Genomic DNA, 144,179 nt, shown 5'->3' with positions numbered 1-144,179 from the left:
TCTCCACCTGGAGACAGAGAGGAAAGAGAGGTAAGGTCAGTCATCAGGAATAACATGAGGAGGAAGAAACTTTTCACCCCCAGTCCTAAATGGCCAGCGAGCCACTAGTCAATAATATCTTGTGCTCTATATGAACAGAGTACTGACAGCCTGCGTACTACTACCCAACCTCACCTTATTTGCAGAGAAGCCAATGGCCCCATCAGCCCCTATGAGAACAATCCGTGAGAATCTCCACAAGACAAAAGACAGAGGGGTAAAAAGTCCTCTCTACCTGCGCCTCCCTTTACTCTCATCGGGTAACAAACCACTGACTTGGGATCAAATATCAAATGGGATCAAATATCATTCTCCCAACCCCTTTGTTTGGATATGCTGAGTTACCCAACTCATCACAATTTTCAAATTCTTCATAAAGGAGTACAGACAACACCACCATTAAATTGTAAGCTGCCTTTTTTCAGTTTTATTGGAAATGGCCATTCGACAGTAATATCCGCATCCAAAAAGTGATCTGTCCTGTTAATGTATTTTCCGAACCCTCCATACATCTCAGGGGTGAGGAAGTGAAGAGCAAAACATCCCATCTCAAACAGAGTAGATTTCCACCACATGGAGTGGAGTAGATCACAGGGAGCTATGTGGCAGATAGCCACTTCATAGACAAACACAAGCACATTTCAACATGAGCCAGACCAGCAGATGATAAAAAGCTATAAAGACTGGGGAAGTTTGGACGACAACGCAGAGGATGTCACAGCTAACTTCGCAAACAGCTAAATACAGTATTGTAGGCCACATTTACATTTGAGTAATGTAGCATACACTCTTACCTAGAGCGACTTACAGGAGCAATTAAGGTTAAGTGCCTTACTCAAGAGCACATCAACAGATTTTTCACCTAGTCGACCTTTCGGTTACTGGCCCAACGCTCTTAACTGCTAGGGTACCTGCCGCCCTCACATGTAGGCTAAGTACTGCTGGCATAGAATTTAACATGTATTTAAATTGGCACATAGACACAAAAATTAGGACAGGCTTAGTGAAATGACCATAAAGTCTTAGAATAGTGGTCAGGAAGGAAAATACCATAATTGGGAAGCACCACCCTTAGGTACTTACCTGGGAGACACCCAGAAAGGTCACAAGTCTGTGCCTGAAGATACGGCAAGCCTTGAAGATCATGTCGGTCATATTCACTGAAAAAGGCACCTCTTCGAACAACGTAATTATCAAATATGTTACATCCCATCAGGGATATAACCTTTTAACCAGTAGATCCAAAAGCAGAAGTGTTGGCAAGGACATACCACAGGTTTTTCAGATCATGTACCAGTTCCTTCTTTTGATTACTACCTGGCTTGAAGAGGTGCTTTTTCAGCTTTGAAAACATTTTAAAGAAATATTGAAAATGCCAGAGACCAGGGAATAACTGTCTTCGGGTTGCACCTTGTAAAACATACATTCTTCATAAAAAAAACAGCTTTTAAAGAAAAGCCTGGCTCATAGGTAAGGTTTCTTTGGTATCGGCAAAGGATCTTAGCAGGACTCCTCTGTGTACCACATACACTGGCCTGAACACACAGACAGATTAACTTCTTTAGAAGTCAGTTAAGAACAAATTCTTATTTACAATGACGGCCTACCCCGGCCAAACCCGGACGACGCTGGGCCAATTGTGCACCACCCTATGGGCCTCCCAATCGCAGCCGGATTGTGATACAGCCTGGAATCAAACCAGGGTCTGTAGTGACGCCTCTAGCACTGAGATGCAGTGCCTTAGACCGCTGCACCACTCGGGAGCCCCTGACTATACCAACCTAAATACCAACCTAAATACAAGAGAAACCCAAATAAGATACATGCCTGGGTGGAGGGAGGGAGTCGACTGTCCAACTGTCATTTCCTCTCTAGATGGGCTAATGGAAGTTTTGAACATAAACATACATCCCAGTTGGGTCGTTTTGTTTGTATACTGCTTACAACATCTCGGCCGTAAAGTACCTGTGTAATACTCATGCAAGTATAAAGTAAAACACTAGAACACATTAATACACACATACCTCTATGCATGAAGGTACTCTAAAGTCTAAAATGCATTGTATAGACGAGGGGTATACATTGAGTGTACAAAACATTAGGAACACCTGCTCTTTCCATGACATAGACTGACCAGGTGAATCCAGGTGAAAGCTATGATCCCTTATTGATGTCACCTGTTAAATCCACTTCAATCACTGTAGATGAAAGGGAGGAGACAGGTTAAAGAAGGAATTTTAAGCCTTGAGACAATTGGGTATTGTGTATATGTGCCATTCAGAGGGTGAATTGGCAAGACAAAATATTTAAGTGTCTTTGAACGGGGTATGGTAGTAAGTGCCTGGCGCACTGGTTTGAGTGTGGCAAGAACTGCAACGCTGCTGGATATTTCATGCTCAACAGTTTCCCGTAAGTATCAAGAATGGTCCACCACTCTAAGGACATCCAGCCAACTTTAAACAACTGTGGGAACCATTGGAGTCAACATGGGCCAGCATCCCTGTGTAACGCTTTCGACACCTTGTAGTCCATGCCCCAATGAATTGAGGCTGTTCTGAGGGCAAAAGGGGGTGCAACTCAATATTAGGAAGGTGTTCCTAATGTTTTGTACACTTAGTGTAGGTATATGTGTGCATGATGCAACAGATGACAACATCATAAAAATAACTCCAGACTCTTCTACCAACATAATTGTTTTGTTATTCAAATGGATCCTGCGACAGACACACCCTAGCAGCCACCTGGGTTACAAACCTGCAGGCTAGAGGTTGATGCTCACAATCCTAGAATTACTATATAATAATCACTATACAGTTCTGCTTAATTAGACAAAGTAACAAACGTTACAAAGTAATAAACATACTTTGGGCAATGAGAGCATGGGCAGCAGTAAATATGCAAGCAAAACTCAAAACAAACACTCACTTACTTTCAAGTTTCGGTTAACAACACCTGATAAGTTCTTCTTTGCGGTGGGAGAGTTGTCTTTGGAATGTGGCAGTGGCTACTGGCTACACATTCAGGTTAAAACGTCAAAACCTGGCTGTGGAAAGCCCCAGTTTTTATAAAGTAGATATGAATGAAGCTTAGCCTACCCCTCTTCATTTACAGTAGTAACACTACAATAAGCAACAAGTGCAGGTGCATGTAGCAGAAGAAACTGAAATGCTATTAATAACAGATGCGTAATAGTAATAAAAGTGATTGTGGTGATGATTATCTTTCAATCAACCGGAAGCACATAGTTTCTTATGTGCTAAAGCCTCCAAGCTAAATAGCATATCAGCCTCCTCAAACCAAACCAAATTGAAAGGATACCAGAATGACAGGTTCAAACAAAGCAATGTAAAAAAAAATTGCCAGTCAGCAATACATGTCATGCCAACCATTTGTTTGGAGTCAAAGTGGAAAGCGGCAATATGGTGACTTTTTGTCATCTCTCTATGATAGACCTACTGTCACAGAAGGAGAAGAGATAACACACCTTTACATCAGATTATGTTCCTGGCTGCATGTATCCAAGCAGGTCATGCTCAAGTATTAACTTTGTGCTTGTGACTCATTGTCAATGATTGATATCTACTAGCAATGAAAACCAAGATGGCATTCCTCCCTTGTAGTGTGACCCCTTCTCCCTGGCATGGCTGGGGCAAACCTTGTCATGCCCGTAAATCAAGCCTTTTGACATTGCATAAACAGGAACAAGGAAGTCAATGACAATTACAGATGTACATACTTTACCCAATGTGTCCTTTATGATAATGTAATTGTGTATAATGTGCTAGAATATTAGAGAAATTACAACGGATTGACACTTTACGGTTTAAAATGAACTACAACTGATTGACACTTGATGGTTTAAATGTACTATTGTAAAACCACTGTACTGGAATAGAGATACACTGAGTGTACAAAACATTAGGAACACCTGCTCTTTCCATCACATAGACTGACCAGGTGAATCCAGGTGAAAGCTATGATACCTTATTGATGTCACTTGTTAAATCCACTTCAATCAGTGTAGATGAAGGGGGGGAGACAGGTTAAAGAAGGAATTTTAAGCCCTGAGACAATTGAGACATGGATTGTGTATGTGTGCCATTCAGAAGGTGAATCAGCAGGACAAAATATTGAAGTGCCTTTGAACGGGGTATGGTAGTAGGTGCCAGGAGAACCAGTTTGAGTGTGTCAAGAACTGCAACGCTGCTGGGTTTTTCACGCTCAACAGTTTCCCGTGTGTATCAAGAATGGTCCACCAACCAAAGGACATCCAGCCAACTTGACACAACTGTGGGAAGCATTGGAGTCAACACGGGCCAGCATCCCTGTGGAACGCTTTCGCCACCTTGTAGTCCATGCCCCAATGAATTGCGGCTGTTCCGTGTGCAACTAAATATTAGGAAGGTGTTCCTAATGTTTTGTACACTCAGCATATATGGACAGATTGGAACTATATTAGAGCATAATCTCAGTCTCGCTTTATACTGTCTTCATCTTAACTCTTCGAACGCTCACTCAGTATTGACCATAGAAATCAGGTGAGGTGACTGAATGCTGCATGGCAGTGAGTGCCACATGGTTTCCTGGTTGTTGTCCCTTTCCTTTCAATCAACCGTGGACTCACTCATCAATTCCTCATATCGATAAACTGAAGAAAAAAAACTGCTGACACTATCTAGGTGTAAATAGACAAGAGTTATGGACCCATATTGAGCCTGTAGGTAAACAGGCGGCTCTTGTGGGCCAGAAATGCACATGAGATATTTAGAGTAATAGTAAGTAGCCTATAGAGCATTACATAAATACCCCCCTACAGAACAAGAACACAATCAATACCTGGGCTATTTTGCATCTGAGGGTCAACCCCTGTGTATGTCAGAGGTCATTGACAGACACTGTGGTCTATGTCATTTTCATATACAGTATATTGACAAGATAAGTCAACTGGAGGAAGGTAATGTTTTAAAAAATGGACTGTGTGCTCAAATAATACGAGGCTATTGCCAGTGGCCAAAATGAAATTTGATAGAAATTAATGCTTGCTCTGAATCACTGTAATTTACACTACATTTACTGTTACACTTAGTAGCTATTAACGCGGGTAAAATCCTATTTAAATAGAGCAAAACCTCAATCCAAATCTAAACAACAAATGGAGCCATCATCGACCATGACAAGGGCAAATTACCTGTTTAAAGTTCGTTTGGTTACTTCCAGGCTCAATGTAGACTATTCTTCAAAGAGATCAATTAGAAGTTATAGACTTCAGTTTTCGTACAGTATTCACCTCGCTATTCCACACGGTACACTCGCGCATTCCATGCCCTCCTTGTCAGGTACGCTACAGCACAGGTAGTGCCATTGCCTAGCAGCAGAAAGTCTTGAGGGAGTGGTTGCGATGTTCCACTGTTTAACCCTCTCCTGCCTGCATTGACAGCGAGCGCACATAATGCAGCCAACACAACAGTGATACCTGGCATAACTAAATAATAACGTTTTAGAAAATCATGTATGCGTGTAATTGAGAAACACTGAAGGGAGTATCTTTACTCAATCGCCTGTTTACATTTAGCTAATTCAATAATTATGTCATGAGAACATTTCAGGATTCAGGAGCTCTGCAGACAGTTCTGCTCAAGCGCTTGAATGTGTGTGTGTGTGTGTGTGTGTGCGTGTATGTGAGCTCGCGAGCGCGCGTGTGGCATGGGGGCTAGCCTATTGGAGTGGAGTATGGAAATGTGTGTTTATGTGTGTGTCTTTCCAGTTGTTTGGGGCGAGGCTTGCAGCCCTACAGTACAGGAAAGGGCTCCTCCTTTGTTTCGTAAACACACAGCACAGCACAGCCGCCCAGGGATAGCCCAGGGGAAGCTGCTAACTGGGTACTATGGCTAGGTGGGTGTACCTAATTTCTACCAGCATAAGACTGCTGAACAGTTAATCAAATGGCTACCTGGACTATTTGCATTGACCCCCTTTTTTACACTCAAACAGTCACACTCCAAACTCCACTATGGCCAAGACCAAAGAGCTGTCAAAGGACACCAGAAACAAAATTATAGACCTGCACCAGGCTGGGAAGACTGAATCTGCAATAGGTAAGCAGCTTGGTTTGAAGAAATCAACTGTGGGAGCAATTATTAGGAAATGGAAGACATACAAGATCACTGATAATCTCCCTCGATCTGGGGTTCCACGCAAGATCTCACCCCGTGGGGTCAAAATGATCACAAGAACAATGAGCAAAAATCCCAGAACCACACGGGGAGACCTAGTGAATGACCTGCAGAGAGCTGGGACCAAAGTAACAAAGCCTACCATCAGTAACACACTACGCCGCCAAGGACTCAAATCCTGCAGTGCCAGACGTGTCCCCCTGCTTAAGCCAGTACATGTCCAGGCCCGTCTGAAGTTTGCTAGAGTGCATTTTGATGATCCAGAAGAGGATTGGGAGAATGTCATATGGTCAGATGAAACCAAAATATAACTTTTTGGTAAAAACTCAACTCGTCGTGTTTGGAGGACAAAGAATGCTGAGTTGCATCCAAAGAACACCATACCTACTGTGAAGCATGGGGGTGGAAACATCATGCTTTGGGGCTGTTTTTCTGCAAAGGGACCAGAACGACTGATCCGTGTAAAGGAAAGAATGAATGGGGCCATGTATCATGAGATTTTGAGTGAAAACCTCCTTCCATCAGCAAGGGCATTGAAGATTAAACGTGGCTGGGTCTTTCAGCATGACAATGATCCCAAATACACCGCCCGGGCAACGAAGGAGTGGCTTCGTAAGAAGCATTTCAAGGTCCTGGAGTGGCCTAGCCAGTCTCCTGATCTCAACCCCATAGAAAATCTTTGGAGGGAGTTGAAAGTCCGTGTTGCCCAGCAACAGCCCCAAAACATCACTGCTCTAGAGGAGATCTGCATGGAGGAATGGGCCAAAATACCAGCAACAGTGTGTGAAAACCTTGTGAAGACTTACAGAAAACGTTTGACCTGTGTCATTGCCAACAAAGGGTATTTAACAAAGTATTGAGAAACTTTTGTTATTGACCAAATACTTATTTTCCACCATAATTTGCAAATAAATTCATAAAAAATCCTACAATGTGATTTTCTGGAATTTTTTTAATCATTTTGTCTGTCATGGTTGACGTGTACCTATGATGAAAATTACAGGCCTCTCTCATCTTTTTAAGTGGGAGAACTTGCACAATTGGTGGCTGACTAAATACTTTTTTTCCCCACTGTACATGTACATATTACCTCAATTACCTCAACTAACCTGTACCCCCGCACACTGACTCGGTACCGGTACCCCCTGTATATAGCTTCGCTATTGTTATTTTATTGTGTTACTTTTATTTATTTATTTTTAACAAATATTTCCTTACTTGCTTTAAAAAAAAAAAAAAAAAATCTGCATTGTTGGTTAAACTCAGCGCATGTGACAAATACAATTTGATTTGATTTGTATCCAATACACTCACTGAGTGACAGAAACAGAGAAGAGTGCACTTATTGCTTAAGAGTTATAAAAAATGTTATAGTACTGTGAGTGAGACATGATCAGATGATCGAAAGCTCATTGAGTCATACTGCATGTTACATCCTGTCCAATATGCATGTTGCTATTTTTACTTCCACCTCAAAGCATCTAGCAGTTATTTATTCTCATGATGTTGCAGTCAGACACAGGCTACATTTAGAATTACTTAGCTACTAAGGCAAGAAGAAAAGTTCATGCTCTTATGACTGTCTACACTTGAAGAGTTTATTTCCAAAATGCTATATCCACCAATTTTTCACATTTGTGTTTTTTCATCAGAAATTATTGCTTATGGGTACCTTCATGTGGGAGTAAAATATTACTGTTACCAGATTATTTATTCGTAGATTTTAGATGTTTATGAAAATGTGTTTTTTTGCTAAACGTTATACAGTATATCCATTCTTTAGCTGGAATGGAATGTTTGTATCCTGTATATTTGACTGTAATATCTGGTTGTCTCACCTAGCAATCTTAAGATGAATGCACTTACTGCAAGTCGCTCTGAATAAGAACATCTGCTAAAATGACTAAAATGTCTAATGTTAATGTTTTACATGCAGATCTCATATTACTGTATAGAATCATTTTTAAAAATTATATTGATGTCACAAATGTATCATTTCTACATTTCTTTTTTTTAAATTTAGTTATTTGTTATATTTGACTATGTTAAACCTAGCAGTACTACTTATTTCTCTGAGAGTGAGGCAGATATATAGTATTTAGCAAAAAAACATGATTATTTGTCTCTGAAATGAAACATCAAGTGATAGATTTTAAAGAAATACATGTCTGTCATTGAACAACCCCATCAAATCAAATCAAATCAAAATGTATTTGCCACATGCGCCGAATACAACAGGTGTAGACATTACAGTGAAATGCTTATTTACAAGCCCTTAACCAACAATGCAGTTTTTTAAAGAAAAATGTAAAATAAAGTGTTAATTAAGAAAAATAAAAAAATAAAAGGAAATAGCTAAAGAGCAGCAGTAAAATAAAATAGCGGTAGGGAGGCTATATACAGGGGGGTACTGGTACAAAGTCAATGTGCGGGGGCACCGGCTAGTCGAGGTAATTGAGGTCATATGTACATGTGGGTAGAGTTAAAGTGACTATGCATAAATAGTAAACAGAGTAGCAGCAGCGTAAAAGAGGGGGGTGGGGTGTGGGGGGGAGGGGGCAGTGCAAATAGTCTGGGTAACCATGATTAGCTGTTCAGGAGTCTTATGGCTTGGGGGTAGAAGCTGTTGAGAAGCCTTTTGGACCTAGACTTGGCGCTCCGGTACCGCTTGCCGTGCGGTAGCAGAGAGAACAGTCTATGACTAGGGTGGCTGGAGTCTTTGACAATTTTTAGGGCCTTCCTCTGACACCGCCTGGTATAGAGGTCCTGGATGGCAGGAAGCTTGACCCCAGTGATGTACTGGGCCATACGCACTACCCTCTGTAGCGCCTTGCAGTCGGAGTCCGAGCAGTTGCCATACCAGGTGGTGATGCAACCAGTCAGGATGCTCTCGATGGTGCAGCTGTAGAACTTTTTGAGGATCTGATGACCCATATCAAATCTTTTCAGTCTCCTGAGGGGGAATAGGTTTTGTTGTGCCCTCTTCACGACTGTCTTGGTGTGTTTGGGCCATGATAGTTCGTTGGTGATGTGGACACCAAGGAACATGAAGCGCTCAACCTGTTCCACTACAGTCCCGTCGATGAGAATGGGGGCGTGCTCAGTCCTCTTTTTTTTCCTGTAGTCCACAATCATCTCCTTTGTCTTGATCACGTTAAGGAAGTGGTTGTTATCCTGGCACCACACGGCCAGGTCTCTGACCTCCTCCCTATAGGCTGTCTCATCGTTGTCGGTGATCAGTCCTACCACTGTTGTGTCATCGGCAAACTTAATGATGGTGTTGGAGTCGTGCCTGGCCATGCAGTCATGGGTGAACAGGGAGTACAGGAGGGGACTGAGCACGCACCCCTGAGGGGCCCCCGTGTTGAGGATCAGTGTGGCAGACGTGTTGTTACCTACCCTTACCACCTGGGGGCGGCCCGTCAGGAAGTCCAGGATCCAGTTGCAGAGGGAGGTGTTTAGTCCCAGGATCCTTAGCTTAGTGATGAGCTTTGAGGGCACTATGGTGTTGAACGCTGAGCTGTAGTCAATGAATAGCATTCTCACGTAGGTGTTCCTCTTGTCCAGGTGGGAAAGGGCAATGTGGAGTGCAATAGAGATTGCATCATCTGTGGATCTGTTGGGGCGGTATGCAAATTGGAGTGGGTCTAGGGTTTCTGGGATAATGGTGTTGATGTGATCCATGACCAGCCTTTCAAAGCACTTAATGTCTACAGACATGAGTGCTACGGGTCGTTAGTCATTTAGGCAGGTTATCTTAGTGTCCTTGGGCACAGGGACTATGGTGGTCTGCTTGAAACATGTTGGTATTACAGACTCAGTCAGGGACATGTTGAAAATGTCAGTGAAGACACTTGCCAGTTGGTCAGCACATGCTCGGAGTACACGTCCTGGTAATCCGTCTGGCCCTGCGGCCTTGTGAATGTTGACCTGCTTAAAAGTCTTACTCACATCGGCTACGGAGAGCATGATCACAGTCATCCGGAACAGCTGATGCTCTCATGCATGCTTCAGTGTTGCTTGCCTCGAAGAGAGCATAGAAGTGATTTAGCTCGTCTGGTAGGCTTGTGTCACTGGGCAGTTCGCGGCTGTGCTTCCCTTTGTAGTCTGTAATAGTTTTCAAGCCCTGCCACATCCGACGAGCGTCAGAGCCGGTGTAGTACGATTAAATCTTAGTCCTGTATTGGCTCTTTGCCTGTTTGATGGTTCGTCGGAGGGCATAGCGGGATTTCTTATAAGCTTCCGGGTTAGAGTCCCGCTCCTTGAAAGCGGTAGCTCTACCCTTTAGCTCAATGCGGATGTTGCCTGTAATCCATGGCTTCTGGTTGGGGTGTGTACGTACGGTCACTGTGGGGACGACGTCATCGATGCACTTATTGCCATGATTAGATGTAATTAAATGATGACATGCTTCTCAGCTACGGTAAATGTAGTTTAATCCTACATGTCACCTACAGTTTGGCTTCCATAACAAATATTATAATTTTCCTGTGCTGTAAGTAGACCCTATATCAAGTCACTTGACAAAAAACTTGACAAAAGGCCACAGAATCAAAAGCCGAAACCTAGGAATCACACAATGTTTTTTTGTGTCAAACGCAAAGAGGTGAACAGACACTAAATGTGGCTGAAATCCAATCCATTGTTATTGTGCAGACATGCACAGTCCTTTTTAATGAGTGGCCATGTTTTGAAGACACTTCTGTTTGTTTCTTACTGTAACTCAGGCTTCTGTGTACCTGCTTAAATATAACAGAAATCAAACTGTGAAGCTGGGAATTAAGCAAATACCTCTAAAACTGTGGAGGCTGCTGTGGGGAGGACGGCTCATAATAATGGCCGGAATGGAGTGAATAGAATGGTATCAAACACATGGTTTTCATGTGTTTGATACAATTTCATTCACTCCATTCCAGCCATTATTTTGAGCCGTCCTCCCCCCAGAAGCCTCCACTGCTCTAAAAGTATTACTATGTTGACTAAAATGTAACCCAAGGTTACTAATCTTTGTGCAGGTTCAGACATTCCCCAGTAATCTATAGGCGTGTGGTGACTTGTCTCAGTTCTGCTCAAAATGTATTCAGTGTCAACCAGTTTTGTAACAAGAAGTGTCAAAAGTTGAGTAGTCAATAAAAATATAAGATATTGAATACATAGGATGGTTACATGTGAATTACTTTACACAGATCGTAGGCAGGACAAAGAGCGTTAACAATTTTCGCTTAAAATGACATACACAAATCTAACTGCCTGTAGCTCAGGACCTGAAGCAAGGATATGCATATTCTTGATATCATTTGAAAGAAAACACTTTGTAGTTTGTGGAATTGTGAAACTAATGTAGGATAATATAACACATTAGATCTGGTAAAAGATAATACAAACACAAAAACATGCGTTTTCTATTTTTTGTTGTTGTTGCATCATCTTTGAAATGCAAGAGAAAGGCCAGACAGTGATGTAGGATTCTAGATGTAATTTAGATGTTGTCCACCAGATGGCAGCAGTGTCTGTGCAAAGTTTCAGACTGATCCAGTGAAGAATTACATCACTACACAATATTTTGTATCAAGTCTGCCAGGAGTTTTCCCAAATGTGCCAAATTGGTTTTCAAGTACATAACTATAGAGAACATACAAAAATTATATGGTAATACAAAAGTTAAGTTTGCACACTCCCAGGAATGTCATAAATGATGGATCATTAGCTTCCCTACAGAAAAGACACTAACCTTCACACATCTAGATGGCTGGGCAGGGTGGGTGTGCAGTCAGAGGTCAAACTGTAGAACCCAGTTCCTACATTTGAATATAAAAATTGATTTTTCAAACAAAACAACACTACATTTTATCTCTGGGACCCTCAGGATGACAAATCAGAGCAAGATTACTGAATGTAAGTCCATTATTTACCTTCAGAAGTGAATGTACCAAACCAGTTGCCTTGATAAACGTGTTTTGTTGTTGTGCACTATCCTCAAACAATAACATGGTATTTTTTAGCTGTAATAACTACTGTAAATTGGACACTGCAGTTAGATTAACAAGAATTTAAGCTTTCTGCCCATATAAGACATGTCAATGTCCCGAAAAGTTGGCTGTTGTTTACAACACAATTCTAGTCACATATTGTATATTGAGCAACAACCGTCCCGTATAAGGGACACCGATCCCGTAGAGGTTTTAACACACATTCAATGGTTAACTTAACACTGGTGCAGCAGGGTAAACATAAAATGCTGATTCAAAAAAAAGAAAATGATCTTCAGAGAATTTAAAACAGGCAGGCCATAATGACCCAAAAGTCAAACATGAAACTACTTTTTATTATATTTAAACTACATTAGTACAGCATGATCTTTAAACTTACCCTGACTCTATCACATTCTCAGTGTCACCAGATCATCAGATTATGACCTTCTGACATAAATGCCTGTAAATTGTAATCCAAACTCAACAAAACCATGGGACACCACTTTTGACACCTGGATAAGTTTGTTTCTTCGCGCCTATGAGAGATCTGAAGCCTTTGACCCTCCTCTCTGCATAACATACTTGTGTCTGAGCGTTGTAATTGCATGGCCCCTGCATCATAACATATCTCCCTCCCCAGTCAGATCCAAGCCTGATAAAATTCGTTTGGGATAAGAAGTTCAGGCTTTCTGAGGATTTGTTTTATTTCTAAGCATCTTGCCCCATAAATTAACATGTTGTTTGACGTTGTGTCTTTTGTCATGTTGTTTCAAGTGACAACATTAGACTACGGTGCAATACATATCAACTCTACAGTTAATGTAAAGTGGTGATTCAGGATAGCTTATAACTTATTTAATAACGTGTACCAGGTAAGCCTATGTAAACAGTACAAGCATCAATCACCAAAGCTGTTGACTAGTAGAATCAGGTGTGTTCTTGCTGGGCTAAAACAAAAATATGCACCACCCAGTAGTGGATTGGGGTGATTCCACACCAGCAGGAGTGGAAAATATTTTGGGTATCTCAGATTGTTCTGGCAATTCTCACATAGGAACTTCATTGGGAGGAAGGATTTTTAACATGCTTTTTACATTTGTATCACAAACTATTGTTTTGAAAATCATGATGAAATTGGCAATTTTAGGCCCTTTTTAGACCTATACTGTCACGATCGTCGGGAAGAGAGGACCAATGTGCAGCGTGGAATGTGAACATACTTTATTTATTATTCACCACACGAACAAAACAACAAACGATACGAAACGTGAAGTCCTTGGTTACAACACAAACAATACGGAACAAGATCCCACAACACACTGTGGAAAACAGGCTGCCTAAGTATGGTTCCCAATCAGAGACAACAAGCAACAGCTGATTCATGTTGCCTCTGATTGAGAACCACACCGGCCAACATGGAAACAAATTAACTAGAATATCACCCTAGCACACAAAACACAAAGAAACAACACACCCTGGCTCAACATAACAGAGTCCCAGAGCCAGGGCGTGACATATACATGCCTCGTGTAAGACCTTAGTATCTGTGAACCGTACATGATACAGACAACATCTTGGTGTCATTATATTCCTTATAGAATATGTCTAGATTCTGAAATAAAAATGTTCACATTAATTTATTCAACATTACTAATATTAATATCTCAAAACTACCCTTTTTGATTTTGTTCATTTTAGGACATATATTCTACAAGTACATCACATTTTCAGAGTGGGCTCTCTGCTAATTCTGAAGTTATAATACATTTTATGAGCACCACCAACACAGTGGATGGGAAATGGATTCAAAGGGAACACCGTCTGCTGGTGATTTGCTGAATGTGCAATCCTAAAGGAGGGTTGTGATTGGTTAATGACCTATAGCGTCAATTTCTATGTATAAAATGGGTCATATCATTAAAAGTAGAAGAAAGCCCACTCTGGAAATTTGACGTGTTTGAAGAGTATATCGTTGCAAAAAAAATGTATCTAAAAAGAAAGCAAAATAAAAAAGGGTAGTTTTGAGATATTCATATTAATATTTTTAATGTTGAATAAATGCATGTGAAAAACAGTATTTCGGAATCTAGACATACTCCGTATTTGAGAGAACACACTATAAGGAGTATAATGACACCAAGATGTTGTCTGTATCATGAACGGTTCACTGATCATATGGTCTTGCAGGAGGCATGTATAGGTCTAAAAAGGGCCTAAAATGGCCACTTTCATCACGATTTTCTAAAAAATGGTTTGTGATTCAAATGTAAAAAGCATGTCAAACATATTTCGTCCCAATTAAGTTTTTATGTGAGATCAGCCAAAACAATCGGAGATACAACTAATATTTTTCCACCCCCGCTGGCGTGGAATCGCCAACCGAGCAACCCTGATCTAGATCCCATCTAATCCCTCTCATCTTTCCTATCATTTTCCTAGCACTCTATCTGACCTAAAAACCTGTTCATGCACTTTTTACAGCTCTTTAAATCACTGTGAGTGTAACTGGTATAACCAGATAACTTTTACATTTTCATATTGCTTGAAAAGTTGAAAAGTGTCCTGGATTGATTCCCCTCATCCTCTGGAATCTAACTCACCACTTCCTGCCGCCACGGCTCAAAAAAGCACCCATATTCTCCGTTGACGTCACCTCAGCAGTGCCGCCCTGTAAACTGACCCTCTTTTCCTTTGCCTTCTATTGTTTCCTCTGGCATCCCTATTTCATTAACTCTGTGACCAAATGATAAAATGGACTGGCCACAACCTCATGACTAACGCTAGCAGACAGAACCTCAAGTGTTTCTCCTGACTTTTCTGTCGACTGGGCATTGTGTGCGATGTCACTGACCATAGTTGCTCATGCTGGTCACCATTGTATTCCTGCTCTTTTTCTTTTGAACACACTTCCTTCACCACTATTGGCAATTGAGGAGTCACAGATTCAAGACTAAACTATAGATATAGTCTCCTGAGAAGTTGTCAACCTGAAGTTTTAACTTGAATATTTAATTGGATTCGTCACATGCTTCGTAAACAACAGGTGTAGACTGACAGTGAAATGCTTATTTACGGGCCCTCCCCAACAATGCAGAGAGAAAGAAAATAGAGAAATAATAGAAAAGTAAAACACGTAATAATAAAAGTAATAATAAATACACAATGAGTAACGATAACTTGCCTATATACACGCGGTACCAGTACTGAGTCGAAGTTCAGGGGTACGAGGTAATTGAGGTAGATACACTATATATACAAAAGTATGTGGACACCCCTTCAAATTATTGGATTTGGCTATTTCAGCCACCATTCTCATCGACGGGGCTGTAGTGGAACAGGTTGAGAGCTTCAAGTTCCTTGGTGTCCACATCACCAACGAACTATCATGGTCCAAACACACCAAGACAGTCGTGAAGAGGGCACGACAAAGCCTATTCCCCCTCAGGAGACAAAAAAGATTTGGCATGGGTCCTCAGATCCTCAAAAAATTCTACAGCTGCACCATCGAGAGCATCCTGACTGGTTGCATCACCGCCTGGTATGGCAACTGCTTGGCCTCCGCCCGCAAGGCACTACAGAGGGTAGTGCGTACGGCCCAGTACATCACTGGGGCAAAGCTTCCTGCCATCCAGGACCTCTATACCAGGCGGTGTCAGAGGAAGGCCCTCAAAATTGTCAAAGACTCCAGCCACCCTAGTCATAGACTGTTCTCTCTGCTACCGCACGGCAAGCGGTACCGGAGTGCCAAGTCTAGGTCCAAAAGACTTCTCAACAGCTTCTACCCCCAAGCCATAAGACTCCTGAACAGCTAATCATGGCTACCCGGACTATTTGCACTGCCCCCCCACCCCATCCTTTTTACGCTGCTGCTACTCTGTTAAGTATTTATGCATAGTCACTTTAACTCTACCCACATGTACATATTACCTCAACTACCTCAACTAGCCGGTGCCCCCGCACATTGACTCTGCAACGGTACCCCCCTGTATATATAGCCTCCCTACTGTCACTATTTTACTTCTGCTCTTTTTCTTCTCAACACTTTTTTTTGTTGTTGTTTTATTTTTACTTTTTTTGTTTAAAATAAATGCACTGTTGGTTAAGGGCTGTAAGTAAGCATCTCACTGTAATGTCTGCACCTGTTGTATTCGGCGCATGTGACCAATAAAATTTGATTTGATTTTATTTTATTTGACAGGTGTATAAAATCGAGTAGAATGGCCTTACTGAAGAGCTCAGTAACTTTCAATCTGGCACCATCATAGGATGCCACCTTTCCAACAAGTCAGTTCGTCAAATTTATGCCCTGCTAGAGTTGCCCCGGTCAACTATCCTCAGTTGCAACACTCACTTCCGAGTTCCAAACTGCCTCTGGAAGCAACCGAGCTCCAAACTGCCTCTGGAAGCAATCAAGTTCCAAACTGCCTCTGGAAGCAACGTCAGCACAATAACTGTTTGTCGGGAGCTTCATGAAATGGGTTTCCATGGCCGAGCAGCCGCACACAAGCCTAAGATCACCATGCACAATGCCATGCGTCGGCTGGAGTGGTGTAAAGCTCGCCGCCATTGGAATATGGAGCGGTGGAAACGCGTTCTCTGGAGTGATGAATCACGCTTCACCATCTGGCAGTCCGACGGACGAATCTGGGTTTGACGGATGCCAGGAGAACCCTACCTGCCCCAATGCATAGTGCCAACTGTAAAGTTAGGTGGAAGAGGAATAATGATCTGGGGCTGTTTTTCATGGGTCGGGCTAGGCCCCTTAGCTCCAGTGAAGGGAAATCTTAACGCTACTCCATACAATGACATTCTAGATGATTCTATGCTTCCAACTTTGTGGCAACAGTTTGGGGAAGGCCCTTTCCTGTTTCAGCATGACAATACCCCCATGCACAAAGCGAGGCCTATACAGAAATGGTTTGTCGAGATCGGTGTGGAAGAACTTGACTGGCCTGCACAGAGCCCTGACCTCAACCCCATCAAACACATTTGATGAATTGGAACACCGACTGCGAGCCAGGCCTAATCACCCAACATCAGTGCCCAACCTCACTAATGCTCTTGTGGCTGAACGGAAGCAAGTCCCCGCAGCAATGTTCCAACATCTAGTGGAAAGACTTTCCAGAAGAGTGGAGGCTGTTATAGCAGCAAAGACAGGACCAACTCCATATTAATGCCCGTGATATTGGAATGAGTTTCCACATACATTTGGTCATGTAGTGTATGTACATATAACTGAGAATAAAGTATCAGATATAAACAGTAGCAGCAGCGCATGTGATGAGTCAAATAAGTTCGTGCAAAAAGTGTCAATGCAGATAGTCCGGGTAGCTATTTGGTTAACTATTTAACTAACTATTTAGCAGTCTTATGGCTTGCGGGGTAGAAGCTGAATATGTGGATGTTGCCAGGAACAACCTTGATTTCCTCAACATTTAGTTGCAGACAGTGCCTCCCTGTGGAATCTTAAGCAATGGAGGAAATAAAATATCCACCATCTGTGAATAGGTTCTTCTGCACCCTGCCCACAGTGTTAATTGTCTGACTTGTTATGCTATTCTAACTATTTGCTTGGTCTCAGTAATTGCTAGGTACAAAGCCAGTGAGTGTCTGTCTATCTGTCTGCCTTGCTGTATAGCTTGATGGACAACTCCCCCATCCTTCCTCCCATTCTTACTTCCTTGAGACAGACTGCCACAAAAGGAGGTAATATTGTTCATTTTCATGTCTGACCGGTGGAGCCTCACAATATGATCTCTTCTAAACAATGTATTCATAAGACAGCTGCAGTTTACCATACAGACTAATCCAACATGTATCCTATAATAACTAGCCACTTCCTATGGAAGGGCCTCCCAGATATTAAACTTCATGGGATACTTGTACTCTATGAACTGTAAAAGGCCCCATAAAAGCCCCACGTAATGAAGGGCCTCACCTTTAATCAACAGTCATCATTTCATAGGCACATACATAGTGTGAAGGAAAGACTGTGGCCCCAATGCGATCAAAAAGGCAAACCGCACTGCAGGTTCACTACTTACAACTACTTTTACAGATAATAATTTTACCTGTGTCTGTGTTGGAGATGGAGAAGTGGGAGCGATAACAGGTGTAGGTTCAGCCACAGCCACAGCAGCAGGACTCACAGTCGGGGCCGTCTCCAATATTATAGGGGACTCATCCAGCTTCAGGTCCAATATGGATTCATAAATATTCTCCTTCGATTCGTCCTCAGGCTCCACACTAGATTTATCCTTTTCTCCCTCCTCCTCCAGCTCCAGAGGAGATTCCGGCTCTTTCAGAGGTTCCTGGTGGGGAATCCCGCCACCGGTGACCTCGGCATCAGGAATGATGGGTGTCTCTACTGGGATGGGCTGGGAGGGCCGGTGGAGGGGGTCAGCTGGGCTGAAGCTGGGGGCTCGGGGGTTCAGGGAGAGAGGCTCCTCCACCGACAGGGTTTGGGAGGAGCCGAAGAGCACACCGGAAGCCAGGCTTAATTGCTTCTTGTGTTTGGCACTATCGTTGGCTGTTAAGGGAACCTCAGGGGCAACATAGGAGTGAAGGCCCAGCAGCGAGTCGTTAAGCCCGCCGCGCTTGTAAGCCACGGGGGGCGGGTCGTGGAATTCTAAGGGTACGCCGAATGTGGACATGCGGTGCTCAGTCTTCTTATGTCTCTTTGGGGAGCGGAGGCGGATAGTCACCTCATCTCCCGCCCTCGTTTCTGCCCGGTCTGGTACGGAGTGCTTTGGGACTGGCACTGGCACTGGCACAGGAACCGGAACTGGGACCAAATCGGTACTGGGCGGGTCAGCAAAGTCCAGCGGGGATGGGAACTCTGCGGGGAGCTCCTTGACGTATTTAGCAGGTATATAGAAGGGCCTTGCATGCTCGTTCTTGCGCACGTGCCACCAGTGGTCGTTGGTCTTGGCCAGCAGTATGTACCGTTCGTTGGGCTTAATGGACACCAGGCCCCCGTCTCGGCCCATGTACTCGTACTCAAACTCTACCAGCACCAGCCCCATGCTGCACACCAAGGAAGACATTGTGGCAGCGTGGTGGCTGTGGCAGTGTCGGCCGTGGCCACCCACCCCTTCCTTTCCCTCAAGATCGGTCAAGGCTCCACTGCAGCCCTCCTAAAGGGAACAAAACAAAACAAAACAAAACAAATCGGTTTACTACATTACTCATACTTTACAAAAGTATTGCATTACCTTACTATTCTTGTAAATATACGGTATGTTCTGTACATATACATCTTCATGTTTGTAAACATGTACATATTGCAGTACACATGATCTTGTCACTATCAAATGCTAGTATATAACTGTACATGGGAATGTGTACATTAGGTCGTTCCACTTGACACACCAACACTACAGAATGTACACACCCTCAGTGTGGTGTTCAGCAAACACGGCAGATCTCTCGATGGCCACGACCCACGCCCATTGTCAACAGATAATATTGAACTTCAAAGATTACCCAGCTGCCAAGTGGCCACACACACACTACCAGTAGATATAATAGTCAACCCCCTATAGCTCCATATTATGACACCACATAGATCACTGCTCGTGACACATCTGTACATCTGTCAATCCAGCGTGACAGTGGAACATGTGTAAATGACATGTCATGATAATGCTCTTCTCCATTTAGAAATTTTATATAAGTCCTTTAAGGAAGTTGGTTGATATGCATGTCCATTTTAGGGCTTAAAACATGTCATATGTTCACTTTTAGCTTTCCCTAAACGATTGTTCTGACTATGCATGCCCCAAGATTGTGGTAGCCTGTTAAGCTAAACCCTAGGCATTAGCTTGGGGAGCCAATGCAAGTATTCAGGTCTCTGGCAAGGTTACTCATTACAACAGAGTAGTCACCTCTTGTTACACGAAATAACTAGTTTGGTAGAGTATGATGTCATTTGGTAGAGAATGATATTTTCATGGTGCTGGTCACTGTAAATATTACAGATTTGTCCCAGATTGGTGAAAAATCACAGCGCCGGAAGCCTTTCCTAAGCTTTAAACATCCTATAAATACCTTCTGTCTCTCCTCTCTGCGTGTTTGTTTGTCCCAGTCAATCATTTGGATAAGCCTTATTTTCAGGACTTTAATTAATATCTGCATTGCTTGATTTGCAAGCGTGACAGTTTAGTGGTAGTTCCTTCCTCTCTTTGGGCTGGCTGGGCTGGGGCGTACACAAAGAGAGAAGCAGGAAGAAGTAGTGTTGTTCTCAACAACATGCCAAAATATATCATAACACTGACCAGTCCATGGCGGGCCAGACATCATGAAGCAGGATGTGCTCGCGATGGAAATCGTCCCTCATCACAGATCTGGGAGCAGCATACCCTACACTAATACCCTAGTACTAACTGTAGATCAGCTGAAAGGTCACATGCATGCACATACAATGCACGCACACACGTGTGCATAAACAGACCTCACACACATTTAGAAAATGCCATGTCCATTCTGACATTTGTGAACTCATAATACTCTGTTTTGGTCTTGTTTAAGAGTAGCTTACCATGACGTGTCAAAGTGAGAACAAGTTGACCTCCCACCTCAAGGCCAACTTAGAGCAGTCAAAACATGTCGTCATAGAAACCAAGTGAACCCTCTTTCTCTCACATCTTGAGAATATCACACAGACACACACATATCTGTCTGATCTCAATATACCATGTCTCTCTTATCTTAGACCACAAGGAAACACACTCTATTTAACCTAAGGGGACAGGGTGGTATTTGCCTATTTCAACACTGAAAATGAAAATACATTGCATTTGTATGCTTGTTCTATGTTTTGATATCAGTATTCTCAATTGCAGGTAGATTTAATGGCTTTCTTCATTATTACTAATGACTGACACTCTGCATAATGTGTGCCATTGTGTGCAGGCCCAAATACCAGTAGTTAAACATAATTACAGTGTATTTTAACACTACATAGCATACAACATGTTCTTGTACAGGTGTCTCCTCTCAATAGATTTGTCTTATGCACCAACTTCTCTTAGAACAACACAGTGCAGCTTGACCAATTCCCATATACCAGTGGAACAACCCATGGAGCACGTCTGCTATTGCTACAACGTGTCTGGTCTGTATTTCTGGTCTAACCTGATTCTACTATGTGATCAGATGTGCTCACTGCTCAGGTAATTAACCAGTGACGAAGGACTGACTATCAGAAATAACTCTGGGGAGGGAGAGGGGACAAGGCAGGACTAGTCATGTGATATTTCCTTTCTGTGTCTGTCGCTGCAGTTGGAGGAAAGAGATGAGAGAATTTAGATAAAGAGAAAATGAGAGAAAGAGGGTTTAGAGAGAAAGAGAGAGAGGGGAGAAAGATAGAGAAAGGGAAGAGAGAAAAAATCATGGTGGCTGACTATTCCCTTTATCTCTGTTTACAGTGTAAACACTGGCCCCTTCCAGCTCCACCTCTGCATAGAACCTGTAAGCCACTCACATCACTCACATCCACCCTAACAACAAAACGGGATAACAGACTGGATGACATATTAGATGGACCTCCGGTGCAAGGCAATGCATTTCAATTGAATAACCTACATCATTCCATAGTCATTTTTAGGCCTTGGGGAGGTTTTGTGGAATATCTGTTCAGAGTCAGATCTACTTCTGTAGCAGCCGAGCCAACCTCCCTATATCTCTGACAACCTGCTCCAGCATGGCCGAATAGCAGAGTGGGTCCTCTGCAGAGGGCAGAACCACCACAGCCTGAGAGAGCAGAGGGAGGAGACGGTGAGAGCGGAACAGCCCAGCCACCGGTTCCACACTGAACAGAGGGAGGGAGCTGGCCCACCGGAATGGCAATCCTGTGGTTTACCAAAGGAACAGAAACCCAAGAAGGGAGCGCCTAGCCCGGCTCCAGAGATAAAGCCACACAAACTCACAGTGCCAAGCTCCCTGCTCATATATCAATATTTCGTAACATGACATAACAAATAGGCTTTGTGAAAATGTTGAGTTTCATAGGCTTGAACCAGGGCGCTTTTTGTAGATCAAAATAACCTGTTTGACGACTTGAGAACATTTCAGTGACTCCCTCCCTCTGGGAAAGAGAGAAAGGGAGAAGAATGATAGATATGCTCAAGGCAGTGATTCATCATGTCAGTGCAAGTCAGAAAAGAGTGCCAATCCAGGCAAACAACTTTTTGGGGGTATCAAAACGTTCCCAAAATGTTTTCAGAACAGATCTTGTACATTGTTCTTGCCTTTCACTGTACCGTTTCAATGGACATCACACACATGCATTTATTACTTGCAATGCATAATGTTTTCACAACTTTATCATGTTTGATTGTAGACTTTTTGTGTTCAGAAAGTGCCTGTTGTAGTGTTAATGTCTTAACATTGGCTCAAAACCTTACAAGAACATGAAATAACAAATATCTAACACTCAACGAACATCCTCTGTTTGCTGGGTTGGTATCTGTGCTGGTGAGGAACACCCTCCAACTCAAAAGGGCTGGTGAAAAGGGAGAACAATTGGAGGAGGCAGATCCCATTCAGCCTGTGTTTAAATACGGAAACCTCTCTTTTTCCTCTAGTTGGGCTCCCTTTGACCTCGCTCAGTGTCTCTAGTTCCTGGCAGGATGTCCAGGATGGAAAAGAGTCAGGCTGCGCTGCTTAGCTTACCCCTGCAAATGTGGGACACCTCTGAACTGTGGCGCTCCACACTCTCAGGCCTTGACACTAAACTTCGTTCCAAATTTAGCACTGCTCTCTATTCTCTAATTTTCTTAACCTTTCAATCAGGCTATGCTGAGCTCAAGGCAGAACAATGGCACATAATCTTAGAGCGTTAAGGATTCAGGAGAAAAGCAGTGATGGTGGTTAATGCAACCACAATGTAGTCACATAACCAATTTGAACCAATAGTTCATTTCTGCCATTCTAAAATTCACCAAAACACCTGAACAAGGTGGTGGTGTTGGTGTGTGTATTTGCGAGACAGAGAAGTGTCTCAGTAGGAGAGAGGGTGGACCTGCTGGAATGTGCCCTGTACATATGTAGGATCTTTATTTGACCTATATTGTCACAGCAAATGAATCCTGCAGCAACAGGATTTGAACGTTTAGTCCATAATGTTGCTTGATCTGTGGTTATGCTATTAGCTGGCCAAAAGTAGGCTACATGAAAAGTGCAATACTGTTAAAACAACCTTGTGTAAGAGTGTGTGTTATCAGTGAATGTATGTAAAGCTCATCTGCATTTCCTGCGGTGCAGGAAAACTCTCAGCAACAAAAGAGGGATACAAATTAAGATCCTACACCTGTATGTGTACAAACGAGCCCGCGGCACTCCCCTCTTTCCCTCCACACCCACCCCAACCAGGCAGGGGCAGGAATGTAGTTTGAGCGCTACAGGGACACATACACTCTATATGTTCCTGTCCTGTAAACATACCCAACAACACACTCAACAACACACTCAACAACACACTCATAACACACAAAGCAGAGAAAGAGAGGAATATAAAGGGACACCCATACTATCTCTGAATGTATGGCTGTCGTAAAATCAAAGGCTGAGATTAGCCACAGGAAGCAACGGAAAATGTAACCTGAAAGTGAATATTTATGTATGGATATGAATCATTACCACTGGGGTGTTGACCCAACACCACAAGATCATTCTCAGAGATTAACATGTGACACAACCGTAATTTTCCTGAGTGATACGCATGTGACAGAATCACAATAGCCATGGGGAACTTTCACCCTTTCACTAAGCATGTGATTGGTCAAACACAGACAACAACAGCCAAACAACAGTCACACACTGTACATCTAACGTTTTCAAACATTCTAATAAGAGCCCTCGCCCTTGAAATGTCCCACTTCCCTACAGAACCTTCAAACAACATTTCTGTGGGAAGGCATCTGTCCACCCCTTGCCATAGCTAAAAAAAAATACAGCATACACTTTTGAGTAACAAGGTTTGATAAGGTACAACAATCACCACATAAATAAGTTGTCTATTAAAAGTTTTTTTGCAGAAAATGTACCTGGAGCAAGAGGACAGCAGAACCATCCTATAGCCTGTGTTCCCAGCTCCCACGGTTTCTTCAGCAGAGTCCCAGATCTCACTAACAGGTTGCTCTGTTCTCTCTTTCACTCTTTTCTTCTCACTGATCCCCCCTTGCCCTCTCCTTCTTCTTCCTCTGGCCGGCCCCCACTCCCCTCCTCCACTTTCTGTATTTTCACCTGGGGCTGAAAGGTTCCAGCTCTGGTTGGAGGAGCTCAGGGCAGTGTGTGTGTGAGAGAGAGAATGTTTGTGTGTGAGGGAGAGTGCTCTTTGCGTGTGTGCCGTTCTCAGCTTGCCTGCCTCTTCTGTCTGCATTCATTTCCTGTTCTAGCGCGCACATCCCCGCTTCAGAGAAGTGAGAGGCAGAGCGACAGGAAGAGAGAGAGAGAGAGAGAGAGAGAGAGAGAGAGAGAGAGAGAGAGAGAGAGAGAGAGAGAGAGAGAGAGAGAGAGAGAGAGAGAGAGAGAGAGAGAGAGAGAGAGAGAGAGAGAGAGAGAGCACTGGTTGGGTCTAGGTGTGGGCAGACAGAGGGGCATTGGGAGGGCAGCCAGTCTCTCATTCACAGGTCTTTGAAGTATTCTGATTGAATAGATAGAGAAAGCCAAATGAAAGACTGACTGCAATGAGCTATTATCGACAACAGCATTTAAATGATTGAAAAATGGCAAAGTTGATTTGGTAAAAATGATTTGAGGATGTAGACAGTTAGTTGTCTTAATACAGTTGTAAAATGAGTGCTGAAAGCATTAAACAACAGATTTTGTCAATCCAAGAACAATACGTTTTATAATGATAAATAAATCATCATTAAATTCTGTGTCAGTTGGCAAAACAATATCAACAGAAATGCCCCTTTAAATTCTCAATTTTATCCTAGGGGAAACATTAATTTGGTGTGTGAGCCAAATAAAGTGATTTAGGTTATAAGTGAACACAATGTAGCCAACTTAATTTTCTTTCCTGTGGGAGGCAGCAAAATCATGTCAAAAATGATTCTGCATCATCTGACTCTAAGTTTACATTGTGTGCATAGCCGCGGGAAGTAGGGGTGCTGAGTGTGCTGCAGCACCCCTTGAAAAATTACAATAAAAAAATATATACACTACCGTTCAAAAGTTTGGGGTCACTTAGAAATGTCCTTGTTTTGGAAAGAAAAGCAATTTTTTTGTAAATTAAAATAACATCAAATTGATCAGAAATACAGTGTAGACATTGTTAATGTTGTAAATGGCTATTGTAGCAGGAAACTGCTGATTTTTTATGGAATATCTACATAGGCGTACAGAGGCCCATTATCAGTAACCATCAGTCCTGTGTTCCAATGGCACGTTGTGTTTGCTAAACCAAGTTTATAATTTTAAAAGGCTAATTGATCATTAGAAAACCCTTTTGCAATTATGTTAGCACAGCTGAAAACTGTTGTGCTGATTAAAGAAGCAATAAAACTGGCCTTCTTGAGACTAGTTGAGTATCTGGAGCATCAGCAATTGTGGGTTCGATTACAGGCGCAAAATGGCCAGAAACAAATAACTTTCTTCTGAAACTCGTCAGTCTATTCTTGTTCTGAGAAATGAAGGCTATTCCATGCGACGAATTGCCAAGAAACTGAAGATCTCGTACAACGCTGTGTACTACTCCCTTCACAGAACAGCGCAAACTGGCTCTAACCAGAATAGAAAGAGGAGTGGGAGGCCCCGGTGCACAACTGAGCAAGAGGACAAATACATTAGAGTGTCTAGTTTGAGAAACAGACGCCTCACAGGTCCTCAACTGGCAGCTTCATTAAATAGTACCCATAAAACACCAGTCTCAACGTCAACAGTGAAGAGGTGACTCCGGGATGCTGACCTTCTAGGCAGAGTTGCAAAGAAAAAGCCATATCTCAGACTGGCCAATAAAAATAAAAGATTAAGATGGGCAAAAGAACACAGACACTGGACAGAGGAAGATTGGAAAAAAGTGTTATGACAGACAAATCGAAGTTTGAGGTGTTCGGATCACAAAGAAGAACATTTATGAGACGTAGACCAAATGAAAAGATGCTGGAGGAGTGCTTGATGCCATCTGTCAAGCATGGTGGAGGCAATGTGATGGTCTGGGGGTGCTTTGGTGGTGGTAAAGTGGGAGATTTGTACAGGGTAAAAGGGATCTTGAAGAAGGAAGGCTATCACTCCATTTTGCAACGCCATGCCATACCCTGTGGACGGCGCTTGATTGGAGCCAACAGGACAATGACCCAAAGCAGGACAATGACCCAAAGCACAGCTACAAACTATGCAAGAACTATTTAGGGAAGAAGCAGTCAGCTGGTATTCTGTCTATAATGGAGTGGCCAGCACAGTCACCGGATCTCAACCCTATTCAGCTGTTGTGGGAGCAGCTTGACTGCATGGTACGTAAGAAGTGTCCACCAAGCTAATCCAAATTGTGGGAGGTGCTTCAGGAAGCATGGGGTGAAATCTCTTCAGATTACCTCAACAAATTGACAACTAAAATGCCAAAGGTCTGCAAGGCTGTGATTGCTGCAAATGGAGGATTCTTTGACGAAAGCAAAGTTTGAAGGACACAATTATTATTTCAATTAAAAATCATTATTTCTAACCTTGTCAATGACTACATTTCCTATTCATTTAGCTATATTTCCTATTCAAACTCATTTAATGTATGTTTTCATGGAAAACAATGACATTTCTAAGTGACCCCAAACTTTTGAACGGTAGTGTATATAATAATACAAATATTATTTTACAAAAGTAGTGCTGGTTGTGTGACATCAGGCTAGGCAGTGTAGTAAGACACATGACTAATGGACAAGAGACTATACACACACAGTCAGCGACTCTGGCTTGAGGACTGGGATGCCCATCAAATATAGAAACCTTGCAGATGGAGCATGGAGCTAAAAAAAAATTACAAATGTAGTTTCCAGGGGTGACATTAATTCATACCAACCAATGATTCACACCAACCAATGATTCACACACATAAGGGCTCCATTGGTATTGCCATTGAACCACTATCATTCCCTTTCTATTTCCTATTGAAGAAAGCATTGGCGTCATCTAGTGGCCGTTTTTGTCATTGCATGAAAATGGTTGCTGTCTGTTTTCAACAGTAACAAATGTATCAAGCAAACAAGCTTCCTCTAAAAACTGCAAAAGTATCACCCCTATAAGCTCCGTTATGCCTTGCTAAGCATTAGTCTTGTAGCTAGCTAAGTAAAAGCAACATATTGTTGTATTGTATGTTAGCAACTATTTATGTATTATTTCTGTAATTAACTGAGCTGATGTTTATATAAACCCTAACTTTCTGCGAGATGCTAGCTAGCTAGTCTGTCTAGCAAGTAACTGTCTGTTTCGATTAATGTTAGCGTAGCTCCATCATAGAGATTGTATTGTCATTATTTTTAAGCAAAGCATTGTTTTTTCTCTATATTGTTTTCACAGTTCACAAATTTGACCAGTAAAGCCATGAAGAAAAGCAACTTTTGTGGATTTTATTGGGTTTAGCTGCCTGTCTAACTGTGAAGAAACACAGTGAGGACAGAACAGGTATATTTTTCCACAGTTTCACAACTGCTAGCTATAACACTCAATCTCATACCAAAGGACAAGGGTGATCTAATTTCACTACTTCCCATATCACTATATCACTACTTAAAAAACTCATGCCTCAACTCCACTATTGCCATAAAAATGTATGCACTCACTAACTGTAAGTCGCTCTGGATAAGAGCGTCTGCTAAATTACTAAAATGTAAATGTCAAATTCCTTATATAAAGCAAACCAGACAGCATCATTTTCTTGTATTGTATTATTTACAGATAGCCAGGGGCACACTCCAACACTCAGACATCATTTACAAACAAAGCATGTGTTTAGTGACTCCACCAGATCAGAGGCTGTAGGGATGACCAGGGATGTTCTCTTGATAAGTGTGTGAATTAGACCATGTTATTGTCCTGCTAAGCATTTAAAAATGTAATGAGTACTTTTGGGTGTCAGGGAAAATGTATGGAGTAAAAAGTACATCATTTTCTTTGGGAATGTAGTGAAGTAAAAGTAAAAGTAGTCAAAAAATATAAATAGTAAAGTAAAGTACAGATATCCCAAAAAACTACTTAAATAGTACTTTCAAGTATTTTTACTTAAGTACTTTACACCACTACAGGTAGCATTGTCCTGGCATCTGCTAAACCCAGATTCGTCCGTTGGACTGCCAGATGGTGAAGCATGATTCATCACTCCAGAGAACGCATTTCCACTGCTCCAGAGTCCAATGGTGGCGAGCTTTACACCACTCCAGCCCACGCTTGGCATTGTGCATGGTGATCTTAGGCTTGTGTGCGGCTGCTCGGCCATGGAAATCCATTTCATGAAGCTTCCGATGAACAGTTATTGTACTGACGTTGCTTCCAGAGGCAGTTTGGAACTCGGTAGTGAGTGTTGCAACTGAGGACAGACCATTTTTACACGCTACACGCTTCTGCACTCGGCAGTCCCGTTCTGTGAGCTTGTGTGGCCTACCACTTCGTGGCTGAGCCATTGTTGCTCTTAGACGTTTCCACTTCACAATAACAGCACTTATAGTTGACCAGGCAGCTCTAGCAGGGCAGAAATTTGACGAACTGACTTGTTGGAAAGGTGGCATTCTATGACGGAGCCACGTTGAAAGTCACTGAGCTCTTCAGTAAGGCAATTCTACTGCCAGTGTTTTTTCTATGGAGATTGCATGGCTGTGTTCTCGATTTTTACACCTGTCAGCAACGGGTGTGGCTGAAATAGCTGAATCCACTAATACTTTTGTATATATAGTGTATATAAACCCTGGATTGCTAATGGTATGTATTGGCCATTGAGAGGCTTTGGAGCCATATTGGCACTCACTAGTAGGCGCAGTCCTCCAGGAATTAATGGAATTCTACAGTATTTCAATTAAATGTTTCAAGGACAAAATTACATGTATTTAAGTATTATAAATGTGTCAAAAACGAATGTAGACATCAACAAATGCTTTTATATAGCTCCCAAAATATATATATTTAAGACCTTCTCCCTTACCTCACCTCGCTCATCAACTCATCCTTGACCGCTGGCTATGTCCCTTCCTTCTTCAAGAGAGCGAGAGTTGCACCCCATCTCAAAAAACCTACACTCGATCCCTCCGATGTCAACAACTACAGACCAGTATCCCTTCTTTCTTTTCTCTCCAAAACTCTTGAGCGTGCCGTCTTTAGCCAACTCTCTTGCTATCTCTCTCAGAATGACCTTCTTGATCCAAACCAGTCAGGTTTCAAGACTGGTCATTCAACTGAGACTGCTCTTCTCTGTGTCACGGAGGCTCTCCGCACTGCTAAAGCTAACTCTCTCTCCTCTGCTCTTGTCCTTCTAGACCTGTCTGCTGCCTTTGATACTGTGAACCATCAGATCCTCCTCTCCACCCTCTCCGAGTTGGGCATCTCTGGCGCGGCTCACTCTTGGATTGCGTCCTACCTGACAGGTCGCTCCTACCAAGTGGCGTGGCGAGAATCTGTCTCCGCACCACGTGCTCTCACCACTGGTGTCCCCCAGGGCTCAGTTCTAGGCCCTCTCCTATTCTCGCTATACACCAAGTCACTTGGCTCTGTCATATCCTCACATGGCCTCTCCTATCATTGCTACGCAGACGACACACAACTAATCTTCTCCTTTCCCACTTCAGATAACCAGGTGGCGAATCGCATCTCTGCATGTCTGGCAGACATATCAGTGTGGATGACGGATCACCACCTCAAGCTGAACCTCGGCAAGATGGAGCTGCTCTTCCTCCCGGGGAAGGACTGCCCGTTCCATGATTTCGCCATCATGGTTGACAACTCCGTTGTGTCCTCCTCCCAGAGTGCAAAGAGCCTTGGCGTGACCCTGGACAACACCCTGCCGTTCTCCGCTAACATCAAGGCGGTGACCCGATCCTGTAGGTTCATACTCTACAACATTCGGAGAGTACGACCCTGCCTTACACAGGAAGCGGCACAGGTCCTAATCCAGGCACTTGTCATCTCCCGTCTGGATTACTGCAACTCGCTGTTGGCTGGGCTCCCTGCCTGTGCCATTAAACCCCTACAACTCATCCAGAATGCCGCAGCCCGTCTGGTGTTCAACCTTCCCAAGTTCTCTCACGTCACCCCGCTCCTCCGCACACTCCACTGGCTTCCAGTTGAAGCTCGCATCTGCTACAAGACCATGGTGCTTGCCTACGGAGCTGTGAGGGGAACGGCACCTCCGTACCTTCAGGCTCTGATCAGTCCCTACACCCAAACGAGGGCATTGCGTTCATCCACCTCTGGCCTGCTGGCCCCCCTACCTCTGCGGAAGCACAGTTCCCGCTCAGCCCAGTCAAAACTGTTCGATGCTCTGGCACCCCAATGGTAAAACAAGCTCCCTCACGACGCCAGGACAGCGGAGTCACTCACCACCTTCCGGAGACACTTGAAACCCCACCTCTTTAAGGAAAACCTGGGATAGGATAAAGTAATCCTTCTACCCCGCCTTACCCCACCCCACAAAAAAAAAAAAAAAAAAAAATATTGGAAAGTGGTTATCCCACTGGCTATAAGGTGAATGTACAAATTTGTAAGTCGCTCTGGATAAGAGCGTCTGCTAAATTACGTAAATGTAAATGACACTTCGTATCTAGTAGGAGTACGGTTTGTTAATAAGGAGCAGCTGGGCAGAGTACCAATCTTGAAGAAACGATTTGAGTTATCCAAACTGGTGGAGAGAGTGCTGGGTAAAGGGAAGGATGTGAGGATCACGAGGGGTGGCCTTTTTTTTGTGTGATTCTGCGGATCTGAAGGAACGTGCGTTGTGTCTTAATCGATTTGATAAGTTTTAAGTGTTGTGTGTGTCGCTTCGGAACAGGCCACCCCTTAAGGGGGTTATATCTGGCGTTTCGTGTTAAGTTGATTTGGAAGAGATTAAAAATATTCCTGGAGTGATTGAAGCACGTCGGATGAATCGAATGGTGAATGGGAAAAAAGTGAAGAGTTTATCTGTTTTTTGAAATAGTCTCTCCCTAATGAAGTGCGGTTAGGGAATATTAACTACAGAGTTAGAGCATTTATCCCAAGAACAATGCAGTGTTAACATTGTAAAGCTTTTGGTCATGTAGAAAGTGTTTGCAGAAGGGAGAAGTCGAGATGTACAAGATGTGGAAAATATCATATTATATGTTATAAAAGTGAAGAAAATGTGACATGTTGTAATTGCGGTGGGAATCATGAAGCCAAGTCTTCTGAATGCCCCACAAGGGTGAAAGAAAATGAGGTGGCCAAAGTCAGGGTTGTACAGAGCATTTCATATGCAGAAGCTGTGAAAAGGGTTGAGGGTTTGAATGTTGCACCAGAAGATTCCATGGTAGTGGATAGGCCTTCGCTGCAGGGGTTGTCTTACACCAAGAGGATCCTGACATTTTAAAGGTTAAAAAGGTGGACTTTGTGGCCTTTATCGCAATGGTGATAAATTGCACTGCCAAGGTGGAGAAAAGATCTAGGAAGATTGAAATCATTGCGATTGTGGCGGAGCGTTTCCTGTGGCTGAAATATTTCACAGCAAAGGAGTTACATGGAATATTAGCAAAAGCCGTACCACCTTCTCAGGTACTAGAGCCTGAGAATGGAGAACTAAAAGAAGGATGAAGTGGGAGTTTTTATTTATTTTTGGCAATGTACTATTTTTTATTAGGGTGGATTGTCAGAATCACTATTAAGTAATGATTTATTTTAATTTAATTTTTGGTTTCAAACCGTCAATTTGGTTGCGGGTATTCCTCAATTTTTCTTTACCCCCTTCAATGTTCCACGTGTGACCCCTTACATTCATGACTGGACAATTAGCAAATAATTGAACATGAAGTTGCACAATGTTTACTTTGTTTTCATTTTGAAAGCAGAGACGCTCCAGTAGTTGTTTATGACCGCCACCTGTAGGCTGTTGTCACCAACACCAGAGGGCGATATAGGCTAAATCGACGGACGTGAAATATCTATGGTATGTCTGCGGAACTTTATATCCCATGATTCCTTTTTGCGTCTTCCTCTTTCCTTTTTGCAGCAATGTCTAAGAGAGGTAAGAGACTTGCTTAGAAAAATCCACATTCATCTACCCGTTTGCAGAATGTCTAACATAGGAAGATAATGTTATTTGGATAATGGTCGTTTTATGAGTAATTATCGTTCATATTGGCTTGAAAATGTGAAGGACTGAGCATTATTCAGAGGGATGATTTTAGGCGCTTGTTACGGAAGCCATGTTTGCTGTCACCGCTTATTAGCTAAAATACATGAATAGGTGAGCGTATGCTCTAAGTCCTCAGGTATAGACACATTTGCCATTCCAGTACAATGCCCAACATGTGTGGCAAGTGAACATATGTGTGAGTGGCGTTATAGCTGGTGCGTGTTAGCATAGCGTCTCTAAGAGCAGGCATGACTGCGAATCATGCATGGACACCGCTGAAGTCCTAGGCTAACGTTAGCTACTGTAGTTAGGTGTGCAGTCTTCTCAATGATTTCCCCGGCTAGCCAAATTGAGCCACGGTGTATTACTTTTTAAATAGGGGGACTCTACCTCCAAAACATTGAACCAAAGCTACTGATTGAATCTGTTTGAACGTTAGTTTCCTTGCCAACTAGCTAGTTTCCTCCCAACTCGTCCCAGGCCATGTAAGTAACTAGCTAGCTATCACCTTACAGCAGTCTACTCACAACTAGCTGGCCAATTAATTTACAAGCTACCCTGGATGGGTGCATTAGACAAGGGGTAGAACTGTCAACATGGGCTGCCTTTTTGTAGTGCAAGCAGTAACGTTCGCCAGGTCGTAGACTTGTGGAGTCACTCCTAATCTTGAGGCCTTAGGGTTTGGTTGTGTGGTGATTTGTACAATGCCTCCCACATAGTGATGTGGCTGCATGTTCTTGGCAGTAGTTTAAATCTGAAAAGAAAATAACTAAATGTGAAGTTGAACCCCTTTCAAAAAGCACTTGCTTTGTCTGGTCAGTAGCTGGGTGAGTTGTCGAAGAAGGGTATAGTAATCATCACTGGTGGGTGAGATGGCAGTCACCTGTACTGAACAATCTCAATCCGTGATGGAACAATTTGGATAATCTTTGCCTGATTATAGCATGCTTTCAGTCTCGGCACCATGTAATGTTTACTTCAATGGAATCTCTTCTCTTGTTCAGGACGTGGTGGGTCATCTGGGGCGAAGTTTCGCATCTCGCTGGGTCTCCCAGTGGGTGCTGTCATCAACTGCGCTGACAACACAGGTATGTTACACTTAGATCTGTTAGAATATATATATATCCCCTGAAAAAGCACTTGCTTTGTCTGGTCAGTAGCTCGGTGAGTTGTCGAAAAAGGGTATAGAAAGATCGTCACTGTGGGTGAGATGGCAGTCTCATTTTGGCTGACCAATCTCAATCAGTGATGGGACATTTCATGTATTTCAACCTTGTCTTGTCCTGAAATAGCCTACAAGGATCTGTACCTTGAATCAAGCCTGGGCAGTGGAACCATCTCTAACCTGTCATATATTCACCATCTTCTTCCCCCTTTCTCACCAGGTGCCAAGAACCTGTACATCATCTCTGTCAAGGGCATCAAGGGACGTCTGAACCGTCTGCCCGCTGCTGGTGTGGGTGACATGGTCATGGCCACCGTCAAGAAAGGCAAACCAGAACTCAGAAAAAAAGGTGTGTTCTACATTATGTATTCAATTACTAGAATAGGATGAACGACATCACTATATAATGCTTGAACTGGGGCTAGCTAATCAATAGATTATGGCGGTTTGATAATTGGCATAGTAATTTGATTGCTCTTTAAAATGACTTGTCGTTTTCACCACAGTGGTAGTCCCAGACCAATCGTTTAACTGAAAGGTGAAAATCAACAGTGCAGAGATGCGAGTTATGGCAGAATAACTTCCATAATCTGTCAGGTAGCTGCATTCTGATAGTCTTCCTCTTTCCCACAGTGCATCCTGCGGTTGTGATACGGCAGCGGAAGTCGTATCGGCGAAAGGATGGCGTGTTTCTCTACTTTGAAGACAATGCAGGGGTCATAGTGAACGTGAAAGGAGAAATGAAAGGTGCGTTGGGATTTTGAGTCTTTAGTCCCCCATACCATGTCATGAAGGTTCTTCAAGCCTCTTCATAAGGATGTTTGGCTGGGCTTCTTTGAGTGCATTCCAAATTCTGGATGTTGATTTTGAGTAGTACGTTTAATATAGTACATCTATATTGCTAAATATAAATGACACCCCTTCAAAAAGCACTTGCTTTGTCTGGTCAGTAGCTGGGTGAGTTGTCGAAGAAGGGTATAGTAAGATCATCACTGTGGGTGAGATGGCAGTCTCATTCTGGCTGACCAATCTCAATCAGTGATGAAACATTTGTGTTCACTGGATAGTGGTCATCCTTGGAATACATTTAGATATAGTGACATAATGGCGGCAGTGTGATTCTCTACCTTTCTCCTGGAAGTGTGTACGTCCTCACTCAGTCATTGATTTAAAAACTTGGGGAGATTGGTAGAGAATCTGACTACAGCATGTCATATTTTGGTGTTACTATGCCAAGTGAGGTGGTTTTGTAGGTAACGTTATAGGAATTTACCTGGAAACGGTAGTGATTTTTTGTCAGCAACCAAAGTAAAGTGTGGATGTTCAAATCAAGACAATGTAGTCAAATTGAGTCGAGTTTTCTTGTGGATGCATGAGTTACATAACTATGTTTTTGTTCACATTGTAAGTGGCAGGTCTACAAACAGTGAAATGTTACTGCACTGATGCAAGGCCAAAGGCATGTTGTCCCTATTTGATCTCCTTTTTGTTGTGGGCTAAATTTCTGTCTTCTGTTTCACAGGTTCAGCCATCACAGGACCCGTGGCCAAGGAATGCGCAGATCTGTGGCCCAGGATTGCTTCAAATGCTGGCAGCATAGCATGATCCTTGACCCTGGCTTGTTGTTTTCAATAAAAACCGTTGTAAAGTCTGTCAGTGTCCTGTCTGCAAGATCCCAAGGCAGTGTCCAACTATACAGTATCTACTGTATACATATGTTTAGTCTCACTAGGTGTAAGAAAAGGAGCACATTCACCAATATTGTCACCAGCAATTTTTTTTCTCCCAAGTTGGCCAGTGAATTGTGATTCACATCAGGATATATTTGATAACTTGTCAATGTTAATGGTTGACTAAATTCAAGGACAGCAGAGGTCAATTATTTATGAAGAATTGATCTTTATGGCAAAAAATACAAATCCATATTGCATGAGGTTGCTCATCTAAAAGCCAAAATGAAGTTTGCGTTGAGGGATATGATGAATGGGACACCTTTTTAAGAGCCCTGAGATCCGATGTAATCCTGTTCCAGTGCAGCAGGCACTTCCATGTTTTTGATTTAACTAACCTGAAGACCAGGTGTGTTGAATTTAGGCAATCACTGATCAATTGGCTCAGTTGGTCAGGTGTTGTGCCTAGTTGGAACAAAATCCTGCAGTACTTCTGGCACTCCAGGAACAGGGTTACTTACCCCTGGTGTAGGCGCTTGCCTGCATGTAAACAAGTATAATGATGGGACATTGTCATTCATTCAACTGTGTCCTTATCAAGCGTCTCTGTAGGAGTGTTGATCTAGGGTCAGGGCCCCTTGTCCATGTAATCTTATTCATTGTGATCTATTTAAGGCGAAACTGATCCTAAATTGTCACTCCAATCTGAGATGCTTGATACATATGGTTCCTGAACCTTACATTTACATTGACATTTTAGTCATTTAGCAGACGCTCTTATCCAGAGCGACTTACAGTTAGTGAATACATATATTTTTTTTATACTGGCCCCTGTGGGAATCGAACCCACAACCCTGGCGTTGCAAACGCCATGCTCTATCAACTGAGCTACATCCCTGCCGGCCATTCCCTACCCTGGACGACGCTGGGCCAATTGTGCGCCGCCCATGAGTCTTTATTTGATAATATGCTCTTCAAAGCTACACTTCATAGAACCACAAGTACATTTACATACAGAACATTTGGAAAGGGTACATTTACATTTTAGCATTAGAACAATTCTGAGAAGGATATCAATAAGATTAAAGAAACTTAACACTAGTCAGAGAAACATACAGAGCAAAGTTAATGGGCACGAATGAACGTGTAAACCTGAGATTAATAGAAGGGTGAATGTTGCAACCATCTCTAACCCTAAGTGTCCACTTACACCAGCCCTTTGACGACAAAACCAGAGACTACTGCAAGTGAAGGAAAATGGAGACAAATTCATGTCACGAAACTATGTGTTATAGTTGTGTATTGTCTTGAATGTGCACCATATATTGTGGTCCCTGTGTGCAAAGTTTTATGTATTGTTGCACAAACACTACTAGCTAGTAATGTTGTTGTGGTTGTATAATGTGGTATAGTAGGTCATCCCTGGCCCTAAGCCCTATGCAGACTGCACTCAGCAGGGCACGGAAAACAACCTGCCCCATCATCTCCCCGTTTCCCCTTGGCACACTACTACCCTCTCACCCCCACCCTCCTGCCTGCTCACGGGATCCAGTCCAGCCTGGGGCGGAAGTCCCTGTCCATCTGCTTGGTCTCATCTTCCCCGGGGGGCTCAGAGGGGCTGGGGTTGGGGACATGGTTGAGATCGGGGTCTGGCAGCGGGCGCTGCTCGCAGGTGGCATGGGGTTGCATCTGCCAGGTGCCGTCCCGGTAGGTGCAGTAACACACGGTCTGCTCGTCTATCTCTACCCGCTCCCCTGCCGAGATCACTCTGTCGCCCACAAAACAGTTGGGGCCTGTAGGCAGGATGCAGAAAAATAAATATATCAGATGTATGTCAACATAAATGTGAATTGCATATGTTTTTGACAGTTAATTGTGTACCTAATGTGCTCTTTATCAGCATTGCAATAAGAAACTTCTGTAGTCTTATTGAAACCATCCCACTGTCATCCATTTGCAGCACCAATATGCTATACTTTGTAGAGTTACTTACACATCCATAAAGGCAGACATACAGTTGTGGCCAAATAAATTGGCACCCTTGCACTTTTCTTAAATAATTCCCTACACAAGAAACCCCTATTGAACTTCGCAAAAACCCACCTAAACAAGCCTAAATCCTGGGGGGAAATGTTCTATGGACCAATTAAACAAAATTAGAGCTCTTTGGCAATAGAAATCAGCGCTATGTTTACCGACGACCAAACAATCCCTACAATCAAACATGGGGGAGTTTCAATAATGCTGTGGGATTGCTTTGCTGCCTCTGGTACTGGGGGCCTTAAACTCATGAAATCAGCAGACTATCAAGGTATTTTGTAGTCCAATGTTCAACCCAGTGTACAAAAACTGGGTCTCCATCGAAGGTTGTAGGTCTTCCAGCAGGAAAACAAACCCAAACACGCATCAAAAAGCACCCAGGAATGGTTCAAGAAGAAACACTAGACTGTTCTGGAGTGGCCAGCATTGAGTCCAGATCTGATTCCCATCTAAAACATATGGCGAGATCTGAAAACAGCAGTTGGTGGAAGGCACCCCTCAAACATTGCAGAATTGGAGCATTTTGCAGCTGAAGAGTGGGCCAAACTTCCAGTAGAAAGGAGCTAATTGAAGACTACAAGAAGCATTTGTCAGCAGTTATTGTATCTTGGCCAAAGGCTGTGCAACCAAATATTAGCTCTTGGGTGCTAATAATTGAGTCCATGCCATTTGTTTTTCTTTTCTAAATTAAAATTGTAAACTTAAGTTTCAAAAAACAAAATTGCTTCTTCAATGTTGAAAATCCAATAATGTGTGGAGACCAAATGTTTGGAAAAAAGTATACTTATTATATACAGTGGGGGAAAAAAGTATTTAGTCAGCCACCAATTGTGCAAGTTCTCCCACTTAAAAAGATGAGAGAGGCCTGTAATTTTCATCATAGGTACACGTCAACTATGACTGACAAAATGAGAATTATTTTTCCAGAAAATCACATTGTAGGATTTTTAATGAATTTATTTGCAAATTATGGTGGAAAATAAGTATTTGGTCAATAACAAAAGTTTCTCAATACTTTGTTATATACCCTTTGTTGGCAATGACACAGGTCAAACGTTTTCTGTAAGTCTTCACAAGGTTTTCACACACTGTTGCTGGTATTTTGGCCCATTCCTCCATGCAGATCTCCTCTAGAGCAGTGATGTTTTGGGGCTGTCGCTGGGCAACACGGACTTTCAACTCCCTCCAAAGATTTTCTATGGGGTTGAGATCTGGAGACTGGCTAGGCCACTCCAGGACCTTGAAATGCTTCTTACGAAGCCACTCCTTCGTTGCCCGGGCGGTGTGTTTGGGATCATTGTCATGCTGAAAGACCCAGCCACGTTTCATCTTCAATGCCCTTGCTGATGGAAGGAGGTTTTCACTCAAAATCTCACGATACATGGCCCCATTCATTCTTTCCTTTACACGGATCAGTCGTCCTGGTCCCTTTGCAGAAAAACAGCCCCAAAGCATGATGTTTCCACCCCCATGCTTCACAGTAGGTATGGTGTTCTTTGGATGCAACTCAGCATTCTTTGTCCTCCAAACACGACGAGTTGAGTTTTTACCAAAAAGTTCTATTTTGGTTTCATCTGACCATATGACATTCTCCCAATCCTCTTCTGGGTCATCCAAATGCACTCTAGCAAACTTCAGACGGGCCTGGACATGTACTGGCTTAAGCAGGGGGACACGTCTGACACTGCAGGATTTGAGTCCCTGGCGGCGTAGTGTGTTACTGATGGTAGGCTTTGTTACTTTGGTCCCAGCTCTTTGCAGGTCATTCACTAGGTCCCCCTGTGTGGTTCTGGGATTTTTGCTCACCGTTCTTGTGATCATTTTGACCCCACGGGGTGAGATCTTGCGTGGAGCCCCAGATCGAGGGAGATTATCAGTGGTCTTGTATGTCTTCCATTTCCTAATAATTGCTCCCACAGTTGATTTCTTCAAACCAATCTTGCTATTGCAGATTCAGTCTTCCCAGCCTGGTGCAGGTCTACAATTTTGTTTCTGGTGTCCTTTGACAGCTCTTTGGTCTTGGCCATAGTGGAGTTTGGAGTGTGACTGTTTGAGGTTGTGGACAGGTATCTTTTATACTGATAACAAGTTCAAACAGGTGCCATTAATACAGGTAACGAGTGGAGGACAGAAGAGCCTCTTAAAGAAGAAGTTACAGGTCTGTGAGAGCCAGAAATCTTGCTTGTTTGTAGGTGACCAAATACTTATTTTCCACCATAATTTGCAAATAAATTCATTAAAAATCCTACAATGTGATTTTCTGGATTTTTTTTCCTCAATTTGTCTGTCATAGTTGACGTGTACCTATGATGAAAATTACAGGCCTCTCTCATCTTTTTAAGTGGGAGAACTTGCACAATTGGTGGCTGACTAAATACTTTTTTCCCCCACTGTATTATCTCAGCCTATGCTACCCTCTAGGGGTGTAACGATTCGTTTTAACAACGATTCGATTTGTATCACGATTCGTGGTTGTCGATACGATTCAATAATACAATATTGGTTCATTTAGAACGATACGATCCGAAACGATTCAGTGACTTGAAATCGATTCAGTAACCTTTTAGCCAAAAATTCAACCAGTGTGACTGAAATAAATACCTGGATACTGGACAGTGCAGGTGAAGTTTCCTAGATTCCTGTTTCTTGTAAGGACCGCAATGGTGGCTTGATAATTTCTCGCTCGTCGGCTTCTCCTCTGTCGTCCGCCATGCTATGTTTTGTTGTCTTGGCGCCTTTGCGCTGCTGCTGGCGCGATGACGTCACGGATAGGCAGACTGAATCGAGTAATGTTTAAAGCCTTTATCATTAAAAGTGCTAAGAAAAAACATCCATATAAAGTCTGACGTGCTTAAATCCAATGGGTTATTTCCTAGTATCGATACAATCGATTTATTACATTTTAAAACGATGTTAGATCGATATATGTTGTCCAAAAGGCCAACTCGCCGAGCACAGATCGATGTAGTTGGATCATAGGAATATAAATCGATACATCGATGTAGTAGATGGATCGTTACACCCCTACTACCCTCCAGTCCCTCGACTTCTTGGCGCTGACGGAAACATGGATTACCACTGAAAACACTGCTACTCCTACTGCTCTCTCCTCGTCTGACCATGTGTTCTTGCATACCCAGAGAGCATCTGGTCAGCGGGGTGGTGGCACAGGAATCCTCATCTCTCCCAAGTTGACATTCTCTCTTTTTCCCCTGACCCATCTGTCTATCTCCTCATTTGAATTCCATGCTGTCACAGTCACTAGCCCATTCAGGCTTAACATCCTTATCATTTATCGCCCTCCAGGTTCCCTTGGAGAGTTCATCAATGAGCTTGACGCCTTGATAAGTTCCTTTCCTGAGGATGGCTCACCCCTCACAGTTCTGGGTGACTTTAACCTCCCTACGTCTACCTTTGACTCATTTCTCTCTGCTGCCTCCTTTCCACTCCTCTCCTCTTTTGACCTCACCCTCTCACCGTCCCCCCATACTCACAAGGCAGGCAATACGCTTGACCTCATCTTTACTAGATGCTGTTCTTCTACTAATCTCACTGCAACTCCCCTCCATGTCTCTGACCACTACTTTGTATCCTTTTCTCTCTCGCTCTCCTCCAACACTACTCACTCTGCCTCTACTCAGATGGTAATGCGCCGTCGCAACCTTCGCTCTCTCTCTCCCGCTACTCTCTCCTCTTCCATCCTATCCTCTCTTCCCTCTGCTCAATCCTTCTCCCTCCAATCTCCTGATTCTGCCTCCTCAACCCTCCTCTCCTCCCTTTCTGCATCCTTTGACTTTCTATGTCCCCTATCCTCCCGGCCGGCTCGGTCCTCCCCTCCTGCTCCGTGGCTTGACGACTCATTGCGAGCTCACAGAACAGGGCTCCGGGCAGCCGAGCAGAAATGGAGGAAAACTAGACTCCCTGCGGACTTGGCATCTTTTCACTCCCTCCTCTCTACATTTTTTTCTTCTGTTTCTGCTGCTAAAGCCACTTTCTACCACTCTAAATTCCAAGCATCTGCCTCTAACCCTAGGAAGCTCTTTGCCACCTTCTCCTCCCTGCTGAATCCTCCTCCCCCTCCCCCCCTTCCTCCCTCTCTGTGGATGACTTCGTCAACCATTTTGAAAAGAAGGTTGACGACATCCGATCCTCGTTTGTTAAGTCAAATGACACTTTGACTTCTTTCTCCCCTCTCTCTCCAGATGAAATCTTGCGACTTGTGATGGCCGGCCGCCCAACAACCTGCCCGCTTGACCCTATCCCCTCCTCTCTTCTCCAGACCATTTCCGGTGACCTTCTCCCTTACCTCACCTCGCTCACCAACTCATCCTTGACCGCTGGCTATGTCTCTTCCGTCTTCAAGAGAGCGAGAGTTGCACTCCTTCTCAAAAAACCTACACTCGATCCCTCCGATGTCAACAACTACAGACCAGTATCCCTTCTTTCTTTTCTCTCCAAAACTCTTGAGCGTGCCGACTTTAGCCAACTCTCTTGCTATCTCTCTCAGAATGACCTTCTTGATCCAAACCAGTCAGGTTTCAAGACTGGTCATTCAACTGAGACTGCTCTTCTCTGTGTCACGGAGGCTCTCCGCACTGCTAAAGCTAACTCTCTCTCCTCTGCTCTTGTCCTTCTAGACCTGTCTGCTGCCTTTGATACTATGAACCATCAGATCCTCCTCTCCACCCTCTCCGAGTTGGGCATCTCCGGCGCGGCTTACTCCTGGATTGCGTCCTACCTGACAGGTCGCTCCTACTAAGTGGCGTGGCGAGAATCTGTCTCCGCACTACGTGCTCTCACCACTGCTGTCCCCCAGGGCTCAGTTCTAGGCCCTCTTCTATTCTCGCTATACACCAAGTCACTTGGCTCTGTCATATCCTCACATGGCCTCTCCTATCATTGCTACGCAGACGACACACAACTAATCTTCTCCTTTCCCCCTTCAGATAACCAGGTGGTGAATCGCATCTCTGCATGTCTGGCAGACATATCAGTGTGGATGACGGATCACCACCTCAAGCTGAACCTCGGCAAGACGGAGCTGCTCTTCCTCCCGGGGAAGGACTGCCCGTTCCATGATCTCGCCATCACGGTTGACAACTCCGTTGTGTCCTCCTCCCAGAGTGCAAAGAGCCTTGGCGTGACCCTGGACAACACCCTGTCGTTCTCCGCTAACATCAAGGCGGTGACCCGATCCTGTAGGTTCATGCTCTACAACATTCGGAGAGTACGACCCTGCCTTACACAGGAAGCGGCACAGGTCCTAATCCAGGCACTTGTCATCTCCCGTCTGGATTACTGCAACTCGCTGTTGGCTGGGCTCCCTGCCTGTGCCATTAAACCCCTACAACTCATCCAGAATGCCGCAGCCCGTCTGGTGTTCAACCTTCCCAAGTTCTCTCACGTCACCCCGCTCCTCCGCACACTCCACTGGCTTCCAGTTGAAGCTCGCATCTGCTACAAGACCATGGTGCTTGCCTACGGAGCTGTGAGGGGAACGGCACCTCCGTACCTTCAGGCTCTGGTCAGTCCCTACACCCAAACGAGGGCATTGCGTTCATCCGCCTCTGGCCTGCTGGCCCCCCTACCTCTGCGGAAGCACAGTTCCCGCTCAGCCCAGTCAAAACTGTTCGCTGCTCTGGCACCCCAATGGTGGAACAAGCTCCCTCACAACGCCAGGACAGCGGAGTCACTCACCACCTTCCGGAGACACTTGAAACCCCACCTCTTTAAGGAAAACCTGGGATAGGATAAAGTAATCCTTCTACCCCTCCTTACCCCACCCCCCCAATTAAAAAAAAAAAAAAATTATAACATATTGTAAAGTGGTTATCCCACTGGCTATAATAATATAATAATAATAATAATATGCCATTTATGCCAATATGCCATTTTATCCAAAGCGACTTACAGTCATGCGTGCATACATTTTTTTTTGTGTATGGGTGGTCCCGGGGATCGAACCCACTACCTTAGCGTTACAAGCGCCGTGCTCTACCAGCTGAGCTACAGAGGACCATGGCCTATAAGGTGAATGCACCAATTTGTAAGTCGCTCTGGATAAGAGTGTCTGCTAAATGACGTAAATGTAAATGTAGAAGAAATAGGGAATTATTTAAGAGAAGTGGACGGGTGCCAACCGAACAAAAATATAAACGCAACATGCAACAATTTCAAAGATTTTACTGAGTTACAGTTCATATAAGGAAATCAGTCAATTTAATATAATTTAATTGGGCCCTAATCTATGAATTACACATGACTGGGAATACAGATATGCATATATTGGTCACAGATACATTAAAAAAAGGTGAGAGCTTGGATCAGAAAACCAGTCAGTATCTGGTGTGACCACCATTTGCCTCATGCAGCGCGACACATCTCCTTCGCATAGAGTTGATCAGGCTGTTGATTGTGGCCTGTGGAATGTTGTCCCACTCCTCTTCAATGGGTGTGCGAAGTTGCTGGATATTGGCGAGAACTGGAACACACTGCCGTACACGTCGATCCAGAGCATCCCAAACATGCTCAATGGGTGACATGTCTAGTGAGTATGCAGGCCATGGAAGAACTGGGACATTTTCAGCTTCCAGGAATTGTGTACAGATCCTTGCGACATGGGGCCATGCATTATAATTTTGAAAAATGAGGCGATGGCGGCAGATGAATGGTACGACAATGGGCCTCAGGATTTCGTCAAGGTATCTTTGTGTATTCAAATTGCCATTGATAAAATGAACGTTCAATTCTCTGGCAACAGCTCTGGTGGACATTCCTGCAGTCAGCATGCCAATTGCACGCTCCCTCAAAACTTGAGACATCTGTGGCATTGTGTTGTTTGACAAAACTGCACATTTTAGAGTGGTCTTTTATTGTCCCCAGCACAAGCTGCACCTGTGTAATGATCATGTTGTTTAATCAGCTTTTTGATATGCCACACCTGTCAGATGGATGAATTATCTTGGCAAAGTATAAATGCTCACTAACAGGTATGTAAACAAACTTGTGCACAAAATTGGAGAGAAATAAGCTTTTTGTGCGTATGGAACATTACTGGGATCTTTTATTTCAGCTCATGAAACATGGGACCAACACTTTACATGTTGCAGAAAAAACGAAGGAAGGGAAGCGCTGCTAAGGTTCACAATAGTAGATTTTTGTAGACAGAAGGTGCTCTTTGGTAACATGGGTAAATTGGTCATCAAAAAGAAAGGAGGACCAAGGCACACTTCATATAATTAATTAAAATGCCTTTATTTGTATGGCATGTTCAATGGAAACAAAGTTTTTTTAAACTCTGACACGTTTCGGCTGCATGGCCTTCGTCAGGGAGTACCAAAATATGATAATACAATGTCCTTTACATGTTGTGTATGGAACATTTCTGGGATCTTTTATTTCAGCTCATGAAACATGGGACCAACACTTTAGATGTTGCGTTTATATTTTTGTTCAGTGTACATCTGCATTGCTTGCTCTTTGGGGTTTTAGGCTGGGTTTCTGTATAAGCACTTTGTGACAACTGTTGATGTAAAAAGGGCTTTATAAATAAATGTGATTGATTTATTGATTGAACTGTATACGGCGCACACACAAGCTGTTCCCTTACTGCCTGCTGTTGGATGGATGGCCCCATGACCCACATCGCCCCGCTATCCCACCAGGCTGGGGGTTAGTTACTATTCCTGTGTTGGACAGAGCACTATCGAGCTGTTTGATTGCATCCCTCTTTATTCAGTGTCCAAATTCAGTTATGTAATCTGTGCAATGCTGAATTCCATAGTTTAGTTCTAAGGATGCTTGGATCCCACATCAGTCACTAAATAATTGAAATATTTCCAAAACTCCTTGGCTTGACTTCTAACTAATGATTGAGCTTGATATGAATATGATGCACATAGCATTTTGAACATACAGTACAGATGGTAATAGTGCAGTGGAGCAGTGATGAAAGAAGAATTGAAGATATTGATGACCTTAGACTCCAACTCGGGGTAGCAGCCAACTACTGCCATCGTAAACATTATTATGTAAGAGCTGCAGCTGTCTTTATAATCAATATCACACACTGTGTCAAAGCTAATTATAGATGGTTGACATCAAATCAATGTTTATTGGTCATACACAGTTAAGCAGATGTTATAGCAGATGCAGCAAAATGCTTAAGTTACATATGACCAGGCTTATGGATTCTGTATATTTGCATTGTATGTATAGGTCATATTATACAGATCACATCTGTGTGTATGTCCATCCTATCATTATAGCATGTAAACTGGTGTGCAAGAAATTGTGTCTTTCTGAGGGTAGAGACCATTTATGTGTTGGAAAGTTGTGTGTTTGTAGAGGTGAACTCACCAGTGTAGCAGACAGGACAGCAGTGGATGGGCTCATATGTAGGGTTGACACAGTGTGGTGCAGGACAATCAGAGATGGAACAGTACACCTCCCTGTTGGGCTCGCAACGACATCTCTCACAGCGTGACAACTGAAACAACAGGTTAGTCACACCTTTAGACATATTTTCTACCACAGTCACTTTCTCTCAAAAGTTAAACTCTTGTGTTCTCCTGTCATTTGGAAGGAAGCATAATACTTGAGAAACATATGAAGCATGCGTCAATGTAATACCTGAATACTCTTTTCAATTAAAAAGAGATCATATGAAATGTCACCTCAGGCTAAAGGTCATGCCATCTCAACTGTTGACCCCTCACATGAGCCCTTGTTGATGGAGAGTACTGTTATGGTTACACTTGACAATAGGACTACATCTCTCATGCAAGAGGATAAATCAATAACCAATGTTCCCATCTCCACCATCAGGCTAGACACACACAAAAACACTGCTTTGACATAAGGAGTATAATAAACAAATTCCAAGATTCAACTTCGGATAATGTATACAAAGTCACTTAAAGTAGATCATATTTTTAATCAATGTTTCTTTAAAAAATAAATCTCACCCTGAATTCCTCGAGTATTCTGTACATTTTGCCACCATATACACACACTTTGCTAACTGCCTCACACACTGGACAGCAAGCCTTGTATTTAATCCGCGTACATCGAGGATGAATGCGAGGACACTTTGGTCGTATGCACACGGGTCCGTCTTCAGTGCAGGTGCACGGACAAGCAGATGGACTGGGATAGTACACCTCCCCGATGCTATACACAAATCCGTGGTCGTCTATGCACCACTTGCCCCGGTAATCCCCAAACTCGTACTCGGAGTCAGTATTGGTTGAGTATTCCGTCAATGTTTTGGGAATCGGGTAGAGGAGCGCGATGTAGAGGCAAAGAGCGCGGCTGTTCATCATTCCTGATTTCTATACTGTGACCATCTGGTGCGCCCTCGTGCTCTTTTCAAGAGCCGTGACGACGCATGGATTGCAGAGGAGGCAATGAGGTGAGAAAAGTGGGCATGCAATCACTTTCCCCAATGGTCAACGAGATTTTACTCACAGTAGTAGCCCAAAATAAATTTATTTTTTCCCAAATTAAAATTGTAAAATAATTAAGGAATGTTTGTTTGATATTATAGTGCCGATGTATCTAAATGCTGTGTTTTTCTTACTAACTAGGCAGGCTAAGCAATCAGTAGCCCTACATCTAGAGAAAGCCAATAAAACATTTGAAATAAGCCAATTGTCAGAAAGACAGAAATTACTTTTATTTGGGCAAGAGGCTTGACAGTACAAAAAAGATGCAAATTGCAGAGGCATAATAAAATCATTCAAATTCAAGTAAAACAGTCATTTGAATGCATAAGGTTTTATACACGGCAATAGGGTTTGACACAAACAGCTCATGTAAAACAGTTCTCAGTCATCCATTTGCTGTGATATATAATAGGTGATATTCAAGGACTGACCATTTCATATGAATTCTGAATTTAATCCGTCACTAACAGTCCACACCCCGTTGATTACTAACTAAAAGTTAGATAAAAAAGGCAACAAAAATAGCATGTAAAAACCATTGACAATTGGGTATGGAATAAATTAGGCCAAGGCCCTTCCCTGTTCTATCAACCCCAATAGCAAATAGCTAAAGAGGAACTGTTGACTTGTTGTGGTATGAATCCAGAGGTCCATAACAAGATCAATAGAAATGTCAAACACACAAACTGAGTGTGGAGATGGTGGAAGAACATCACCGGGTCATGTTTAATGGGCACAGGGTTGCATGACGTTGCAAACAACAACCTACAGAATGTACAAAACTATGGAATCACTTCTATACACATTCCAATATTTTGATATGCAGCACTGTGCCCACAAAACATGCCCCTAGTCTGCAGGTTGGGGGGGGGGGGGGGGGTGCTCAGAGAGAGGTGTGCCCTTCTACAGAGATGTTATTGGGAGGGCTGGCTGGGCGTTCCTCTGGGGCAGGCTCAGCTGAAGCAGGGGGGTCTGCAGGGGGTCCGGTGCTGCTCTCAGATGCGGCGGTGCTGTCACTGGTGCCCTCGTCCGTGACGCTCTCCACCGACGGGCCGTGCTGCTTCTCTGCAGCAGGGGTTGGTGTGCCCTCCTCAGCCTCTGGCTGGGTCTCAGATGTCTCTGATGCAGGCGTCTCTTCTGAAGGAAAGAAGGAAAGTGTGTAGGTCAGGGGTCTTTGTGTAGATCGTAATGATCATTGATCACAATGCTCAGTCTGAATGCCACAACAGTTAACGTGTTGTTTTCCCAACAACATGTTACGGCAATAAAAGCACTACATCATGCTTTTTCTTACTCCAAACAGCAAGTTCCTGAAATAACAATCGAGAAAATGCTTTAACCATAGCCCCCCCCCCCATCTGTAGTTAGTGTTAGTGTGATGTTGGTATGACTGACCTGTCTCCATAGGGGTTGGCTTGTCCTGGTCCTCCGTGGTCTCTGTGGTTGGTGGGATGGTGTTGTTCTGTTCAGTGTTGGGCAGTGTAGACGAAGCAGAGGCTGCTGCCGCCTGTTGCTGCTCCTGGGCAGCCTTCTCTGCCTGCTCCGCCGCTTCCTTCTCCCTCTCCTCCGCCCGCCGCCTAGCAGCCTCCTCTGCCGCAGCAATCTCTGCTGCCAGCTTCTCCATGTCTACCTCCACCTTCTGACCGCACAGCTGCAAGCACAAACAAACCACACATCTAGTTTCAGACACTGCAGCTTTGAGCAGTTATGACAAATCTTACTTTTGTACAAAACACCAGAGCTACAAAGACAAACAAACTTCAAAAGTCACAGCTACAGACAGTGGCACAGAATACAAACCTAACATCACACAGCATGGCTGCTGATAAAAGTTAACAAATTAACTTCACTGGTACAAAAAGACTAAGGCTATCAGCTGTTGCACTTTGTATGAGGTGATTCTCACTGGACACTGGGGGCACATACCCGTTTGAGCTCACTGTTGAAGGAGTCTGTAGTCTCCAGGAACCTCCTCTTCTTGTCCTGGTGACGGTCCTCTATTTGCAGCAGCTCTGCTTCCAGCTTCCTCTGTGGAAAGGAACACGATAGTGTCAAACCAGACTATTAGGTGATTCCAGTCCAGTGCGTTTTCCACTAGCTTTGCTTACCTGGTGCACCATGAGGGACTGGACCTGGCGCTTGAGGACTTGCATGCGTGCAGTGGTGACGACAGAGCGCACATCTGGCACCACAATCTCACTGAGGATGTCACTGATGAGCCGGTGGTTCCTCTGGAAGCGAGCGGTGGCCGTGTGCTTCATGGAGAACCCATCGTCATAGTCTACGGGAAGGAGAGACACAAACGTTTGCTTTCATTACACACACAATATAGATAAACAAAAAAGTTACATGAGATACAGCATTTCTAGTCCCCGGGCCATTACCATCTGGGTCTTCAGCAGGCTGGATGCTCATGTAAGGTTCTCCCTTCTCGATGCGGGTCTGCCGTTGTCTGCTCTCCTCCTCCAGAGCCGCCTCGGCACGGTTCTTGGCGTTGATGTAGGCCAGGTAAGCCGGTGAGTTGTGGTAGGCCTTCAGGGAGTCGTTGTACTCAATCTATAGAGGCAGTAGTTATAAAATCTCAGTGAAAAACACAGTAATGGACATAATCATACTTGACTCATTTACCCCAGGCAAAATAGCTAGGGCATTGCAGAACTGCTGCTCCCAACTGCAAACTGTCATTCACTCACCTTTTCCGCTTCATATTCGTTCAAGTAGTCCTGCTTCTCCTCTTCAGTGAGGTCCCTCCACATGCCACCAATAATCTTTCCAATCTCCCATAACTTCAGATCTGGATTGGAGGCTTTGACTTGGTCCCAGACCTAGCAAAAAGGAGGCACCATGGTCAAAACAGAGCAGCAACTAAGCAGGAAAATGTATGTAAATACACAAAGAGAGGAGGAAACAGAGGGAGAGAAAGATTTGATTTGGAGGAGACAAAGGGAAAGCAAGCACAACAGGTCACACAGAAACAAGGACAGACAGAATCAACGATGAAGACAGGTGTTGAAGAGGAGTGGATCCGGACGGTGATGTAACTCAGCTGTCTCCGACCTCCAATCCAGAGGGGTTAACAGGGGGGGGGGGGTCCCCGGCCATCCAGACGGTTGGCTGGGTGACCCCCTGTACAAGCAGTAAAAGTAGACACCGTGGGTGTCTTACCTTCCTGCTTACCTTCCGGCTGTACCGCATGTAGGGCATCAGCGGCTTGTCTGGCGGTTTGGGTGGCTTGGGAACAGTGATTCCTGAGGAATTCTGGGAAAGAGATCCCAACAAAAGATCAACAGGTCAAACCAATGCACATATTTATTACAGAAAACAACACTAATATAACACTTATGTACTACTATGAAAAAGGGGCACAACTGAAAATGACACAATCTGCTTTAAGTAAAGCTATTAAGGAGACTCATTCCAAAATGTTGAACCTTATTTTTTGGATAGTATTTCATGCATAGCTGGTATGTAGAGGACAAATTATTGCCCTCTCAGTGTTGAATATTAGAGGGCTCTAAGTCAAATGAAAACGTCTCAGTTTTGGCTGCCCTGTGATTAAACACCAACCAGTATGAACCTCTGACATGCCAAGTCATGAGCTTTGGATGGACGGGGCAACATGCTGCTGCTCCCTAGCAGGCTGTACAAGCAGGGGAGGGGCATGTCAGAGAAGCAACCGCTCTAACATGATATGATACATTTGCATCAAGAGGAGTGGGACAAGATGAGGGGAGCTGGTGACACTTCTAACAAACAATCACGTGGTTGGTGGGTCATCAAGTTGAGCATCACATCAGTTGGGAGTAAGATGATCGTGACTGTTTTACAGAAGATTATAGGATGACTTTGGGGCAACTACTGACCTCACTTGACCATCAGCTGTTTTTGTTGTACCTTTTAACCCCCCAAAAATAATTATTTCCTGCATGTTAAATATTTTTGTTTCACCCTTCTATTCTTGTACCAAACACTTTTGAATGGCAGTTATGGATCAGCTGATGCTTAATTTCTATTTTCTCCCAATTATCCTTGTTTCACTCAGGGAATAGCCAGCCTTACTCCTTGGGCTCTAGCCCTGGATGGCATTGGTCCTACCATTACCCTGTTGTTGCTGCCGGTATTCCCTCCCAGCCTGTAGTTGTTGTAGGCCAGATGGCTGTATGGGTTGTACCCCACAAACCCAGGGGTGTTGGGCACTTGCTGATGGAGACAAATGAGACAAAACACAAATGAGAAATGACACAAACAAAGGGGAGGGACAAAAAAAAACAGAAAAGGAGAGTTTTGGGGGGGTAATGATTTGCATAGCATAGTCATGCAAAAGAAGCCATCTTGAAAACAAAGCTGCGCATATGGTCATTGGCTTGTTTTGTCATAGGAGCATCTCAAAAGAAAAATATGTCAGAGGGAGGTAACAACTGGTAACTGGCCAGTTCTACTTCCATCTATTGATGTTCAAAATGTATAGCAGCATGTGATTTACAGTACCAGTCAAAAGTTTGGACACCTACTCATTCCAGGGTTTTTCTTTATATTTTAAAAACTATTTTCTACATTGTAGAATAATAGTGAAGACATCTAAACTATGAAATAACACATATGGAATCATGTAGTAACCAAAAATGTTAAACAAATCAAAATATATTTTATATTTGAGATTCTTCAAAGTAGCCACCCTTTGCCTTGATGACAGCTTTGCACACTATTGGCATTCTCTCAACCAGCTTCATGAGGTAGTCACCTCGAATGCATTTCAATTAACAGGTGTGCCTTGTTAAAAGTTAATTTGTGGAATTTCTTTCCTTCTTAATGCATTTGAGCCAATCAGTTGTGTTGTGACAAGGTAGGGGTGGTATACAGAACATTGCACTATTTGGTAAAAGACCAAGTCCATATTATGACAAGAACAGCTCAATAAGCAAAGAGAAATTACAGTCCATCATTACTTTAAGACATTAAGGTCAGTCAATCGGGAAAATTTCAAGAAGTGCAGTCGCAAAAACCATCAAGCGCCATGATGAAACTGGCTCTCTCATGAGGACCGCCACAGGAAAAGGAAGACCCAGCGTTACCTCTGCTGCAGAGGATAAGCTCATTAGAGTTAACTGCACCTCAGATTGCAGCCCAAATAAATGCTTCACAGAGTTCAAGTAACCTGTTCAGAGGAGACTGCGTGAAATCAGGCCTTCATGGTCAAATTGCTGCAAAGAAACCACTACTAAAGGACACCAATAAGAAGAAGAGACCTGCTTGGGCCAAGAAACACGAGCAATGGACATTAGACTGGTGGAAATCTGTCCTTTGGTCTGATGAGTCCTAATTTGAGATTTTGGGTTCCAACCGCCGTTGTGAGACGCAGAGTAGGTGAACGGATGATCGCTGCATGTGTGGTTCCCACCGTGAAGCATGGAGGAGGTGTGATGGTGCTTTGCTGGTGACACGGTCAGTGATTTATTTAGAATTCAAGGCACACTTAACCAGCATGGCTACCACAGCATTCTGCAGCGATACACCATCCCATCTGGTTTGTGCTTAGTGGGACTATCATTTGTTTTTCAACAGGACAATGAACCAACACACCTCCAGGCTGTGTAAGGCCTATTTTACCAAGAAGGAGAGTGATGGAGTGCTGCATAAGATGACCTAGCCTCCACAATCACCCGACCTCAACCCAATAAGATGGTTTGGGATGAGTCGGACGGCAGAGTGAAGGAAAAGCAGCCAACAAGTGCTCAGCATATGTGGGAACTCCTTCAAGACTGTTGGAAAAGCATTCCAGGTGAAGCAGGTTGAGAGAATGCCAATAGTGTGCAAAGCTGTCATCAAGGCAAAGGGTGGCTACTTTGAAGAATCTCAAATATAAAATATATTTTGATTTGTTTAACACTTTTTTGGTTACTACATGATTCCATTTTGTGTTATTTCATAGTTTTGATGTCTTCACTATTATTCTACAATGTAGAAAATAGTAAAAATCCTTGAATGAGTAGGTGTGTCCAAACTTTTGACTGGTACTGTAGATGATGGGAGAATGTTTTTGTCTGAGCCACATGCTTGCAAATGTGTTCACAGAACAGCCTGAGCTAATATGTCTGGCATTGGGAGAAAATGGGAGGACTGGTGTTGGATGGTGTGTGATACTTACAGTTGTAGGGGCTGGGGTGGGGGGAGGTGCATATGATGGCCTTTCTGTGTAAAATAAAAGTGAAGACCGTTCAGACATACAGAACAAAAAGTGTAAATTGGACTCCCTGTATCAATTAAGCTCTATAATGCTTTTAACGCTTAACTAAACCTACATGTCAGTTCTATCGGTCCCATGTACTCATGAATAACCGTTTTTACAATACAGGGCACAGATTTCTTTAAACTGGTGAAAATCCTCAACCCATGTCGCTTTTTAGTCTGTTTGTACGCTTGAGGGGAGGATTCACAGTGCAGTATTCTCATTTGGTTCCCCTTCATTTTTTGGGGTCATTTAGCAGATGCTCTTATCTAGAGCAACTTACAGTAGCATTAAGGTTAAGTGCCTTGCTTAAAGGCACATCAAGAGATTTTTCACCTAGTCAGCGCAGGTATTTTAACCAGCGACCTTTCTGTTACTGGCCAAAGGCTCTTAGCCTAGCGGTTATCTGCCGCCCCAATTCAAAACAAATTGACATAAATATCTCCTTACTTGACATCTTCGCTGAGGAATTGTGGATTTCAAGCTATTCTCGTCATTGGCGCTGTAATAAAAACATTGAGCATGTTATAGGCAAATAACAATAACAATGCAAAAAATGGCTAGTGCTGCCCAGTGCCAGAGATTAACAGATTATGGCATTTTGGAAGCATGCTGAACTCTAAAGACAGTGGGATTCACACTGTTGTTGGCTCATTGAATACAATGTTACCAGTAAACTGCATACAAAACATGGTGTAATTTCTTTAAAATATGAAATAAACTACTTTAAAGCACTTTCTATACCGAGAGACTAGCTCTCGTCCAAGCATGCAGCTCGTCAGATCCGACGCAAACTCAGTGGCGGCATAGAAAATGCTCAAAAAGTACTTTATTTCGTATTTGGGATAAATGGCAACCTACGAATACATATATATTTTTCATCCAGAACCCTAGTAACATCTCTACTTTCATAAATTAATAAAGTATAGTGAAGCTTGTCATGAATGCAGCCTCATACTGAGCCAATTAAGTTATCGTTAGTTGTCATCGCAGCGATGTGAACAGAGCAAACTAGCAACTGGAAGGTTGAAACCGTGTTGAAACTGGCCTATCAAATGTATTTTGTTTCTGTCAAAATTGCGTCAGGCGTATAACAATTAGATTGAATTATTAACCAATTGCAATGCTACGATACTAGTACTTGACTAGAGACAGATGCAAATACGAGATGCCAGTGTGTGAGAATCTAGCCGACAACGCCAATGATGACGCAATCGTTGGAAAATGGCGAGGAGTGGCTGTTAGTACTAAAACAGAGCTAGCCGCATAGCCCGAGCGCTAGTTAGTTAACTATTTACTAACGATGGACGCTAACGTTAGTTCAACTTCCAAACTAGCCAGCAAGCAAAGTTACAAAACATAGCAAGCTTGCTAATCTAGGAAGCAGAGTTAACGTTAACAGCTAACAGTTACGGTTCGCTAGCTCTTAAACCCTTCTCCATATGTAGGGTTTTCAGCGGTTACATTGGCCCACATTTGGCTCCATGTGAACTACAATGCCGACGCTGTGTTCGAACGTTTAGAAAAGTCAATAGCCACTCCTTCAAACCAATTTTCGAAACATATGTTCCTTATCTTTTATCTGAGTGAGAAAGAATCTTTCAAATACAATACACTTAATGTAACAGTATTGCATAGATTCATAAATTGTGTGTTTCTCCAGTTGAAGAACTACACTTCCTTCCCAGTTACGCTTACATAGGCGTTCAAGCAAGCTAGATAGCTAATTAGAACAGGTGGCCCCCATTTAAAAAAAAAAGTGGTTGTCCCACTGGCTATCATAAGTTGAATGCACCAATTTGTAAGGAGCGTCTGCTAAATGATGTACATTTAAATTTAAAAATGTTTTCAGTCTGGCTTCCGTAAACAAGAGATGGACTGGAGATTTGGCCTTGTGTGAACACTAACTCTATAAAAAAGGTGTGTAGTAATTGAACCTTTTGTTCTTTCAAAAAATTATTTATCGCTGATATGAAAGATACGTTCCTTATGTTTCCAAAAAACTTACCGCAAGCGATGCGTGTTAATGCTTAGAGCAAGCGTCGGGGCTCTGAACAAAACCTCCCCTGGTCAGAAGATATCGTTAATAGGCGCTAAAGCGGTTAGCGTCTGAATGGGGTCACAGTTAGCTAGCTAACGTTAGCTAAGCCTTGCTTGCAAGTAAATGCAGATTTTATTTAGTTTGAATGGAAATCCAATTCTGAAATTATCTCCACATCCATCTGACCTTTTCGAAAAGTAAAATGCAAAACTAGGGAAATGATATACACTTGAAAATGAACTCACCCCGAGTTCCTTTCTTTGTTCCCTCAACAGCGCGTCTGTCATTTTTTTTCCGCTGGTGAATAACTGCGGATTAAAACCCTATTTCATAGAACACGCCGTCTACTGTTTCGGAGAGGGACCGCCGTTCTGCACCCAGTGAGTTAATGTGCTTTATCTTTACTTACCGCTAGGTGGCTGCAGAACACCGCCACTAATTTTAATCTAATAAAATAAAATAAAATGTATTGGTCACACACATGGTTAGCAGATGTTATTGCGAGTGTAGCGAAATGCTTTTGCTTCTAGTTCCGACAGTGCAGCAATATCTAGCAAGTAATATCTAACAGTTCCACAACAAAAACCTAATACACACAAATCTAAGTAAAGAAATGGAATAAGAATATATAAATATATGGATGAGAAATGTCATAATCAGAGTGGCATAGGCTAAGCTGCAATAGATAGTATAGAATACAGTATATACATATGAGATGGGTAATGCAAGATATGTAAACATTATTAAGATGGTTAGTCCCCTGTAGCTCAGTTGGTAGAGCATGGTGCTTGCAACGCCAGGGTTGTGGGTTCGTTTCCCACGGGGGGCCAGTATGAAAATGTATGCACTCACTAACTGTAAGTCGCTCTGGATAAGAATGTCTGCTAAATGACTAAAATGTAAAATGTTAATGCAAGATATGTAAACATTATTAAAGTGACTAGTGTTCCATTTATTAAAGTGGCCAGTGATTTTCAAGTCTGTATGTAGGCACTCTCTGTGCTAGTGATGGCTGTTTAACAGTCTGATGGCCTTGAGATAGAAGCTGTTTTTCAGTCTCTCAGTCCCAGCTTTGATGCACCTTTACTGACCTTGCCTTCTGGATGATAGCGGGGTGAACAGGCAGTGGCTCGGGTGGTAGTTGTCCTTGATTATCTTCAAACTGCTGTTAGGTATTGCATGGCTGCCTTTGGTCATGGCTTGAGCAAAGATAAGACAAAACTGAACTTAGGTCAGCTCTCCATCCCATACCGTTATTGTTGAAGTTCAAGCACAGACAGACACCTTAATCTGATTGTCCTCCCCTCCTCAAGATGTTTCACACAAATGTTTCACCGAACACATAAAAAGGGTATGCTTGAGATTCGAGCTCAATTAAAGTTCTTTAGCCTTTATAAAGCCCTGTAACTTAGTAAAGTACAGTTTCAGTTCACTTGTATAACAGCACCACTTCTTGACCAAATTGAGGGCGAGATGTGTGGGAGTATGTCCCCAGAGCTTCCATGTTGCTGTGAGTGACCTGGATATGTATTAGCCTTCTCCGTTTTATTCAAAGGATTGCTGCCAGAGTGCATCCCCAGAAAGAAGTAGACAGACTGGGGTAAGCCCTAATAATGAAGGGGAGCTTTTCTCCAGAAGATCAGACATCTAGGCTGAACCTCTTGTGTATGTGTTGCATTTACATTTACATCATTTAGCAGACGCTCTTATCCAGAGCGACTTACAAATTGGTGCATTCAACTTATGATAGCCAGTGGGACAACCACTTTTTTATTTATTTTATTTATGGGGGGTGGGGGAAGAAGGATTACTTTTATACTATTCCAGGTATTCCTTAAAGAGGTAGGGTTTCAAGTGTCTCCGGAAGTTGGTCAGTGACTCCGCTGTCCTGGCGTCGTGGGGGAGCTTGTTCCACCATTGGGGTGCCAGAGCAGCGAATAGCTTTGACTGGGCTGAGCTGGAACTGTGCTTCCGTAGAGGTAGGGGAGCTAGCAGGCCAGAGGTGGATGAACGTAGTGCCCTCGTTTGGGTGTAGGGTCTGATCAGAGCCTGAAGGTAAGGAGGTGCCGTTCCCCTCACAGCTCCATAGGCAAGCACCATGGTCTTGTAGTAGATGCGAGCCTCAACTGGAAGCCAGTGGAGTGTGCGGAGGAGCGGGGTGACATGAGAGAACTTGGGAAGGTTGAACACCAGACGGGCTGCAGCGTTCTGGATAAGTTGTAGGGGTTTAATGGCACAGGCAGGGAGCCCAGCCAACAGCGAGTTGCAGTAATCCAGACGGGAGATGACAAGTGCCTGGATTAGGACCTGTGCCGCTTTCTGTGTAAGGTAGGGTCGTACTCTGCGAATGTTGTAGAGCATGAACCTGCAGGATCGGGTCACCGCTTTGATGTTAGCGGAGAACGATAGGGTGTTGTCCAGGGTCACGCCAAGGTTCTTTGCACTCTGGGAGGAGGACACAATGGAGTTGTCAACCGTGATGGCGAGATCATGGAGCGGGCAGTCCTTCCCCAGGAGGAAGAGCAACTCAGTCTTGCCGAGGTTCAGCTTGAGGTGGTGATCCGACATCCACACTGATATGTCTGCCAGACATGCAAAGATGCGATTCGCCACCTGGTTATCAGAAGGGGGAAAGGAGAAAATGTATTGTGTGTCGTCTGCGTAGCAATGATAGGAGAGACCATGTGAGGATATGACAGAGCCAAGTGACTTGGTGTATAGAGAGAATATGTTATATGTTGCTCGAATATGGTACGAGCAACCCCTTCCTCCGTCCTGTCCTCCGACTTGGCATCGGAAGGTCTACCCGTCTCCTCTCCTGAAGCCTCCCGCTCCTTATCTTGAAATGAGAGAATTCGCTCTCTCATTAAACCCTCCCTGACTAGCACCAAAAGCTCTGCCTTTAGGGCTTTCTCAGGGACAACAATTCCATAATGGTGAGCAATAGCGAAAATATCTGTTTTCCGAAACCTCACCAAACTATCAACAGAGGGCGCTTCAATGAACTTGGAGATGGCTGAGGCAGCCATCTTGTATACAGCAGCCTCCTGAATACACACAAACTAAACAAGTCACCCAAACTCACAACCTACCATCACACCTCAATCACAACTCAGAGAGCTCAGTGCAGCAGGGTCCGGTGGGTTTAATGAAATCCCGGACGAACCCCCATTATGTTACGCACGCCTCTCGGAAGAGGGAACGCAACACCCTGCTACAACTCAACTCTCCGTGGTGTGAAAGAGGTATGGGACTGTAGGTGTGAGTAAGGATGACAAAAGGCAGAGAATACCGTTAACAGGGAATTTATTCCTTCGCACGGTAAGTTTGGGGAAAAGGGGCTGGACGGAACCAAAGCAAAGAAAGTAAATATCAAAGCCCCCTCTCCTACCTTACCTGCCTACCCACTACTTACTTAACTAGCACCACCTGGTGCACTAACCAAAATACAAGGGATGGTCCGCCCAGGTCTTTCCTAGTGTGCATAGACAGTCAACTTCTACGGGTAATGTATGCCCGCGGGCCTCTTGCCTAAACACTCCCTAGGTGCCTTCCCCTTCCCCCCTTGGGAACAAATGAAACAAAAATAGCACAAACTGGTTCACAACAAAAACCTGAGAAAAAAACTAATTTAGGACATTAAAGAAACTCTGAGCCACAAACTAACACAAAACATTACAATTGGTTCTCAGAGCAACACAGTACATACCAAACTCTTAGCATACAACCAACATGCTGTAACTCTCAGCAATTCTGGTTCCCCTTTCCTGCCTTTTCTGAGCAACTGGGGCTTATATAGCTTCAGGAGGAGTTGGTAAATTGGAGACAGCTGCGTCCTGACGAGGGCGCGGTGTCAGCTCTCCAATCATCAATGTTTTTCAAACCAATCAGCTGCTTGTTGGGGAATTTCAGGAACCCATTTCCTGAAATACCTACATGAAAATACACAAACCACAACATAGAAACTGGGGAACGTAACAGGGAGCTAGCAGGCCAGAGGTGGATGAACGTAGTGCCCTCGTTTGGGTGTAGGGTCTGATCAGAGCCTGAAGGTAAGGAGGTGCCGTTCCCCTCACAGCTCCGTAGGCAAGCACCATGGTCTTGTAGTAGATGCGAGCCTCAACTGGAAGCCAGTGGAGTGTGCGGAGGAGCGGGGTGACATGAGAGAACTTGGGAAGGTTGAACACCAGACGGGCTGCAGCGTTCTGGATAAGTTGTAGGGGTTTAATGGCACAGGCAGGGAGCCCAGCCAACAGCGAGTTGCAGTAATCCAGACGGGAGATGACAAGTGCCTGGATTAGGACCTGTGCCGCTTTCTGTGTAAGGTAGGGTCGTACTCTGCGAATGTTGTAGAGCATGAACCTGCAGGATCGGGTCACCGCCTTGATGTTAGCGGAGAACGACAGGGTGTTGTCCAGGGTCACGCCAAGGTTCTTTGCACTCTGGGAGGAGGACACAATGGAGTTGTCAACCGTGATGGCGAGATCATGGAGCGGGCAGTCCTTCCCCGGGAGGAAGAGCAGCTCCGTCTTGCCGAGGTTCAGCTTGAGGTGGTGATCCGACATCCACAATGATATGTCTGCCAGACATGCAGAGTTGCGATTCGCCACCTGGTTATCAGAAGGGGGAAAGGAGAAAATAAATTGTGTGTCGTCTGCGTAGCAATGATAGGAGAGACCATGTGAGGATATGACAGAGCCAAGTGACTTGGTGTATAGAGAGAATAGGAGAGGGCCTAGAACTGAGCCCTGGGGGACACCAGTGGTGAGAGCACGTGGTGCAGAGACAGATTCTCGCCACGCCACCTGGTAGGAGCGACCTGTCAGGTAGGACCCAATCCAAGAGTGAGCAGCGCCGGAGATGCCCAACTCGGAGAGGGTGGAGAGGAGGATCTGATGGTTCACAGTATCAAAGGCAGCGGATAGGTCTAGAAGGATAAGAGCAGAGGAGAGAGAGTTAGCTTTAGCAGTGCGGAGAGCCTCCATGACACAGAGAAGAGCAGTCTCAGTTGAATGACCAGTCTTGAAACCTGACTGGTTTGGATCAAGACGGTCATTCTGAGAAAGATAGCAGGAGAGTTGGCTAGAGACGGCACGCTCAAGAGTTTTGGAGAGAAAAGAAAGAAGGGATACTGGTCTGTAGTTGTTGACATCGGAGGGATCGAGTGTAGGTTTTTTGAGGAGGGGTGCAATTCTCGCTCTCTTGAAGACGGAAGGGACATGGCCAGTGGTCAAGGATGAGTTGATGAGCGAGGTGAGGTAAGGGAGAAGGTCTCCGGAAATGGTCTGGAGAAGAGAGGAGGGGATAGGGTCAAGCGGGCAGGTTGTTGGGCGGCCGGCCGTCACAAGTCGCAAGATTTCATCTGGTGAGAGAGGGGAGAAAGAAGTCAAAGCATAGGGTAGGGCAGTGTGAGCAGGACCAGACAATAAATGAGGATTGGATGTCGTCAACCTTCTTTTCAAAATGGTTGACGAAGTCATCCACAGAGAGGGAGGAGGGAGGGGGAGGAGGAGGATTCAGCAGGGAGGAGAAGGTGGCAAAGAGCTTCCTAGGGTTAGAGGCAGAGGCTTTAAATTTATAGTGGTAGAAAGTGGCTTTAGCAGCGGAAACAGAGGAAGAGAATGTAGAGAGGAGGGAGTAAAAATATGACAGGTCCGCAGGGAGTCTAGTTTTCCTCCATTTCCGCTCGGCGGCCCGGAGCCCTCTTCTGTGAGCTCGCAATGAGTCGTTAAGCCACGGAGCAGGAGGGGAGGACCGAGCCGGCCGGGAGGATAGGGGACATAGAGAGTCAAAAGATGCAGAAAGGGTGGAGAGGAGGGTTGAGGAGGCAGAATCAGGAGATCAGAGGGAGAAGGATTTAGCAGAGGGAAGAGATGATAGGATGGAAGATGAGAGAGTAGCGGGAGAGAGAGAGCGAAGGTTGCGACGGCACATTACCATCTGAGTAGGGGCAGAGTGAGTAGTGTTGGAGGAGAGTGAGAGAGAAAAGGATACAAAGTAGTGGTCGGAGACTTGGAGGAGAGTTGCAGTGAGATTAGTAGAAGAACAGCATCTAGTAAAGATGAGGTCAAGCGTATTGCCTGCCTTGTGAGTAGGGGGGGACGGTGAGAGGGTGAGGTCAAAAGAGGAAAGGAGTGGAAAGAAGGAGGCAGAGAGAAATTAGTCAAAGGCTCATTTGTGTTGCGCCTTGCCCAACACCAAGGCGCAAAATGTCCCCATGCGTGTTTACTTAGGTATTTTTACATTCTCACTGTCCTATGAGCTTAATGAAGATGCCATATTTCTGAGTACTATATTATGTTTCTGCTCAAGGTTTGAATGGTGCCACTTTTGTGTGTGTGTGTGATGAGTCTGTGGAAGAGGGGGAACTGGGATTTGTTTCCACTTGACATGGTTGCACAGAGACAGACGGATGCTGTCAGATGTTGAAAAATTAATTTCCAATATGGAGTGTCCTTTCCCAGGGGTCTTTAACCTCCTTTCCCATTCCCACTTCTCCATTCTGGCTAGACTGTATTGAGAGAATGTGATGTTCTTACTCTGTCTGTACTTTTTCAAACTGCTCCAAATGGAAACATCCCCCAAGAACATAGCAGAGAGCAGAATGCAACACTTTTTTCAATGGTTCTGTGCTTATTTTTCAAGCCAGCAGCTGCATCATAGTCTCTCATCAGTGTTTCATTTATTTTCAGTCAATCATGAAACCACCAGTATCCTTCAGGATTGTCAAGTCGTTAAAACATAGCTTTAGGATGAGGACTTGAAGTAGGCCTACTTGCAGTGTATAGAACTAATAGGGTCCAAAGATAGCGACAAGATATATGACTAGAACATAAATATGAATTATGAATATCTCTGTCTGAGATTAGTATCTCTGTTGTCTGAGGAATGCCATAGTGACCATGAACACCAATCACCTGCACACAGACATGTATGTTGAAGAATAATGAATATTAATTTCCGGAGGCACAGATGGTGTAGTAAAATAGGTTGCTAGGTAACGCTAGCTGACCAAAGCTGGGGCTCCTGCAGATAATACATCTGATGAATGCTTATAAGATTTCTCTTTGAGAAAGAACATATACACTGAACAAAAATATAAACACAACATGCAACAATTTCAAATATTTTACTGAGTTACAGTTCATTTTAGGAAATCAGTCAATTGAAATAAATGTATTAGGCCCTAATCTATGGATTTTACATGACTGGGAATACAGATATGCTAGTTAGTCACAGATACCTTAAAGTCACAGATACCTTAGAAAAAAAGGTGGTGGCATGGATCAGAAAACCAGGCAGTATCTGGTGTGACCACCATTTGCCTCATGCAGCGCGGCACATCTCCTTCGCATAGAGTTGATCAGACTGTTGATTGTGGCCTGTGGAATGTTGTCCCACTCCACTTCAATGGCTGTGCAAAATTGCTGGAACTGGAACACGCAGTCGTACACGTCAATCCCAAACATCCTCAATGGGTGACATGTCTGGTGAGTATGCAGGCCATGGAAGAACTAGGACATTTTCAGCTTCCACTAATTGTGTAGAGATCCTCGCGACATGGGGCCGTGCATTATCATGCTGAAACATGAGGTGATGGCGGCGGACAATGGGCCTCAGGATCTCGTCACGGTATCTCTTTATTCAAATTGCCATTGATAAAATGCAATTGTGTTCGTTGTCCGTAGCTTTACCTACTGGGACATAATCCCACCGCCACCATGTAGCACTCTGTTCACAACGTTGACATCTGCGCTCGCCCACACAATGCCATACACGGTGTCTGCCATCTGCCCGGTACAGTTGTGAACCAACAGGCTCAGGGACCGCTTCTATCCCCAAGAATAAGACAGTTGAATAGCTAACCAACGGCTACCCGGACTATCTGCACTGCACTCTCACATGACTTGATCCACACACTCACACGGACACTCTCACACAAACTTACACGCGCACATAACGCACACATACACACGCATACTGACACCATACACACGCACACACGTACACATACACTCAGAAAAAAAAGGTGCTAAGTAAACCATATAGGGTTCTTCAGTTTGTCCCCATAGGGGAACCCTTTTTGATGCTGGGTAGAACCCTTTGCAGAGGGTTCTACCTAGAACCCTCTATGTGGGGTTCTTCAAAGAACCCCCTGTATATGGTTCTACCTAGAACTCTCTATGAACGGTTCCACCAACCTTATTAGCCTTTAAAATTAAATGATTTATGGCAATACTTTACATATCATAAGGCCTTTCTTTGAGGGCCTAGTTATACCCCAACAGTGGTGCAATAAATCAAACTACTAACAGATTAGATTAGTTTAGAAAACTGTATGTTATTTATCTTTGTGTAGCATGAAATTAATCAACCAATCAATGTACATGGAAAAACACAGATAACAGTAAAACAAACAATTCTTAAAATCTCTCTGCAATCGAGCATGCTGGGAAATATTATATATGGTTCTATGTAGAACCCTTCTTGCCTTCCAAAGAATCCTTCTTGCCTTCCAAAAAATCATCAAATAACCCTGTCTTCCAAAAACGGTTCTCAGGATGTTAAAGGTTCTAGGTAGAACCCTTTGCCTTACAAAGAACAATTGTCTTCCAAAAAGGGTTCTTCAGATCAAAACGGTTATTGGGAGAACCCTATCCCTCCGCAATTAACCCTTTTGGAACCCTTTTTTCTAAGAGTGTACAGTGATCGTATACGTACGCTGCTGCTACTTCGTTTTTTTACTCTTATTATTATTTATCCTGATGCCCAGTCACTTTACCCCTGCCTACATGTACAATGCCTTCAGAAAGGATTCACACCCCTTGACTTTTTCCATATTGAGATTCTGTGTCACTGATATACACACAATAAATACCCCATAATGTCAAAGTGGAATTATGTTTTTATACATTTTTACAAATTAATAAAAAATGAACAGCTGAAATATCTTCAGTATAAGTATTCAACCCCTTTGTTATGGCAAACCTAAATAAGTTCAGGAGTAAACATTTGCTTAACAAGTCACATAATAAGTCGCATGGACTCGGTGTGCAATAACAGTGTTTAACATGATTTTTGAATGACAACCCCATCTCTGTACCCCACACATACAATTATCTGTAAGGTCCTCCAGTTGAGCAGTGAATTTCAAGCACAGATTCAACCACAAAGATCATGGAGGTTTTCCGATGCCTCACAAAGAAGGGCACCTATTGGTAAATGGCAAAAAAAAGCAGACATTGAATATCCCTTTGAGCATGGTGAAGTTATTAATTACACTTTTGATGGTGTATCAATACACCCAGTCACTATAAAGATATTGGCGTCCTTCCCAACTCAGTTGCCGGAGAGGAAGGAAACCGCTCAGGGAGTTCTCCATGAGGCCAATGGGGATTTTAAAACAGTTAGAGTTTAATGGCTGTAATAGGAGAAAACTGAGGATGGATCAACAATATTGTAGTTACTCCTCAATACTAACCTAAATGACAGAGTGAAAAGAAGGAAGCCTGTTCAGAATACAAATATTCCAAAACATGCATCCTGTTTGCAACAAGGCACTAAAGTAATACTGCAAGAAATGTGGCAAAGAAATTAACTTTTTGTCCTGAATACAAAGCATCACTGACTACCACTCTTCGTATTTTCAAGCATGGTGTTGGCTGCATCATGTTATGGGTATGCTTGTTATCGGCAAGGACTAGAGCTAAGCACAGGCAAAATCCTAGAGGAAAACCTGGTTCAGTCGGCTTTCCAACAGACACTGTGTCACGGATCCCCCCGGTACTGCTGCTCATTCCGTTCACCAGCTCCGGAGGTCTACGTCACCGGTCTTCAAGGCGTCACTGACATGGATCATTACCACCAACCCCGGACTGTCTTGTCTCATTACGCACACCTGGTTCCCATTTCCCCTGATTAGTATGTGTATGTATGTGCCCTCTGTTCTCCATTGTCCTTGTCGATTATTGTCCCATGTCCGTTGGTCTCATGAGTACCGTGTATTGTGCTCTTGTTATTACGGGTCTCGTCCCGTGTATTGTTTAGAGGTTTACACCTCACTCTTTTGTTTGGGTTACATCCCTGTGTTATATAAAACGTCCTCTCACTGTCAACTGCGTTTATTTTCAGCAAACTTAACGTGTAAATATTTGTATGAACATAACAAGATTCAACAACTGAGACATAAACTGAACAAGTTCCATAGACATGTGACTAACAGAAATGGAATAATGTGTCGCTGATCAAAGGAGGGGTCAAAAGTAACAGTCAGTATCTGGTGTGGCCACCAGCTGCATTAAGTACTGCAGTGCATCTCCTCCTCATGGACTGCACCAGATTTGCCAGTTCTTGCTGTGAGATGTTACCACACTCTTCCACCAAGGCACCTGCAAGTTCCCGGACATTTCTGGTGGGAATGGCCCTAGCCCTCACCCTCCGATCCAACAGGTCCCAGACGTGCTCAATGGGATTGAGATCCTGGCTTTTTGCTGGCCATGGCAGAACACTGACATTCCTGTCTTGCAGGAAATCACACACAGAACAAGCAGTATGGCTGGTGGCATTGTCATGCTGGAGGGTCATGTCAGGATGATGCTGCAGGAAGGGTACCACATGAGGGAGGAGCGTTGAGATTGCCTGCAATGACAACAAGCTCAGTCCGATGATGTTGTGACACACCGCCCCAGACCATGACGGACCCTCCACCTCCAAATCGATCCCGCTCCAGAGTACAGGCCTCGGTGCAACGCTCATTCCTTCAACGATAAACGCGAATCCGACCATCACCCCTGGTGAGACAAAACCATGACTCGTCAGTGAAGAGCACTTTTTGCCAGTCGTGTCTGGTCCAGCGACGGTGGGTTTGTGCCCATAGGCGACGTTGTTGCCGGTGATGTCTGGTGACAGGCCTACAAGCCCTCAGTCCAGCCTCTCTCAGCCTATTGCGGACAGTCTGAGCACTGGTGGAGGGATTGTGTGTTCCTGGTGTAACTCGGGCAGTTGTTGTTGCCATCCTGTACCTGTCCCGCAGGTGTGATGTTCGGATGTACCAATCCTGTGCAGGTGTTGTTACACGTGGTCTGCCACTGCGAGGACGATCAGCTGTCCGTCCTGTCTCCCTGTAGTGCTGTCTTAGGCGTCTCACAGTATGGACATAGCAATTTATTGCCCTGGCCACATCTGCAGTCCTCATGCCTCCTTGCAGCATTCCTAAGGCACGTTCACGCAGATGAGCAGGGACCCTGGGCATCTTTCCTTTGGTGTTTTTCAGAGTCAGTAGAAAGGCCTCTTTAGTGTCCTAAGTTTTCATAACTGTGACTTTAATTGCCTACCGTCTGTAAGCTGTTAGTGTCTTAACGACCGTTCCACAGGTGCATGTTCATTAATTGTTTATGGTTCATTGAACAAGCATGGGAAACAGTGTTTAAACCCTTTACAATGAAGATCTGTGAAGTTACAGGGTCCTGAAAAAGGATGTTTCTTTTTTTGCTGAGTTTATATACGTGTTTGTTTTGGGCTTCGTCCCCGTCGTTTTTCATGACGTACCTTGTGTTGGATGGAGTAATAAATACCCCTAATACGTAGCGCCTGTCTGTCACGTTCGTCAAACAGAGATGAGGACCAAGGCGCAGCGTTGCAGGCAAACATACTCTTTAATTAGAGACACGATCAAAACAACAAACGATACGTGACAGTTCACGGTCTAACATAAACAGACTTAAAACAAGATCCCACAAACACAAATGGGAAACAGACAGTTTAAATATGGCTCCCAATCAGAGACAACCAACGACAGCTGACACTCGTTGCCTCTGATTGGGAGCCACTCAGGCCAACATAGAAATACACATACTAGATAAACAAATGAAATGCACACCCTGGCTCAACATACAAGTGTCCCCAGAGCCAGGGCGTGACAGTACCCCCCCCTAAAGGCGCGGACTCCGACCGCGCCCACCAAACACCACAGGGGAGGGACCGGGTGGGCACCAGAGCATATGAGCGGAGTGGAGCGGTGAGAATCTCAGCTCCTCGCTCACGGAGCTGTTCACCCCTCCGCTCCCCCCGCTCAAAGCCACATCAGGCCAGTCCGCTCATTATCGCTCAGCGCTCAACGCAGTTTGCATCGCGCTCCACTCAAATCGCCCCCCGCTCACTCCAAAAAAGGAACAAAATCTGCATGTATTTCACTTTTAGCTTAAACCACAGCCTTACTTTATCTCCCCGAATTTGTTGCATACAGACTCATCTCGGATTATCCATTCTGTCTTGAAACGGGGATCTAACACTGACGCTAAAATGAGATGTTAATCAGTATAGTATATTCCATAGCGAATTGACACGTTGTTTGCCAATGTTTCTGCAAAAGCAGCGATGCCCATTGGAAGTGCAGCGTGAGTGTAATCAGTGAGCAGGGATTTGATTTCTGTGACAGCAGGGAGGATCATCCCCAGGTTCCCCAGCTCCTTCTGCATTTTGTCTGTGAGGTCTGCTAGTGGTGTCAGCACACTGACAAGGTGCGTCAGCTGCCGTACTTGATTCAGGGTGATGTTAGCAACATTAGACTTGAGTTTGTTTTACCATAACGGGTCTTTTTGGAACAACCGGATGAACGACTGAATCATCCGCAGCTGGCTGCTCCATCGAATGGCGCAGGCATTTGTGGGGCGGACACCTAATTGGTCGGTTTCCTCTGTGCTCTTGCGTACACTTTTCACCAGGTGCCCGACTTTCACTAACAGCCTATTAATGTTGTCGTGCTTGTTAACAGCGTTTTTGATCGCCAGCTGAAGCATGTGAATGGGGCATCTCAGATGTAAATTTGACAAAGTAAAGTACTGATTTATCATAGTTTCTTGGGGGAGTGTAGCCCGGTTGAGCTGCGCTGGCGAAGTGTTGCATCCCTTCGCGTTCTCCTTTACTCAGCGGTTCATAGTCCATGAAAATCATTTTAAAAAATGCTACATCCAGCTCTCTTTTTCTCTCCCTTGTTATGGTTGGGCCTTTGCGTGCAGTGAATAAACTTTTGAATTCCTCAACCCTTTTCTCTTGTTGCTGCTGCTGCTCCTCTCGCTCTATAAAATACAAATTCATGGACGACACAAATTAAATTAAACAGATGGATTCTGGGTCAGGCTTGAGCATGCTTCAGACTCGTGGTGTGAGCGAGCGAAATTGGAGCGGGACATAGGGCGACGCTCCGTCCTTTTAAAAATGCCGCTCTGCGCTCTGTTCAAAATCCGTCCGCTCACGCTCCACGCTCGCTCCCGCTCCACTCCGCTCATATGCTCTGGTGGGCACTCCGCTTAGGCGGCGGATCCGGCTCCGGCTCCGGGCCTGATCCCCGCTACCTCTCCAACCCCCCAAAGTACCCCTGGTCCGGTCTGGCCCCGCTGCCCGGAGCTGGACTGCACACTGGTGGAGCGGATTGCTCTAGCTCCGGCGTGAAGCATCTGACCGGTGCCGGACCAGCCACCGGTGGAACAGGCACGGGCCGTGCCGGACTGACGACGCACACCACTGGCTTGGTGTGGGGAGCAGGAGCGGGCCGCGCCGGGCTGACGAAACGCACCACTGACTTGGTGCGGGGAGCAGGAACGGGCCGTGCCGGGCTGACGAAGCGCACCACTGACTTGGTGCGGGGAGCAGGAACGGGCCGAGCTGGGCTGACGAAACGCACCACTGACTTGGTGCGGGGAGCAGGAATGGGCCGTGCCGGGCTGACGAAACGCACCACTGACTTGGTGCGGGGAGCAGGAATGGGCCGGACCGTACTGGGGACACACACCACTGGTCCTACGCAGGGATCTGGAATGGGCCGGACCGGACTGGTAACACACCCCAGTACCTCTCGCCGTGCCTCTACACCTTCCACCCCCTCTTCGACCAGTGGCCCCCGTAACCTGGCGGCCTCCTCTGCCAATCCGCTGGGCCGCTCTGCCGCGGTCTCCTGCTGGCCCGTCGTCCACGGCGTTAGCCCCCCCCTAAAACATTTCTGGGCGTCTCTCCTACCCGTGGACCAGGTCTCCATGTCCCTCGCCAGCCTTTCGCCCTTCTGCCACAATGTCAAGCCCTTCTCTTCCTCACTCGGCTTGACCCAGTCGAGGAGGCGAAGGAGATCTGTTAGAGATCTCCCTGGCGATGGCTCCTGGACACGCTGCTTGGTCAAATCTTGGTGGTTTCTTCTGTCCAGCTCGGCCCGTTCCTGCTCCCCGCACCAAGTCAGTGGTGCGCTTCGTCAGCCCGGCACGGCCCGTTCCTGCTCCCCGCACCAAGTCAGTGGTGCGCTTCGTCAGCCCGGTCCGGCCCGCTCCTGCTCCCCGCACCAAGTCAGTGGTGCGTTTCGTCAGCCCGGCGCGGCCCGCTCCTGCTCCCCACACCAAGCCAGTGGTGTGCGTCGTCAGTCCGGCACGGCCCGTGCCTGTTCCACCGGTGGCTGGTCCGGCACCGGTCAGATGCTTCACGCCGGAGCTAGAGCAATCCGCTCCACCAGTGTGCAGTCCAGCTCCGGGCAGCTGGGCCAGACCGGACCAGGGGTACTTTGGGGGGTTGGAGAGGGAGCGGGGATCAGGCCCGGAGCCGGATCCGCCGCCTAAGCGGAGTGCCCACCCGGTCCCTCCCCTGTGGTATTTGGTGGGCGCGGTCGGAGTCCGCGCCTTTAGGGGGGGGTACTGTCACGCCCTGGCTCTGGGGACTCTAATATGTTGAGCCAGGGTGTGTATAGTCTATGTGTGTTCTAGGTTTCACTTTCTGGTTTTGTAATTCTATGTTGGCCAGGGTGGCTCCCAATCAGAGACGGCTGTAGCTCGTTGTCTCTGATTGGGAGTCATACTTAGGTAGCCGTTAGGCATTCATTTGGTGTGGTTTCTTGTTCGTATTTGGTTTGTGTATTACCATTGACTGTCACGTCATCGTTTTGTTGTTTTGATCGTGTGATCATTCTATAATAATAAATATGTTCGCCTTCAACGCTGCGCCTTGGTCCTCCTCTATGTATGACGATCGTGACACTGTCTTCTAATCATTATACAACGTGACACACTGGGAGACAAATTCACCTTTCAGCCACACAATAACCTAAAACACTAGGCCAATTATACACTGGAGTTGCTTACCAAGACGACGTTGAATGTTCCTGAGTGGCCTAGTTAAAGTTGACTTAAATTGGCTTTAAAATCTATGGCAAGACTTGAAAATGGCTGTCTAGCAATGACCAACAACCAGAGCTTGAAGAATTGTAAAAAGATTAAAGGGCAAATATTGTACAATCCAGGTGTGCAAAGCTTATAGAGACTTACCCAGAAAGACTCACAGCTGTAATCGTTCCCAAAGGTGATTCTAACATGTATTGACTCAGTGGGTTGAATACTTAGTGTTTTATTTTCCATTTAATTAAAAATAAAAATAATTATTTTTCTTCCACTTTTACATTAGAGTATTTTGTTTAGATTGTTGACAAAAAAAATGACAATTAAATCCTACTTTGTAACACAACAAAATGTGGAAAAAGTCAAGGGGTGTGAATACTTTCTGAAGGCACTGTACATACCTACCTCAACTACCTCGTACCCCTGCACATTGATACAGTATATTGGTACCCCCTGTACTTAAATTCATTCTTGTGTTTTATTTCTCGTGTTTTTAGCTCCTAATTTTACTCTGCGTAGGTGGGAAAGAGCTTGTTAGTAAGCATATCACTGTAAGGTCTAGACCTGTTGTTGTATTTGTTTCGTTGCCACAGAACGAGGAGATAGATTCATTTACCCTCTTTAATGAGAAATACATTTCCCAGGAGAGAGCCCGCGCACACACACACACACAGTCATGTACACACGCGCGCGCAGTCACACACACAAAAACCCACATTGCCTGTAACGCCATACACATCTCTGAATCGAAAATGAGGATAAATAATTGATACGGGACGTCTTGTGACTGCTTAAAACATTTGCTGACAAATCACGTCCCATGCTCTATTCAGTGCTAGACAATATACAATTATTAAACAGCATATACTGTATAGGCCTTGTGTAAAGTGTTATTTTATCTTTGATAATTCTCTGAAACATGTTTATTGGGCTGCTAACATTGAAATAAACAGAGTGAATGAACATTGTAAACAATTAAACAGAGAAAAGGCAAATGGACCAAAATGGCTAGAAAAGTTTTGCACATACAGTATAAAATACTGGATCTCCCAAGTGTTTCCTGACTATGTGTCCTGAACAGGAGAATCTCTTGCCCTGGTGTTTTACTGGGGCCCAGAGTTTTTCCTGGTTAGGTCACATGGTCAGGAAATGTTTCTGCATTTGTGACATTTATTCACACCTTTTGCTTGTGACATGATTATGTAGAAGCTTTCATCACCAGAAGAGCACCCTCTTATCAGATTCAGATTCTTAGCTTGTTGTTCGATCTGATGGAATGCTGTTGGTATCAAAACACGTTATCGTTGTATCTGTGATTACATTTAGCTGATTTCAAGAAGTGTTGGTCCTTTGGGATCTTTGGGTATTCAAGTGAATCTGATGATGATGATGTCATAAAATAGGTCATCATTGTCTCCACTGCAGAGGTCAGTAAACGGCTGAGCCTGCTGAATTTCCTTACAGACCATTTCCATAAGCTCTGTAGAAGAATTCCATTTGTGCAGCCTTACAAGTTACACTTTTGAATCTTTCCTTGTCTTACTTTGCAATCTCAAACATATTCAAAAAGTTTCAAAGCAGTCTCTCTGCTAATAATGTAGTCTTTCCACACTGAAATAAAGTATTGATAATCAGGATCCCATATTTAGTTTTTATCCTGTTGTATGGTACAGTATGTTCATTTTCTTCTTACTTCAGAAGCCACTGGTTTACTGGAAAGAGAACAAAGAGATGTGGAGGTTAGAATGAACTGCTTGAACTGGAAACACAAAGGCAATGCTTGAGACTTAGAACCTACAAAGAACCTGTTAATTTTGAGGGACGAGGCAGTTCTCTACAGACATCTCAGAACTATAGAAGACTGAGCCAACATACACTCAGGGGCCAGTTTATTAGGTACACCCATCTAGTACTGGGTCAGACACCACTATGCTTCCAGAACAGCCTGAATTCTTTGGGGCATGGAAACGTTGCTCAATTGGCATCACGGGACATAACGTGTGCCATGAAAACTGTATATTGGATTTCTAAAAACACAAACCGGTTTCAGAATACAGTATGTGCAGTTTATATTACTATGACAAACTTCTTTCTCACAGTCTGTTTTTACCAATACCTGCATTTTACCATACCCGGAAAGTTTCAAGTATCGGTGTTAATTGAATGAAGCTCCTAAACACATACATTCACACACACCTCGATACTGGGGCCTCAGGGCACGGTTGTTGGGGCAGTCCCGGCCCTGCTTGCTGAAGTTGATGTTGGTGCGGATACAGCGCTGTAGGAGAGGCTGGGCGGGCCTCGTGTTGTCACTCATACTGAGGAATATCTTATACGGCTCATTCTGACTGAGCAGTCGCAGAGAATGCATCTAAAGATATGGAGTGGGAGAAAGAGGGAAAGATGGACAGATAAGCTTTATGGTAAAGAATCTACACAGTCTCAAATACTGCCAACTATTGAGTAACTTCTGACTAACATGAGTTCATGTTATTATTGAGTCTATGATAGAGAGTGAGTTACCTGCATCTGTGTGACGTACACAGGTTTGTTCATGAGGATCCAAGTGGCTGTCTCAAAGCAGGGTGGGATAGTCATGGAGCCTTCGTATGTTATAAAACGTGTAGTGTCTGGATATAGATCTGCTATGTTGAGCCCCATGAGTAAGAATGCGTCATCTGGAGGTGGACCAAAACAGAGGTAATCAGATTCATACTGTACCATCCTCAACACTTTATACACTGTATTACAGAATAATAATAATACATTTAATTTGTATAGCGCTTTTCATTACAGTGTTCTCTCAAAGCTCTACATAGGCTAAAATAATAATGATAATAAAATAAAAATTACAATAAAAACATCATACATTTAGAATCAAGGCAGGAAATAGCAATAGTAGGCTAGTTGCTAAAAGGACTTTCCAGATTGACGGAGTGGCTCTCAAATGGTCAGGGAGAGCATTCCATAGACGAGGGGCAAAGGAGCAGAAGGCTCCCCCATAGTACGGAGACATGTCTTAGGGACCTGAAGCAGTGGTGAGTTGCTGGAGCGGAAAGCGCGAGGTGGCTCATTGATAGAAATGAGGTCGCTGATGTAGGTGGGAGTCAATCCATTCAAGGCTTTCAACACTAGGATGAGGATTTTAAAGTAAATCCTATGGTCGACCGGTAGCAAGTGGAGTTCAGCAAGGATGGGGGTGATGTGGGCTGACTTCTTGGTCCTGGCAGGACTCTTCTGGAGAAGTTGTAGCCTCTGAAGTGATTTGGTTGAAAGGCCCCCGAACAGAGCATTGCCGTAGTCGATCCGGGAGAAGATGAAGGCGTGGACGAGTGTCTCTGCATCTGGCTGGGAGAGCGATGGTTTGAGCCGGGCAATGTTTCTTAGATGGAAAAACGATGTTTTGCAGATATGTTTTATATGGGCATCAAAGGACAGAGAAGGCTCAAACTTAACTCCCAGGTTAGAGATGACAGAGGACAAATGGATGACTTGACCGTCACTAGTAGGGCAGATGTTTCTAGCACTGGTGACCTGCTTGGGTGTCCCAATAAGCACAGCCTCAGTCATGTTGCTGTTCAGCTGGAGGAAGTTCTCTTTCATCCATGCCCTGATGTCATCTAGGCAGCTGCCAAGTTTTGCTAGGGCTGAGATGGTGTCCGGATTGATGTAAATATATACTTGGGTATCGTCAGCGCAGCAGTGGAAGTTATTGTTATAGTCTCTGAGGATTTGGCTGAGAGGGAGCATGAAGATTAGGAACAGAATAGGCCTAAAAAAGGACCCCTGCGGGACACCGAATGTGACTGTAGACTCCTCCGATCTGGACTCTCCAATCGTGATGTATTGCTTCCTATTGGAGAGGTAGGAGGAGAACCAGTTCAGAGCATTTCCAGAGACTGCAGTGTGCTCTCTGAGATGCCGCAGGAGGATGTTGTGGTCAGCAGTGTCAAAAGAGCAGGAGGCTCTTGATCCAGATTCTGCAGCTATCAGTAGGTCATTGGTAACTTTCACCATAGCTGTTTCGGTGCTGTGCAAGGACCGGAAACCACACTGGAAAACTTTGTTCAGCTGATTGGAAGACAGATGGGATTGAAGCTGGTTTGCAACCACTTTCTCAAGTACTTTTGAGAAGAGGTTGGAGATGGGCCTGTAGTTGGATAGGATGTCCTGGTCAAGGTTGTGTTTCTTCAGTAAGGGGGTGACTGCAGCTGTTTTGAAGAATGATAGTACCTCCCCGGTCAGCAGGGACTTGTAATACAGTATAACACCCAATTATTATAGTAATGGGATACAAATAAAAGGATGATTAATGATTTATTTAATGTAATTCGTTTAATTTAATTTAATGAATGAAAAAGGAATGAAAATTAAATTAACCAGACTTAATGAAGAGCATCAAACTGAAAGGAGAGTTTGGGTAGAGGCTGTTAATCCTAACTATAGCAATGTTACATAATTGTTGTCTTTAAAGGAATGCCAATTTTCGATCAGCTTGGAGCATTCTGAAAGTGCCACAGAGTTATTTCTGTCAGTTACAAACAGGAGATGACTCAAACATTTCTCAGGGTTGGGGGCGGTTTCTATTGTTACACATCTTATCTATTGAACCAGGAGGATCACATTGGCAATGTAGCTGATTCATTCAGTAGTTGGAATGAATTTCACTCAATCTCTGATTAAGTCAATCTCTGGCAACCTTCCAATTAGCCAAATGAATTCAGTTGCTAGATATTCTTTTTATGACGGATCCAGAAATGGAACTGACTACTAGTCTTTTAGCCAGACATCTGTGACTACTGTAGATTTGACAATGTGTGTGCATAACCCACACATCTTTTAAATGCCTGAGGATGCTTACGTTTGTATGTTATTCTCGTGATGGTGTCTCTGTTCAACATGCGATTCAGGAATACATTTGGAGACTCGGATATCTGAGAGGGAAGAGATGTAAAGGAACATAAAATATTCAGCATATGCAGCACAGTCCCATGAAATTCTGAATAAAGACCACTGTCACTACAATAGACCACAGAGAAGGAGATTGTCTGCATCAAGCACAAACTGACCTTTATGAATATGGACACAATTGCTATGCCATTGGGGCTCTTGGCTGCCTCACTGTAGTTGGCATAGAGTTCCTGGTTGTAGTGTATAAGTTGCACCTGTAAGTGAGACGAGATAAAGACTAAACAAACAGTGAGCCCTTCATTTCCTGGTGTTAGACCATGTGAGATAGAAAGTGATTTTGTCTTGCACATGAAAGTATTATGTCAGATTAAACTAATTTTATGTAACCAGCACTCGAAGATAAACTCAAGAAATGTAGGAATGTTCTTTGACACTTATCTGCTCCGTAATTTTCCAATTTAGAACAGGATTCAGCTCTAATTATCTGGGCAGGCGCTTACTTTTGGCAACAGATCTTTCTCACTTAAAAATTGTGATTAAGGACTGGAAAGTGTTAGCCAATTCTCATTTAAATCGTGACAGACAAACTCTGTTTGGCACCTGATAAGTTTACTGCTTTTATTTTCTTGTCATTCTAATATCGCCCTCCTCCACTGAAAAAACCCACTGCCACTAAAAACCCACTGCCACTTGTCAGTCCAGCCTTCAATTACATTGTTAGGATGCAGATTTCTGTTGCTCTTCTACCTCACCCTTCAAAGGCCCTGTACATGAGATTAGTGGACTGAGTGATAGAGGTAGTTCAGCATATTTTATCATTATCCATTGTTTGAGAAAATCTTCCACACGAACAAGCCTTGGTAGGGCTGTGTAAAGAAGTGAAGCCTTAACTGTTATGCAAGTTTGATTGAATTGAGCCCTTAGTCAAATGAAAGCAATTTGCAGTGGATTGGGTTGTTTATAGACACAACAAAGATAAAGATAATCCCTCTCGGCTCATTGGCTCGTTCTCTCTCACCTCTGCAGGGAAGGCCTGTCCATTGAGCAGGTGCTCCGAGCCCTGGCTGTCCTCGCTGCCGAAGTGCAGGCGGATCTCCTCCAGCCGGTGACTGTAACCCAGAGGTCCACCGGAGATGTTCACCAGGTGAGCCTTGTCTGGCCGCAGCGACACGTGGCGCCCTGTGTTGTACATGGTGCCTCCCATCTGCACAGAGAGGAAAGAGAGGAGTCAAGTGAGGTCTCATCTGAAAGACCTCTACAGAAGAGGAAATGGAGATAACTCATGTTAATACACTGAACAAAAACAACATGCAACAATTTATATAGTTACATATAAGGAAAATCAGTCAATTGAAATAAATTCATTAGGCCCTAATCTATGGATTTCACATGACTTCAAATACATATATGCATCTGTTGGTCACAGATACCTTACAAAAAAGGTAGGGTCGTGGATCAGAAAACCAGTCAGTATCTGGTGTGACCACCATTTGCCTCATGCAGCGCAACACATCTCCTTCGCATAGAGTTGATCAGGCTGTTGATTGTGGCCTGTGGAATGTTGTCCCACTCCTCTTCAATGACTGTGTGAAGTTGCTGGATATTGGCGGGAACTGGAACACGCTGTCGTACACGTCGATCCAGAGCATCCCAAACATGCTCAATGGGTGACATGTCTGGTGAGTATGCAGGCCATGGAAGAACTGGGTAATTTTCAGCTTCCAGGAATTGTGTAGAGATCCTTGCGACATGGGGCTGTGCATTATCATGCTGAAACATGAGGTGATGGCGGCAGATGAACGGTCTTGCCACAGTATCTTTGTGCATTAAAATTGCCATCGATAAAATGCAATTATGTTTGTTGTCCGTACTTTATGCCTGCCCATACCATAACCCCACAGCCACCATGGGGCACTCTGTTCACAACGTTGACATCAGCAAACCGCTTGCCCACAGGACGCCATACACACGGTCTGCCATCTGCCCGAAACAGTTGAAACCGGGATTAATCTGTGAAGACCACACTTCTCCAGCGTGCCAGTGGCCATTGAAGGTGAGCATTTGCCCACTGAAGTCTGTTACAACACCGAACTGCAGTCAGGTCAAGACCCTGGTGAGGGTGACGAGCACGCAGATGAGCTTCCCTGAGACGGTTTCTGACAGTTTGTGCAGAAGTTCTTCGGTTGTGCATACTCAGTTTCATCAGCTGTCCGGGTGGCTGGTCTCAGATGATCCCGCAGGTGAAGAAGCCAGATGTGGAGGTCCTGGGCTGGCATGGTTACACGTGGTCTGTGATTGTGAGGCCGGTTGGATGTACTGCCAAATTCTCTAAAACTACGTTGGAGGCGGATGATGGTAGAACATTTACATCCAATTCTCTGGCAACAGCTCTGGTGGACATTCCTGCAGTCAGCATGCCAATTGCACGCTCCCTCAATCTGTGGCATTGTGATGTGTGACAAAACTTCACATTTTTTAGTGGCCTTTTATTTTCCCCAGCACAAGGTGCACCTGTGTAATGATCATGCTGTTTTATCAGCTTCTTGATATTTCACACCTGTCAGGTGGATGGATTATCTATTATCTTGGCAAAGGAGAAATGCTCACTAACAGGGATGTAAACAAATGTGTGCACAAAATTTCAGCTCATGAAACATGGGACCAACACTTTACATGTTGCGTTTATATTTTTGTTCAGTGTAATTCTTTATCATTTCCATTATGGGTAAAAAAAAAATGTGCAGTTTCCCATTACTGCAATGTAAAATTATAATATTCCTCAGACTCATAATCACAGAATAATCATTTCGCATCGGCTGTAGGCCTACAGTAAATTAGGTTTTTAAAAGGTGAATTAAAATCTAAAAATGAGAAAATCATCTTCCAAATCTCATTACATTAAGGAAGCAGGTGAAATTAATAATAAACTAACTGAGAAACCCATCGAAATGCCCAACAGGTAAAGGAAGACCTTCAAAGCTTTGTTCCATTCTTTCATATAAAACTTCGATAACATCAAGACTTATAATGAAATGAGAGGGAGGTAAGGAGGAAAAGGGGAGGGACTTCAGTGTTATGCCCATGTAGATCATGATGGAGTCATTTATCATAGGGTGATCCACTTAGTTCATTTATTCAGAGACGTACAGTTGAAGTCAGAAGTTTACATACACTTAGGTTGGAGTCATTAAAACTAGTTTTTCAACCACTCCACAAATGTCTTGTTAACAAACTATAGTTTTCGCAAGTCAGTTAGGACATCTACTTTGTGCATGACACAAGTAATTTTTCCAACAATTGTTTACAGACAGATTATTTCACTTATAATTCACTGTATCACAATTCCAGTGGGTCAGAAGTTTACATACAATAAGTTGACTGTGCCTTTAAACAGCGTGGAAAATTCCAGAAAATGATGTCATTGCTTTAGAAGCTTCTGATAGGCTAATTGACATCATTTGAGTCAATTGGAGGTGTACCTGTGGATGTATTTCAAGGCTAACCTTCAAACTCAGTGCCTCTTTGCTTGACATCATGGGAAAATCAAAAGAAATCAGCCAAGACCTCAGAAAAAAAATTCTGGTTCATCCTTGGGAGTAATTTCCAAATGCCTGAAGGTACCACGTTCATCTGTACAAACAATAGTACGCAAGTATAAACACCATGGGACCACGCAGCCGTCATACCGCTCAGGAAGGAGCGGTATGAACGTGGTACCTTCAGGCATTTGCACTGAACGTACTTTGGTACGAAAAGTGCAAATCAATCCCAGAACAACAGCAAAGGACCTTGTGAAGATGCTGGAGGAAACAGGTACAAAAGTATCTATATCCACAGTAAAATGAGTCCTATATCGACATAACCTGAAAGGCCGCTCAGCAAGGAAGAAGCCACTGCTCCAAAACCGCCATAAAAAAGCCAGACTACGGTTTGCAACTGCACATGGGGACAAAGATCGTACTTTTTGGAGAAATGTCCTCTGGTCTGATGAAACAAAAATAGAACTGTTTGGCCATAATGACCATCGTTATGTTTGGAGGAAAAAGGGGGGACTTGAAAGCCGAAGAACACCATCCCAACCGTGAAGCACGGGGGTGGCAGCATCATGCTGTTGGGGTGCTTTGCTGCAGGAGGGACTGGTGCACTTCACAAAATAGATGGCATCATGAGGAAGGAAAATTATGTGGATATATTGAAGCAACATCAAGACATCAGTCAGGAAGTTAAAGCCTGGTCGCAAATGGATCTTCTAAATGGACAAAGACCCCAAGCATACTACCAAAATTGTGGCAAAATGGCTTAAGGACAACAAAGTCAAGGTATTGGAGTGGCCATCACAAAGCCCTGACCTCAATCCTATAGAACATTTGTGGGCAGAACTGAAAAAGCGTCTGCAAGCAAGGAGGCCTACAAACCTGATTCATCCAACTTATTGTGGGAAGCTTGTGGAAGGCTACCCGAAATGGATTAAATGTCAGGAATTGTGAAAAACTGAGTTTAAATGTATTTGGCTAAGGTGTATGTAAACAAAAAATACTGCTGATGTTTAAATGAGGTAGGAAAAGCAATATATTTCACCTGACACATGGTTTTTAATAGCCCTTTAAACAGGGGCCCTTTCTACTCTTTCTACTTAGTGCATAATGCATGTAATCAAATGAGCAAAATGGTGAGAGCTGAACGTTAATTCAATTCCTCAACACTGTTATGTATTAGACCAAATCTTCCACTGACACCTATTCTAATTACCAGGCAAAATAAGCACTGGAACTGAGCTGGCACTGAGCTGGCACTGAGCTGGCACTGAGCTGGAACTGAGCTGGAACTGAGCTGGAACTGAGCTGGCACTGAGCTGGCACTGAGCTGGCACTGAGCTGGAACTGAGCTGGCACTGAGCTGGCATTGAGCTGGCACTGAGCTGGAACTGAGCTGGAACTGAGCTGGCACTGAGCTGGCACTAGGGCCAATACTTTGTTGTAGGCTCTGTTTTGGGGATTATACAGTGAGGGGGAAAAAGTATTTGATCCCCTGCTGATATTGTACGTTTGCCCACTGACAAAGAAATGATCAGTCTATAATTTTAATGGTAGGTTTATTTGAACAGTGAGAGACAGAATAACAACAAAAAAATCCAGAAAAACGCATGTCAAAAATGTTATAAATTGGTTTGCATTTTAATGAGGGAAATAAGTATTTGACCCCTCTGCAAAACATGACTTAGTACTTGGTGGCAAAACCCTTGTTGGCAATCACAGAGGTCAGATGTTTCTTGTAGTTGGCCACCAGGTTTGCGCACATCTCAGGAGGGATTTTGACCCACTCCTCTTTGCAGATCTTCTCCAAGTCATTAAGGTTTCGAGGCTGACGTTTGGCAACTCGAACCTTCAGCTCCCTCCACAGATTTTCTATGGGATTAAGGTCTGGAGACTGGCTAGGCCACTCCAGGACTTTAATGTGCTTCTTCTTGAGCCACTCCTTTGTTGCCTTGGCCGTGTGTTTTGGGTCATTGTCATGCTGGAATACCCATCCACAACCCATTTTCAATGCCCTGGCTGAGGGAAGGAGGTTCTCACCCAAGATTTGACGGTACATGGCCCCGTCCATCGTCCCTTTGATGCGGTGAAGTTGTCCTGACCCCTTAGCAGAAAAACACCCCCAAAGCATAATGTTTCCACCTCCATGTTTGACGGTGGGGATGGTGTTCTTGGGGTCATAGGCAGCATTCCTCCTCCTCCAAACACGGCGAGTTTAGTTGATGCCAAAGAGCTCCATTTTGGTCTCATCTGACCACAACACTTTCACCCAGTTCTCCTCTGAATCATTCAGATGTTAATTGGCAAACTTCAGACGGCCCTGTATATGTGCTTTTTTGAGCAGGGGGACCTTGCGGGCGCTGTAGGATTTCAGTCATTCACGGCTTAGTGTGTTACCAATTGTTTTCTTGGTGACAATGGTCCCAGCTGTCTTGAGATCATTGACAAGATCCTCCCGTGTAGTTCTGGGCTGATTCCTCACCGTTCTCATGATTATTGCAACTCCACGAGGTGAGATCTTGCATGGAGCCCCAGGCCGAGGGAGATTGACAGTTCTTTTGTGTTTCATCCATTTGCGAATAATCGCACCAACTGTTGTCACCTTCTCACCAAGCTGCTTGGCGATGGTCTTGTAGCCCATTCCAGCCTTGTGTAGGTCTACAATCTTGTCCCTGACATCCTTGGAGAGCTCTTTGGTCTTGGCCATGGTGGAGAGTTTGGAATCTGATTGATTGATTGCTTCTGTGGACAGGTGTCTTTTATACAGGTAACAAGCTGAGATTAGAAGCACTCCCTTTAAGAGTGTGCTCCTAATCTCAGCTCGTTACCTGTATAAAAGACACCTGGGAGCCAGAAATCTTTCTGATTGAGAGGGGGTCAAATACTTATTTCCCTCAATAAAATGCAAATCAATTTATAACATTTTGGACATGCGTTTTTCTGGATTTTTTTGTTGTTATTCTGTCTCTCACTGTTCAAATAAACCTACCATTAAAATTATAGACTGATCATTTCTTTGTCAGTGGGCAAACGTACAAAATCAGCAGGGGATCAAATACCTTTTTCCCTCACTGTATTATCTCTACTGGCTAGTAAGCAAAAAAATGTGATGAGGCCCTTTGGGATGTGATAATGTAGCTGGTTTGCTTTGTCATACGAAGATGTTTTCTCTAAATCCACCTACTGTTCACCGAACAGCCTTCAAAATCCTTCAGATAACAGTGGTGCATTAAAGTATGATAGAAAAATATACCCACTGAACAGTGCATTCAATGTATAGAATATATATATATATGTATATATATATATATTAAAATAGTTGCAGACAGGTTATGATTTTTTTAAAATAGTGGCAGATGTTTGAAGTTTTTCAGTTCTTGTATTCATCTTGTGTAGCGACCGACTACACTCTAAATCAGTGCTTTTATACTGGCCGGGCATGGTCACTCAATCAAACCAAATCAAATCTCTTAACATAACTTCAATTTATTAACAGTAGCATGGACACTCAATTGGATATTCTACCACAAACTGTCTTTCAAATGCTCTCCATTCTGTGCTGTCTCATTGACACAACAGACTAGGCCTACCTAACAGGCTGAAATTCTGCAGATGAACCTCAATTCCATTCAGATTCACAATGATCATTGATTATGACAACGCACAATGCTCTAGCTACCTTGAATGCAATGCATTTGTACTTAAAGTCATGCTAAAGGAGGAGTTGACACAATAACACTCCTGTTGAGGGATTTACCGATTTTGCTGCCCGCTTTAAGCATTCCCAAACAGAGCATAAAAGCTGCTTACCATGAGTGATAGATTAAACATGGCTACAGGGGCAAAAATCCCCCCACGCTTCATTGAGTTGAAAAGGCTTGGGACTAATAGCTGTTCTGCTTCAGTGAATTGAGTCCAAATATTGGGGGCTTTTTTGGGGACATTTGATTATAGTTAGAAATTAGTGTTGTATCAGGTTAGGTTAAGCCAAGCCTTTCCCCTCTGCTGTACAGTGAACTGTCCCTCAGTGTCAAGGATGTTGTAAGTGGGTGTGGTGGTGGAATCAGGCGCAGGACGCAGAAGTATAGTTCCAAAGACTTTAGTGATATCTCTAACCGTGCAAGCACTAAATAGCCCGAAGGCGAAACTCCGCGCGCAGGCGAAACAAAACGGGCGCACAAACAGGTGCGACAAAACTCTCCAAACTATGGAGGACAGCTCTACCGAGCAAATAGTCAATACATCCAGCAACAAAGCACGACAGTGAAAACAATCACACACAACACTAACACAAACCCAAGGAGAACTTATAGGACACTAATACACTAAACGAAAACAGGTGTGACAACAATTAGACAAAAGCAAACGAACATAGAAACATGCAACGGTGGCAGCTAGTATTCCGGAGACAACGAACGCCGAAGCCTGCCCGAGCAAGGAAGAGAGGCAGCCTCGGCCGAAACCGTGACAGTACCCCCCCCTTGACGCGCGGCTCCAGACGTGCGCCGACTCCGGCCTCGGGGACGACCAGGAGGACGCGGAGCAGGATGCGTCGGGTGCCCACGATGGAATTCCGTCAGGAGAGACGGGTCCAAAATGTCCCTCCTTGGCACCCAGCACCGTTCCTCCGGGCCGTACCCCTCCCACTCCACTAGATATTGGAGACCCCCCATCCGACGTCTCGAATCCAAGATGGACCGCACGGAGTACGCCGGTGCCCCCTCGATGTCCAATGGGGGCGGAGGAGTCTCCCTGATCTCACTTTCTTGGAGTGGGCCAGCTACCACCGGCCTGAGAAGAGACACATGGAACGAGGGGTTAATACTTTTATATTCAACAGGTAGTTGTAATTTGTAACACACCTCGTTCAACCTTCTCAGGACTTTAAATGGCCCTACAAACCGCCGACCCAGTTTCCGACAGGGCAGGCGGAGGGGCAGGTTTCTGGTAGAGAGCCAGACTCGATCACCAGGTGCGTACACCGGTCCCTCACTGCGGTGGAGATCGGCGCTCGCCTTATGACGCCGGAGGGCCCGCTGCAGGTGGACGTGTGCAGCGTTCCATGTCTCCTCCGAGCGCCGCACCCACTCATCCACCACAGGAGCCTCGATCTGGCTCTGCTGCCAAGGTGCCAGAACCGGCTGGTAACCTAACACACCTTGGAAAGGGGTTAGGTTAGTGGAGGAATGGCGTAGGGAATTCTGGGCCATTTCGGCCCAGGGAACGTACCTTGCCCACTCCTCTGGCCGGTCCTGGCAGTATGTTCTAAGAAACCTACCCACATCCTGGTTCACACGTTCCACCTGCCCATTACTCTCCGGGTGGTAACCCGAGGTGAGGCTCACCGAGACCCCCAATCGCTCCATAAAAGCTCTCCAGACTCTGGAGGTAAATTGGGGACTTCGATCAGACACAATATCCTCGGGTACCCCGTAGTGCCGGAACACATGGGTGAATAGTGCTTCGGCGGTTTGCAGGGCAGTAGGAAGGCCCGGCATGGGGAGCAAACGACAGGCCTTAGAAAACCGGTCCACAACGACCAGTATAGTGGTATTCCCCTGTGAAGGAGGAAGGTCAGTTAGGAAATCCACCGAGAGGTGAGACCATGGTCGTTGTGGAACGGGCAGGGGTAGTAACTTACCCCTAGGCAGATGTCTAGGCGCCTTACACTGGGCGCACACCGAGCAGGAGGAAACATAAACCCTCACATCCCTCGCCAACGTGGGCCACCAGTACTTGGCACTAAGACAGTGCACTGTCCGGCCGATACCAGGGTGTCCAGAGGAGGGTGACGTGTGAGCCCAATAGATCAATCGATCCCGAACCTCGAGCGGAACGTACTTCCGACCCTCCGGGCATTGAGGTGGACTAGGGTCGGTGCGTAACGCTCGCTCGAGTTCAGCATCGACCTCCCACACTACCGGTGCCACCAGACACGACTCCGGCAGTATGGGAGTGGGCTCCACGGACCTCTCCTCCGTGTCATACCGCCGAGACAGTGCGTCTGCCTTACCATTCTGTGACCCAGGGATGTACGTGATCTTGAATGTGAACCGGGTCAAAAACATATTCCACCTCGCCTGGCGAGGGTTCAGCCTCCTCGCTGCCCGGATGTACTCCAGGTTACGGTGGTCCGTCAAAATGAGGAAAGGGTGTTGAGCCCCCTCAAGCCAGTGCCTCCACACCTTTAGGGCCTGTACCACGGCTAACAGCTCCCTGTCCCCTACGTCATAGTTTCGCTCCGCCGGACTGAGCTTCTTGGAATAAAAGGCACAGGGGCGGAGTTTAGGTGGCGCGCCGGACCGTTGCGAAAGCACGGCTCCTATACCGGCCTCTGACGCGTCCACCTCTACCTGAAATGGCAAAGAGGGATCCGGATGCGCCAGCACCGGGGCCGAGGTAAACAGGTCCTTCAGCCTCCCAAACGCCCTGTCCGCCTCGGCAGACCACTGCAGACGCACCGGACCCCCCTTCAAAAGAGACGTGATGGGAGCTGCCACCTGTCCAAAACCCCGGATAAACCTCCGGTAGTAATTCGCAAACCCCAAAAACTGCTGCACCTCCTTCACAGTGGTTGGTGTTTGCCAATTACGCACGGCTGACACCCGGTCTACCTCCATCTTCACCCCTGACGCAGACAACTGATACCCCAAAAAGGAGACCGACTCCTGGAAAAACAGACACTTCTCTGCCTTGACATACAGGTCGTGCTCCACCAGCCTCCGCAACACTCTGCGCACCAGGGCCACATGCTCGACTCGGGTAGGCGAGTACACGAGAATGTCATCTATGTACACAACCACCCCCTGCCCCTGCATGTCCCTGAAGATCTCATCCACGAATGATTGGAAAACTGACGGAGCGTTCATCAACCCGTATGGCATGACAAGATACTCGTAATGGCCCGAGGTGGTACTAAAGGCTGTCTTCCATTCATCGCCCTCCCTGATGCGCACCAAGTTGTACGCGCTCCTGAGATCTAATTTAGTGAAGAAACGCGCCCCATGCAATGACTCAGTCATGGTCGCAATCAGCGGGAGTGGATAACTGTACTTCACCGTGATCTGATTGAGACCACGGTAATCGATGCACGGGCGTAACCCACCATCCTTTTTCTTCACAAAAAAGAAACTCGAGGACGCAGGGGAAGTGGAAGGCCGTATGTATCCTTGTCTCAGAGATTCGTCTATGTAAGTCTCCATAGCTTTCTTCTCCTCCTGAGACAGAGGATACACATGGCTCCGTGGGAGCGCAGCTCCTGCCTGGAGGTCTATCGCACAATCTCCCTGCCTATGGGGCGGCAACTGCGTCGCCCTCGACTTACTAAACGCAATAGCCAAATCCCCATACTCAGGGGGAACGTGCAATGCGGGCACCTGGTTTGGACTCTCCACCGAGGTAGCCCCTACGGAAACGCCTAAACATCGACCCACACACTGGGCAGACCACTCCATCAGAGCCCTCTCCTGCCACGAAATAGATGGGTTATGGGTACTCAACCAGGGCATGCCCAGCACCACCGGATACGCAGGCGAGGCGATCAGAAATAGCTGGATCATCTCCTGATGACCCCCCTGCGCACACATCCTAAGTGGCGCTGTAACCTCCCTGATCAAGCCCGCACCCAACGGACGGCTATCTAGGGCATGAACGGGGAAAGGAACGTCAACAGGTAGAAGGGGAATCCCTAAGGCTAAACAAAATTGCTTATCAACAAAATTCCCAGCCGCGCCTGAATCTACCAGCGCCTTATGCTGGGAATGAGGTGCTACCTGTGGAAAACGCACAGGTATACAAAAGTGTGCAACAGAGAGCTCTGGGTGAGTGGGGCGCCTACTCACCTGGAAGGACTCCCCAGTGCGGGACCTGTCGTCTTCCCCCCTAGGAGGCCATCCCCAGCACCTAGCCGCGGTGTGTCCTCCCCGACCACAGTTGGTGCAGGAGATGGACCCCCTCGTATTCCGACCCCTCCTCTCTCTAGCGCCAGCGCCCCCGAGCTCCATGGGGCACGGCTCGGAAGCGCTGGAGGGTGAAATGGACGGACCCCCCTCGGGACGTCCGCGGGTAGCCAGCCTGATGGACATGTCGACCAACTGGTCGAACGAGAGACTGGTGTCCCTACAGGCCAGCTCCCTACGGACGTCCTCACGTAGACTACATCGATAGTGATCGATGAGGGCCCGCTCATTCCACCCTGCATCCACCGCTAGAGTGCGGAATTCTAAGGCGAACTCCTGGGCACTCCTCCTCCCCTGCCGGAGGCCGAACAGACGCTCCCCCGCCGCTTTCCCCTCCGGGGGATGGTCAAACACCGCCCTGAAGCGGCGGGAGAACTCGTCGTAGGTGATGGTGTTAGCGTCTATTCTCCTCCACTCTGCGTTGGCCCATTCCAACGCTTTACCGGAAAGGCAGGAGATCAGGGCGGACACGCTCTCGTGCCCCGAGGGCGCCGGGTGCACGGTGGCCAGGTAAAGCTCCACCTGGAGAAGGAATCCCTGACACCCGGCAGCGGTCCCATCGTAGGCCCTCGGGAGCGAGAGTCGAACTCCTCTGGGTTCCGGAGCGGGAAGAGGCTGACTTGCCGATGGCGCGGGCAGGGACGATGGTAGTGGAGGTGTCCCTCGGGTCTCCCAGCCTCTCATGGTGGTGATCACCTCCTGCAGTGCGGACCCCATCCGCAGGATCTGGTCATTTTGCTGGCGGACCCTGTCCTCCAGCGTCGCCTGCGCTGCTTCGGCTCCTGCTGATTCCATTTAAAGGTGTGTGATTCTGTCAAGGATGTTGTAAGTGGGTGTGGTGGTGGAATCAGGCGCAGGACGCAGAAGTATAGTTCCAAAGACTTTAGTGATATCTCTAACCGTGCAAGCACTAAATAGCCCGAAGGCGAAACTCCGCGCGCAGGCGAAACAAAACGGGCGCACAAACAGGTGCGACAAAACTCTCCAAACTATGGAGGACAGCTCTACCGAGCAAATAGTCAATACATCCAGCAACAAAGCACGACAGTGAAAACAATCACACACAACACTAACACAAACCCAAGGAGAACTTATAGGACACTAATACACTAAACGAAAACAGGTGTGACAACAATTAGACAAAAGCAAACGAACATAGAAACATGCAACGGTGGCAGCTAGTATTCCGGAGACAACGAACGCCGAAGCCTGCCCGAGCAAGGAAGAGAGGCAGCCTCGGCCGAAACCGTGACAGTACCCCCCCCTTGACGCGCGGCTCCAGACGTGCGCCGACTCCGGCCTCGGGGACGACCAGGAGGACGCGGAGCAGGATGCGTCGGGTGCCCACGATGGAATTCCGTCAGGAGAGACGGGTCCAAAATGTCCCTCCTTGGCACCCAGCACCGTTCCTCCGGGCCGTACCCCTCCCACTCCACTAGATATTGGAGACCCCCCATCCGACGTCTCGAATCCAAGATGGACCGCACGGAGTACGCCGGTGCCCCCTCGATGTCCAATGGGGGCGGAGGAGTCTCCCTGATCTCACTTTCTTGGAGTGGGCCAGCTACCACCGGCCTGAGAAGAGACACATGGAACGAGGGGTTAATACTTTTATATTCAACAGGTAGTTGTAATTTGTAACACACCTCGTTCAACCTTCTCAGGACTTTAAATGGCCCTACAAACCGCCGACCCAGTTTCCGACAGGGCAGGCGGAGGGGCAGGTTTCTGGTAGAGAGCCAGACTCGATCACCAGGTGCGTACACCGGTCCCTCACTGCGGTGGAGATCGGCGCTCGCCTTATGACGCCGGAGGGCCCGCTGCAGGTGGACGTGTGCAGCGTTCCATGTCTCCTCCGAGCGCCGCACCCACTCATCCACCACAGGAGCCTCGATCTGGCTCTGCTGCCAAGGTGCCAGAACCGGCTGGTAACCTAACACACCTTGGAAAGGGGTTAGGTTAGTGGAGGAATGGCGTAGGGAATTCTGGGCCATTTCGGCCCAGGGAACGTACCTTGCCCACTCCTCTGGCCGGTCCTGGCAGTATGTTCTAAGAAACCTACCCACATCCTGGTTCACACGTTCCACCTGCCCATTACTCTCCGGGTGGTAACCCGAGGTGAGGCTCACCGAGACCCCCAATCGCTCCATAAAAGCTCTCCAGACTCTGGAGGTAAATTGGGGACCTCGATCAGACACAATATCCTCGGGTACCCCGTAGTGCCGGAACACATGGGTGAATAGTGCTTCGGCGGTTTGCAGGGCAGTAGGAAGGCCCGGCATGGGGAGCAAACGACAGGCCTTAGAAAACCGGTCCACAACGACCAGTATAGTGGTATTCCCCTGTGAAGGAGGAAGGTCAGTTAGGAAATCCACCGAGAGGTGAGACCATGGTCGTTGTGGAACGGGCAGGGGTAGTAACTTACCCCTAGGCAGATGTCTAGGCGCCTTACACTGGGCGCACACCGAGCAGGAGGAAACATAAACCCTCACATCCCTCGCCAACGTGGGCCACCAGTACTTGGCACTAAGACAGTGCACTGTCCGGCCGATACCAGGGTGTCCAGAGGAGGGTGACGTGTGAGCCCAATAGATCAATCGATCCCGAACCTCGAGCGGAACGTACTTCCGACCCTCCGGGCATTGAGGTGGACTAGGGTCGGTGCGTAACGCTCGCTCGAGTTCAGCATCGACCTCCCACACTACCGGTGCCACCAGACACGACTCCGGCAGTATGGGAGTGGGCTCCACGGACCTCTCCTCCGTGTCATACCGCCGAGACAGTGCGTCTGCCTTACCATTCTGTGACCCAGGGATGTACGTGATCTTGAATGTGAACCGGGTCAAAAACATATTCCACCTCGCCTGGCGAGGGTTCAGCCTCCTCGCTGCCCGGATGTACTCCAGGTTACGGTGGTCCGTCAAAATGAGGAAAGGGTGTTGAGCCCCCTCAAGCCAGTGCCTCCACACCTTTAGGGCCTGTACCACGGCTAACAGCTCCCTGTCCCCTACGTCATAGTTTCGCTCCGCCGGACTGAGCTTCTTGGAATAAAAGGCACAGGGGCGGAGTTTAGGTGGCGCGCCGGACCGTTGCGAAAGCACGGCTCCTATACCGGCCTCTGACGCGTCCACCTCTACCTGAAATGGCAAAGAGGGATCCGGATGCGCCAGCACCGGGGCCGAGGTAAACAGGTCCTTCAGCCTCCCAAACGCCCTGTCCGCCTCGGCAGACCACTGCAGACGCACCGGACCCCCCTTCAAAAGAGACGTGATGGGAGCTGCCACCTGTCCAAAACCCCGGATAAACCTCCGGTAGTAATTCGCAAACCCCAAAAACTGCTGCACCTCCTTCACAGTGGTTGGTGTTTGCCAATTACGCACGGCTGACACCCGGTCTACCTCCATCTTCACCCCTGACGCAGACAACTGATACCCCAAAAAGGAGACCGACTCCTGGAAAAACAGACACTTCTCTGCCTTGACATACAGGTCGTGCTCCACCAGCCTCCGCAACACTCTGCGCACCAGGGCCACATGCTCGACTCGGGTAGGCGAGTACACGAGAATGTCATCTATGTACACAACCACCCCCTGCCCCTGCATGTCCCTGAAGATCTCATCCACGAATGATTGGAAAACTGACGGAGCGTTCATCAACCCGTATGGCATGACAAGATACTCGTAATGGCCCGAGGTGGTACTAAAGGCTGTCTTCCATTCATCGCCCTCCCTGATGCGCACCAAGTTGTACGCGCTCCTGAGATCTAATTTAGTGAAGAAACGCGCCCCATGCAATGACTCAGTCATGGTCGCAATCAGCGGGAGTGGATAACTGTACTTCACCGTGATCTGATTGAGACCACGGTAATCGATGCACGGGCGTAACCCACCATCCTTTTTCTTCACAAAAAAGAAACTCGAGGACGCAGGGGACGTGGAAGGCCGTATGTATCCTTGTCTCAGAGATTCGTCTATGTAAGTCTCCATAGCTTTCTTCTCCTCCTGAGACAGAGGATACACATGGCTCCGTGGGAGCGCAGCTCCTGCCTGGAGGTCTATCGCACAATCTCCCTGCCTATGGGGCGGCAACTGCGTCGCCCTCGACTTACTAAACGCAATAGCCAAATCCCCATACTCAGGGGGAACGTGCAATGCGGGCACCTGGTTTGGACTCTCCACCGAGGTAGCCCCTACGGAAACGCCTAAACATCGACCCACACACTGGGCAGACCACTCCATCAGAGCCCTCTCCTGCCACGAAATAGATGGGTTATGGGTACTCAACCAGGGCATGCCCAGCACCACCGGATACGCAGGCGAGGCGATCAGAAATAGCTGGATCATCTCCTGATGACCCCCCTGCGCACACATCCTAAGTGGCGCTGTAACCTCCCTGATCAAGCCCGCACCCAACGGACGGCTATCTAGGGCATGAACGGGGAAAGGAACGTCAACAGGTAGAAGGGGAATCCCTAAGGCTAAACAAAATTGCTTATCAACAAAATTCCCAGCCGCGCCTGAATCTACCAGCGCCTTATGCTGGGAATGAGGTGCTACCTGTGGAAAACGCACAGGTATACAAAAGTGTGCAACAGAGAGCTCTGGGTGAGTGGGGCGCCTACTCACCTGGAAGGACTCCCCAGTGCGGGACCTGTCGTCTTCCCCCCTAGGAGGCCATCCCCAGCACCTAGCCGCGGTGTGTCCTCCCCGACCACAGTTGGTGCAGGAGATGGACCCCCTCGTATTCCGACCCCTCCTCTCTCTAGCGCCAGCGCCCCCGAGCTCCATGGGGCACGGCTCGGAAGCGCTGGAGGGTGAAATGGACGGACCCCCCTCGGGACGTCCGCGGGTAGCCAGCCTGATGGACATGTCGACCAACTGGTCGAACGAGAGACTGGTGTCCCTACAGGCCAGCTCCCTACGGACGTCCTCACGTAGACTACATCGATAGTGATCGATGAGGGCCCGCTCATTCCACCCTGCATCCACCGCTAGAGTGCGGAATTCTAAGGCGAACTCCTGGGCACTCCTCCTCCCCTGCCGGAGGCCGAACAGACGCTCCCCCGCCGCTTTCCCCTCCGGGGGATGGTCAAACACCGCCCTGAAGCGGCGGGAGAACTCGTCGTAGGTGATGGTGTTAGCGTCTATTCTCCTCCACTCTGCGTTGGCCCATTCCAACGCTTTACCGGAAAGGCAGGAGATCAGGGCGGACACGCTCTCGTGCCCCGAGGGCGCCGGGTGCACGGTGGCCAGGTAAAGCTCCACCTGGAGAAGGAATCCCTGACACCCGGCAGCGGTCCCATCGTAGGCCCTCGGGAGCGAGAGTCGAACTCCTCTGGGTTCCGGAGCGGGAAGAGGCTGACTTGCCGATGGCGCGGGCAGGGACGATGGTAGTGGAGGTGTCCCTCGGGTCTCCCAGCCTCTCATGGTGGTGATCACCTCCTGCAGTGCGGACCCCATCCGCAGGATCTGGTCATTTTGCTGGCGGACCCTGTCCTCCAGCGTCGCCTGCGCTGCTTCGGCTCCTGCTGATTCCATTTAAAGGTGTGTGATTCTGTCAAGGATGTTGTAAGTGGGTGTGGTGGTGGAATCAGGCGCAGGACGCAGAAGTATAGTTCCAAAGACTTTAGTGATATCTCTAACCGTGCAAGCACTAAATAGCCCGAAGGCGAAACTCCGCGCGCAGGCGAAACAAAACGGGCGCACAAACAGGTGCGACAAAACTCTCCAAACTATGGAGGACAGCTCTACCGAGCAAATAGTCAATACATCCAGCAACAAAGCACGACAGTGAAAACAATCACACACAACACTAACACAAACCCAAGGAGAACTTATAGGACACTAATACACTAAACGAAAACAGGTGTGACAACAATTAGACAAAAGCAAACGAACATAGAAACATGCAACGGTGGCAGCTAGTATTCCGGAGACAACGAACGCCGAAGCCTGCCCGAGCAAGGAAGAGAGGCAGCCTCGGCCGAAACCGTGACACTCAGGCTTTTCCCACATTTTGTTGTGTTACTAAGTGGGATTCAAATGGATTTAATTGTATTTTTTTGTCATTGATCTACACAAAATACTCTACACAAAATACTCTAATGTCAATCCAAATCCTAACATTTGTAAAAAATTAATGAAAAATAAAACACAAATTTGTCTTGATTAGATAAGTATTCAACCCCCTGAGTCAATACATGTTAGAATCACCTATGGCAGCGATTACAGCTGTGAGTCTTTCTGGGTAAGTCTCTAAGAGCTTTCCACACCTGGATTGTGCAACATTTGCCCATTATTCTTTTCAAAATTCTTCAAGCTCTGTCAAATTGGCTGTTGGTCATTGCTAGACAGCCATTTTCAAGTCTTGCCATATATTTTCAAGCCAATTTACGGGGGGCCAGTATGAAAATAAAAAAATAATGTATGCACTCACTAACTGTAAGTCGCTCTGGATAAGAGCGTCTGCTAAATGATGTAAATGTAATGTTTTGGAATATTTTTTATTCTGTACAGGTTTCGTTCTTTTCACTTTGTCAATTAGGTTAGTATTGTGGAGTAATTATAATGTTGTTGATCCATCCTCAGTTTTCTCCTATCACAGCCATTAAACTCTGTAAATGTTTTAAAGTCACCATTGGCCTCATGGTGAAATCCCTGAGCGGTTTCCTTCCTCTCTGGCAACTGACTGAAGGACACCAGTATCTTTATAGAGACTGGGTGTATTGATACACCATCCAAAGTGTAATTAATAACTTCACCATGCTCAAAGGGATATTCAACGGCTGCTTTTTTTTTTTTTTTACCAATCTACCAATAGGTGCCCTTCTTTGCGAGGCATTGGAAAACTTCCCTGGTCTTTGTGGTTGAATCTGTATTTGAAATTCACTGCTCGACTGAGGGACCTTACAGATAATTGTATGTGTGGGGTACAGTGATCAAGTAGTCATTCAAAAATAAAGTTAAAAACTATTATTGCACATAGAGTGAGTCCATGCAACTTATTATGTGACTTGTTAAGCCAATTTTTACTCCTGAACTTAGCCATAACAAAGGGGTTGAATACTTATTGACTCAAGATATTTCAGCGTTTCATTTTTAATTAATTTGTAAAAATGTCTAAAAACATTATTCCACTTTAACATTATGGGGTATTGTGTGTAGGCCAGTGTTATGATGAGTTTTCTGGTATCGAGAAGTTCAGGATGCAAGAGAGTAGTCGAACACTTAGATGGAGAGTTGATTCAGAGTTATTTAATGGTTACAGTACTGGATTCATATGACAAGCGGTACGGGCGTAGCCTCTTGTCATCTGAATGACTTACATAGACAAATCTCTCAGTTTATATAATGGTTTCCGAGCTACTTCTATCCAACAGTTGCCAACCATTATTGAGTGTCACTCATCTCCTATAATAGGATCCCCCTACATAGTATCGTGTGGCACCCTAGCCAGGCCATTCCATCACGTACTCCTCCTAAGATTAGCACCAGTGGCCCCCAATCTATCTTGGCACACCGACCTTCTGTCACCCACCAGTGACATCAATAACACCTGGCGTGTCCTTGCCCTCTCTCACACATACAGCTCATGAGTTTAAAGACATTAACAAATCCTGTATCAAAAAACGTTATATCAGCCAGTGACAAAAAAATCTAAATTTAAACCATTTTAAATTCAGGCTGTAACACAACAAAATGTGGAAAAAGTCAAGGGGTGTGAATTCTTTCTGATGGCACTGTACATGTCATACCTCACTTTCATGCAGAACGCAAGACTCTCCCATTTATTATATCAATGAAAAGGAAATTGCAGTGAATGCCCTCAAAACAGTGAGAACGGGAGGTAGTTTTGGTTTTCCACCATGTTTTGAGAAGATAAGTTAGACTAGCTTTGATTAGACTATTATATCCCCCATCAGTTTTCTCTTAGGTCCCTGGAGGCCCTCTAATGTCCCTGCCTGAAAAACACACATTTTACACATACGCCATTTAGCTCTTATCCAGAGCAATTTACAGGAGCAATTAGGGGTAAGTGCCTTGCTCAGGGGCACATCGACTGATTTTTCACCTAGTCGGCTCGGGGATTCTAACCAGTGATCTTTCGGTTACTGGCCAAACGCTCTCAACCGCTAGGCTACCTGCGCCCTCTAACTGTGGCCTTTACACTCTGAAGTGAGCTCCTCTCTGTGGAGAAACTCATTCTATCCAACGAGGCACGTTGTCTCAAAGTTGGGATTTTACTGAACTTCACAGACACTCAGCATGAGATCCACAATAGTAGAATAACGGAGAGAATTTTGTCTCGGGCTAAACACGAGCAGCAGAGAGAATCTCCAGTAAACACACGTTGACAGAAACACTGCCTGTTCCTGGCAGTTCAATGCATTTGGGGTGGCAAAGCAACGGAAGGCATGTTACTTGTTCCGCCAACACAGTAAGGTTACAACACGCAAAATAGGTACAGTGGGGAAAAAAAGTATTTAGTCAGCCACCAATTGTGCAAGTTCTCCCACTTAAAAAGATGAGAGAGGCCTGTAATTTTCATCATAGGTACACGTCAACTATGACAGACAAAATGAGATTTTTTTTCTCCAGAAAATCACATTGTAGGATTTTTTATGCATTTATTTGCAAATTATGGTGGAAAATAAGTATTTGGTCAATAACAAAAGTTTCTCAATACTTTGTTATATACCCTTTGTTGGCAATGACACAGGTCAAACGTTTTCTGTAAGTCTTCACAAGGTTTTCACACACTGTTGCTGGTATTTTGGCCCATTCCTCCATGCAGATCTCCTCTAGAGCAGTGATGTTTTGGGGCTGTCGCTGGGCAACACGGACTTTCAACTCCCTCCAAAGATTTTCTATGGGGTTGAGATCTGGAGACTGGCTAGGCCACTCCAGGACCTTGAAATGCTTCTTACGAAGCCACTCCTTCGTTGCCCGGGCGGTGTGTTTGGGATCATTGTCATGCTGAAAGACCCAGCCACGTTTCATCTTCAATGCCCTTGCTGATGGAAGGAGGTTTTCACTCAAAATCTCACGATACATGGCCCCATTCATTCTTTCCTTTACACGGATCAGTCGTCCTGGTCCCTTTGCAGAAAAACAGCCCCAAAGCATGATGTTTCCACCCCCATGCTTCACAGTAGGTATGGTGTTCTTTGGATGCAACTCAGCATTCTTTGTCCTCCAAACACGACGAGTTGAGTTTTTACCAAAAAGTTATATTTTGGTTTCATCTGACCATATGACATTCTCCCAATCCTCTTCTGGGTCATCCAAATGCACTCTAGCAAACTTCAGACAGGCCTGGACATGTACTGGCTTAAGCAGAGGGACTCATCTGGCACTGCAGGATTTGAGTCCCTGGCGGCGTAGTGTGTTACTGATGGTAGGCTTTGTTACTTTGGTCCCAGCTCTCTGCAGGTCATTCACTAGGTCCCCCCGTGTGGTTCTGGGATTTTTGCTCACCGTTCTTGTGATCATTTTGACCCCACGGGGTGAGATCTTGCGTGGAGCCCTAGATCGAGGGAGATTATCAGTGGTCTTGCATGTCTTCCATTTCCTAATAATTGCTCCCACAGTTGATTTCTTCAAACCAAGCTGCTTACCTATTGCAGATTCAGTCTTCCCAGCCTGGTGCAGGTCTACAATTTTGTTTCTGTTGTCCTTTGACAGCTCTTTGGTCTTGGCCATAGTGGAGTTTGGAGTGTGACTGTTTGAGGTTGTGGACAGGTGTCTTTTATACTGATAACAAGTTCAAACAGGTGCCATTAATACAGGTAACGAGTGGAGGACAGAGGAGCCTCTTAAAGAAGAAGTTACAGGTCTGTGAGAGCCAGAAATCTTGCTTGTTTGTAGGTGACCATATATACTTATTTTCCACCATAATTTGCAAATAAATTCATTAAAAATCCTACAATGTGATTTTCTGGATTTTTTTCCCTCATTTTGTCTGTCATAGTTGACGTGTACCTATGATGAAAATTACAGGCCTCTCTCATCTTTTTAAGTGGGAGAACTTGCACAATTGGTGGCTGACTAAATACTTTTTTCCCCCACTGTACATAGAAATCCTCACAAAATCGTGCATGAGAAGCGCACCAGTAGCTCCCCTTTTGGCTGGTTAACCCTAATTTTGCAACATGAAAGACAAAATATGCTAAAACATCTCTGCCAATAAAGTGTGTATTCTAAATTCCCTGTTCATGGTGTCTGTTTGGATGTTGTGTGGACCTCAGACAACCCCTAAACATCTTTGTTAAAGGGATTCTCAGTACTTTTGTATACTTTTCAGCCAGTAGTTCTGAAAGTAGTGCTCACAAGCCAAAAGTGGTCCCCGAAAATGGTGTACTACGTCACATGTGCAGATACGTGCACCACTTCATTGCTCATTTTTTTTCATTCTTTTAAATTCTCTCTCAATAACTTTTTTCCATGATTATTGTATTTATTATAATTTTATTTAATTCTGTTCAAGTGTTCACCATTACGATACGATATACTTTATTGTACATTTACATGGAAATTCTGTGACGCCAGAATACAAATACACAAACACAATATATTACATGCAGTACTGAAAACTGGAAAGTTAGTACATAAGTCACACATTTACATTTCCACATATTTAAAGTCTCTGCTGCCTACTGATCGGCCGTGTATTGGGCCTACATATTCTAGCCCTAAATTACATTACATGAAATAGGTTATACTGTATAATTGCACCAATATTTTCAAAGGACCGACATTTCCCGACTGACAGTTTTCCACATTGGTGCTTTGCAAAATGCCAACTTGTTGCCTACTAAATGTTTTCTATGAGCAACTGTTTGTGGGTTACTAGGGTAAGTTAATGATTGAATTGGGTGACAGTGTGTCAGTGTGTGCAAGTGAGTATAGCTTTGTTGACATCATGGGAGCAAGTGAGATAGGAAATGACTAATGTCCTGCTATTGACTGTCGCAGCATCCAAATTATTACTAAATGTCAACACGTTGAAGTAAATTCAAAGTCGCTGTAAACAGAACCATTTATCATGCAAAGGCTTATCACCACAGTTTCATGTAGTCTTTTTTCATGACAAAGATTGCCACACTAAATCACTTCTTAGGATTAATTGTCTTTATCAAGTATCTAAAATGCAAATTGCTGTTCAGTCGCTGCCTGAGCATACAACTTGAAAATATTTCCCTAATATTCAAGTGAAGTGAACAAATACACTTCCGTAAAAGTGCAGTTTTTGGAGTGCAGCAACTGCATCTTATCGTTTGATCTTTGACCATAACAAGTCTATTTAACACTTTCTCTAACAGTTAAATGTCTTTACAAAAACAGTTTCTTCAGAATCTCAGCATCCCCTTCACCTGAGCATCTCTCTCCATCTGAAGGACAACAGAGTTTTCTGTGGTAAATTAAGACTCCTCCACAAGGTCTAACATCCCAAGTGCTTAATAACAAGACAGAAATACATTTACACAACCACCTTTTCAAGCAACAGCCTTTCATCAAGCTGTAAATCAAAGCTCAATGTTAGTCAGGAATAACATGTTGTCACGCCCTGACTCAGGGGACGCTTATATGTTGAGTCAGGGTGTGTATATTCCTTGTTGTGCTTGTTCTAGGTATGAGGATCTAGTATGTCTAGTTCTATGTTGGCCGGTGTGGTTCCCAATCAGAGGCAGCTGTCGCTCGTTGTCTCTGATTGGGGACCATACTTTAGCAGCCTATTGGCACTGTCTAGTTGTGGGATCTTGTTCCGGTTAAGGTTTGTTGTGTCTACCTTAGGACTTCACGTTTCGTTTATTGTTTTGTCGTTGTGTTTATTAAGTTTAATAAACATGTACGTATATCACGCTGCGCCTTGGTCTGTCCCGTCATTGAACGAACGTGACAGAAGATCCCACCAAACGAGGACCAAGCAGCGTGCCCAGGCGGAGCGGATGGCCATGTCACAGGTGGCCAATTTGTGGTCATGGGAGGAGATATTTGCGGGGAAAGGACCATGGGCTAAGGTAGATGCCCAGGCAGGAGAGGAGCAACGGCAACACGGAGGAGGCCGGTCGAGGAGGAAGCCCGAAAAGCAGCCCCAAGAAAATCTTTGGGGGGGGGGCACACGGGGTGGTTGGCGGAGCCTAGGGTTAGAGCAGAGCCAACTCCCCGTACTCACGCGAAGAGGCGTATGACTGGGCAAGCTCCGTGTTATGTGGAGCTACGTACTGTGTCGCCAGTGTGCCGGCACAGTCCTGTACGTCCTGTGCTTGCACCACGCACGTGGCGTGCGAAGATGGGCATCCAGCCAGGACGGGGTGTGCCGGCTCAACGCTCCTGGTCTCCAGTACGCCTCCTCGGTCCCGCATATCCTGCGCCAGTTCTACGAACTGTATTGCCAGTGCGCGTGCACAGCCCAGTGCGTCCTGTGCCAGCGCCCCGCACGTGTAGTGCGAAAGTGGGCAGCCAGCCAGGACGGGTTGTGCCAGCTCTCCGCTCCAGACCTCCAGTCCGCCTTCACAGTCCGGTCCGGCCCGTTCCTGCTCCTCGCACTAAGCCAGTGGTGCGCGTCGCCAGTCCGGCCCGGCCTGTTCCTGCTCCTCGCACCAAGCCAGTGGTGCGCGTCGCCAGCCCGGCCTGGCCTGTTCCTGCTCCTCGCACCAAGCCAGTGGTGCGCGTCGCCAGCCCGGCCCGGCCTGTTCCTGCTCCTCGCACCAAGCCAGTGGTGCGCGTCGCCAGTCCGGCCCGGCCTGTTCCTGCTTCTCGCACCAAGCCAGTGGTGCGCGTCGCCAGCCCGGCCCGGCCTGTTCCTGCTCCTCGCACCAAGCCAGTGGTGCGCGTCGCCAGCCCGGCCCGGCCTGTTCCTGCTCCTCGCACCAAGCCAGTGGTGCGCGTCGCCAGCCCGGCCCCGCCTGTTCCTGATCCTCGCACCAAGCCAGTGGTGCGCGTCGCCAGTCTGGCCCGGCCTGTTCCTGCTCCTCGCACCAAGCCAGTGGTGCGCGTCGCCAGTCCGGCCCGGCCCGTTCCTGCTCCTCGCACCAAGCCTGTGGTGCGCGTCGCCAGTCCGGCCCGACCCGTTCCTGCTCCTCGCACCAGACCAGTGGTGCGTTTGTCCAGTCCGGCACGGCCCGTGCCCGTTCCACCGGTGCCCGCTCCACTCCGGAGCCAGAGCAGTCCGCTCCACCGGTGCCTGATCCAGTTCCGGTCAGCCGTTCCACTCCGGAGCCAGAGCAGTCCGCTCCACCGGTGCCTGATCCAGCTCCGGTCAGCGGCTCCACTCCGGAGCCAAAGCAGTCCGCTCCACCGGTGCCTAGTCCGGCTCCGGTCAGTGGCTCCAGTCCAGACCATGACGTCAGCCCCTCTCCAGGTTCGGGGTCTCCCACACCAGGGTCCAGACAGGGCCTGGCGTATCATGGGAGGAAGGAGAGGGGAAGCAACGCGCCCAGGTCTAGAACAGACCAGGGGCGCAACAGGGAGGCGGAGAGTGAGAGGTCGTCACGCCCCGAGCCGGATCTGCCTCCGAGGCGGAATGCCCACCCGGCCCCACCCTGTTATGTTTATGTTGTGCGGTCGGAGTCCGCACCTTTGGGGGGGGGGGGGGTACTGTCACGCCCTGACTCAGGGGACGCTTATATGTTGAGTCAGGGTGTGTATATTCCTTGTTGTGCTTGTTCTATGTATGAGGATCTAGTATGTCTAGTTCTATGTTGGCCGGTGTGGTTCCCAATCAGAGGCAGCTGTAGCTCGTTGTCTCTGATTGGGGACCATACTTTAGCAGCCTATTGGCACTGTCTAGTTGTGGGATCTTGTTCCGGTTAAGGTTTGTTGTGTCTACCTTAGGACTTCACGTTTCGTTTTGTTTATTGTTTTGTCGTTGTGTTTATTAAGTTTAATAAACTTGTACGTATATCACACTGCACCTTGGTCTGTCCCGTCATTGAACGAACGTGACACATGTATTATACTTGTGTGTGAGCTGAGTTCGTTTGTGTGTAGTGCTGTACTGTGTGTGCATGGCACATGACGCTATTTAAAAATAAAATGCTGTATACATCTCAATAAATAGCTGCAAGAAAATAGGCAGTTAACTTGGAGAGTAAACATGTCCATCTGTTGATGAACATATATCTGGGAGTATCGAGTAGACGAGCTGTGACAAACGTAAAAACATCCTGGCTAACTTCATTTGTCCCCTCTCCCACAGTCCTCCAACAGACACACGCCAGCACAGATGGCCCAGCTCTCTGTGCTCTCGCTCAGCAGATGCACACTGGCATTAATCATAAAACAAGAATTAAAAAGAGAATTTAACCCTCTCCTACATGTACTGTTCTTTGCCAATCCTCCCTGGCTCCTTGTGGTCTTTTTCTGATTCAAACAAAATGAGCGTACTATTCATGGAAACCAAATCTTGGGGGGGTGGGGGGTTGTGTGTGTGTGTGTGTGTGGGGGGGGTCTTAATCAAAGGTTTTTGTCCTCTGAAAAATGCCCACCTTACAATAAGTAAATTTCAATTCTTACACAACACTGCAAAGAACCAAAAGATACATCAATAAAATGTCATTTAATCAAATAGGCTCGGTAATACTTCAATTGTCCCCATTTGAACTACCGTACTGGTTGTAATTCTGTTGTCGTTCTCATTTTACATCATTAGTGATTTCCCCTATTACCTAGTGGACTTTATGCCCTGTGGTGAACGACGGTCATGCCCCCTTGTCCCCAGCTTGAGCTTGGGGCATCCTGCCAACACCCTTTGATAATGTTAGTGAAATCCTACAATAAATACTATCTGCTATATGGGTCATTTGAGGATGGGATTGGGATGGGAGAGGTTCACAAGGCATCTGTGAAAGCAGAGCATGATGTAAAACTAAAGGAGAGCCATGGGGCCAGATAGCGGGGGTGTTGCTAGTGGCGTTTAGAAAATTCACCCTGTCGGTGTAGTCTAAAGAATTCTGAGAGAAGATTTTTTAAATTTGATGTTACTTCATACTATAAATCTATTAATTTTTATTCTGTAAACATAATTTGTCCCACCTACACCTCGTTTCGATGATGGCTGAGCATACTAGTCCTCATTACTCCCCATTGCGCATTATAAATATAATATGAACACACACAACTGGAATCCAATAATAGGCTACAGATTATCAATGTCTCCTGAAGTTTAAGACCTAATGACCTTCAGATCTACAAGCTCAAAAGTCATCTGTGAGTTCAAGATCAGGCTTTCCACAATCTTCTTACCTTGCTGCGTCCGCCTGTGTTCAAACGTAGAGCGGTGAGGAAGGGGTCAAAGATCATGTGACTGGTCTCGACGTTGACCGGCGACTGCCTCTTTCCCATGGAACACAGGTTCCAGGCGGAATTCACTAGCCCCCAGAAGGATGGTACTGTGGACAACAAGCACAGTGAGTTTAATTTCCTTTATCATGTGGATGTCTAATATCACGTTGATGTGTGAGATGAGTAAGTTCTTAAACAGCGCTTGGACTACATAAACTTTGCCAAGAAACACTGAGGAGGAAACATTGAGTGAGGAAACGAAGTAAAGATACAGTGGGGAAAAAAAGTATTTAGTCAGCCACCAATTGTGCAAGTTCTCCCACTTAAAAAGATGAGAGAGGCCTGTAATTTTCATCATCGGTACACGTCAACTATGACAGACAAATTGAGATTTTTTTCTCCAGAAAATCACATTGTAGGATTTTTTATGAATTTATTTGCAAATTATGGTGGAAAATAAGTATTTGGTCACCTACAAACAAGCAAGATTTCTGGCTCTAACAGACCTGTAACTTCTTCTTTAAGAGGCTCCTCTGTCCTCCACTCGTTACCTGTATTAATGGCACCTGTTTGAACTTGTTATCAGTATAAAAGACACCTGTCCACAACCTCAAACAGTCACACTCCAAACTCCACTATGGCCAAGACCAAAGAGCTGTCAAAGGACACCAGAAACAAAATTGTAGACCTGCACCAGGCTGGGAAGACTGAATCTGCAATAGGTAAGCAGCTTGGTTTGAAGAAATCAACTGTGGGAGCAATTATTAGGAAATGGAAGACATACAAGACCACTGATAATCTCCCTCGATCTGGGGCTCCACGCAAGATCTCACCCCGTGGGGTCAAAATGATCACAAGAACGGTGAGCAAAAATCCCAGAACCACACGGGGGGACCTAGTGAATGACCTGCAGAGAGCTGGGACCAAAGTAACAAAGCCTACCATCACTAACACACTATGCCGCCAGGGACTCAAATCCTGCAGTGCCAGACGTGTCCCCCTGCTTAAGCCAGTACATGTCCAGGCCCGTCTGAAGTTTGCTAGAGTGCATTTGGATGATCCAGAAGAGGATTGGGAGAATGTCATATGGTCAGATGAAACCAAAATAGAACTTTTTGGTAAAAACTCAACTCGTCGTGTTTGGAGGACAAAGAATGCTGAGTTGCATCCAAAGAACATCATACCTACTGTGAAGCATGGGGGTGGAAACATCATGCTTTGGGGCTGTTTTTCTGCAAAGGGACCAGGACGACTGATCCGTGTAAAGGAAAGAATGAATGGGGCCATGTATCGTGAGATTTTGAGTGAAAACCTCCTTCCATCAGCAAGGGCATTGAAGATGAAACGTGGCTGGGTCTTTCAGCATGACAATGATCCCAAACACACCGCCCGGGCAACGAAGGAGTGGCTTCGTAAGAAGCATTTCAAGGTCCTGGAGTGGCCTAGCCAGTCTCCAGATCTCAACCCCATAGAAAATCTTTGGAGGGAGTTGAAAGTCTGTGTTGCCCAGCGACAGCCCCAAAACATCACTGCTCTAGAGGAGATCTGCATGGAGGAATGGGCCAAAATACCAGCAACAGTGTGTGAAAACCTTGTGAAGACTTACAGAAAACGTTTGACCTGTGTCATTGCCAACAAAGGGTATATAACAAAGTATTGAGAAACTTTTGTTATTGACCAAATACTTATTTTCCACCATCATTTGCTAATAAATTCATAAAAAATCATACAATGTGATTTTCTGGGAAAAAAAATCTCATTTTGTCTGTCATAGTTGATGTGTACCTATGATGATAATTACAGGCCTCTCTCATCTTTTTAAGTGGGAGAACTTGCACAATTGGTGGCTGACTAAATACTTTTTTCCCCCACTGTATCTACATAGGCGTACAGAGGCCCATTATCAGCAACCATCAGTCCTGTGTTCCAATGGCACGTTGTGTTTGCTAATCCAAGTTTAGCATTTTAAAAGGCTAATTGATCATTAGAAAAGCCTTTTGCAATTATGTTAGCACAGCTGAAAACTGTTGTGCTGATTAAAGAAGCAATAAAACTGGCCTTCTTGAGACTAGTTGAGTATCTGGAGCATCAGCAATTGTGGGTTCGATTACAGGCTCAAAATGGCCAGAAACAAATAACTTTCTTCTGAAACTTTCTTCGGAATCGAACCCACAATTGCTGATGCTCAACTAGTCTCAAGAAGCCCAGTTTTATTGCTTCTTTAATCAGCACAACAGTTTTCAGCTGTGCTAACATAATTGTAAAAGGGTTTTCTAATGATCAATTAGCCTTTTAAAATGATAAACTTGGATTAGCAAACACAACGTGCCATTGGAACACAGGACTGATGGTTGCTGATAATGGGCCTCTGTACGCATATGTAGATATTCCATAAAAAATCAGCCGTTTCCAGCTACAATAAGTAAGCATTTCACTGTAATGTCTACACCTGTTGTATTCGGCGCATGTGGCCAATACCATTTTATTTTATTTTATTTACAACATTAACAATGTCTACACTGTATTGCGGATCAATTTGATGTTATTTTACATTTCTAAGTGACCCCAAACGTTTGAACGGTAGTGTATGTACAATGTATTTAGATAGAATCCCTCTAGATCAGAACCAGTTTAAATGCTTCCAGAAACTGATTTAAAATCAGCTGAAATAATCTTAGTTAACCCTCCCTCGTTACTTGCACATGACATAAGGGACTGGAAGAACCCCTCCTCTCCTCTTAGTAGGGCTCAGAGCCTGGCAGTGGCACAGGAGCAGGGCAGCTGTGACAGATGTGGCAGACCTCAAGAGTGAAATCACAACCCCTTTCTGACACGCATGACGTCACCCAGCCGTGATTACATCACGTGGGCCGGCTTGGGAGTGGAGCGGGTCGCCCAGCTGTGAAACAGATGAGGGTTCAGGAATATTACGCTCTCTCCCTTAGCACAGGGATTAGAGGCTGATACTCATCTGGAATGCCGGACGGAGACTCCTGGGACAACAGTACTTTTTCATTGCTCTTAATTCATGCGCAAGGGGCATGCCTTCTGGGCAAAGCCCAATGGTGGTTAAGGAGTATCAGATCAGTGCCACAACCCCTTATTGATTTCTAAAAGAAGATGAAATCACGACTAGGAGTCAATTTCAGAATTAAGAGTCAGCTAATGAATCAGCTAGTGAATCAGCTAGAGAATCAGCTAAGTAGCTAAATCTCAAAATAATCTGAGTAATGAATCAACTAGCAAATAAGCAATGGATTAGCCACCCTAAACTGATCAGTGACCCACATTACATGTTGATCTTGGCCAAACTACTCATAATGCATGATAATGAAATACAGTAGATGAGGATCTGGAATTATGTTGGAATTTCTGAATGTCAACTAAGCTCATGTTGCATATCTTCCTGCTTTCTGAGCCACCACATTGTTTACCAGTTGTAGCTGCATGTGTAGTGGGTTCAATATAGTGTTAACAAAAAAACACAATGTTTAGTAAAATGATCACAAAATGAAACCTGGGCATTTTTAACTAAACTATCATTGTTTTAACGAACTGATCCAGGGCAAAAATGACACTGTTGTTGATAGTTTCGAAGGCAGTATTTTGGCAACAATTATTACTTTTGCAAAAAATGAGGTAATGTGACATATATAAAAGCCTTTGTGTCCTAAAACAGTGATGTAACTGTGTTGTAATCCCACTCAGTGACATTTGGTGAGCACAACAGTCGGAGGAAAGAGAGGATATGTCAAACTGAGAACCATGCTCAAAGGAAATAAAAGATAGCATTACACTCAACGCACGGCAATCTAACTTTTAACTTTTTAACCACATTAATTGCTTGCTGATTTGGTGGAGCAAGAGTGATAAAAACATCTAAATAAATGATGATGCATTCATTGTTAAGGATGCTTCATAGGGCAGATTCAAACGTTATTGTTTTGGCAGCGAAAGGTGCTTAGAGGTGCACCTAGATATTACTGAGGCTGAGCATGAAAGACAACAATTTCCATTCGAAAACAAAGCTACAAAAGTATAAGTATGTCTAAACCCTCACGTGTGAACTCTCATCCCCTTTACCCATGCTGCCTTGTGCTCATGATCTCTATTCCAGTACAGGTGTTTTACTGGATCAGGTAGCAGGTGCATGCAGCAGGTGCAATGCAGTATGTCCCAGCCAAGAGCTGAAAACCAGACTCTACAACTACCTCTAGGGAGACTTCACAACACGTGTTGGGATATGCAGCTAATTGAAGTCTAGAGTTTTTTTTCCAGAGCAAAATAGTCAGGATATAAACGTAACGTTACAGAGAACAAACTAAAATGAGAACATAAAAGTCAATGGGTCTGGAGAGACCACTAGGCCTGGCCAATTCACAGCAATCACAATTCACAAAATTCACTCTGATTTTATATCAAAATGACCAGGAAAATCCTCCCCTCAGATCGTAGGGATTACATTTCGGCAGGTAGGGGCGGCAGGTAGCTTAGTGGTTAAGAACATTGTGCCTGTAACCGAAAGGTCGCTGATTCTAATCCCCGAGCCGACTAGGTGAAAAATCTGTCGATGTGCCCTTGAGCAAGGCACTTAACCCTAATTGCTCCTGTAAGTCGCTCTGGATAAGAGCGTCTGCTAAATGACTAAAAAAGATATAATATATAAATATATTTTCGAAGCAGCCTAAACAAAGACAAAATTGGGGCAGGTTGCCATCTATTGAACCTGCTGGACTGTGCAGAGACACTCACAACTCCAGTGTAATGCTTTCCTAAGGTCCTGTGGATATAATTACATTGGAGGAATAGCTGATGATCCATCATGCAGTTAACATCAGAGAGCAGATGTCTTGGGACGTGAGAGAACTACAGATGGCACTACAATATTTCAAATAACTTTGTGTTGCAGGAGCAGCTGTAATATTGTCTGCCAAATACTAGGACACGGTACAGACCTTTTAACACTCAGAAAGACGCTTGCAAACTATAGGCTATGGAGTGTGAGACAATCAGAGAGTAATGATGAAGGGAGAATTATTCTTCAATAAACAGTGCTTAAAAGGGTGCTGTAAGCCAAGGGGTAATTCAATGGAACAACTTTATAAAAAGGCAGGTGGGTGTTTTGGGTGTTGGTGGGCGGCTCGCAATACCAATTCCAAAGGAGTAGCCTGACAATGTACAACAACTAGCTAGGTTTCCATCCAATTGGTGACAGATTTTCATGCGAATATTCTAAAATCTGCATAAAAACAATATACACCTTTTCCCACCAGAGATGTTTCTATCAAGTAATGGACTTATTTGCGGATAAAAGGCTGTGCATGATGACATAATGCACATAAAATAACTTGAGGTTAAATTTCCATGTACTGAATAAAAAAATACAAGTTAAATGGGTTTCCATCACATTTAACTCTACCGATGGAAAGGGTTGGATGGAAACCTGGTTACTGACAAGCTTCTGATTTGACAGGATAATATTCCTAGGTCTAGACCTTCTTATCATCATAGAGGATTTAACACCATCTGCTATAGGAGGTTATTTTGCTCAGCCCTCGAACAAATCAAATCTTATTTTGACATGGCAAGGAGGAGGAATAAGCAACTGCTTTTCTGACCTTTCCTTTGAGCACCTTCCTTTATCAAAGCTGTAAATTACTTGGCTGGCTCGCCTATAAATGATTTGGCTGTTAACAGTCTTAAATGTCAGCCATAACCTAGCACCTTGACATAATGTTTAAGCTTTGAGGACAATGCTGTAGCTAGTGTTGCTCCAATACCAAACCTATCCCCTCATCCTCCGGCTGCCATACACGCAGGTAGAAATACAGCAGCAATATGCTACAACATATCTATGTTCATCACATTAGGCAGTGGGTGGGAAAAAGAGGAAGAGGGGCTTAACATTATTATAGCTCTGAGTGAGAGTGCTGGTCCTGTGAATATGGCCTTTTAATATCATTAGAAGATTATTGAGAGCATAGTAATCATAATTCTATTCTAGCCTCTTCCCATTCCATTTAAATTCCCTCATAACTCTTTGCGTGGGAGGGATTCTGTTTCTTCCTTCCGCACATTTTTTTTGCCCCTCAGAGTCTTTGCAAGGGCGTCTGTGTATGTGTGTGTGTGTGAGAGGGAGAGAGAGAGAGATAGCTGGCTGTGATCACTAACTTGGTGACCTACTTTCCAAGACTGCAGCACATACAAATAATAATACAGGGTTATGCTCCTGCAAGAATATATAGAAGGAATGTGATACCTTTGTTTCTGACAAAAGGTTCAGTTGAATTGAAATCTGTATCAATAAGTTAATGGGCCAAGGCATAATTGCACTCTTTCTGAGCCTGTTTTGATCAATTCCATTTCCTTTCTATTTCAAAAAGTAAAGTATTTAATTAGATGGCTCCTAATGTACATTTTAGCTGTACAGTTTCCTGTTTTCATCAAAAACGTCTTGAGGCAAATTAATGTACAATAGCATAAACATCCCACCAACTTGGAGCAGTTGAGGACAGCGCTGGCCCTCGAGACAGCAGTTTCTGCTGGTTTCACATATCCTTATAGGAGCCTATTGGCTCATCTAAATTTGCACCCTGCCTTGAGGCCCACATTGACAATTAGGGCCAGGAAGATACCAGTATCGCGATACTCGTTAGTATCGTGGCAAGGAAACAAAACACAAAGCAGATTTAACTTCTTTAGGAAAACAGCGCTAATGTTGGAAACAAACATCATTATGTTATCATCCAGAGCAGACCCGGCGCCAGGATAAAGTGACTAAGGGGGCAGTTAAAATCGATGAGGGGCTACATTTTTGGGGGTTCTTGCATTGGAATTATATTGAATTCTGCTTATCACACTATACCAAAATAAACATAAAGTTCAAATGCAGAGACTCCAAGATCATTGAGTGCTTTTGAAGTGACAGATTGGCGCGAAATCTGTAGCCTATCTCCTCTACGCTGTATCAGTGTAAAATAGGGGCCTTCTAGCAGTCATAAGGACAAATATTCAGCAGGAGGCAGGCAGGTAGAGGTGCAAATGTTGGATTTATTTACACAGCACTGGGGTTTCAAAGATGACGGTGATATTTACAAATATATATACAAAGTTCTGACTTCAAAATGTCAGCATTTAAAAGAAAAAGCCTCTCATCAGGCAAAACCTGTCTTAACCAATAAAGCACAGGTGGGGTCCACCAGGCTCAGATACAGCCTCCCCTTGAGTTACCCAAAAGTGAACTAACTAGAATATACCCAAAAGAGCACTTAAATACATTTGGTCTAACCTATTCTTGGCGCGCAGGTCAGGTATATCTATGCACGCTAAAGCGCGCGCGTTCACACATCATTAAACATGAGGGAGAAACCGGACACATGCTCCCCAAACAAAGACAAAGAAATTGACAGTAAACTTGTAAGTGCAATTAAATAAAATGCAATTAAATAAACCAAAAGTTCTTTACCAGAAGTGTTGTGCAGTTTGTGAGCTCTCCAAACGTGTCTACTTGGAGAATGAGAAATGGTATGAATGTATAATTATATTTAATGAATTATAAACATTTCCATAACCAAACATTCTAAATTAATGGGGAAATATGTTGGGATTAACTTCACTGATGAATAAATTTCATGGGGCATTGATAAATATTGACAAACAATTGTCACAATGAAAACAAATAGTGAGCACAAATTGGCGGGAGTCGCCACACACCCCTCCCCTTATTCTGGTCTCGACATTTAAAATGATGCCCGAGACATGTTCCTCACACATAAGCAGTAACTTCTTAAATATTGTCAGGATGTAGCAGTGGTCAATTCCTCCAACTGAAATCATTACGGTTCAGTATTTCTAACCACCCCCTTAAACACACACACTACTCAAACTAATGGACATGTGACAGCAAGGCAGAATGGCACATTCCAAACGAGCACTGGGTAGATGATACATATTGACCAACATGTAGATTGACAGAGCAAATAAAGGAACATCATAGCAGTTGCCCACGAGGCAGATGAACACTTTGCCCAGGCCCTAAACACTGTCCACTAACCTTTGGGCAATGCGGGGGTACAAACTTCCCCAGATGGGCCTTTTTTTGTAGCAGGTAAGGGAGCATTCTCTCCCGAACGATGCAAATTGGACACTGGGGTTGTCTCCAGACCCCCCAGCAGTGACAACTTCTGTGCCACAAGCAGGAACATTTTTGCGGCGCAGTCATTTTCTCTCCAAGCCCAGGAAAGGGTCAGAGCACACCATCTCCTCTCCAGGCTCCAGAGAGCACTAGGTCATAATCAATTCAGTGTCAGTCAATGTCGGATGAAAACCTCACACACCCCATCATAGGGCAGACACTCCTGCAGAGCTCCCCCCATAGGAAGAGCAGAGGAGCAGGAAGGAGACAGTTGGGCCACCAACACATAAACTGGTAAATTTGACCCCGCCCTTATAAATCCAAATCTAATATTACAGGCGGAGGCGTGTCACGTTATTCACTTAGCCTACCACAGAGATGAGACGTGTTTTTCCTGCTTTTTATGGAAACCCAAAGGAGTCATACCTAACCACCCCAGTGGCTTTCCATAGCCCCCCTACACACACCGTGGTGCACTCTGTCCATTGTGCTGACAGCGAAGATACAGATTGTTTTTGCTATTTTTTAAACTAAAACTGAGGGGGCTAAGCCCCCTTTAGCCCCCTCATGGAGCCGGGTACGATCCAGAGTCACATTTATATATTTCCAAGCTATAGCACATCATATTTTAGATAGAGCAGGTTTTTAAAGGACCACAGAGTTTGGTCTGCTTCATGTTTGCTATGGAAAAAAATGTGCGATACTGGTATAGTCCCGGCCCTATTGACAATAGTGGAAGTCTAGGCAATTGATGATTTCTGCAAACAGGAAGTCACCCTTCTGTGTATGATGATATACACAGTGGTCCTCTGTAGCTCAATTGGTAGAGCATGGCGCTTGTAACGCCAGGGTAGTGGGTTCGATCCCCGGGACCACCCATTCGTAAAAATGTATGCACACATGACTGTAAGTCACTTTGGATAAAAGCGTCTGCAAAATGGCATATTATATTATTATTATAATATTTATGTCAAATGTACCTTTTAAAGAATAACAGCTTCAAACAAGAAATGTCACCAGAATTTGGGCTTGTGTTGTATTATTGAAATGTTACCAGACTACACTTGACTGCACAGTTATATTGGTCATTCGATGCTTCCTCATTGAAAAGGTCTGAGACCTCTATTTTATTCATTGTGTTGCCCTTCTTCTTCTGTATACTTGTATGTCTGTGCTCCCCTTGAGTATGGAGTAAAGAAGCACAGAGAGGGAGGAAGAGGGAGAGACAGGGCTGTGATAAAATTTTCATAAGACCTGCAGTCAGAACAGTAGCGAACCTGAAGCTCCTGCTGCAGAGACAGAGAGCGGAGGAAGAAGCCAGCCCATGACAATAACACTGCCCAAGAGCAAGACATTTGCTACCAAGCGAACACTCCTGGTTAACAAGAAATGTTCCCTTCCCAAAACAGAGAGGGATGTTTTGTCTGGCTTTTTGTTACAAAACAACCCACTGGACAAAAACTGGTTGAATCAACATTGTTTCCACGTCATTTCAACAAAAACATTAAATGTGATGACATTGAATCAATGTGGGAAAACTGATTGGATTTGCAAAAAGTCATCACCATAAGGGAATTTTGTCGTTTTTTCACCAAACTTTTAACCTAAATCCAATGATATGGTGAATTATATTGTTGATTTCACGTTGCATTTGCATTAGTGGCACAGTGGTCTAAGGCACTGCATCTCAGTGCTTGAGGCGTCACTACAGACCCCCTGGTTCGATTCCAGGCTGTATCACAACCGGCCGTGATTGGGAGTCCCATAGGGCGGCGCACAATTGGCCCAGCGTCGTCCGGGTTTGGCCGGTGTAGGCCGTCATTGTAAATAAGAATTTGTTCTTAACTGACTTGCCTAGTTAAATAATGGTAAAATAAATAAATAAATAAAAAAGTTGACAACTCTACCAAATGTAAATCAAAACTAGAGCTTGAACTGACGTCTGTGCCCAGTTGGAAGTGTATAAGATTAAAGGAGCATGTTTCTTCATATCATTCAACAAGGAACGTTACTCTGGAGTTCTACAAATGTTTTCGGCCTGTAAAATAAGAACAATTTAGAGAAAGGGGAATAAAGAAATGTCTGACCCTTGATCTGTGGCTAGGGGCAACTTCTACCATCTCCTTATTTAATAGTGGGCCATGGGACACCAAGACTTTGAGTTCATGTGATGTTCAACATCTAAAATAATTACCTGGAACAAAGCTCCCTTGGACAGCATCTTTGTACGCCCACCAACCGTCATGAATCTTTGGTGAAATTAGCTGTGCTGCAGTAGGAAAAAAACAAAACCACAGTCACAGTAACTATCATGTTGCTGAAAATGATCATTAACTCAGTTGTTAGAACGCTGTTAACTTTCACTTCTTCTTAAGTCTAATATTACCTCTAAAGAGACAATTAGAGAGATTAGACCTCTAAAGAGACAATTAGAGAGAGATAAAACTGAATTGAGGCCCAGGCTTTTGTGGTCAGCCTGACCACATTAAAGAGACGTAGGGTTTGGAATGTTAATTTGTATACCTCCATTTAGTAGGATATGTTACGTTACGTTACAAATAGAATAATGGTCTGGTTACTTAAGACAGAAAAGAAAGTAGGAAGGTTGGCGCGGGAAGTAGGGGTGCTGAGAATTAAAACAAAATAATAATAAAGCATTCCAAAGGTTGCATGTTGGAGTCGCGTCAGGGACAGCTGTAACATTTAAGCTAACCCTTCCCCTAACCTTAACCTAATTCTACTAACCTGCTACGTAAATTCTCCTAACCTTTGTCATTAGTTCTACTAACCTGCAACATAAATTATCCTAACCTTTGTCCTTAACACAAACGCTAACAACTGAACAAGCAGCCTGGCATCAGAGCAAGATGTATAATAATATACGTCCTACAAGATGTTTATATTTTCATCATCCAACGCGAATGATATTGTACGGCCGGGTAAGACGTGTGATACTATACATCCTTAAATCCGTATGATATTGTACAACAGCTATTCCATTCATAACGTAACATATCATACTTAATGGAGGGAAACAAATGTACATACCAAATCCTATGAATTGCACTGAGGCCAAGTTGTTGTGGTACAGGTGGTAGAGCACCTGCCTCTGCACCACACAGGATCTGAGGATCATGCCCACTGCCAGCTGTCCTCTCTCTTACTCTCTCGCTACATTGGTGACAGGCAGCAATGGGATAATTCTGGTGGTTTCTAGGGCGCTGGTTCGCAGGTGGTGCTCTGTGCGAATGGACACGCCTCAAGAGGGAGAATACTGAAACACTGTTTTTGTGAGTGTTCTACTGCCTCTATTCCAGGCCCAGGGTTTTGTGGTACAGCACTTGCCCTCTGCACTTCTGGATCTTGGGGTCAAGCCCCAAGGTCAGCTGTTCTTCCCGCTAATCATCATGTCAGTGGTCATGAGGGTAAGAATATAAGATACAATGTATTGCTGTCTGGCAGATGTAAATAAGAACAGAAATTAAACATACTTGAAAAGTTCCATCTATTGTCAAATGAGTCTCTGTCATAGCCTCCTGGGATGCAGACACAATATTCCTTGTGTTTGCGATGATGTAAGATGTGTGTAATAATAATGATATCCATACAACATGTAAATAGCATCTTGATGTGGAACACGCCGAATGTTTAATCTAATCTCAGCATTACAAATTTGGCAGCCGCAAAGAGACTTTGTAAAATGTTCTCTCATTTGTACCATATTGGGGGCGGGACAAAACAAATCCATAATCCTAAACACAAATAGCCCATTATATAATATTATGACTAAGATTCACGAAAATGGCTGGATAATCAACGATTACAGTAATTGTGTTGCTAACTCACGCGCAAGTGGAGTAAATATTTGCTTTAGTGACCTTTAAAGACTTGTCATGCTTAAACCTACAATGAAACAATTGTTGGTAGACAGCTGCAACACCCCTGCCCTACATTGCACGGTTTACAGTTGCAACGGTATCACCAACATAATACTATTTTGTGTTTCCTTATCCAAATACATTTAAATATGTCACAATATTCTGGGGTTTGTTAAAGCCCTGAAGTTGAGCTCATCACTTCATCTCATGTATTCCATTTAATAACCGCAGGCTTCAAGGCTTACCTGATGTACAGATGAAATATGCTTGAAAAATCGAAAATATTTCCCAAACGATATGCATTCTTCATTCATTTATTCGTAATTTAACCCATTCCAAGTTAATTTAGCAAAAGCTTAAATATATTGATTGTAACGTTTGAGTTCTAAACGATGACATACTTTTATGAGGCATTTCCCACAATCTGACGCCAATCCGTCAACTATCCAAGGTGTCACATTCAGAGTGGTGCGCGCTCTGGCAAAATGGTATGCCAAAAGAACGCGCGCCAAAAACCACGACCGCTCAAAACACTTAATGTAATCCATAAAAAAAATATATTCGATACTTTCGACACGATGCCGTCGTTCTCTTCGCCATTGAATGTGTTTGCAGACCTAGTACGGACTAAAGCTACATGACTGGCTATCTTTGAATGGACTCAACTTGTCTCCACGCGCCGTAGACCATCACCATGGGCAGACTGGTCTCATAGACTAGACGTAACATAGTAAATGTAAATCCGGGACACTCAAATTAGTATAATACTGTATGTTCGGTATGGTTACATAAGATAAAAGGTTACTTAAGGGAAAAACCAGTGTGGTTGGTTGGTCGTGGTGGATGAGTCAGCGTATAATGCTAAAGTCTTGCAACCCAAAGGTTACATGTTCAAATCTCATCACAGACAGTTTTTGCATTTGAGGTACCGTAATTAGCCACTTTGCAACTACTTACTACTTTTTAGCTACTTTGCAACTACTCAGTAGCGGTGCATGGGTAATATCACTGAGGAAGCCAAGCCAAGCCAGTACAAAAGCCATATTACAACCTATGTTGTGATATTTGCGTTGTTTGCTATATGAGCTATTCGTTCATACGCCACTGTGATATACAATAAGGCTGTGACAACAAAAAGACAACAGTCGCACAGTGGCGGAATAAATTAAACTACACATATGTTTGTTTAATCCCAAAACCGGAGAGCAACATCTGTCCAACTTAAACATATAAACATCATCAAATCAACAAGGCTATAAATGCTTAGTTTAATACATTGAAAACAAACTTAAAGATACCAAAAACAAATTAGTCCAATCAATGTTGCGAAATATTATATGGCTGTCCATGGTACCACATGCACAAGTAAAAAAAATATATATTTTGGGACTCACCCTACTTGTAGACTAGTTGAACGCCAATGCCATCCAAAACGTTGTTGGCAAAACGGTCTATGGCTCAGTCATACAGTAGTATGCTTTTAGTTTTAGTTGTCATAGGTTACCTAGCTAAAATGCTTGCTTGCTTAACTTCCTCGCATGGGCAACAATGAACCAGCTAAGTTAGCTAGCTAGTTGACGTGAGCCTACTAGGCTACATCTAGGCTACATATTGAACTTCAGTTGTCTCAGGCACAATATATGAATTTGTGGTTAGATCAGAATCGCTGTCATACAGAGAATTAAGTCAAAACCATAAGTCCAAATCCCCATCTCCATCCATGGCTTAGGAAAGGGCCGATTTAGCAAGCTAGCAACTGCAGGACATCAACACAAGCAGATCAGAAACAGACAAGTTTTTCTGACAATGATGATGTTTTGCTAAGGATGTGATGTGATTGCTGTGAAGCCAAAAATCCAAACGGGCATCCCTTGGGGGGTGTTTTGCTGTGCCAGGATAACCCATGGTTTAGTTCAGCTCAACGCTGATTGGCTAATTATTTTATAATTTTTTATCAAGGGTGGCCAAATGCCTGCTGGCATCAATCAATCAAACGCTATGGTGGCAACATGTCATACTCTTTTGTTCCAGACAGCATCAAATACATGGCCTCGGATGATTTCTCCCATAAGATTATGAAAACACAGAGACGAAAGACACATTATTTTATCTATTTTTTATTTTATTGCTCAACTATTTGGGGAAGCCTGGCTTCCCTTGGCAACCATGACTACACGCCACTGCAACTACTTAGCATGTTAGCTAACCCTTCCCTTAACCCTTTAACCTAACTCCTAACCTTAACCCTAACCTTAATCCTAACCCCTAGAGCTAGCTAACATTAGCATTAACCACCTAGCTAACATTAGCCACAACATATTGAAATCGTAACATATCACACGTTTTGCAATTTGTAACATATTGTACATTTTCGCTAATTCATAATAACATATTGTATGAATTGCAATTCGTAACATATCATACGAATTGTAATTTGTAACATATCATACAAAATGGAAGATGGACATCCACAAATTAATACATACCAATAAGAAAGGCAATATATCATACTAAATGGAGCGTCTCGGATTTATGTACAGAATAATACGAAATGCTCTGAGACCGAGTTGCCATGGGACAGTGACATGCCAGCAGGGTGTGAAAAAAAGTGATGATCAGTCAATAGATAAGCTACTCTGAATCAGTATTCCTTACTTTTATTAATGAATGTAGTAATGCATCTTAACAGGGAGGGCATGTAGCCTACGTTTTGACAGTTGCCCAATGGCCATATTTATAAGGCCACAAGTTTTAATTCATGTTATGAAATCTGTGCTTATGACACCCACAAACCATGACAGGCCTACACAATACAACAATATAACTTAATATTGGGAAGAATTTAGATACATTTCATAATATCCCACACAGCTAGAAAATACAAGTTCTATGCAAATTATGGATAATGTGAACACTTAGAGACATCTGGTGGTTGTATTTAACTAGTACATGTTCAGGAAAAACGTTAGCCGATATACAAACATGGAGGTATTCTACCCAAGGTAGACTATACTGAACATAGTCCCACTGCAACACTTATAGGGCTTGGATATAATTTAGTTGAGAAAACAATTATTGTTGGGACACTATAACTGGTAGTCAGCTTTCCCCTGGATCAATGTAAAATGTGTCTTGGTCTAATTTGGTTTGTCTGCAAAGTAGACAGATGGAATTTTACTACATTAGTACTACTCTTACAAATACCACTAGTACAACAAGTATGACCAATCTACAGAATCTTATCATCATTGTCATCATCAGCAGCATCACAAACCATCCTAGTTGTCACTGTGACTGGATACAGAACCAGATACAGTGTCATTCTTTGTTTGGCACACCTTTCAGTAGTTTCTCGAGGTTGGTGATGGTGGACAAGCCAATGTCTTTTTTTCCAGACCTCTTCATCAGCTCCAGCACTGTCAACAGTATCTGATAGGTCTGATAGTAGTAGTAATCCAAGGCATTGGTCATCTCTCCAATTTCTGGGGGACAGGGGATAGCGCTGGAAAAACCTTGTTCCAGATGACAAATAATATTTATTCCTTTACTCCTTTCATTTCTTCTAATTTCTTCTCTCCCTCTGTACCCATCTAAGAGCACACAGTAATAGCTTTAATCCAGTCAGTTGTGATCTCCTTCTCATCTGCCAGAGAACATCCCAAGATACCTGTAATTAGTGACATCACCATTGACGAACATAAGTGTGGATCAAACAGATTAAATTAATCACATGTATCTGTTATATAGCATTTATAACCGGACCAACACTAACTATAACACATACAAGTGCAACATACTTTTTACTGTATCTATGTACCATCTCTATTAGAGATGGGCACCAATATTGAAACTCTATCGATCAGTAAAAACAAGAAAATTGTGCTGTCTGGTTTGCTTAATATAAGCCATTTGAAATGATTTATACTTGTACTTTTAATTTTGATAGTTAAGTATATTTTTGCAATTACAATTACTTCATATACTTAAGTATATTTAAAACCAAATACTTTTAGACTTTTACTCAAGTAGTATTTTACTTGGTGACTTTCACTTTTACTTGAGTTATTTTCTATTAAGGTATCTTTACTTTTACTCAAGTATGACAGTTGGATACTTTTTCCACCACTGCAAATTATCGATATTGGTGCGCACCACTTGTCTATATGGATTTAAAACCTGGGTGGTTTGAGCCCTGAATGCTTATTGGCTCAAAGCTGTGGTATATGAGACCATACACCACGGGTATGACAAAACGTTTATTTTTACTGTTCTAATTACGTTGGTAACCAGTTTATAATAGCAATAAGGCACCTCGGGGGTTTGTGGTATATGGCCAATTTATCACGGCTAAGGGCTGTATCCAGGCACTCCGTGTTGCGTCGTGCATAAGAACAGCCCTTAGCCGTGGTATACTGGCCATATACCACACCCCCTTGTGCCTTATTGCTTAAATAATGTAAACATTTACAAATATAAACACTAGCCCCGTTGATAGATACCTTATCCTGCCATAAGTGGAGGCCTTACCTTGCAGTTTGACCATGTCCATTTCCTATTTTCTTCTCAACCATTTCCTCAAACTCAAACATGCTCCCTAGACAGGGGGTGTCCATGAAGACCCCCTTGAGTCATCTCAAACTATGACCCTATTGGTAAGAGTGAATAAACCAACACTTACTTATATGGTAGACTTCTGTACAGTAGATAAACTGCAGGTATATACACTGAGTGTACAAAACATTAAGAACACCGGATCATTCCATGACAAAGACTGACCAGGTGAATCCAGGTGAAAGCTATGATCCTTATTGATGTCACTTGTTAAATCCACTTCAATCAGTGTAGATGAAGGGGAGGAGACAGGTTAAAGAATGATTTTTAAGCCTTGAGACAATTGAGACATGGATTGTGTATGTGTGCCATTCAGAGGGTGACTGGGCAAGACACAAGATTTAAGTGCCTTTGAACGGGGTAGTAGGTGCCAGGCGTACCTGTTTGAGTGTGTCAAGAACTATATAGCTGCTGGATGTTTCCCGTGTGTATCAAGAATGGTCCACCACCCAAAGGACATCTTGCCAACTTGACACAACTGTGGGAAACTTTGGAGTCAACATGGGCCAGCATCCCTGTGGAATGCTTTTGACACCTTGTAGCGTCCATGCTCAGACAATTTGAGGCTGCTCTGAGGGCAAAAGGGGGTGCAACTCTAGGCGTTCCTAATGTTTTGTACAATCAGTGTACATTTGCTGTCACAAAAAGCAATGAAATTAATCAAGTACAGTTGAAGTCGGAAGTTTACATACACCTTAGCAAATACATTTAAACTCAGTTTTTCACAATTCCTAACATTTAATCGTAGTTTAAATTCCCTGTCTTAGGTCAGTTAGGATCACCACTTTTTTTAAGAATGTGAAATGTCAGAATAATAGTAGAGAGAATGATTTATTTCAGCTTTTATTTCTTTCATCACATTCGCAGTGGGTCAGAAGTTTGCATACACTCAATTAGTATTTGGTAGCATTGCCTTTAAATAGTTTAATATGGGTCAAGCGTTTCGGGTAGCCTTCCACAAGCTTCCCACAATAAATTGGATGAATCAGGTTTGTAGGCCTCCTTGCTTGCAGACGCTTTTTCAGTTCTGCCCACAAATGTTCTATAGGATTGAGGTCAGGGCTTTGTGATGGCCAATCCAATACCTTGACTTTGTTGTCCTTAAGCCATTTTGCCACAACTTTGGAAGTTGTCACGGATACGGCCGAGGCTGCCCCTCCTCCTCGTTCGGGCAGGCTTCGGCGGTCGTCGTCACCGGAGTACTAGCTGCCACCGATCGATGTTTCTGTGTCTCACTAGTTCTGTCTTTATTGTTCACACCTGTTACTCATTAGGCTTATTAGTTTCCCTATATTACCTCTGTTTTCCCTCCTGGGTGTGTGCGTGATTGTTGTTTGTTACGTCGTCTGTTGAGCTGTTGTTTTGCTCTTCCCTGCGTGGAGGGTTTGCCATGGTTTACTTGGATTCTAGTAAAGCCATTTATCTCTCAGTTCTGTGTCCTGCGCCTGATTCCGTTTCCCCACTGCACCCAGACGCTGACAGAATCACACACCCGTTATGGAGTCAGCAGGCACGCCCGATCCCAGCGCTTCGGTGGAGGAACGCATCCACCAGCACGCGACCATGCTGCAGAGACTAGGTTCGGCTCTGGATCAAGTGATCAACACCATGGATCGATGGGAGAGAGTTGGGTTTTCTACACCTCCTCCTTCGCCGATTTCTCTTCCATCAAGATCCTCAAACCCTGGGTCCAGTGGTATTCGGCTCTCGCTCCCGAGGGAATACGATGGGACAGCTGCCGGGTGTAAGGGTTTCCTGCTCCAGGTGGAACTTTACCTGGCCACCATCCACCCGGCTCCCTCGGGATACGAGAGTGTGTCCGCCCTCATCTCCTGTCTGTCGGGCAGAGCCCTGGAATGGGCCAACGCGGAGTGGGGTGGAATAGACGCTGAGTCCGTTCGTTATGAGGATTTTACCCGCCGTTTCCGGACCGTATTCGATCATCCGCCTGAGGGGAGAGTGGCGGGGGAGCGTCTGTTTCACCTCAGCCAGGGAAGGAGGAGCGCACAGGAATACGCCCTGGATTTCAGGACACTGGCAGCCAGCGCGGGATGGAACGAGAGGGCCCTCATTGATCACTACCGATGCAGTCTACGGGAGGATGTCCGTCGGGAGCTGGCCTGCAGGGACACTAATCTTAACCTGGACCAGCTGGTAGATTTATCGATCCGTCTGGATACCCCGTTGGCTACCCGCGGACGTCAGATCAGGGTCTGTCCAGTCCATCCCCCAGCACTTCCGAGTCCACACCTATGGAGCTTGGAAGTGCTGATGCAGAGAGACCGAGCAAGGGGGTGGTCTCCTGCACCAACTGTGGCCGCAGAGGACACACTGCGGGCCGGTGCAGGAGAAGACCCTCATGGAATCGAGGCAGCAGGCAGGGTTCTGGGGGACCATCCCAGGTGAGTAGGCACCCAACTCACCCAGAGCTCCCTGTTGCTCACATGATGATTAATGTTATGTTCCCTGAGTTTTCCCCACATTCCCAGCATAGGGCGCTCGTAGATTCCGGCGCAGCTGGGAATTTCATGGATAGATTGGTTGCGCATAGATTAGGGATTCCTATATTGCCGTTAGATGTGCCCTTCCCCATACGTGCCCTAGATAGTCGCCCATTAGGGTCAGGTATGGTTAGGGAGGTCACAGCTCCACTTCGGATGGAGACACAGGGGGGTCATGAAGAGAGAATTAGTCTCTTCCTTATTGATACTCCTGCGTTTCCCGTGGTGCTGGGCCTTCCCTGGCTAGCCAACCATGACCCCAGTATTTCGTGGCAACAGAGGGCTCTTAAGGGATGGTCACCTCAGTGCTCGGGAAGGTGTGTAGGTGTTTCCGTAGAGGCAACCACGGTGGAGAGTCCAAACCATGTCTCCCCAATGCACATTCCCTCAGAATATGCCGATTTGGCTCTCGCCTTCTGTAAAATGAAGGCGACTCAATTACCACCCCATCGACGAGGGGATTGTGTGATAGATCTCCGTGAGGGCACTGCACTTCCCAGGAGTCACGTGTATCCTCTGTCACAGGAGGAGACGGTGGCTATGGAGACATATGTCACCGAATCTCTGGGACAGGGATACATTCGGCCCTCCACTTCCCCTGCCTCCTCAAGTTTCTTTTTTGTGAAGAAAAAGGATGGAGGTTTACGCCCGTGCATTGACTATCGAGGTCTAAATCAGATAACCGTAAAATACAGCTATCCTCTTCCTCTCATTGCTAGTATGACGGAGTCATTGCACGGGGCACGCTTCTTCACAAAATTGGACCTCAGGAGCGCGTACAATCTGATCCGTATCCGGGAGGGGGACGAGTGGAAGACGGCATTTAGTACCACCTCTGGTCACTATGAGTACCTCGTCATGCCGTACGGGTTGATGAATGATCCCTCAGTCTTTCAATCCTTTGTCGATGAGATTTTCAGGGACCTGCACGGACAGGGTGTAGTGGTGTATATAGATGATATTCTCATATACTCCGCTACACGCGACGAGCATGTGTCCCTGGTGCGCTAGGTGCTTGGTAGACTGTTGGAGCATGACCTGTACGTTAAGGCTGAGAAATGTCTGTTCTTCAGACAGTCCGTCTCCTTCTTAGGATACTGCTTGTCAGAGTCAGGGGTCGAGATGGAGTGTGACCACATTTCAGCCGTGCGTAATTGGCCGACTCCTACCACGGTAAAGGAGGGGCAGCGATTTTTGGGTTTTGCCAACTACTACCGGAGATTTATCCGGGGCTTTGGCCAGGTAGCAGCTCCCATAACCTCTTTGCTAAAGGGCGGATCGGTGCGCCTGCAGTGGTCAGCGGAGGCGAACAGGGCTTTTGGACAGCTGAAGGCGCTGTTCACCACGGCTCCCGTGCTGGCTCATCCGGATCCTTCCTTGCAATTCATAGTCGAGGTGGACGCGTCCGAGGTGGGGATAGAAGCTGTACTGTCTCAGCGCTCGGGTACGCCTCCCAAACTCCGCCCCTGTGCTTTCTTCTCGAAGAAGCTCAGCCCGGCGGAGCAAAACTATGACGTGGGGGATTGGGAGCTGTTAGCTGTTGTGAAAGCTCTTAAGGTGTGGAGACATTGGCTTGAGGGGGCTAAACACCCTTTTCTCATTTTGACTGACCACCGCAATCTGGAGTACATTCGGGCAGCGAGGAGACTGAATCCTCGTCAGGCAAGGTGGGCCATGTTTTTCACGCGTTTTGTGTTCAGCCTATCGTATAGACCAGGTTCCCAGAAAACTAAGGCAGACGCTCTGTCCCGGCTATATGACTCAGAGGATCGGACCAGGGAGCCTACTCCCATACTTCCGGCTTCTTGTCTGGTGGCACCGGTGGTATGGGAGGTTGACGCGGACATCGAGCGGGCATTACGCACGGAGCCCACTCCCCCCCAGTGTCCAGTGGGTCGTGCATATGTTCCGTCCGAAGTTCGCGATCGTTTGATCTATTGGGCTCACACGTCACCTTCTTCTGGCCATCCTGGCATTGGTCGGACAGTGCGCTGTCTTAGTGGGAAGTACTGGTGGCCCACCTTAGCTCAGGATATGAGGGTTTATGTTTCTTCCTGTTCGGTGTGCGCTCAGTGCAAGGCACCTAGACACCTGCCCAGAGGTAAATTACAACCTCTCCCCGTTCCACAGCGGCCGTGGTCACACCTATCGGTGGACTTTGTTACAGATCTTCCTCCGTCACAGGGTAACACCACGATCCTGGTCGTTGTGGATCGGTTTTCTAAGTCCTGTCGTCTCATTCCTTTGCCCGGTCTCCCTACTGCCCTACAGACCGCAGAGGCCCTGTTTACACACGTCTTCCGGCACTACGGGGTACCTGAGGATATAGTGTCTGATCGGGGTCCCCAGTTCACATCGAGGGTCTGGAAGGCGTTTATGGACCATCTGGGGGTCTCGGTCAGCCTGACCTCAGGTTTTCACCCCGAGAGTAATGGGCAGGTGGAAAGAGTAAACCAGGATGTGGGTAGGTTTCTGAGGTCGTATTGCCAGGACCGGCAAGGGGATTGGTCAGTTTACATCCCCTGGGCAGAGATGGCACAAAATTCCCTCCGCCACTCCTCCACTGACCTGTCTCCCTTTCAGTGTGTACTTGGTTACCAGCCAGTCCTGGCACCGTGGCATCAGAGCCAGATCGAGGCTCCTGCGGTGGATGAATGGTTTCGGCGCTCGGAGGAGACATGGAACGCTGCCCATGTACGCCTGCAAAGGGCGATTAGGAGACAGAAGGCGAGTGCCGACCGCCACCGCAGTGAGGCTCCGGTTTATGCACCGGGGGACCGGGTCTGGCTCTCGACCCGAAACCTGCCCCTTCGCCTGCCCTGCCGGAAGCTGGGTCGGCGGTTTGTGGGGCCCTTTAAAGTCCTGAGGAGGTTGAACAAGGTTTGTTATAGGTTACAGCTCCCCCTGATTACCGTATTAACCCCTCGTTCCATGTGTCTCTCCTCAGGCCGGTGGTAGCTGGTCCGCTCCAGGAGTCCGAGGTGCGGGAGGTTCCTCCGCCCCCATTGGACATTGAGGGGGCACCGGCATACTCGGTCCGTTCCATCATGGATTCGAGGCGTCGGGTTGGAGGCCTGCAGTATCTCGTGGAGTGGGAGGGGTACGGTCCGGAGGAACGGAGCTGGGTTCCCAGGAGGGACATCCTCGATCCCTCCTTGTTAAGGGAGTTCCATCGTCGTCATCCGACTCGCCCTGCTCCGCGTCCTCCTGGCCGTCCCCGAGGCTGGTGTCGACGCACGGCTGGAGCCGCGCGTCAGGGGGGGGGGTACTGTCACGGATACGGCCGAGGCTGCCCCTCCTCCTCGTTCGGGCAGGCTTCGGCGGTCGTCGTCACCGGAGTACTAGCTGCCACCGATCGATGTTTCTGTGTCTCACTAGTTCTGTCTTTATTGTTCACATCTGTTACTCATTAGGCTTATTAGTTCCCCTATATTACCTCTGTTTTCCCTCCTGGGTGTGTGCGTGATTGTTGTTTGTTACGTCGTCTGTTGAGCTGTTGTTTTGCTCTTCCCTGCGTGGAGGGTTTGCCATGGTTTACTTGGATTCTAGTAAAGCCATTTATCTCTCAGTTCTGTGTCCTGCACCTGATTCCGTTTCCCCACTGCACCTAGACGCTGACAGAAGTATGCTTGGGGTCATTGTCCATTTGGAAGACCCATTTGCGACCAAGCTTTAACTTCCTGACTGATGTCTTGAGATGTTGCTTCAATATATCCACATAATTTTCCTTCCTCATAATGCCATCTATTTTGTGAAGTGCACCAGTCCATCCTGCAGCAAAGCACCCCCACAGCATGATGCTGCCACCCCCGTGTTTCACGGTTGGGATGGTGTTCTTCAGCTTGCAAGCATCCCCCTTTTTCCTCCAAACATAACGATGGTCATTATGGCCAAACAGTTATATTTTTGTTTCATCAGACCAGAGGACATTTCTCCAAAAAGTACAATCTTTGTCCCCATGTGCAGTTGCAAACCGTAGTCTGGTTTTTTTATGGCGGTTTTGGAGCAGTGGCTTCTTCCTTGCTGATCGGCCTTTCAGGTTATGTCGATATAGGACTAGTTTTACTGTGGATATAGATACTTTTGTACCTGTTTCCTCCAGCATCTTCACAAGGTCCTTTGCTGTTGTTCTGGGATTGATTTGCACTTTTCGCACCAAAATATGTTCATCTCTAGGAGACAGAACGCGTCTCCTTCCTGAGCGGTATGTCGGCTGCGTGGTCCCATGGTGTTTATACTTGCGTACTATTGTTTGTACAGATGAACATGGTACCTTCAGGCGTTTGGAAATTGTTCCCAAGGATGGACCAGACTTGTGGATGTCTCCAATTTTTTTAATGAGGTCTTGGCTGATTTATTTGGCTTTTCCCATGATGTCAAGCAAAGAGGCACTGAGTTTGAAGGTAGGCCTTGAAATACATCCACAGGTACACCTCCAATGGACTCAAATTATGTCAATTAGCCTATCAGAAACTTCTAAAGCCATGACATCATTTTCCTGAAATTTTCAAGCTGTTTAAAGGCACAGTCAACTTAGTGTACATAAACTTCTGACCCACTGGAATTGTGATACAGTGAATTACAAGTGAAATAATCTGTCTGTAAACAATTGTTGGAAAAATTACTTGTGTCATGCACAAAGTAGATGTCCTAACTGACTTGCCAAAACTATAGTTCGTTAACAAGAAATTTGTGAAGTGGTTGAAAAAATAGTTTTAATGACTCCAACCTAAGTGTATGTAAATTTCCGACTTCAACTGTAGTTTATGACTGTCATGTGTTAATTTGCGCTAGATACAGTACCTTCAGTAGGTCCGTTTATGAAGAAGTGTTTCTCTATGGCACTGTAGATGGGGTAGGGATTGGTTGCATCTCTCTGCGACTCCTACAAGAAACAGAGGTTGTAATGAGTGTATAACTACTGTAATTATGCACAGCTCACTACCAGTGAGATGAGAGAAAGGATTGATTCAAAAGTGGATAAACAATGGCAAAATTATTTCTGATCATAGAAACTAATACAGGATGTATTTGTATTTATTATGGATCCCCATTAGCTGTTGCCAAGGCAGCAGGTACTCTTCCTGGGGTCCAGCTAAATTAAGTACATTTCTCTTATCCTCTTTCTGATACTGATTATTTGATTAGGTTGTATTTGCTAAATTAATTTGGAAGAATGCTTTGAAACAAAGTCCAGTATTCTAATACATTTTAGAAAGTGTAATAGTGGTTTGATTTACTATCCACTGTCTGTTATTGATTAAAAACTCGGCCAAAGTTCAATAATCTCAGAGATCCATTAAACCATAAAAACAGACATCTATTGTGTTCATTTCATAGCGGTACTTCTGGACCGAACCTCGCGAAAGTTTGGTGTGAAATGTTTTTGAAGACTAGGATCATATCATTACCTTTACTTACCACAAGAGGGCAATATGTCCTTCAGATATTTATTGAAGTCTAAGATATAGGCCGGTCAGATGAGTTTATTGAACCGATGTTAATGATTGGGTATGACTATTGATTTTAGTGTGAATATAGATTGTCAGTAATAGGTATTGACTGTGCAGTTATAGTTTATTGGCCTGTTCTCCTTATATCTGGTTGAAGCACAGGAGTAATCAGACCAGGGATGTAACTATACCTGCGACCTGCCCCAGTATATGTGCATTCTAGATGACGACGATACCGCTAACCACAGATACTGGGATACCTGCGACCTTATTCAAAAACGCTCTCATGATCTTATAGGCCGATAGTTCCAGCTGACATTATGGTATGCAACTAACAGTGTGTCATGTCACCTATTAGTTTTTTTGCATCACACTCAACATTTGCGGCAAAAGCCCGAAATATAGGCCTACAACCCCCAGAACTTCCATTAAAATTCAGTACTTTGAATGAGTAGGCCTAAACAAAGCGTTGGATTGGGGGTGCATTTACCAGTGCATAAAATACTCATAACATTGTTGCGTCATAATTTTCGAGGTTTAAAACTGATCAGAAAAACTGTTTGGATCAGTCTTATCTTCGTTGTTGACTGGATGACCCAGTGTTAATCATTGTATGCATATTCACTTATTTTACAAGGAAAAGACATGGAGAGTAAAGAGTCTGAGGTATGTTACTTTATTTTCAATGCTGTGGTTATTGTAAATGAGAAGAAGAAGCATTGTACAGATTTTACAGCAGAATAACATCCAATTGTATTCATTTCTGTGGGTTACAAGGTAGCCTATAGGCTGTCATTGACCAAAACTTTTAAGTAATAGACCACTCATAGGCTACTGTAAAGATAGTCTAGATGTAGCATGTAGGCCTACTTTCTATTGACTTCAGGGGCCAAAGGTTATGACCATTAGGTTGGGTGCAAGCAAAGATGATCAATTATATTGACAAGATAGTCGAGTGGCCACTCTAACAATGGAAATACATGTCCTGGAAGGCGGGAGGGGGCGAGATCAGGTAGGACCATTCTAGCCAAAGAGAGGGCAGATACATGTGTTAACAACAGGCACAATTCCAATATAAAGCAGAATTTATTCAAAGTTGCCGAAATGCCACTTGCGTCCAGTTATATCAGTGCATGCCTAACAACCTAACCATTACGAAACTTCTATTCGATCAAATAAGCCTCACGGAGCAAATTAGCGATTACATTTTTTGTTGACCAAATTTGATACTCTCTCATTGACCGCCATACAAAAATTACTTATTTTCGTGGACACATTTTGGGTGGAGTAAACCCTCTCGCTTCGCCTCTTCCTCTCTGTTGCAAGTGTTGCAATAGGTCAAAGGATATAACCTCACCTTCACTAAAGATATGAGTCTTAAAGATGTGACCAATGAAATGGCTAAAGGTGAGGCATGTACAGAACTTTCTGATGTCTTTCAGGTGTCAGAGGTCAAAAGTGATGATCTCACCCTCACAGATATTGGAATCACAGCCTCTTGATTACCCTATCAATAATGCTGATGACATGCAGGATGAAGTCAGGTAAGTGATTTACACAAATTATCAATTTACACATAGGTCAAAGGTCTATACATTATGGCTAGGTCCCAGTGATCATAGAGAGATTCCTTTCCTCTACACAAATGTGAAAAAGATCAGCCTGATACTGGGAGCCTGGCCCAGTTCTTTGCTGATCAAGAAACAGCCAGCCCAACTCAGTCAATAGCGGCTAAACCAGAGGCAGAGATGCAGGAGGCTTATCTGAAGTCAGCTGACCCAACCCAGTCACTAGAGGCTGAAATAGATAATGAGATGCAGGCTGATCTAGAGACAGCCGGCCCATCCCATGTACAGGAGCCACACCAGACTTCTCTACTCAACCCTGGAGACCTGGAACTGGAGGTGAGGCCTGTAGTCATCTCTCAATCTAATCTACTGGTTGCATTGTGTGTGTGTGTGTGTGTGTGTGTGTTTGGGAGGAGAGAGTACTAGAGTTGATTGAATTCCAGCCTAACTGTACTTCCTGTCGTTCCCAGGATACTGATGTGACCTCCACCACCACGCCCACGCCCCCCCAGGCTGCAACATCCCAGAACAGCCTTGTCAGGCTGCAAAGAAGCTCCCCAGACCTCTGCACCTTTGTGCGGGACATGACTGATGAGTATGTTGCTCTGTGGCTTTCCAATTCTCCCCTTGATTGTTTATTTGTATTATAAACCTTTTAGATGCCTAGCTCAAGTTGGCTTCCTAGATATGTTCCCCATTAGAAAAGTTATATTTTCTTTTCTTTTCAGCCACTGGAATCTGCTGAGTGAGAATATGCTGGCCAACATGAGTTAAACAGGTTAGTCCTACCAGATGAATTCCCCACAAGGAGCCTTCACCCAGCTGATGGCAACGCTGATGTGATGCCTCCCTCTGCTGGAGTTGAAAAGAAGAGCAAGAAGTGGCGTTTCCTATTAAAAATGCCTAACATCCCGAAGATCAGGATCAAGGTAGGGAGCTCTGTGTTTGGGAATTGCCTCTAAGTTAGAGCTGGGATTTAATTATCACACAGCCAGTGGGCTTATAAGATATTGTGGGGGCTCTAATGTCAGGATGTATTTTGTCAACAGGTGTTCAAGAGAAAAGGGCAAGCCAAGAAGCACCCAGAACTGGATGCGCTGCCAACAAAACGTTTCAGTGTTATGTCACTGAGTGAGTAAGCATTGATTATGTCATTTTAATTAATCACCATGTGACCAGTTTGTTTTTACGACCATGGCAAGAGTGAACAAAGATACATAGAGTAGAAGTTTGACCTAATTTCTGATTCCGCAATGTTCTCATATCACAGATGCTGAATGTGAGGTTCCAGAGGTTCCTTCCACTTCCTCACCCATGGAGGACCTGATACCTGCACCTACTGCACAGGATCCCCAGTCCCGTAAATGCCCCCTTGTGGTTAGGGTGTTCCGGGCCATCACAAGCCCCTTCAGAGGAGCTTCAGGGAAGAAGCACTAGATAAGTGCCTGATTTTAATAAACATTATTGCATTTATTTTTGTGTCTACAGCAGTTGTATGTGTAAAATAACTAGATTAATACTTCCAAGTGATTTATAGTGGTAGACTTTTTATGGTCATTGATTGTGGAATACTGATATCATTACAGACAATATATCGCCTCTTATAGGGATACCTTGCCTTCAGTGTGACATGCCCATATTCCATATGTCTAATAGGGAATCCCCACCCACCTCTAAGACTTCTGAGACGCATTGATAATTCTCACAGGATCACACTCATAGCTTATTGGCTATGCCTGGTTTAACAATAGCGCGTCACCATTCTTTTTTAGATCTGGATCGCTTAGAATAAACAGGGTAAACACCATGAGGCCTCATAAGTTTGATGCACACAATTTTACATTTTTAGTCATTTAGCAGACGCTCTTATCCAGAGCGACTTACAGTTAGTGAGTGCATACATTATTTATTTATTTTTTCATTCTGGCCCCCCCATGGGAATCAAACCCACAACCCTGGCATTGCAAACGCCATGCTCTACCAACTGAGCTACATCCCTGCCGGCCATTCCCTCCCCTACCCTGGACCAATTGTGCGCCGCCCCATGGGTCTCCCGGTCGCGGCCGGCTACGACAGAGCCTGGATTCAAACCAGGATCTCTAGTGGCACAGCTAGCACTGCGATGCAGTGCCTTAGACCACTGCGCCACTCGGGTGGTGACTGTAGTAGGTGTGGAGGAGCACATGGGCCAAGACTGAGTGACGAAACTATAGGTCTTCCTAAAGGGAATTCCTCAAACAGTGTGGCTTTTCCAAAGGGTATACAGCACATCCTACTTTCCATTACATGGGTCACTCTCAACATCAAAGCTTTTGACCTTCACATGTCTATCTCCATTATGGAATTTCGCTCTATTTTTATCCGTTGATCTTATCTACATTTCGTTCAGCTTTCGTCTGCATGTTTGAGTGAAATATCAGACGGATGACTTGCTTGTGTGTAATATAGGACATCAAAGGCTTTGCTCATGGTATTTAAGTCTTAATAGGGAAAAGAGTGTAAAATATGTCAACAATAAGGATGTAGACTTCAAACCAGGTAACTGAAATCAAATAGCAAACCATTTCTTACATTCATAGAATTGTATATATTAGAACTCACATTGACGTTAGCATTTTGACAGATAGCATTGACTGATGAGTTCAGAGAGCACTAAAAGCTGTTTGACGGAGGGCTCTGCTCAGGATTCTAATAATGTAATATTGTCCACACGACCCTGAGCCCACAGCACTTAGATGGAAAACATTGTTGAATCATGAATATGCCTCCCTCTGACGGTGACACAGGCATCCGCCCCCTAAACCTGCACATACCATCTGGGACCAACCCTCATATTCTATTCAGCAGTAGTCAACAGCTTATACTGGTGCTGCTTCATCATCTGTGAAGTCAGGGTAAATGACTGACACACGCCTCCCAACAAACACACAAACATACAGTGGGGAAAAAAAGTATTTAGTCAGCCACCAATTGTGCAAGTTCTCCCACTTAAAAAGATGAGAGAGGCCTGTAATTTTCATCATAGGTACACGTCAACTATGACAGACAAAATGAGAAAAGAAAATCCAGAAATTCACATTGTAGGATTTTTAATGAATTTATTTGCAAATTATGGTGGAAAATAAGTATTTGGTCAATAACAAAAGTTTCTCAATACTTCTTTATATACCCTTTGTTGGCAATGACACAGGTCAAACGTTTTCTGTAAGTCTTCACACGGTTTTCACACACCGTTGCTGGTATTTTGGCCCATTCCTCCATGCAGATCTTCTCTAGAGCAGTGATGTTTTGGGGCTGTCGCTGGGCAACACGGACTTTCAACTCCCTCCAAAGATTTTCTATGGAGTTGAGATCTGGAGACTGGCTAGGCCACTCCAGGACCTTGAAATGCTTCTTACGAAGCCACTCCTTCGTTGCCCGGGCGGTGTGTTTGGGATCATTGTCATGTTGAAAGACCCAGCCACGTTTCATCTTCAATGCCCTTGCTGATGGAAGGTGGTTTTCACTCAAAATCTCACTATACATGGCCCCATTCATTCTTTCCTTTACACGGATCAGTCGTCCTGGTCCCTTTGCAGAAAAACAGCCCCAAAGCATGATGTTTCCACCCCCATGCTTCACAGTAGGCATGGTGTTCTTTGGATGCAACTCAGCATTCTTTGTCCTCCAAACACGACGAGTTGAGTTTTTACCAAAAAGTTATATTTTGGTTTCATCTGACCATATGACATTCTCCCAATCCTCTTCTGGATCATCCAAATGCACTCTAGCAAACTTCAGATGGGCCTGGACATGTACTGGCTTAAGCAGGGGGACACGTCTGGCACTGCAGGATTTGAGTCCCTGGCGGCGTGGTGTGTTACTGATGGTAGGCTTTGTTACTTTGGTCCCAGCTCTCTGCAGGTCATTCACTAGATCCCCCCGTGTGGTTCTGGGATTTTTGCTCACCGTTCTTGTGATAATTTTGACCCCACGGGGTGAGATCTTGCATGGAGCCCCAGATCGAGGGAGATTATCAGTGGTCTTGTATGTCTTCCATTTCCTAATAATTGCTCCCACAGTTGATTTCTTCAAACTAAGCTGCTTACCTATTGCAGATTCAGTCTTCCCAGCCTGGTGCAGGTCTACAATTTTGTTTCTGGTGTCCTTTGACAGCTCTTTGGTCTTGGCCATAGTGGAGTTTGGAGTGTGACTGTTTGAGGTTGTGGACAGGTGTCTTTTATACTGATAACAAGTTCAAACAGGTGCCATTAATACAGGTAACGAGTGGAGGACAGAGGAGCCTCTTAAAGAAGAAGTTACAGGTCTGTGAGAGCCAGAAATCTTGCTTGTTTGTAGGTGACCAAATACTTATTTTCCACTATAATTTGCAAATAAATTCATTAAAAATCCTACAATGTGATTTTCTGGATTTTTTTTTCTCAATTTGTCTGTCATAGTTGACGTGTACCTATGATGAAAATTACAGGCCTCTCTCATCTTTTTAAGTGGGAGAACTTGCACAATTGGTGGCTGACTAAATACTTTTTTCCCCCACTGTAGACTCCCCCATGGACAGTGAATTACTATTAATAATATTCTCAGCATGAGGCAAAGTAAATTATTACTCCCCCCCCCCCCCAAACATTTTAGGAATAAAAGGAAAAACAGCAGAGCCCCATGAGGTCAATCAGGCCATGGTCCAGGATGAAGAGAAAAGTAATGGTGCTGTGAGTTATACAGTGACGGTCTGTGGATGATGTGTCTCATACATTATGGATGAAACCTTATGTTTTCCATCACTGTCAGATGTGCTTGGCTACTTTAATCTGCCAGCGATTGAGTTCTTAAACTGGTCTATATAGAATTCTACATTTGAGGGTCACCGTCAATTTAATCATTGAACGTACAAAATTCAAATTATGAGTCACCCGCATTGCTCATCCTGTCACGAGCACCTTGGCATGAGTAAATTAGTTACTTGCACCAGTTCCTAGGGCAAGAGCAAGTGGTTTGGAAACAGATTAACTCACCCTACTGTGTGCGTCTGTGTGTGTGTCTGTGTGTGTGTGTGGATAACAACAGGATCCAACCCCTCCCTTCCCCCCTCACCTCATTTCCAAAAGGAAATATCATCTCACACAGATACACAACCCCCTGTGAAGATCATCCAACCTAATCAACCTCCATTATCCAATCAGACACAACCGTGGAGGAGCAATCTGCCGCTAATTCAGTGGGTGGGAAAGGAACCCAAGGGGGAGGGGCTACTCTGTCTCCCCACCTCCACCCCCTCTCCCACCCCCACCCATGTTTTATAATCAGGTGGTATTTCACTGGGCACTGTGAATGGTAAAAAAACTAACTTTAAAAGTCATTCTTCACATCCGTGGCATTGTCAGTTTAGTGGTAAGGTCAACCCTTTGAAAAGGAAGATTGCCTTTAAGGACAGTGGGCTGTATAATATTATGGATGTTTCTCTGTTGAGGGAGGCAGGAGTGTGAGTTTTTGTGCCTGTCACTAAGACACATACACAGTTGGCTTTGTCAACAGTAAACACATAGCTCATCACTCGAACAAAGGCACACGGACAACAGGATGAGAGTGATGTCAGCTGCCTTCACCAGGTCCTGATTAAGAAAAGCTTCATTGGGGTATTGGCTCCTATGGCCACCATGGGAATCAGTTAGACCCTAATGATTTCCTTTCAATGCCCTGAGCTGGTCAGTAAGCCAAACACAGGCAGCTATATAGAACCTGATGACACATGTTGTTCTGCAGGACTGAGGTCATCTACATGAGATCATTTAGCATCTAGTCATTGGACAGAGAGGGAGCAGCTGGGGGAGGCTGGGTGTTATTATTGGCACTTACAAAATGTCTTACTGGTCATATTTCTGACCAAAATGTTGACATCATAAAACGTGCAGAGTGTACAGGAGTGTGTGCAGAAGTTATATTTATTGGATGTGACTGTTTCCATTTTCTAGTGATAACTAGGATTTTTTACATTTCTTCTGCATTATACCTCAAATGTATGCCTGTGTAGCTATGACATATGTTTTCCAGTAGTGAGTCCTTTACTGTAGCAGTGAGTCCTTATTTTGAAGACCACCTGCCTCCTCAGTCCTGTATCTCTCCTCCTCACCCCCAGGGGGCGATCACGGTCAGGTGCAGATCAGGCCAGGCCATGGCTCCTCTGTCTCTAAGCCTCCTCTCATGGCTCCTGCTCCTCTCCATGGCTCAGTGCATTAGGTAGCACGCTGGGCATGGATCTCATTGCATAACTGATAAATTAGCTTTGTCTGGAGGAAAAGTAGCTGAAAAGTTGGCAAAAGTTTTCCGTAGCCAGCTGTCATCATGGTGATCAAGGAGGAGTGTGCAATGTAACCCACTTTTATCCCCCCATTACTTCTGAAAGAAAGATGTTGGTGCCCTCCATTTTGTGCACAATTCCTGAGCGCAGTCAGAGTGCCTCAACACTGACTGACATCAGGAATTACAGATAGAGAATGTCAAAAAAATTATATTCATTCTTAACAGCATCACTCCTGTCTTAAAATTACAGTTATAAAGCTTTTGAAACTAAATCGTCTGTGGCTTCAGTTTTAAAATGATGACCCATTTTAAAGCTGCAGAAATATTTCACTCATTACAACACATCTCTGTGTTATATTTGCCTCATTATTTCACTCCACTCCCGAGTGGCGCAGTGGTCTAAGGCACTGCATCGCTAGTGCTAGCTGTGCCACTAGAGATCCTGGTTCAAGTCCAGGCTCTGTCGCAGCCTGCCGCGACCGGGAGACCCATGGGCAGCGCACAATTGGTCCAGCGTCGTCCAAGGTAGGGGAGGGTTTGGCTGGCAGGGATGTGGGTTCGTTTCCCACGGGGGGCCAGTATGAAAAAAATAAACATGTATGCATTCACTAACTGTAAGTCGCTCTGGATAAGAGCGTCTGCTGAATAATGTACTCCCTAGCCCGAAGCCTGAGATGTACAGTTGTTTATACCGTCTATGGCTGAACCTCACTGGAACAACCCATATATTTTAGCCATCATTTTGTACAATGCATTAAGCCCCCATAGTCCTGCCGTAATTTGTGCAAGGCATATAGGCAGCCATCATGTGTGCTCTAGAGAGCGCAGCTCCCCTGTCTGTCCTCTGGCTCTATTTTCCCTGTTGACAGTATAGGAGATATTTTGCCAAATTACTCGAGCAGGCACTTTTCTAAGACAATGGAGCTCCTACAGACCCGGCCTCAGAACAATGGCACAGCCGTGCATAATAACCATCTGTCTGTCACCTTAAAGGATTAGACACACACACACAGGGGTTATCAGCTGAATCCTGTGAGGGTGTGGAGTGTGGGTCTGGCTGTGTGTGAGTGAGGGGGATGGGGACGAGGGTGCAAAGATTAAGCAAATTAATATGACTAAAGTGTAAATTAGTGTGTGTGTTTGTGCGTGTGTGTGTGTACACACGTGTATATCCGTGTCTCTCTCTATGAGTGTGTTACAGAGAGAGCCCATGTATCTGTGTGTGTCTGTATTTGTCAGCCCGGCAGGTTTCACTTGGGGACAAGTGGGAGTTTAACCATATATCCGGACCATTGAGCCTCAGTGACCCACCAGAAGGCTCTTCACACAGAACCAACATTTAACCAGATTAGAGTACTTGGGTCCTCTGGCAATTTACAAGGCTGAATCAGGACAGCTCTCTGGCTTTGTATAAAAATGGTATATAAAAAAAAGAAACATCTGTCACTTAAGTGGATTTGCCGCTGTGAATGTTTTGCATTTAAATGAAGCCATTACTGTCAGTAAAGCTATTGGATTGTCATGCCTCGTCACCAAATGGCTTCAACAATCTATCTGACATGATGCAGTGTAATAGCTATGCAATTGTAGTGTTCATTGGCCCTCAACAAAACGTTTTGGTGAGTTTTGGGCAGAGATGCAGTTTGCTGAGATACTGTATTTGGAGAATGAACCAGAAGTTTGTTCTATTCTATTTTTGTGCCCTAACCATCATTCCCCTAAAATAAACCTATTTTGGGTGATTGTTTGGCAATGATTTCAAATGTACTGACAGAAGTCTGACCAGGCCTCGAAGAAAAGTTTTCTACAAAGGATTTGTAAAATGAAAGGATTCCAAAAACCACTTTCACTCGCAGTGACCTCCACCCACACAAACATACTGTATACGTGCACAGAACACCCACATGTGGGTACAACACACACACACACACACAGACACACACACACACATACAGACAGACAGACAGACAGACAGACACATAAATGGGTCATCAGGCAGTGTAAGGGTGTCAGTGAGTGGGTTTTGCGTAGGCCTTGTGATAGCAGAGTTCTCCCAGAAGACACTTCACATCTGATGTTACTGGGCTGAATACTGAAGAGGAGCATGTTTGGGTGAATCCTCGATGTTGAATCATACCCATGTAGAATTCTTAAGTATGTAAATAGTTTTTCTTGTTATAGCCTACCATGAATGTCTCTAGGAGGGAAAGGGTGTTTATCCTACTCATTATTCCTCTATGGCTGTGCGACTGACTCAATAACTCAAATTGGGAAGTAGAGTAATGTTATTAACTCACTGTGTGCTTGTCTTCACTTACTGAACTGGGACAGCTGTTTCGATGGTACCCAGAGAAAGACCTGATAGTTGGGTATCATGTTGTGTACCCCACATAAGACCTGATAGTAAGGTATCATGTTGTATACCCCACATAAGACCTGATAGTTGGGTATCATGTTGTGTACCCCACATAAGACCTGATAGTTGGGTATCATGTTGTGTACCCCACATAAGACCTGATAGTTGGGTATCATGTTGTGTACCCCACATAAGACCTGATAGTTGGGTATCATGTTGTGTACCCCACATAAGACCTGATAGTTGGGTATCATGTTGTGTACCCCACATAAGACCTGATAGTTGGGTATCATGTTGTGTACCCCACATAAGACCTGATAGTTGGGTATCATGTTGTGTACCCCACATAAGTCTATCATCCCTATACTTTTCAATACTTCACCAATTGCTCAGGTATGACTCCCATGCTCTGACATGGTCAGGGAGACTCGGGTTACCAAAGTTTAATAAACCATCTGTATACCTTACCCTCCCTAATGTAACCTACTGTAGCACACCTACCCCTCTCCAGCTGTATCTAACCACCTTGTCAACATTTCCAATCTGCACTGCACAAATAACCCCATTAGGGGGTGTTATTAGCTGTGATAGCCACAATATGCTAGTTGGATAGCTCGCCGCTGGCTAGCAGGGGCTCTCTCTGTTTGCCTGATAGGAGCAGATGACAGTAATTTTATCTGCAGGGGGGAAACAGCAGGATACGAGAGAGAGGCCTGTGTATAATGACAGGATGAGTGGGTGAGAGGGGGGAATGGATCTGTTCCACACAAATAGGCTAACAAACAGTGCTAGGATTGTGTTTACCGAAACAAGTCCCCCCGCTGTTAGCCTAGATGTCAACTACTCTGTCAACGTAACCTGACAACTGTTTCTCTGTTAGGTGATGTTGTTGTCTGTCAACATAGCTGGTTGGTAATGGAACTACTCAATCTGTGGTAATAGGTTTGTCATTGTGTGTACTGCTATATCTATAGCTTATTGTACACTTCTCCTCCACCAAGCAGATTTATTACTAGTTTATCTCCTGAGGTGATATCTGAACCAAGCTTCAACAAATCTGCTGGATAGCTAACTTGATCACTATTCCAGTGTGTCTCTACTAGGCATAAAAACACTTGACTGAGGACTGCACCTTGCAGATCCAAGCAGCAGTTAAAGTGAGTGGCATCCATCTCTGTTCTCTTCCTCCGGCCGGCCTTCTCTCAGGAGACTGGTTAATCTAATGGGATCCATACTGATGAAAGAGCTCAGCTGCAAACCTGATGACTTCAGCTCTGGTCAGCAGTAATTAGAACCAGCTTACCACATGTCCGCATGCCCCCCCTTTGATTTCAGACAGTCTGGATGTACTTCTGTAGCCTTCACAGATGTGGTCATTCAATGTGGTCAAACTGTGGTTTCCCAGGAATGGATTAAGAAACATTGGCTTATTGCATGTTATGAAGTCATGGCGGTGCTACTGAATAGAGCCGAGACACAGGCTGAGCTATAGACAAATGACTTGGAACTAACCAAAACTAATACAATTGAATTGATAAACAGGACTGGTTCTCATGGATGACCCCCATCTCAGCCCTATCTACATACTAGGTCCTGAGCGTGATCGGCTAAAAGTCAGAACTGCTCACTTCTATGGCACACCAACCACTGAAGCAGAGACGCCAGGGTCACAGTAAGCTCTACCCATGCTCCAGCCAGGTAGAAGCCATTGAATTGCCAGAAGAAGAGTACATTTCAGACGAGAGAGTTGGAGCTCAGACCATAGAAACCAGGTCACCAAGTAGACACCTGTATAAATATGACCCATATAGCTAGAGTATATGTCAGTATATCAACAGTAAGGCAGTGTTTCCAATTCAAATCAAATCAAATCAAAGCAAATTTTATTGGTCACATGCGCCGAATACAACAGGTGCAGACATTACAGTGAAATGCTTACTTACAGCCCTTAACCAACAGTGCATTTATTTTTAACAAAAAAAGTAAAAATAAAACAACAACAAAAAAAGTGTTGAGAAAAAAAGAGCAGAAGTAAAATAAAATAACAGTAGGGAGGCTATATATACAGGGGGGTACCGGTGCAGAGTCAATGTGCGGGGGCACCGGCTAGTTGAGATAGTTGAAGTAATATGTACATGTGGGTAGAGTTAAAGTGACTATGCATAAATAATTAACAGAGTAGCAGCAGCGTAAAAAGGATGGGGTGGGGGGGCAGTGCAAATAGTCCGGGTAGCCATGATTAGCTGTTCAGGAGTCTTATGGCTTGGGGGTAGAAGCTGTTGAGAAGTCTTTTGGACCTAGACTTGGCACTCCGGTACCGCTTGCCGTGCGGTAGCAGGGAGAACAGTCTATGACTAGGGTGGCTGGAGTCTTTGACAATTTTGAGGGCCTTCCTCTGACACCGCCTGGTATAGAGGTCGATCCACTTATTTGATGTATTCTAGGCTAGCACATAGCATCGAGCCATTAATTAGTTGTAGCGGACTAACTGTAAAATACAATGAAACCAAAATGTTTACTGTTTCGCTGGTGACCACTAAGACTCTGACCATACCTGGCAAACTCCACTAGCACTACAGATAAAGGGCAGCAGTATGTACCTCTGATGACTCTCACCATGGCCTGTACTCATGTGGTTATCTGGAACTAGATTTCCAGTACTGTGGTTACATAAATGGACGGCTCGGTGCTGATGGAGAGATTGCGATTCCATTAATAAAGGACTTAGGAGAGGCAGCTGATCTGTTCTACGGAGGGAGAGCCCAGGGCATGTTCTTTGTGTGGTCACAATGAGGCCAGCCTCACCAATGGGAAGGCCGACCTCTCTGTGTGGTGTGTATGTGGTGTGTGTGTGTGACCTGGGCTTATCGCTTCAATCACAAGCATGGCTCCACTGTTATGTGAGAGAGCAAGGAAGAACGAGGCAGAGTGAGAGAGATGGAGAGATGGAAAGAAAGAGAGAGAGGCAGGCCACGGGCCACTGCACACCATTACACATCGTATCGCAGGAACAGAACTGATACTGTGCAAAGAGCGAGGAGTCAGTAACCCTCTGCCTGGGCCCTGTACTGTACAGTTATAGTTAGTTATATAAGTCAAGTTCCGACTGACAACTGTGTCCAATATGTAGCCTGAGTCTAAGATAGATTGAAAGATACTGTACTCTGGCTATTCTGCAGAACTACATTGCTGTAAGAAGACAGCAGATATTGAAATGAAAAGTCTTGTCTAGAAGAACTATGCAAGGTAGATGCATATTTATGGCCGACTGATTTGTATAATGGGCTCTTTCAGTGATATCCATCAAAATGAAGTGAAACATTAGAGAGCAAAGTAGAAAGACAGTGATAAAGAAGGAGGGAACAGCGGTCTTAACACTGAGCTCATCTAGAGTAAACACTGATGGTCTCTAATGCATGAACAGCACACTCTCCTCCCTGCTATTCTCTCTGCTCTTGTATCAACAACATTACACAAACAACATCTCAATAGACATTGGGGCGTGGGTGATTCGAGACTTCATCTTTGCTATGATTGAACAGCTGTTGCAGTCGATAAAGCAAGCCATAATTATTATCAAACAATCAGAGGGAAAATTAAAAGTCTCCCATTGAGTATGCTAATTCATTGTCATTTATGCTACAGTAATGGGCCGTGCCGTGCCCTGCCCACAACTCACAGGATATAATGATAACTTAGCTACCCCTTAACTTGAGCACCCATTAATGGAATTCTTAAAGGCTCAATGCGGCCATTTTTATATCAATATCAAATTATTTCTGGATAACAATTAAGTACCTTACTAACCACGTTTCCATCCAACCATTTCATGCAGATTAATTATCTGACACATGAAAAAAGTCACAACCCGGCTGATGGAAAAATGAAATGCTGGTACAACTTTATAAATGACGACAGACAACGTGTTTGTTCGAAATGGTGGGATCTTTTTGTGACGGTAAAATTAAAATATGTGAGAAATGGCAGTGGAAACGCCTTTATGCGCAAATATTGATATAATAACCATCATATCGAAGTAAACTTGGAGTCACACGATGATATGTTGTGGTCCTCCCACTACGACTCGGAAAGCATGCAGTTTATTAGGCTACAGATAAAATAAGTTATAATGAACTTCACAGGGTGGTGAATGTGAAAGATGATGAGCTTGATGCTCCTTTCCAATAAATATCAAGGGTCTGGTGACATGATGATTGATGCTTGGCTGCCGTTTGGCAAATACAAATAATATTGCTCTTATCCATAATAATCTCATAATGTAGGTAGCCTACCCGCACTGTATCTGCCAGCTGTTGACTAGGGCGCATGTGCCAAGACCAGAGTGGGCACATTTGCTATATAATGCAACGGTTTCTGTGACAAAACCATCAGTAGAGTTGAAAATGCGATGGAAATCCATTTAACTTGGGAATTTAACCACACAAGTTATTTTTATGTGCACTATGTCATCACGCACAGCCTTTTATCCTCAAAAAGTCATTTTGATGGAAACTCATCTCTGGTGGGAAAATGCGCATATTGTTTTATGCAGATTTTAGAATATTCACATTAAAATCTTACGCAAATTGGATGGAAACCTAGCTACTGTAATAGATTTCCATTAAAATGTGCAAAAATAGCTTTTTAGCAAAACATTATTTCTCAAGCAAGAATTTAGCTAGGACTGTTTGGGAGTGATCTGAGTGGGAAGGGGAAAACTGTAAAGTAGCTGTTATTGACAGAGAGGTTTGGAACTCTCTTTGTTATTGGTCTATTAACTGATTTACCGCATTGTGATGTCACCATGGGTGCCGAAACTCCCGCCCATGTAAACCTGGTGATTAGAAGGCCCTGTGTAGATTTGTATTTTCAATCAGCATCTATAAGGAAATAACACTGATCAAATGTTTTCAGACTTGTACAGTGTTAGTTTCATCAGCTGTTGTTCAATATGATATAAAACACAGGGAAAACTGAATTTTGTCTGCCCTGGGCCTTTAATCACCTATAAGGCAGATTAATTACAGAATAAATCCTGTACAATAACCACGTTATTAATAATGAATGTAGTCATTAATACATGGTGAAAACTGGGTCTATATACAGTAAGCTCAGGGGCCAATGTGATCTTAGCAGCTGTACTCCCTTCTTCCCCACAGAGTAGATCTAGAGGGATTCTGTCGGTTGTGTGCTCTCAAGGTTGGCTTTGCATTGCAGCCAATTCCTTGGTGATCTGACTGTCTACTAATGAAAAGTGTGTCTGCATAACTGTTTTTAGACACTTGAGTTTTGATGGTCAACGGTATTCATCGCTCTGTCTCTTTAATGCTATGTGATGTAGGCCTATAGGCTTATGCATTGTTGCATTTACTTGTGTGAGAAAAAGCGAACAGTGTATGAGGAAAATAGAAGAGAACAGTACATTCATCTTGTTACATCTTTGCTAAAAATACTAAAATTATATAGATTCAGTGACAGGTTCTTATATGATGTTGCATCCTTAGCATGATTGCAATAGGCTGCAATGTGTAAGAGAGAGTTAGAAGTAGCACTTGAACACATTATGAATGCCATTTTCCCTCCAAATTGCCTCTATTATTCAGAGGCCAAACTGCAAAAAATTCTAGGATATCACAGCGATGGCACTTTAGCTACCAACTTCATTGCAGAATCACAGGGAGTAGACCTATACTCTATGTATTACATTTTCATCTGCTAGGTTTGTGTAGGACTGGGATAATCACTGTGCAGAACTGTATCTCCCCTCACAACAACTAAGCGGTTCACTGGATCACATCAATCAATTCAATAAGGCCAACACCGCCTTTGTTTTTGAAATATGCGCTGTTGAAAGCGTGCCAATTTTCAGTGTGTTGGAGTTTCTTACAGCCAGGCAGTATCCACCACAGCGGCGGCTAAATCTGGGCCAAATCCCGCTGACAAAAGAAAGTTACGACTCATGTGTGTCCCCACAACACTCTTAACTCCTCGCTTTCCACACTGGTCCCAATAACTCCACTGTGGCAGTCACCAAGATGAGACAAGAACTGATAATCTCGCAGAGGAGGTCTGCTCTAAACTGACCGACAGGTTAATACACTAAAGGCTAGTTTACGTTCCGCAGGTTGACTGTGGCTCAACCGACCCGAGTCCCAGCCTAATCTCGTGGCTCTTTAACCCCCTGGGCTTTATAATGATCAGCTAGCATAACATTGAAAAGAGGACATTTCAACAACACAGAGCCAACTGTGTTGTATCCCAACTGGTAGAGCATGGCGCTTGTAATGCCAGGGTAGTGGGTTCGATCCCCGGGACCACCCATACGTAAAAATGTATGCACACATGACTATAAGTCGCTTTGGATAAAAGCGTCTGCTAAATGGCATATTATTATTATATTATAACTGGCTATTTATACCACAAGAAGAGGGCAGAACAGTATCCCCTGACATGGGCTTATTATTCGTCCACAGAGGGAAACTGAACTCATTCATAGCCACAAAGCTCTTCTCTAAACATAACACTGGGGGCACAGATCTGGAGGTTAATGGTTTATTTAATGGCTTTCAACTCATTTCCCCCAGTAATATGAGTTTTCTCATGAAACTTAATGATATGCAGGGAATGTGCCAGGCCCATTACAGGCTTCATCCAATTTTTATATATTTATTTCCAGAAATGGTTTTCCTGGCTTTAGGAAGATAGCCATTCCTGATCTAATGCCAATCACCCCTTATGCCAAATAAATTGATGAAATGTGTCATCTGTGGATTAAAGTTAGCATGATTTTGCTCTTCTCTGAGAAACGAAAGCATATTTAGTGACTGGCTACATCTACTCTGATTAAACCAACCTGGACAGTTCTTACTGAAATTGGCTTGTTACTACACTTACATGTACAGGCATGTGCTGTAGGTATATTACGGCTAGGCTAAATTCCATATTAATGCTACACTAAATAATTAGTAGAGCCCTACAGGGCTAGCCATTTCATGAACCACAAGGCATTGCAGTGCCATTCACCCACTAGGAAGACATACTGTAACCACTGTGCTGTATGTAATGTGAGGTTTGTTTGCTTGCCTGCTCGCTAGCGTGATGCTGAGAGGAGAGGCACGACATGCTCATGTTAGGGCAGCAGAGGCTGCCTCTTGCACGGCCTGCTGGCTACAGTCACGGCATTGTTACCGGGCAGATCCTCCAGCCTGTAGCACGCTCTGTGAGAGACTGGCTTGTGAGTGGGTGAGCCAGCAAAGCGGCCTATGACTTGTAGTGATATGACAGATAGGGAACAGGCAGACGCACCATGGGAAAAGTCTGTTGTGGTTCTGGGACCTACTTTTGGGACAGTGGAAAGGATGGGACAGGTTGTGGGGTGGGGATGGAGGTGCATGTGTGAGCGTGTGGTGTGTATGTGCATGTGTCTACATAAATCCTTGATGCAAACGGTGCATGAAGAACAAAGCCCACATCCGCACTCTAGATGT

At 44.8% G+C, this 144,179-nt stretch overlaps 5 protein-coding genes across 8 annotated transcripts in view; 1 reads left to right on the top strand and 4 right to left on the bottom strand.

Annotated features, from left to right (window-relative positions):
- LOC311145945 (rho GTPase-activating protein 27-like) overlaps positions 1 to 24,564 on the bottom strand; it is a 33,498-nt gene extending 8,934 nt beyond the window's left edge. Inside the window, exons 1-3 of the mRNA XM_084182349.1 lie at positions 24,232 to 24,564; positions 18,256 to 19,320; positions 1 to 7 (exon numbers count right to left, since the gene is read on the bottom strand). The exon at positions 1 to 7 is cut by the window's left edge and continues 446 nt beyond it. Of these exons, the coding sequence (XP_084038475.1) occupies positions 1 to 7; positions 18,256 to 19,230 (982 nt within the window). The 5' untranslated portion in view covers positions 19,231 to 19,320; positions 24,232 to 24,564. The remainder of the gene's footprint in view (positions 8 to 18,255; positions 19,321 to 24,231) is intronic.
- Positions 24,565 to 32,290: 7,726 nt separating this feature from the next.
- Positions 32,291 to 35,287, top strand: LOC311146130 (large ribosomal subunit protein uL14). Its single transcript, XM_084182606.1, has 5 exons — positions 32,291 to 32,360; positions 33,476 to 33,559; positions 33,857 to 33,985; positions 34,270 to 34,383; positions 35,159 to 35,287. Exons 1-5 carry the CDS (start codon positions 32,348 to 32,350, stop codon positions 35,239 to 35,241), a joined length of 423 nt encoding a protein of 140 aa, XP_084038732.1. The 5' UTR covers positions 32,291 to 32,347; the 3' UTR covers positions 35,242 to 35,287.
- A 1,558-nt stretch (positions 35,288 to 36,845) lies between these two features.
- LOC311139158 (von Willebrand factor C domain-containing protein 2-like) lies at positions 36,846 to 46,666 on the bottom strand (the record flags this gene model as incomplete). The annotated part of the gene is made up of 3 exons (XM_084174049.1): positions 36,846 to 37,099; positions 45,705 to 45,834; positions 46,313 to 46,666. 3 exons carry the CDS (start codon positions 46,664 to 46,666, stop codon positions 36,846 to 36,848), a joined length of 738 nt encoding a protein of 245 aa, XP_084030175.1.
- A 341-nt stretch (positions 46,667 to 47,007) lies between these two features.
- Positions 47,008 to 55,373, bottom strand: LOC311145989 (SWI/SNF-related matrix-associated actin-dependent regulator of chromatin subfamily E member 1-like). 4 transcript variants are annotated; one of them, XM_084182405.1, is made up of 11 exons: positions 55,305 to 55,373; positions 53,469 to 53,520; positions 52,938 to 52,981; positions 50,894 to 50,992; positions 49,958 to 50,050; positions 49,486 to 49,617; positions 49,177 to 49,348; positions 48,901 to 49,073; positions 48,719 to 48,820; positions 48,188 to 48,443; positions 47,008 to 47,929 (listed from the first exon to the last, which is right to left on the bottom strand). In XM_084182405.1, exons 2-11 carry the CDS (start codon positions 53,473 to 53,475, stop codon positions 47,676 to 47,678), a joined length of 1,332 nt encoding a protein of 443 aa, XP_084038531.1. In that variant the 5' UTR covers positions 53,476 to 53,520; positions 55,305 to 55,373; the 3' UTR covers positions 47,008 to 47,675. The 4 variants fall into 4 exon arrangements, with proteins under 4 accessions (XP_084038531.1, XP_084038533.1, XP_084038532.1 ...); XM_084182407.1 differs by having other exon boundaries at positions 49,970 to 50,050; XM_084182406.1 differs by having other exon boundaries at positions 55,027 to 55,341.
- Positions 55,374 to 71,364: 15,991 nt separating this feature from the next.
- Positions 71,365 to 114,209, bottom strand: LOC311146037 (carbonic anhydrase-related protein 10-like; the record flags this gene model as incomplete). Its single annotated transcript, XM_084182481.1, has 9 exons — positions 71,365 to 71,920; positions 72,405 to 72,579; positions 72,732 to 72,886; positions 75,070 to 75,142; positions 75,278 to 75,373; positions 76,138 to 76,323; positions 101,856 to 102,001; positions 112,223 to 112,297; positions 114,152 to 114,209. 9 exons carry the CDS (start codon positions 114,207 to 114,209, stop codon positions 71,898 to 71,900), a joined length of 987 nt encoding a protein of 328 aa, XP_084038607.1. The 3' UTR covers positions 71,365 to 71,897.
- Positions 114,210 to 144,179: the final 29,970 nt, after the last annotated feature.

Source organism: Coregonus lavaretus, assembly GCF_964263955.1.
Source record: "Coregonus lavaretus genome assembly, chromosome: 2".
Classification (NCBI taxonomy): Eukaryota; Metazoa; Chordata; class Actinopteri; order Salmoniformes; family Salmonidae; genus Coregonus; species Coregonus lavaretus.
This window is presented reverse-complemented; position numbering and strand designations above follow the sequence as displayed.

Excerpts from the sequence above, each read along its gene's own strand:
- LOC311146130 (XM_084182606.1), top strand. Across the intron at positions 33,560-33,856 it reads CAACTGCGCTGACAACACAG|GTGCCAAGAACCTGTACATC; the intron begins GTATGTTACACT and ends CTTTCTCACCAG. Across the intron at positions 33,986-34,269 it reads ACCAGAACTCAGAAAAAAAG|TGCATCCTGCGGTTGTGATA; the intron begins GTGTGTTCTACA and ends TCTTTCCCACAG.
- LOC311145989 (XM_084182405.1), bottom strand. Across the intron at positions 50,051-50,893 it reads ATACCGGCAGCAACAACAGG|AATTCCTCAGGAATCACTGT; the intron begins GTAATGGTAGGA and ends TCTCTTTCCCAG. Across the intron at positions 49,074-49,176 it reads GCCTGCTGAAGACCCAGATG|ACTATGACGATGGGTTCTCC; the intron begins GTAATGGCCCGG and ends TCCTTCCCGTAG.